Source organism: Rattus norvegicus, chromosome 19, assembly GCF_036323735.1.
Source record: "Rattus norvegicus strain BN/NHsdMcwi chromosome 19, GRCr8, whole genome shotgun sequence".
NCBI lineage: Eukaryota > Metazoa > Chordata > Mammalia > Rodentia > Muridae > Rattus > Rattus norvegicus.
This window is the reverse complement of record NC_086037.1, coordinates 432,319-537,309: the sequence shown is the minus strand read 5'-3', so window position 1 is coordinate 537,309 and position 104,991 is coordinate 432,319. Positions and strand designations below refer to the sequence as shown.

Below are 104,991 nucleotides of genomic sequence, written 5' to 3'. Positions count from 1 at the left end.
GCTTTGTCTGCATGCACATCTGTACACTATGTGTATGCAGTGCGGGTGGAGGGCAGAAGAGGGTGTCTGACCCCCTTGTAACTGGAATTGCAGATGGTTGTGAGCTGTCATGTGGGGTACTGGGAATTGAACCCAGGTCCTTTCGAAGAATAGTTAGTGCTCTTAACACTGAGCCATCTCTTTAGCGATGTTCATTAAACTATTATATGATAATGAACTTGGTTGAGTTCTCGAGATGCTCATTGAAAGTTTATCACAAATGCTCAGAATGGTGTTTTTCATCTCCTCCTCTGTAGACTTCATTAACTGTGAATGATTTTTACCACCATAGTTAACAATTCTTGGCTTTGCTTCATCAGTTTGTTGTTGTTTTTTTCAGACAGGATTTCTCTGTATAGTCCTCGCTGTCCTGGAACTCACTCTGTAGGCCAGGCTAGCCTCATACTCAGAGATCTGCTTGCCTTTGCCTCTGGAGTGCTGGAGTGCCACCAGTGCCCTGCAAGGTTTTTGTTTTTTTGTTTTTTTTAATGGTATTTTTCAGAGAGTCGTTATTTCACAGCAGAACAAGAAGCTGTGACTGCTTTTCTTTAGTGAAGAAGGTAGTGGGGGGAGACTAGATGTAAAGGGGGAGAAGAAATGGAGAAAAGGAAGATAGGCTTATGTTTATCAGGGGTAACTTTAGGTATGGTCTCTGCCTGAGAACTCCTCATGCTGTTCTCTAAGGATCAGGGCAACTATACAAGGCATTGATAAATATCAAAGGAAATGGGGCAGGGCACGGAAAGCAATCACCTAAGGAGGTCTCAGTTAAAAAGATAGTGATTCTGGCTCAGCCAAAACTTAACAGCATAAATTACTGGATCCAACAATGGGCATGTAGTTCACCAACTTGAATGTAAATTAGAAAACGGGAGGGAGGAGCAGGCACTGTTGGACATCATCAAAGGATAAGCAGAAGATGAGTCTTTACAGGACACTAAAGTTGAAAACTCTAGGCCAGTGAACTAAATCCCCACCAGGACCACCAGCTAGGGATGGCACCACACACAATGGGCTGGGCCCTTCCCCATTGACCACTAATTGAGAAAATGCCTTAGCATTTTGTCCATGGATCTCATGCAGGTATTTCCCTCAAGAGACCCCTTCCTCTCTGTCTAGTTAACACAAATTCTCTAATGTGATCTGTTGCAAAAAGGAGAAAATGGCACCAGATACAAACGCATATGGTAGCTTTCTTTTCTTGCAGGGATATCAGGGGGAGGATGGTACAGACATGGGGAATGCAAATCTCAACAGAGAATTTGACAATTCATAGCAAAAGAAGGTGAAAACAAAGGCTGGATGATAACACTGAAGCTTATTAAAGACCAACAGCCCAGTGTGGTGGCCATGTCTATAGCCCAGCACTGGGGAGGCCAAGAGAGGAAGAGCTTGAACTCAAGGCCTGTCAGGTCTACATGAGACCATGTCTGAAAAACAGAGAAGGCTGGCCTGAGGTGGAGAGAAGGGGCTACAGAGATGCAGGAGCCTGCCACAGCCGATTCGGTTGCCATCTGTGACTCGGAGGAAAGCGCAGCAGCACAGAGACAGAAGTGTTTCCAAAAATACTGGATGACGAACAGCTCAGACTAAATCTAACAAAATCGGAAATGTAACAGGAGTTCTTAAAGTCCTATAGTGGGGTATAACAACAAGGTCATACCACGGGCTAGAGCTATCACTCACAGAGTACGGTGCACAGTTGTGTGTCTAGCATCTCATAAACTGGGTATGGTGGCAGAAACCTGGAATCCCAACACCTGTGAAGCTAAGGCAGGAGAATAATGAATTCAAAACCAGCCTGGGTTACATAGTGAGAAACTGTCTCAAAAAAGCTGGTGGTGTTGTAACTCGGTGGTGACTAGCAAACGCAGTGTTTAGGGTCAAGCCCCAGATCTGTATATGTATGTCATATACATAATAAATCAATAAACAAAACTGAGCACAAGGTCAGCCTGGGCTACAGGCTGGTATCACAAACAAACCCAACAATATAGGACATATTTCAAAATTACCTCAATTTTAATGTAAAAAGGTTTAACTATACTAATTATGATTGGAAAGTTGGCCCCATAGAATCTCAAAAAAACATGAAAATTAGGTTCATAAAATTGCATCTAGCAGAGAACTTGAGTCCCTTCTTAGGCCATACATTACGAATAGACAATAATAGGTCGAGAAGTGACTACGCTCATCAGAGGATTTGACCCTGTTTTGCTAAATCGTGAAGTAACTGAGGCTCATTAACATGAGGGGGGAAATGTGGAAGGATAGGAGGGAGAAATGAGAGACACTGCAAAACAGCTAAAACAAAGGGCTGGTAAGATGGCATGGTGAGTAAATGCACTTATAGCCTATCTTGACAAATTGAGTTCAAGTTCTAGGGACCCTCATAGTAGAAGGGAAAAAGTAACTTCTGCAATTTTTCTCTGACTTATGCCTATATACATAACAAATCAATACAGTGTAATGAGTAAATAAGTAAAGCTGTAAACATAGTAGAAAGAGAAAAGTCAGATTACAGAATATGAAAGTGCTAATACAACTTCATAATTAACCTTTAGAAGAGAATCCTGGCAAGGCAGTGGTGACTCGTGCCTTTAATACCAACACTAGGGATGTAGAGGTGGACCAATCTTTGTGAGTTCATGACCACCCTGGTCTATTGAGCAAGTTCCAGAATAGTCAAAGCTACACAGAGAAACCCTGTCTAGAGAAAAAGAAAAAGAGGAGGAATCATTTCAATTAACAAAACGTCAAACATTTATTTGTTGGGTGAAAGCCTTAACTGAACAGCTTGAGAAACTTGTTTCAGTTCTAAGTTGGACGTTGGCACTGGACAAAAATACAGTATTTGTGGCAATATCATGGTAAGGGATGTTTTAAAGGCTGGTCTTTTTTTCTTCTGATCGATGTTCTTTGACCATAAGGAAAAGTAAAGGCACATTACATTTGGCTTTGCGGAGGAGTTCTAATTTTCACACTGAAAATGCACTTCCTTTATAAATTATCGTACCATTTTAAAGAGTTTATATCACAAACAACCATTTAACTTAAACTATTTCTGTTTCATCATTTCCTATCCCACAGAGTTAAGGAGAATTTTTAACATATTGTATCTTCTATGGAACTCTATTTTAAGAGTCCAAGGACTGAATCCCTCCACAGCTGGGACCTTTGATCAGCTTGTGGTATTTGTGAGCAAGGTCTATAGCCCTTCTTCCTTTCTGAAACGGGAAAGACCACAAAATCAAATTCCAATGATTTCCCATTTTTTTAACTCCATGGAAAAGATAATTTACTTCTTCCTTGGTAAAGTTTTTACGAATTCTTCTTTTTTCTGTAATGAATGAAGTATAGAATATATTAATACTTGAAATAAGAAATCTTAAGACTCAAATAAATGTATAACTTATGCTTGGGATATAAACTACAGAATGAGACAGTTTGATGCCAGGGACATTTTATCAAATAGAAATTTACTTCAGTTTAAAAGACTATTAAGTTAGGTGCTACTACTGTGACTGCTTTAGTATTATAACTCAGTCCACTGAAATAATATCCACACATATCAACAGAAAAGTAAGTTTATAAACACTAGATATTAATGCAGCATTGCTGTGAGGATGGTTAGTAAATGGTTTATTGATCTTACAGATACAGTCTTCTCAAAGGCTCCATAACTTCACAAAGAATACCAACATTTGTTGTTTTGAATACCAGTTTTCATTGTTTTTAAGAATAAGAGAATTTTGATGTTCACTTAAGAAAAACTCACACTTACTACCTGTAAGGTGCAGCTTATCAACGTGTAAAAACAAAACAGGTCACATGATGGTAAAAGAAATTTGTAGGTTTTCTTTTTTCTCTCTTTTTCTTTTTTTGAGACGGGCTTTTCCTATGTAGCTTGGGGTGGCCTCAAACTCACTATGTAGTCCATGCTGGCCTGGAACTGGGGATCTTCTTTCCTTAGCCTCTGGAATGCTGGTATTGAAGGCCTGTGCTTCCAAACCTGGAAGTTTTTTACTATTTTGTTTTTGATGAACAATTTCTATAATAGAAAGAATACACAATTGGTAAGCAGTTATTTCAATTATCTTCTGATGAGTAGGAAACAGTTTTATTATTACTGTCTACATGTAATATATATGGACACACTCGTGCCTTAGGCATGCATGTTGAGATTGAAACAACTTTGTAGAGTCAGTGTTTTCTTCAGTTTGACATGGGTTCTGAGGATCAAACACAGGAAGGATGGATGGATGTAGAAGGAAGTGTTGTATAAATTTCACCATTTTAAGACAACACTGCTGGCTGGCTGTCCATTCCAATAAGGTAAGTGGGAATGTTTAAAACACAAGAGAATGCCTTCCCAGTAGAAGCTGAGAAGTCAGTGTTATTATTTAGTAGTTCCTATTTAAAATGCAAACTCCACAAAGGGAGAGGCTTCTGAGTAGCTGAGTTACCACTGCATTCCCCAGGCTCAGAATAGTATCCAAAGATAGTAGGCAATCACCAATATTTATTAAGGGAGGTTATTGTTGATAAAACTGTCTCAAAACTTGTGTATGAAATTACTCCTTATTTTGGGGAATGCTGGAAAACTGTGGCAACCCAAGTTTCTTTGAAGCTTCACCTGATAAAGGACTTGATCGTTTTGTAATCAGAACTGGGTACGTTATAGCTTTTAGAATACTGAGGCCTTAACGTGTTATAAGGCCCCCATTTTCACTAAGGCTACCATCTCCCTGACTTACAAATTCTACAATAGAGGACTGGGTAGCTTTGAAAAAGACTGCACTTCAAGACTTCACTCACTCCATGGCTTTTTGAGTGTGGTTTTAAAACATATTATTATTATTATTATTATTATTATTATTATTTTATTATCATTATACTTTTAGAAAGTCTTACACTGTATAACTCATACTTGCCTCAAGCTTGTGAATCTTCTACCTTAGCTTTCCTAGTGCTGGGATTAGAGGCATGAGTCATGCCACCCAGCCTTAGTGCTATTCTTAGTCTATGTGTTGCAGAAGAAAATGAGCAACAAGGCTTGATCTAAAAGATATTAAGACTTAAATTCATATTTCTTCACAACACTCTTAAAAAATTCTAAAAAGCAGACCAAATTATCAACTGCTTATTTTTAGTTAACTAAGTCTAACCTATAAAAATTAGTATTTGGTATTTAAGCTGAATGCCATTTAATAGTATTTAGGATCATTCTATATAATTAGTGCATAACCATAATTATGCCCATTTTTCATGAGGCTCACTGATTATTTTCAACATAAATTAATTATAGACTAATTTTTAGTTGTTATTTATATATTTGCTTTGAAGACATGTTACTGGAAAAAACTATTATTCTGATGTCAGGCCCTTGACAAGAACAATTTTCTTTCTCTTTTGGTTTTTCAATACTAAGTTTCTCTGTGCAATAGCCCTGGCTGTCCTGAAACTCACTTTATTGGCCAGGCTGGCCTTGAACTCACAGAGATCTGCCTGCCTCTGCCTCCCGAGTGCTGAGGTATAAGGCATGCACCACCATGCCTAGCTAAGAACAAAATTTCTAAGTGCAACACATCTGTATGGGACAATATTTCCATTGTGTAATAGATACTACAGAAATACTTGGAAATGTTACTTGGAAAAACATGTGTTAAAACATAAATGCCATCAATAGTGCTCCATACCTGTTTTCCCAGAACTTGGGAGAGTGAGGTATGCAATATTTAAAAGAGTGGCATTGTACTTAATTTTAATTTACCTAATTTTTTGTTCATTTTATGTTTCTTTGGGAGACGGGATCTTGCTATGGACCCTGGCTAGCCTGGAACTTGCTCTGTAGACCATGCTGGTCCTGAACTTCAGCAATCATCATGCCTTTGCCTCCTTGGGGGCTGGGATAATGGGAACACACCACCACACCTGGTTCTACATGAAGACTGTCTTAAAAAGACTTATTGTATATTTATTTGTGCATGTGCATGTGTGAGCCTACATAAGCGTCTGTATCACATGAGTGCAGGTGCCTTCGGAGGCTGAGGACATCAAATGCCCCAGTCATGAGCTAGCTCACATGTGTGCTGGGAAACCTACATCCTGTTCAGGAGCAGTAAGCATTCTCATCTGCTGAGCTACTTCTCCAACTCCATGAAGAGCTTTTCATGTAGAAGACAACTCAAGATGTATAAAGTAAATTTTAGGTAGTTTTCAAGTTTGGAAGTGAAAATAACCAAATAAATGTTAAGTAAGATAAAAATGCTTGCTAGATATACCAAGTCTAAAAGTCTGTATTAAACAACAGAATACTTCCCTTAATATTACTAATCTCCAGGTGACAATAACAAGTAATAGATCCCATTGCCATATTCTTAATCTAAAGGTAGTAGCTGACTAGACAAGAAGAACATAACAATGCTCTTGAAACCTCTTTGATAAATAGGAATGGTAAAAAGCCAGACAGTTAACCTTATGGTTAAATTAAGATTATATAACAATCAATCAATCAATCAGTATGCATGGAAACCAGAGGTCAATGTTGGGTTTCTTCCTATTGTCGCTTGTCACCTTGATTTTTTCAAAATGGTTCTCTTGCTGCATGGCCTACCAGATTTGGAGATGTGCCCGTCTCTGCCCTCCTAGCACTGGGATTACAGATGCCGGCATGTCCAGTTCATGTGGGTGCTGGAGTTCCAAAATCAGGTGCTCATGCATGCACAGCTTGTCATCAGCTGACTCATTCCCACTCCTTAAAATTCTATAAGCTACCAGGTTGTGATGGCATTCAGGAGGCAGAGGCAGGCAGCTCTCTATGAGTTTGAGGCCAGCCTGGTCTACAGAGTTAATTCCAGAATAGCTAAGGCTACACAGAGAGAAACCCTGTCTCAAACAATAAAAACAAAACAAACATTTCTAAAACTAACTTAAGATTTTACTTTTAAACAGGAAATTAAGATTTATTCCATTTGACTCTTTAATTTTTATCATTTAAAATACTATAGTTATATCAATAGAAAGAAGCCTTCTGTAAAGTCTCTCTGAAGTACTTGTACGTAGAATAACTTGCTTGAAACTTGAACCACAGGATATAGCATTTCTATATGTCTTACATTTGAATCAAAGTTCTGTGATTTACCAGTTGATTAACATAATTAAGAGAAATAACAGCTATAAAACAACTTACATACAGCAGATATTTAATAAATGTCAGGGCTGGAAAGATAGCTCAGCTGTTAAAAGCATCAGAGGATTAGAGTTCAAACCCAGAACACACATGGCAGCTTATAACTGTCCAGAACTCCAATTCCAGGGGATCTAATGTCCTCTTTTGGCCTCCACAGGCATCGCATGCACAAGTAGCTCATATAGGAAGAAAGAAAGAAAAAGAAAGAAGCAAAAAAAGAAAAGAAAAGAAAAGAAAAGAAAAGAAAAGAAAAGAAAAGATCAGTTTCCCAGAGCTCCTTCCTCAGGTGACTGGCAACAAGTAAACACTATGAAGGATGGATGAAGGTGTCTCTTTTCAGTAGGTATAATCTCATACAAGCCAAGGGATCATTTTAAGTCGTTAATTCAGCTGCTCTCTTCTTTTTAGGAATATGTAAAATTTGAGCTTATTTAAAAATTAAATATATTTACTTATTTCTTCAGAGGCAGTAGATTCTTTACTAAGTTGTCTTCTTCTACAGGGAGTCAGCAAAATTCCTGAAAAATACAGAAAACATTTAGTATACTTAAAATAGAAATTTAAGTAGTTACATATCAATTCTGTTAGTTGATACTTATTGCTGTCTTCTAGTAGGAATCCTTAGTGAACTATAAATAATTTTATTATATTCCTTACTGTATACGACTGTTTGGCCTGCTTATATACCACATTTGTGCCTGGTGACTGTAGAAGCCTGGAGAGAGCTTCCTTGAACAGTTGGCTTCCCTGAAACTGAAATTAGAGATGGTTGTGAGCCACCATGTAGGTGCTAGAACCGAACCTGAGCATCTGCAAGAGCAACGTGTGTGTTTAACTGCTGAGCCATCTCCCTAGCCCCATCTCTTTTTTGTTTGTTCGGGTTTTTGATATTTTTTTTTATTGTTGTTTTTTGTTTTGCAAGACAGGGCTTCTCAATGGAGCCCTGGCTGTCCAAGAGCTAGTTATGTAGACCAGGTTGGCCGGCTTGCCTGCCTTTGCCTCCCGAGTGTGGAGATAAAAGACATGTGCCACCATACCCGAAGGCTGAGGATATAGGTACCTGCTACCATGCTAAGTTTAGGAAGAAGTTTTAGGCGTATACTGAGCTAAATCTACTTTAGAACATCTTTTTTACTGGTTATTTAGAGATAGGGTTTTCCTTTCAACATTACTTTATACCCTAGTTAACAAACTTAGTATTTTAGATGACAGTTCCAAATGTATAGCCATAATTACAGTTCAAGTTGCTGAATGAATTACTTTTTGCACAGATAAATGCTTTCCTTAGTTCATTTTTATATTTGTCTTCAGCTTCCATAATGACTTTATGATGATCACATTGGTATGCACAAGAGTGCAAAAGCTTGCTAAAATTTCGGCTGTTGAGGAGTTTTCTTACTACTATGCAACCTAAAAGAAAACAAATTAAGTTGATATACAGATGTTATAAAAGTATATAACTGTGAAATCAGATAACTTCTATGATGATAAACTAAATTAGGAATTGATAGGTATTTCAAGAAACCTAACCCATCCCAAAGAGTAAAGAAAATAAATACAAAGAAGTAATGGGGCAGAGGTGTGAACAGTTATGGCCACACAGAAAAGAAGTATGCAATCCACTGTGGTGATACATGTACACAACCCTAAGTTCTTAGAAGGCCAGGGTAGATAGGAGGTTTGCAAGTTCAAGGCTAGCTTAGGCAATTTTGTGAAACTTATCTCAAAAATTAAAAAAATTAAAGGGCTACTCCAATCAGGGTACAGTGATCATCTAGCATGTGCAAAGGCCTGGGTTCAACTCTCAGTACTGGAAAAAAGAAAAGGAAAGAGCAAAATAAGGATTATCTCAGTTGGTAGAATATTTGTCTAACATGCATTAAAAAACCTGGATTAAATCCCTAGTACAGCATAAAATTGTGCACACATTGTCATCCCAGCATTTAGGAAGTAGAGGTAGGAAGATCAGTTCTTGCCTATCTATGCTTACACAGTGAACTGGAGGCCAGTCTGAACCATAGGAGACTCTGTCTCCAATAAATAGAAAAGAGAAGGAAACAAGAAGCATCTACACTGGTTTGGTTTTGAGCCATTAAGGGAAGGTACCTAAAAAAGGTGTGTGGTGTAACTGAAAGGTTTGAAGATTTGTCCCTAGCTGGTAGTGCTTTTTGAGAATGCTCAGAAGTGTGTCACTTGAAGTGGGCTTTGAGGATATAAAGACTGGTGCCATTCCCAATGCATTCTCTCTGCTTCCTTCCTGTGGTTTAAGATGTGAGATCTTAGCTCATGCTTTGGAACCTTCCTTCTGTAAGTTGCCTTAGTCATGGTATTTTATCACAGCAACAGAAAAGTGATACAGACATGGCCTTTATGCTCAATCAATTTTTCTGTTTGCTTTAAACATTACTGTGGGACATCTTAAACACCTAAGAGTAAAGGACAAAGCACAACAAACATATGCGTATACTTTACCCAGCTTCATAATTATTAAATCACGGAGAGTAAAATTTTATTGACGTCTAATATACCCATGAGGACAACAGATTTTGCATTAAAATATGTCACTATACATCTCTACCATAAGGACTCTGCTTTTTAAATATATAAAACTACCACCTAAGAAAGTAACACTATAATGTAAATACAGTACCTGTCTTGGTTAGGGTTTCTATTGCTATGAAGGGACACCATGACAACAGCAACTCTTGTAAAGGGAAACATTTAATTGGGGCTGGTTTATGGGTTCAAAAGTTTAGTCCATTATCATCATGGTGGGAAGCATGGAGGCAGATATGGTGCTGGAAGAGGAGGCAAGACTCTTACATTTGGAGCAGCAGGCAGCAGTGTGGTAGTTTGAATAGAAATAGTACCCAGACTCGTGCGTTTGAATGCTCGGTCCATAGGGAGGGACATTATTAGGAGGTGTGGCTTTGTTGGAGTAGGTATAGCCTTGTTGTAGGAAGTGTGTCAGTATGGCGGCGGGCTTTGAGGTTTCCTATGACTAAGTGTGACACACAATCTTCATCTGCTGACTGACTGCTGATCAAGATGTAGACTCCACTGACTGCTGATCAAGATGTAGACTCCACTGACTGCTGATCAAGATGTAGACTCTCGGCTCCTTCTCCAGCACCATGTTTTCCACCCTCATGTTTCCCATCATGAAAATAATGCACTAAGCCTCTGAAACTGTAAGCCAGCCCCAATTAAATGTTTTTCTTTATAAAAGTTGTGGTCATGGTGTCTCTTTACAGCAATAGAAATCCTAAGACAAGAAGAGAGAGGGAAGAAGGGAAGGAGGGAGGGAGGAAAACACCCTAGATTAAGCATTTGAAATCCCAAAGCCCACCCCCAATGGCATACGTCCTACAGCAAGATCATATCTACCCCAACAAAGTCACACTTCTTAATGCTACTCTTTAAGCATACAAATATTTGAGCTTATGGGGGCTAATCTTATTCAAATCACCACAGTGCTCAAAGTTCCCCATCACTTCACATTTTTTGTTTGTTTCTTTTGCTTTGGAAAGAGAGGATTTTGTTTAATAGCCCTGGCTGGCCTTGAACTTGCAACAATGCTCATGCCTTAGCCTCTTGAGTACTGAGATTACAGCCATGCATGATCATGCTTAGTACTAAAACAAACCCTCTCATTTTCTCTCTTCTACCTTTCCTTCCTTGCTCTCCTTATCTTATACATTTTTTGTGTTCCAAAATTTTGGTTCTTTGAATCATGATCCAAACAAGACCCACCAGTACATTTGGTTGATATCATTTTTGTTTGTTACTGGGATAAAACTCAGGGCCTTATACATTGAGTATGTATTCTACCACTAAGACATACTCCCAATGTTTGGGTTAATTTAAAGCTGTTATTTGTCCTCCTTGCCCTCCTTGCCATTTCCTTGGAAAAGAAGTGATTTCTGCCATGGCTTTTCAAAGGATTTGCTGGTTACATCCTAGTTGTGTCTATTAAAGGTGTTTGTGTAGAGCCAGGTGTGGTGATCTTTGCCTATAAGCTCAGCACTCAGGAGACTTTGGTATGAAGATTATGAGCTCCAGGCCAGTTTGGGTTATATAGTGAGAAACTGTCTCTAGACTGTCAGAGTGAGCAAACATTTGAAGGCCAAATTTTTTTTCTTTTTTCTTTTTTTCGGAGCTGGGGACCAAACCCAGGGCCTTGCACTTGGTAGGCAAGTGCTCTACCGCTGAGCTAACGAGACATTTTTTATTTTTTTTTTATTTTTTTTTAAAGATTTATTTATTTATTATATATAAGTACACTGTAGCTGTCTTCAGATACACCAGAAGAGGGCATCAGATCTCTTTACAGATGGTTGTGAGCCACCATGTGGTTGCTGGGAATTGAACTCATGACCTCTGGAAGAGCAGTCGGGTGCTCTTAACCGCTGAGCCATCTCTCCAGCCCCCGAGACATTTTTTAAAACTGTTCTTATTTACTCTGTTAATGATTCATCAAATTTAGGTTCAAGTGTTTTGCTAAAATTCCTCATACATAGTATTTTGTGCTTCTCGTTGTATCATATAAAAGGGCAGGGAAGTATCTGTTTGTATGCACACATGTTTATGTAGGTGAACATGCACATGTATGTGTGTATGCAGAAGCAAGAGGTCAACTTCATTTGGTATTCTTCAGGAGCCATCATCCACCATTCATGCATTCATTCATTCATTTGTTTATTTGGAAGAAAAGTCTAGGACCCGGGAAAAATTATAGGTATATGTCAACTTAAGACCCACGCCATGGGCAGGCACCAATCCCTGACACTATTAATGATACTCTGTTATGCTTGCAGACAGGAACTGAGCATGACTGTCCTCTGAGAGGCTCCACCCAGAAGTTGACTCAGACAGATGCAGACATCCATAGCCAAACACTGGGTGGAGCTTGGGGGCTCTTATGAAAGAATAGGAAGAAGGAGTGCAGCCCCTAAGGGGATAGAAACTCCACAGGAAGACCAACAGAGTCAACTAGCCTGGATCCTTGGGGCTCTCAGAGTCTGAACTACCAACCAAAGAGCATACAATACATGGGTCTGACCTAGGCCTTCACACACATAAGTAACAGATGTGCAGCTTGGTCTTCATGTGGGTGCCAAACAACTGGAGCAGGAGCTATCCCAAAAGCTGTTGCCTGTATGTGGGATATGTTCTTCTAGCTGAGCTGCCTTGGCTGCCTTAGTGGGAAAGGAAGCACCTTGAAGTGCCAGGGTGGGGGGATACATAGGTCGGGGCAGCTGCTCAGAACAGAAGGGGAGGGAAAATGGGAGAAGGATTGTGGAAGAGGGTGACCAGGAGAGGAACAGTGAACAGGATGTAAAGTGATAAGTAAAAAATAAAGTTAAATTAAACAACAACAATAAAACCCCAAGTATGTGTCAGTTTTTTATGTGGCTGCTGAGATGGAAATCAGTTCTGCATGCTTGCTAGGCAAGTACTTTACCAATGTAGCTATGTCCTCAATCTCTTCTCCCTCCCTCCATTCCTGTTTCTCATATTCAGATAGACCAGTCAGACATAGTGTACACTTATTAGGGATGACTCATTAAATGAGAATGCCCCCCCCACAGGTTTATATGTTTAATGTCTGGTCTCCAGTTAGTGGAGCTCTTGGGAAGGATTAGGAAGTGTAGCATTGCTGGAGGAGGTGTGTCATTGGCAGTGGGATTTGAGGTTTCAAAAGCTCAAGCCAGGTACAGTCTTTTGTCTTTGTCTCTCTGTCTCTGTATGTTTGACTCTTTCTCTCTGCCTGCTTCTTGTGGATAAGGATGTAAAGTTCTCAGCTATTGCTTCAGCACCATGCTTGCAGGCCACCATGCTTCCTGCCATGATGATCACCGTCAAGTCCTCAATTAAATCATTTCTTTCATAAGAGTTACCTTGGTCATGGTATTTCTTCACAGCAAATAGAACAGCAACTGAGACAACATGACTTCTTAATTTTATATAAACCTAGATACTATTATACTCATTTCCTTTTCCACATTGATATTTTATGTGGTCCTTACTTTTTAATCAAAAAATTTCTAAAACCTAGCTTTAAAAGAATATATTATCAGAACTGGGTGGTTTTAATCTCAACACTCAGGAGGCAGAGGCCAACAGATCTCTGAGTTCAAGGCTAGCCTGGTCTACAGAAAGAGTTCCAGGACAGCCAGTGCTACACAGAGAAACAGTATCTCAAAAAAAAAAAAAAAAAAAGAAAAGAAAAGAAAACAAAACAAAACAAAATAAAAGAATATGCTATCAGACCAGAGCTTCCAGGAACTAAGCCACTACCTAAAGACTATACATGGACTGACCCTGGACTCTGACCTCATAGGTAGCAATGAATATCCTAGTAAGATCACCAGTGTAAGGGGAAGCCCTGGGTCCTGCTAAGACTGAACCCCCAGTGAACGTGATTGTTGGGGGGAGGGCGGCAATGGGAGGAGGGTGGGGAGGGGAACACCCATAAAGAAGGGGAAGGGGAGGGATTAGGGGGATGTTGGCCCGGAAACCGGGAAAGGGAATAACACTCGAAATGTAAATAAGAAATACTCAAGTTAATAAAAAAAAAAAAAGAATATGCTATCAGGCAAGGCAAAATGTTATACACCAATAGTCCTGGCTTTTTGGGAGGTAGAGCTTAAATGCATGGATCACTTAAACCTATAAATTCTCAGGCCAGCCTAGGTGTTAAATAAATACCTCATCTTTCAAAAAAACACCAAAATTCTATCAAGTGTTATTAATATGATGAATGTGGTACAATGTAATGTTCCAGTATTGAAACTGTGATCTACCTTGAGTTAGAAGTATGGTCTGTACGACACACTACTGCCACCAACATCAAAATAACAGGAAGAACAATCACTGGTCATTAATATCTCTCAATATCAGTGGACTCAATCCCTCAGTAAAAACACACAGGCTAACAGAATGGATGTGTAAACAGAATCCAGCATTCTGTTGTATACAAGACACATATCTCAGCAACAAAGATAGACATTATCTTAGAATAAAGAGCTGGAAAAAGGTTTTCCAAGCAAGTAAGACCTAAAAAAACAAGTCAGAGTAGCCATTCTAATATGTAATAAAATAGACTTTCAACTGAAAGTAATCAAAAGAGTGTGGAAGGTGGGGCTGGGGATTTAGCTCAGTGGTAGAGCGCTTACCTAGGAAGCGCAAGGCCCTGGGTTCGGTCCCCAGCTCCGAAAAAAAGAACCAAAAAAAAAAAAAAAAAAAGAGTGTGGAAGGATGTTTCATGCACATCAAAGGAAAAATCCGCCAAGATGACATCTCAGTTCTGAACAATCATTGGTCACAAATGGAACCCTACACATTGATAGTGGGAAACTTCAACAACCCGCTTTCACAAATCAACAGGTCATTGAGACAGAAACTAAAAAGAGAAATAATGAAACCAGCAGAGGCTATGATTCAAATGGACCTAACAGACATCTATAGAACATTTCAGTCTAAACAAACGAATATACCATATACCTTTTTTTCAGCATCTCATGGAATCTTCTCCAAAACTGACCATATAATTGGTCACAAAAGCAAGACTCAACAGAAACAAGAAGATTGAAATAACCCCATGCATCTTATCAGACTTCAACAACAACAGAAACAACAGAAAGCCTATATCCTCATGGAAACTGAACAACACTCTAGTTAACAATCACTGAGTAAGAAAAGAAATAAAGAAATTAAATACTTTCTAGAATTCATTAAAACTGAGGGCACAACCTATCCAACCTTATGGAACACTATAAAAGCAGTGCTAAAAGGAAAGTTCATAGCACTAAGTGCCCTCATAAAGAAAACTGGAGAGCTCTCACACTAATGAATTAGAAGTACAGCTGAAGGCCCTAGGGGTTGGGGAAAAAGAATCAAACATACCCAGGAGTAGACAGCAGGAAACTCAGGGCTAAAGCCAATCAATGAGAAACAAAGAGAACAAAACCAAGATCTGGTTCCTTGAGAAAAATCAACAAAATAGACAAACCCTTAGCCAAACTAACAGTACCCAAATTTAAAATATCAGAAATGAAAAGGGAGACATTAATAATGTATACACTGAGGGAATTAAAAGAATCATTAGGTCTTACTCTATAAAACTGGAAAATCTAAACGAAATGGATCATTTTCTAAACAGATACCAATTACCAAAGCTAAATCAAGATCATGTAAACTATCTGAACAGTCAGTCCTATAACCCCTAGTTATAGAACTAGTCATTAAAAGTCTCTCAACCAAAAAACCCTTGGGTCAGAAGGATTTAGCACAGAATTCTACAAGACTTTCAAAGAAGAGTTAATGTCAATATTCCTCAAACTATTCTGCAAAATAGAAACAGAAGGAACATTGCCAAACTCATTCTATGAGGCCACAGTCACCCTGATACCAAAACCACACAAAGACTCAACAAAGAGAGAATTTCAGACCAATTTCTCTTATGAACATTGATGCAAAAATACTCAATAAAAAAACTAGCAAATTGAATCCCAGAGTACATCAAAGATATCATCCACCATGATCAAGTAGGCTTCATCCCAGTGATGCAGGGGTGATTCTATATATGAAAATTCATCAACATAAACCACTATATAAACAAATTGAAAGAAAAAGAAACACATGATCATCTCATTAGATACTGAAAAAGCCTTTGACAAAATCCAACACCCCTTCATGTTCAAATTCTTGGGGCGATCAATGATGCATGGTACATACCTAAACACAATAACCGCAATATACAGCAAGTTAATTGGCACCATCAAATTAAATGGAAAGAAACTTAAGCAATTCCACTAAAATCAGGGACAAGGCTGCCCACTTTTCCCATATCTCTCCTATATACAAGTTGAAGTTCTAGTCAGAGCAATTAGACAAAGGAAAGAAAAAAAGGAAATCAAGGGGAAACAAAATTGAAAAGGAAGAAGTTAAAGTATCACTATTCTCAGACGATATGACAGTATACATAAGTGACCCCAAAAATTCTACCAGAGAACTCCTACAGCTGATAAAAACTTTCAACAAGTGGTTGGATACAAAATTAACTAAAAAATAAAATCAGTAGTGCTTCTCTATACAAGTGATAAACGGACTCAGAAAGAAGTTAGGGAGACAATACCCTTCACAATAGCCAAAAATAATATAAAATATCTTGGTATAACTGTAACCAAGCAAGTGAAAGACTTCTATGATAAGAACTTCAAGTCTCTGAAAAAAAAATTAAGGAAGATAGATAGAACAATCTCCCATGCTCACGAATTGGTAGGATTAACATACTGAACATGGCCATCTTATCAAAAAACAATCTACAGATTCAATGCAATCCCTACAAAAATTCCAACAAAATTCTTTACAGACCTTGCAAGAACAATTCTCAATTTCATATGGAAAAACGAAAAACCCAGGATAGCTAAAACAATCTTGAACAATAAAAGAACTTCTGTAGGAATCATTATCCTTGACTTCAAGTTGTATTACAAAGCAACAGTAATAAAAACTACATGGTATTGGAAACAGACAGGTTGCTCAATAGAATCAAATTGAATACCCAGAAATAAACACACACAACCTATGAACACTTGATTTTTGACAAAGAACCCCAAAACATACAATGGAAAAAAGAAAGCATCTTCAACAAATAGTGCTGGTCTAACTGGATGTCTGCAAGTAGAAGAATTCAAATAGATCTAAACTCATCACTCTGCAAAAACTCAAGCCAAGTATATCAAAGACCTCAACATAAATCCAGATACACTAAATTTAATAGAATAGAAAGTGGGGGGGTTGGGGATTTAGCTCAGTGGTAGAGCGCTTGCCTAGGAAGCTCAAGGCCCTGGGTTCGGTCCCCAGCTCCGAAAAAAAGAACCAAAAAAAAAAAAAAAAAAGTGGGACATAGCCTTGAACACATTGATAAAGGAGGCAATTTCCTAAACAGAACACCAATGGCTCAGGTTCTAAGATCAACTGACTAAAGGGACATCATGAAACTGAAAATCTTCTGTAAGGCACAGGACACTGTCAACAGGACAAAAAAGGCAGCCTACAGATTAGGAAGAGATCGTCACTAACCCTACATTGGACAGAAGGCTAATATCCAAAACACACAAAGAACTGAAGAAGTTAGACACCAACAAACCAAATAACCTAATTTAAAAATGGGGTACAGAGCTAAACGGAATTCTCAACAGAGAAATCTGGAATGGCTGAGAAGTACCTAAAGAAATGTTGGATGTCCTTAGTCAATAGGGAAATGCAAATCAAAATGACTCTGAGATTCCACCTTATACCCATCATAATGGCTAAGAACAAAACCTCAAGGGACAGCACATGCTGGCAAGGTTGTGGAGCAAGAAGAACCCCTCCATTGCTAGTGGGAATGTAAACCTGTATAACGATTCTGGAAATCAATTCGGTGGTTTCTCAGAAAACTGGGAATAGCTCTACTTGCCTGGCTATACCGCTTCTGGGCATATACCCCCAAAATACTCCACCACCCTACAAAGACACTTATTCAACTGTGTTCATAGCAGCCTTATTGTAATAGCCAGAAACTGGAAACAACTCACATGTCCCTCAACTGGAGAGTGGACAAAGAAAATGTGGTTAATTTAAACAAGTAAAACTACTCAGACATTAAAAAAAAAAAGGCTATCATGAATTTCACAAACAAACGAATAGTACTAGAAAATATCACCCTGAGTGAGTTAACCCAGACCCAGAAGGACATGCATGGTATGCAGTCTCCAGTAAGTGGATATTAGCCATAAAGTGTGGATAACCACACTATAATCCATAGACTCAATGAAGCCAAATAACAAGGAGGACCCAAGGGAGGATGGATGAATCTTACTCAGAAGAGGAAATGAAATAGGTATTGGAGGATGAAAGAAGGGAATTGGCTGAAAGAATGGATGGGGAGGGGATCAGGGCAGTGGGGGATCAGATGTAGGGAGTGCAGGGGAGAAAGAAGGGAAATCAGTGGTGGTGGGGCAGGGGACATGCCAGAAACCTGGGATGGGTGGAGTTCCCAGGGGGTATATGAGGATGACTCTATCTGAGACTTCTAGCAATGGGGGATATGGATCCAGAAGTGTCCACTCCCTCTAGCTAGGCAGGGCTCCCAGAGGAGGGATAAGGACAGCAACCTACCTACGAGACCTTCAATCTGAAATGTGTCCTGCCTACAAGAAGTGCAGGGACAAAGAGAGAGCAGAGACAGAGGGAATGGCCAACCAATGACTACCCCAAATTGAGACCCATCCTATAGGCAAGAACCAATCCCTGGCACTAATAATGATACTCAGTTATGTTTGTAGACAGGAACCTGCACCACCCAGCAGCCAATAGAAAAAGATGCAGAGACCCATAGCCAAACATTAGATGGAACTCGGGGAGTCCTATGGAAGAGTTGAGAGAAGGACTGAGGGACCGGAAGAGGACAGAGACCCCACAAGAAGACCAATAGAGTCAATTAACCTGGACTCTTGGGAGTTCCCAGAGTCTGTATTACTAACCAAAGATCAAGCACAGGCTGGACCTAGGCTCCCCGCATATATGTAGTGTATGAGCAACTTGGTGTACATGCAGGTCCCCCAAAAACTAGAACAGGGGAAGTCCCTTAGTCTGTTGATTGCCTGCCTATGGATACCATCCCCACATATGTCCACTTTGTCTGGCCTCAGTGGAAGAGGAAGCACCTAGTTCTGCAGTGTGTGTGTGTGTGTGTGTGTGTGTGTGTGTGTGTGTGTGTGTGTGTGTGCTTATTTAGTGTAGTGGAGCAGCTAACAACCATGGGGGGGGCTCCCCCTTCATAAAGGAGAAGAGGAGGGTGGAATGGGGGGAAAGATATGTGTGAGGGGGTACTGGGAGGAGAGGGAGGCTGATTTGCCTGCATGTATATCTGTGTGCCAACGACATGTTGTACCCAACAGAGTCAGAAGAGGATGTTAGATCCCCTAGAATTAGAGTTACAGATGATTGGGAACATCCATGTGGGTGCTAGGGATTGAACAAGGGCCCTCTAAAAATGTAGCCAATGTTCTTAGCTGCTGAGCCAAATCTTCAGCCCCTTATTAAGTGTGTGTGTGTGTGTGTGTGTGTGTGTGTGTGTGTGTGTACACTGTTTAGGAAGGATTAGGAGGTGCAGCCTTGTTGGAAGAGCTGTGTCACTGGGGGTGGACTTTGGAGGTTGCAAAAGCCCATGCCAGGCCCAGTTTCTCTCTTTCTCTCTGTCTCTGTCTCTCTCTGTCTCTGTCTCTCTCTGAATCTGTCTCTGTCTGTCTGTCTATCTCTGTCTCTCTGTCTCCCCCAACCCCCACTGTAAGCAAGGCCCCAAGTAAATATTTTCTAAGTTGCTTTGGCCACATTGTCTCATCACAACAGTAGGACAGTAACTAAGACAGCTATAGAAGCCAGAATAGAGTGCCAGATCTGCTGGGCTACAATTACAAGTAGTTGTGAGCAGTGAATGTTGGAAATTAAACTCAGGTCCTCTTCAAGAGCAGTATGGCTCCTAACCATTGCCCTAAGTGTAAAGAGTTTCTATTCAAATATATTCCCAGTGTATTTGAATATGAGGAATAGAAAGGACAATCCAGCTTTGACTGATATGCACTAACAAACTGTTCTCAAATAAACTTTTAGGAAGAATTCCCTATTTACCACCCTATGCCTATGCGCATAGTTGAGTGACCACATGATTAAAATTAGATGCAGTATGAGGAGAGAGAGAAGTACCCATGCTTTACCTTTACCAACTAAACTCCTTTTCTTGAGCTCCAAAGATAGGTGGAGCCCTGAAGTACTCTTAACTAGTGTAGTCCACTGCCAATCTTTACAGGGTATTCCTGTCTAATCTATACTATTGATTGGCTCATAATAAAGCCATGACCCATGTCAATAACCTAAATAAAAAATAATGAGTTAATAATGAATGAGTCACCAGTTTTAAGGGGAAAAGGCTCCACGTAAACGAAAGTTTAAAGTTCAGTGGAATGACAAAAAGAACTAAATTAATTAGATGGATTTAGAGGGAAGAGAGCCTTTACCTAACTTTAACATATAAAAATAAGTAGAATGTCAAGAAAGGAGGGACAAAGATCACAGCAATCGTGGATACTTGCCTAGTACATGTGAGGTCCTGGGTTCAGTCCTCAGTAACGGCAAGAATGAGTGTGATAGTGGACAAGAGGACAAGTGCCAGGTTTTAGAGGATTAAGGGAGCAACTGTACTGAGAGAGAAGGAATCAGAAGAGTCAACAATAAAAACCAGAAGAATGCTCTGGCATGCTCACACATGCTGATAACCCCAGCCCTTAGAGAGCAGAGGCAGGAAGATTGCTGAAAATTCAGGGCAAATTTGAGATCTGAAGTCAGCTAGGGCTACACAATCAAAACCTATCTTTAAAGATCTCTCTCACGGCTGGGGAGATGGCTTAGTGGTTGAGAGCAGTAACTGCTCTTTCAGAGGATCTGGGTTCCCAGCACTACCATGACAGCTCACAACAGTCTGTAACTGCAGTTCTGGGGTAATCGACACTTTGGCTGCCCCTCTTTGGCACCAGGCACACAAGTGATTTACAGGCATACATGCAAGGAAGGCTCCCCTCCCTCCCAGCCTCTCACCCTCTATCTTAAAAAAAAGAAAGTTAGAGCAGATGAATATTTAAAGGGAAAGCAAATAGTACCAAGTACTTTTTTTAAGATGAGAAAAAATAAGCATGGTTCAAGTAGTACAAATGGATATATCAACCCAAACTTCCTATCTAGATATTTCACAATGAATTCAACATGGCACTATAAATACTGTGGCATTTATAAGGAAAGTACACCGATAATTAGCATCTATTAGACATGAACAACTTAAACCAAGGAGTCCACATTTTTAGCCCAGAAATATTATGTTAATCTAGGAGTGGTGGCTCACAGCTGAATCTCAGGCTAGCCTAGGCTATATAGTAGGTTCCAAGCCAGGCTGGGTTACAGTGTGATAGCCTGTCTCAAAATCAGAGAAAAAGAAATGAGTTTAAACCACATTTTTCATATTAATGCTGTCTGTGGTGGTTTGAATAAGAATGGCCCCCACATGCTCCTATATTTGAACACTTAGTCACAGGGAATGGCACAACCAGAAAAGGATTAGGAGGTGTGGCACTGTTGGAGTAGGTGTGCCCTTATTGGAGAAAGTGTGTCACTTGGTGGAAGGGGGCTTTGAGGTTTCAAAAGTCCAGAGTCTCTCTTTTGGCCTACAGATCAGAATGTAACTCTCAATACTGCTCCAGCACCTGCCTGCATGCTGTCCTGCTCCTCCCACCATAATGATAATGGACTATATCTCTGAAACTGTCAGCAAGACACCAATTAAATGATTTTTTTTTCGTAAGAGTTGTTTTGGTCATGGTGTCTTTTCACAGCAGTTGAACTGTAACTGACACTGGCTTTGTCTGCTTGCTTGTTTGTATGTTTGAGAGATGAGGAAGTAACTACACTGCCTAAACTAGACTGGAGTTCCTAGGCTCTAACCATCCCTGTGTCAGTCTGCACTCTACCCACTTCCCAGTTTTCTTAGTTTTTTGAGACAGGGTTTCTCTGTGTAGCCCTGGTTGTCCTGGAACTCACTCTGTAGACCAGGTTGGCCTTAGACTCAGAGAGATGCCTACCTCTGCCTGCCAAGTGCTGGGCTTAAAGGTGTTTACCACCACCTCCCAGCTCTGGAATACAGGTGTGATGATTTAAAGGAAGGGACTGCAGAACGGAGTTTACAATTATGTGAGACAGAAGAAACAGGATATGGGATTCATATTATGGTTATACATCAGCTTCAGAGTAACAGATGCATGTTATCATCCAAAATAGAACAGTGATGTTCTGAACTGAACATGGAGTAGCCTCAATTTTTTTTCTATAAAGCAGGGTCATTAAAAAGTGAGCATGGGGGGTTGGGGATTTAGCTCAGTGGTAGAGCGCTTGCCTAGGAAGCGCAAGGCCCTGGGTTCGGTCCCCAGCTCCGAAAAAAAGAACCAAAAAAAAAAAAAAAAAGTGAGCATGAAAAATAAAGAAATGGTAGGTTTGTGAAGAGAAAGGTTGGGGTCAGTACAATGAGACTTTATAGAAAAAAATCAGTAGTAGGGCATGGTACATTATGAACATTAGTAAATTATAAATATAAAATTATGTATGGCATACTTAATACCTGTTTAGAGCATAATACAGAGTAAATACTTCTCTACTCTCTGAAAGCATACTTATCTTGCACATTTAAAGTTATAGATGTGTTATGATAAAAACAAAACAATAAATAATAGACATACAATTACACTTACTCATGTGGGTATGACCTAAAGCAAAATAGAGAACACTAACTTGAATGCTTTCATTCAAGATTCAGGTTGTCATTTATTAGTGAAGTTAAATCACTAAGGCAGAATTGTTATAAATTCTAGTTAACTAATAGCAGATACAGATTCAATTATAAAATTATTATTAAAAATATTTACCTGGGCATCTATATTTTAACATTCTGGAACAGTTGTCAGTTTCTTGAAAACCAACTTCTTTATCTATTATATCTAAACACAAGGTAAATGGATCTGAAAAAAATCCATAAGATTTTTTTGTTTAATGAAAAGGTTCTGAAATGTGTAAGATTTATTAAGTCTCAGATTTTCATACATTTTTCTCTCAGTACTACATATCCAGTCACATTAGTGGAAAAAGAGAAAGATTCTGGCTATGAGTAAGTAGTGCTAACGGTGGGTGTGCCAGAGTTATACAGGGCAGGTGTACCAATTTACACTTGAGTTTTAGCCATCCACTACTTATTTTCTTATGAACAAACAGTTTAAATCATACCTGTTTCTGGTACCTGCTGCTTTCTATTTTTGACAGTATGGGTCAGATGTTTAAGAACATGGTCACTGAAAGAAAGTGGATACTATGTTACTAAAAGTAAAGGTTCTATGATGTGGGGGACATTGAAACAGTTGTGTGATTCTCAATGTCCAACAGGCAGATGGAGCTGGACCCAAAACCTATTGCTATAATCTAAACATCAAATGCCCCTCAAAAGCCCATTACTCAAGCCCTGGGCAGTACCGGGAGATTTTGAGATCCTTCAGGGGTGGGGCCCTCTTGAAGGTTTTAAGGTCACCAGGCATACATCCTTGAAGGCAACTGTGTAACTCTAGCTTGTCCTATTTCTTTTGTTTCTTGGATCATGAGGTAGGTGGTTTGCTCCAACAGATGCACCTGCCATGCTGTGCTGCCCTTGCTAGAGACCCTAAATCAAAGGGTACCTAGCCCACCATTTCAGACTTTAACTTTCAGAAGCAGGAGACAAAATAAATCGTTTCCCTTTGAAAGTTAATTGCCCCAGGAATTTTGTTGTAATGACAGAAGGCTGACTACCACATCAACAAGCTTGGCCAAAGTAGGGTCTTCAATAGACTCCAGAAAGCAAAAGAAGACAGAAGAGAAATACTGTAAAAAACACTACAGAGAGGGTTCTTTTTATAATTTTTATTTATTTTTAAGTCTTCTGTACCTCAGTCTGGCCCTTAAACTTGCTCTGTATTAAAGGGGGACTTTGAATTTTTTTTATCCTTCTGCCTCTACTCTAATAAAAACAGGGCCAATCCAAGGGGGTGGGAGGGAGGAGAAAGAGAGAGAGAGAGAAAGAGAGAGACAGAGAGAGAGAGAGAGACAGAGAGACAGAGAGACAGAGAGATGGAGAGAGAGAGAGAGGGAGAGAGAGAGACAGAGAGAGAGAGAGGGAGAGAGAGACGGAGAGAGAGAGGAAGAGAGAGACAGAGAGAAAGAGAGGGAGAGAGAGAGAGAATATGAATATGAATGTGTGTGTGTGTGAAAGCCTTGGAACAGAGGACAAGAAAGCTAGCCCCAAAACACATCTGGGCATTTCGCAGTCTCCTACCCATGAGAAATAAGATTAAAATTACCTTGAGAATGGTCTTGGAGACAGACCCTTGCCACACTCCTAAGCCTCCTAATTTTCTGAGTACTGTCAAAAGCATAAATTTTCCTTTGGGTTTTTTTTTTTTTTGACAATGGTCAAAAGCCCCAACACTCTGGACTTTTTCTCTTTCCTTGACATCTTCCTCCTCTTCCATCATAAAGCTCCTACTAACTCTCTGCCCCGAATGCCAACTTTCGCAGCCTCTAACTCCATCTCTCCTCCTGGCAGCTGTTGAGATTTACCATTTGCCTGACTTGTTTTCCTTTTAAACTCTAATAAAACTGTCCTTGAACTTGAAGAAAAAAAAAAGCCTTGCAAAGGAAGTGACAATGTACCCCAGCTGCCTGGTAAGTCTTCCTGTAATCGGATCTTAGGTACAGCAGCTGTCAGACAAACACAAGGAAAGCTGCATGTCTGCATTCTGCTTGCTACCTGTGGAATTAGGGGAACTAAAGGAAACCCAGCAGGATGGTGGTGGCACGCACCTTTAATCCCAGCACTTGGGAGGCAGAGTCAAAAGGATCTCTGCATCTGAGGCTGGTCTAGTCTATATAGAGTCCCAGGACAGGCAGGACTACAAAGAGAAACAAACAAAAGCAAACTCAAATTGATTTTCATCACACTATTCCCTTCACCACAGTAAATTTGCAAATGAGTATTTGAAACATTGTTGACAGGTTCAGGCTCCCATTATTACTTCAAATATAGGGACTTAATTTAAACTTTCTTTTGTAAGCATAATTTATAAGATTCAAATTTGATTATTGTCTTAGGGTTTCTATTGCTGTGATGAAAAGCAAGTTGAGGAGACAAGGCTTTATTTGCTTCAACTTCCATGTTGTCGCCCATCACTGAAGGAAGTTAGGACAGGAACTCAGACAGGGTGGGTAACTGGAAGCAGGAGCTGATATGGAGGCCATGGAGGGTGCGGATACTGGACTGCTTCACATTGCTTGCTCAGTCTGCTTTCTTATGGAATTCAGGACCATCCCTCATTAATCCCTAACGAAGAAAATGCCCTACAGGCTTTCACATAGCTTGATCTTATGGAGGTATGTCCTCCATTCAGGTGACTTTAGCTCTCATTAGGTTAATGCAAAACTACCTAGCACAAGTATTTCACTCAATTTAAAGTCTCCAGGAGCTTAGGATGTAATTCAATTGGTTGAATGTTTGCCTAAGATGCACAACGCCCTGGTTTTGATCACCAGCCCCATTTAAACGGGGGTGGGGGTGTGTAGTACACACAAGACAAGTTCAAGGTCATCCTGGACTACATAGGTAGTTGAAAGATTGTTGAGATTTTAGTTTTGTTTTGCTTTTTGGTATTTGTGATTCATGAGATCTTGTTTCAAAATAAAAAGAAAATAAGGCAAAAAAAAAGTCCTTAGTGGTTCCCTATATCCTGTGAATTAAACCCCAAATCCTGAGAACTTGCCTTTGATAAACTAGCATCTATAACTCCTCAACCAAACTCATTGGTCATTTTTTTTTAACTTTAGAGCTGGGGATATAGCTCATTTGATAGAGCACTTACCCAGCATCAGCATGTCATGGGTTTAATTTCCAGCACTGCAAAAAACTGGGTGTGGTTATCCTTGCCTCAGATACCAGCACTTGGGAAATAGAGGTAGGAAGATCAAAATTTCAAGGTCATCCTCAGACACACAGCCAGCCTGGGATGTAGTAGATCCTATCCCAATTTTTTCCCCTCTCACATTCAAGCTCATGACAAGCAACCCTAATTAAAGGCATCCAGATACACAAGCACTAAAGTCATGGAAGTAGGAAGGGGACGTATTAGGAAGAAGAACGGGATTGGCAGGAGGAAAAGAATATTCTGAAGGGGAAATATGGTAAAGTACATTTTATACACATGAAATTGTAAAAGGTTAAATACATTTGAAAAAAAGGATACGAAAGGAAGAAAACCTAACTTACGTTAGGTTCCTCCCAATACCATCTTTAATCCTTCCTGTGTCCACAGTGCTTAACAACATGGCACACAATAAATACTTATTGACTAAGCAAGCACTATGATCATTAAACTATACCTGGATTGAGAAACAGAATCCCTTTGGTCAAAAGTTTTTTCTTCGTTTAGGTTTTGAGCACAGCTTGGAGTGGTTTTGGGTAAAATCTTATCTTGCCCTTTCGCTCTATAGAGAGGATTAACTGGATTTGTGTCCTTTATCAGAGTCTTCGGTTGGTTTTCATTTGCACAAGCTTTAGACACGATTCCACTGGGCTTAGAGCTGTGAAGCTGTCTAGTCTGGTTTGTATCCTTATCTTCTGCTCTGGTACCTCCAATCCTATCCCCACACAGATGTTTCGAATTGGTCTGTATGTTTACTTTCATAGACGGGGTATTATCCATACAATGTTCACTGCTATCTTCTTGTTGCTACAATGCAAGAAATAACAAGTAAATAATTTCAGTATAATAATTTCCTTATAATATACCTTACATTTCCTTAATATAAAATTTTTGATTGATTATATAACACTTATAGTAAAAGAAATAATTTACATTCGGAGGAATAATCATTTACTTAATAAATGATATTAGGATACCTGAGAAGCTATGTGGGAAATTAATGTAGCCAAATGACAGTTTTACAACAGTAAAGTAAAAGTGAACCAAATATTTTTATAATGTTAAATGAAATTATATAGACTCAGGGAGATAGCTAGGTTGATAAAGGTGCTTGCTGACAAGCTTGACAACCTAAGTGTGATCCCCAGGACACATATGGTAGAAGAAGACTAGTTTACACACACACACACACACACACACACACACAGAGAGAGAGAGAGAGAGAGAGAGAGAGAGAGAGAGAGAGAGAGAGATGATACAGAGACAGAGACAGAGACAGACATAAAAAAAGAAAGTACATCCATTATAAAAAAAAATTCTCAAGGGGTAGAAGTCCTATCTAAATAGTACACAATAATACATCACAAAAGGAAAAATTAATACACAAAATATCTTTGAAAGATCGCCTACAGACCAAGGACAATGAAGGAGAATGGACTTAGGAGGGGAAAGAGCAAGAAGTAAAACCAATGGCAACCCAGAACGGGAAATCATATGTAAAGCATGTACTAGAGCACAGAGTAACTCTTAAAAAGCACTAGAAAAACACCTACCTAAGGAAAAATCAACAATGGCATGGGCAGGTAAGCAGAGGAGACAAACAGTCCACTGGACAGGAAACATACTTAGCTCTTAAACGTAGGAAAATTACTCTATTTCATTATAATAAAAGAAAATACTATTGAAAGTGCACTGCAGAATCTTCCTTTTCTCACGACACAGTCAAAGCATGTGAAGAACAGACAGTATGCACATTACTGGCTGGAGTTATTCATGTATGCATGACTAAGTGTCTTTCTTATGTATTTATGTATGTATGTATGTATGTATGTATTTATTTATTTATTTATTGAGACAGTGTTTCATTGTGTAGCCCTGGTTGGTTTACAACTTGCTAGATAAACCAAGCTGGCCTCAAACACACAGAGATCCCCCTGTTTCTGCCTCCAGAGGGAGTTAAAGATGAGTACTACTGTGCCCAGCCTTTCTTTTTTGTTTTATTTAACTCTGTACATCTTTTATAATAAAATCTGAACGTATAAGAAATCCTATAAATTAATTTTACATGCCAATGTTTTTAACTGTGGCATTGTAATATCTAATATATAATATTTATTATACATAATATTTATCAACAAATTCATCCCAAAGAACACTGCAAAAGAGTAGTTTCCAATAACAATGCATTAAGTAGTTTTACTTTGGTCCTCTACAAAACTTTTTAAAGATTAGTTTTCTTCCTTTCTTTTGACTTACTACTACTACTACTACTACTACTACTACTACTGCCACCACCACCGTTCCATTTTTAAGACAGGCTTTCTCTGTATAACTCTGGTTGTCCTGGAAGTTGCTTTGTAGACCAGGGTAGCCTCGAACTCAGAGATCCACCTGCCTCTGCCTCCCCAGTGCTGGGACTAAAGACACACACCATCACCAACTGGATAAAGATCATTTTCTTTTTTCTCTTTCTTTTTTTTAAAGATTTATTTATTTTATGAAAGTACACTGTAGCTGTCTTCAGACACACGAGAAGAGGGCATCAGATCCCTTTACAGATGGTTGTGAGCCACCATGTGGTTGCTGGGATTTGAACTTAGGACCTTTGGAAGAGCAGTCGGTGCTCTTAACCACTGAGCCAGATCTCCAGTCCAAGATCAGTTTTCTAAAAGGAGTAAACCTACAATAACAGGCAGCAATGGAATAAGAAATAAAGGCTAAACAAAATTTCAAAGCTACAGAGACAGATGAATAACCTATGCAGGTTTGAGAACATTAACTCCAAAACTGACTACCTAAGATATAATCCCGTAAAAGGTACATCAACATGAACTTTAAAATGTTGGGAGAGGAAGGGTCTGGGAGGAGTAAAGGGAGGGGAAACTTTGGTTAAGATGTCATATATCAGAGAATAATAATAATAAAATAAAATATAAAATGCTAGGGATAAGGATTATAAAGGTTCTAATAAAGAGAAAGTAGGTCACACCAAGGGATTAGGATGGCTTTGGACAGGAGAATAATACCAAAGGCTGCAACACAGTGGAGCAGTGAAGCAGGATTAAAAAGAATTAAGAAAGGCGGGGGGGAGCACTTCACTCTAGAATCTAGTTTGTTTTTCCTGATGGCTGTGAATGAAGAAACTCCAATACAGGTCAATGAGACAGCTCAGTGAGTAGAGTCAATCAAACCTGATGAGCCGAGCTCACATAAAGGTAAAGGAAAGAACTGGCTCTATACAGCTGTCCTCTGACCACCATGCACACACCATGGGACTCTAACATTGGTAGGCTTACTCACCTCTGATGCCTGTAAACACATGACAGACCTCACGTACCCTAGGCTAGCCTCAAATTTACTATATAGCCTTGAACACCTGTCTCCTGCCTCCACCTCAATGCTGGGATTACAGGTGTACGCCACAATGACTGGTGGGAGATTCTTTATAATAAGTGAAGCAAGTAATAAACCAGTTCATATTTTTATTTAAATTTTAAGCTCCCCTTAATGTATATATTTTGTTATAAATTTTGTCCTTTGAACATTGGCTACCAGTGAAAGCAGATTAAAGAGCTAGGAGTTATTTAATGGGCACAGACTTGTTACAGGATATTTTATGACATAGAAATCTAATTGTTGGCAAACCATGGAAACCTAAATAGATAACTGCACTTGTCAGGTGCAGTTAGGTGCTTTATAAAGAGCCGCAGTTTGGGTGTGCCTCTAAGAGCCTCCATAGACAGGAATGCTAAAGAACAGAAAGCCCCTGACTAGTTTAAGGCAAGCTGCTTGGGAGAGTTCCTGTGGTCCTTGCTCTCTGACCCAAGGGAAAGTCAGCTGGATAGTCTTGAGCTACCCCTCTGTAAAGGTGAATGGGTCAGCCCCTACTGCCTGGCTTGGAGTACCCCCTCCAAGATGGTGACATGGCTCAGCCTGTCAAGGGTGTAGAGAGGAGTAAGAGACTTCTTTTATAGTCATTGGACCTTTGAAAGTTCTCCTCTTTTTTGCCGTGGATATTTTATGGAAGGAGCTCTAGGTAAAAGATAGGGATTCTCTCTTTGGGCTTGCAGAACAACATTGAAGCAGCTGGCAGGACACAGGTAAAACAGAATTCTAGGAAAGAGAGCTAAGTTCTCCTCTTGCATTTGGAGAACTCAAGAGAAAAATACAGTAGCTCAGTAGAATGACATAGAGAGAAAGAGGTTCCTAGAAAGATGGCAGTTTAGTTGTAGAATCAGCTTGTAAGTAGATATTTTGTATATAGTTGAGAAAATAAAGCTACCTCACTGAGCTAGCTTGTTTTTTACCTCAGTTTACACCTCCCATGTCTTTATTAGCACAAATATTAGATAATTTAAACAGTTACACAGAGTTTGAGTTTAGAACGATGACTATGTTCTGGGAATACAGTAGTTGTCTTAGCTATTACAACTGTTGTGATTAAACACCATGACCAAAAATCACTGTTCATGATGCAAAGAAGTCAGGACAGTAATGCAAACAAGGCAGGATTCCAAAGGCAGGAGCTGATGTGGAAGTCACAGACAAGTGCTGCTTACTGGATTACTTCACATGGCTTGTTCAGTCTGCTTTCTTACCTAGGACAACCAGCCCAGGAGCGACCCCACCCACAAAGAGTTGAGCCCTTCCACATCAATTACTAGTTAAGAGTATGCCCCACAGGCTTGCCTACGGCCCAATTTTATGGAGGCATTTTTTTCAGCTGAGGCTCCCTCTTTTCTGATAACTTCAGTTTCTGTCAAGGGGACATAAAACTAGCCAGGACAGCTGACAATACACAAATGCATCACTGTTAACCTCAATATTATACATTAATAAAGACATCACAATATGGAAAAAGGTGGGTTTTTTTTGGCATTTTGGTTTCTTTAAAACACAGAAATATGATACATTTTTGTTTTAATCCCAGGTATGAGATACAGGACTGCTTTAGATTGTCCATAGCAGCTGACTATGATTTGCTTTTTAGCAGGGGTGTGATTTTTGATGTTTGGAATTCTGGGGATATATAAATTAGGGTTAGTGGTAGAGTGTTAGAGGTTTGAAAGGTGGAAAGGGATAAAGAAGAGTGGAAGAAAGACCCCCCCCCCACAAAATGTGGCTCTGCCAGTCCTACAGCTTTATAAACGTTAAAAGTCATCTCTTTTAAATACCAGCTTCTTCTAAAATTCAGATTCTCTGTAAGACTCTGTAACATAGCCGTGCAGTGAGGCACAAGCTTTGAATACCGGCACTCAGAAAGCAGAGGCAAAAAACCTGCTCATGTACTAGGTCAACTTGGCCTATGCATTCCAGGTCAGCCAGCATACCACCGTGATTCAAACAAATAAACAGCAGAAGTTCTAGAGACAAGGGTCAGGGAACATGGTTGTACAGCATTATGAGGTGTCCTTAATATCACTTTACTGTGCATTTAAAGATGACTGAAATGGAGCCAGCGCATGGCGTTCATGCCTATAATTCCAGTACACGGGAGGCAAAGGCTGGAAGATTGTTACAAGTACGAGGCCAGCCTAATCTATACATCAAGTTCTAGGCCAGCAAGGGCTACAAAATAAGACCTGATCTCAAAAAAGTAAAGAAAGTTTGATATGGAAAAAATATATATTTAAAATCACAATTAAAAAGAACGAATAATGTATTTCACTAAAAACTCCTGAATTAGGTAACAAGTGAATAGGAAGAAAATTACATCTCAAGCTGTTGGTGGCTCAGTCAGTAAAGTACCTGCTTTGGAAAACATGTCGATTTGAATCCAGATCCCCAGAAACCACACACAAATCTAGGCCTGGTGGTACACACCTGTAATCCCAGCAATGGTGAGACAAGAGGTGGAGCCCGGCAGATCCCTGGAAGCTTTTAAGCCAGCTATCCTGGTATATGTGGGGAAGTTCCAAGCCAAAGGGAAACAGTTTCAAACAGAATGTGGAAAGTCAAAGACTCCCCTGACTTCCACAGTCTTCTCACACATACGTGTACCACTCTATCCAACAATGTGTGAAGAGAAGTCCTCAAGTCCTGAGTGAATGTGTACTGTTGACATGGGCACAGCTATGTCAAGGACCCCAATGCCTTAAACTCACGGGAGTGGCAGAGTAATCTCCAGTGAGGCTCAGAGGAATGGACAAGGCCTTCTTCCGGCCCCAGTATGAATGTTTACTAACAATGAACCAGTATGTAAGAACTAGCAACTGTAGCTTCTTCTTCCAGGATGACTGCAACCTAAGGCTTCCCACTGAGAGTGGTTACCACTTCCTCCTGTGTTCTGCGTAATAAACTCACTGAGCTGCCAGGCTGCTGAGTAGGTGGCAGCATCGGAGGAAGCACAGGCCACCCAATCTCAACTTTTCTGTACGTGCGTCTGTCTGTATTTCAGTGTCTGTCATTTCTTTATTGCAGTGTCACCCCAGTCAGGTTTCCAGGACAAGCCATGGAGAATGGGATACACATGAACACATGCACATGAGTGTGGCCACACGCCCTCCCACCCCCCAACGCATACTCTATGTATGTATTTATATATGACTTACACCTCAATAAAAATATTAGGTGTAATGTACACCTAATGCACTCAGAAGGCAGAGGCAGGCAGATCTCTAGGAATTCAATGCTAACCTGGTCTACAGAGTGAGTTCCAGGACAACAAGGAAAACACAGTGAAACCTTGCCTCTAAAAACCAAAAAAAAAAAAAAAAAAACCAAACCCCAACCAACCAACCAACCCACTTACTATCAAACAGTATACTGTTTCAGTCAGCAGCAGTCTTATATATGCCCCATCCCACCCCCATTCTAGAAAGTTTGCTTTATTTTGAATCTACAGATATGAGCGTTTACCTGCACATGTGTATATTCACTATATGCATGTCTGGAACCTGTGAAGATCAGAAGCGAGTGTTGGATCCTCTGGAACTGGAGTTACAGATGGTTGTGACCCACCACACGTATGCTAAGAAATGAACCCCTGCAGGTCCTCTGCATGAGCAGCAAGTGCTGTGAACCACTAGGCCCTCACCTCTTAAATTTATGTCCTCTCTTGACCCTTACCATCTAAGTAATCTTGGGTGATGCTTTCATGATGTTGGAATTATCTATTGACCATAGCCCTGCAATTTAGACACAAGATTCTGTGCCTGTGAATGGGAGTGGGGCAGAGGGATCAAAATTACATTATTTCTTCTAATTTTGTTGAGCTATTATTCAGATGTTAGAGCTCTTGGTTTTATCTTTTAGAAAGCTTGCCTTTTCTGTTACCATTTCTACTTTCTAAAAAATCATTTGTGTGTGTGTGTGGCGGGGGTGGGCCTAGAAAGATGACTCGGTGCTTAAGAAAGTTTGATGCTCTTCCAGAGAACCCGAATTCACTTCCCAGCATCCACATTGGGCAGCTTACAGGCATCTGTAGCTCCAGTCTCAGGGGATCTAACACCTTATTCTTGCCTTCTCAGGCATATGTGTGCATGCATGCGCACGCGCGCATGCACACACGCACACACGCGCGCACACACACACACACACACACACACACACACTTCTTTAAAAATCATGTGAGGAATCTAGAGAAATGGCTCAAGGGTTAAGAGCAGTATCTGCTCTCCCACATGACTCAGGTTTGATTCCCATCATCCACATGGTTCACAACTATCTATAACTCCAGTTCCAGGGAATCTGACACACTCTTCTCTTCTGGTCTTCATGGGTACCAGGCAGGTACATGGTGCACAGACATAAATGCAGGTAGAACACTCATGTATATTAAGTTTTAAAACTATAAATCATTTAGGAGCTAAAGAGACACTTCAGTGGTTAAAAGAGCACATTACTCTTGCAGAGGACCAGGGTTCAGTTCCAAGCACCCACATCAAATGGCTCATAACTACCCCTAAGTCCAGCTCAAGGGACCTCAACGCCCTCTTTCATTTTTAGGGCTCCCTTATATCTGTGGATAGGGCATGGAAAGACAGCTCAGTATTTAAGAAGTATTGCTGCTCTTCTAGAGGATATGAGTTCAAGTTCCAGCAACCATATCAGGCAGCTCACAAGTACCTTTAACTCTAGCTCCAGGGGATCTAATGTCCTTCTAGCCTCTTCAGGCATAAGAAGTCTCTGTCTCTGTCTCTGTCTGTCTTTCTCTCACACACACAAACACACACACACACACACACACACACACACACACACACAAATAGAGTCATTTTTAGTGACAAAGATAAAAATAAATGTAAATCTGTTTTATGTCCAAACTTCAGTCCTTAAGTATTACTTTTAAAATTTACACCACTAGGCTTACATTAAACATATTTAAAACAACTGGAGAAAACATTTTTATATTATTTTAAAAATATTTACACAGAGTTCTATATTCTGTGAAATGAAAAACTCACCTCTTTCATTCCTTTTTCAAATCGTTTCAGTCTGCATATAATTTCATTTGCTGCTTGCCAGTGTTCTCCAAGAGTCTCTTTTTCATTTATGTCCTTTAGTTCTGTCTCATTTTCACCAAAAGAATTCTGCCCTAGACTTTGAGATAATTTCCTAGCTTTGTGATATGGGATGGTGTGGGGCAGGGAGGGGAAAGGGAATAACAAGTTTATCATTATTAGAAATGCTACTGTCACACTTTAAACAACTTACATATTTCACCTATCCCATCTTTAAACTATATATCCATATACAATAACTGGTACTGAAAATAAACGGAAAGAGTGCATAGCAGAAACTCAGGACCTAGTCACAAATTAGACTCTACATTTCATAGTTATAGGAAAATATTATTCCAGATACAAGGTTGTTGGCTTTAAAGTAGTTTGCTTGGAATGAAAGCATTAAAGTTGGGCCAATCACATGCTAAGCATACACGCTATTGTTCAGATGCATCTCTCCACCCAAAGTAGACTGTTTTGGTTTCCTTTTCATCTGCTTGGCACAGATTAGAGTCTTCTAGGAAGAGGGACCTCAACTGGGAAATGCCTCTATCAGACTGCCTTAGACAAGCCTGTGTGAGTCTGGGGAGTACTTTCATGGTTAATGATTCAGGTAGGAAGGCCCAAATCACTGGAGGATATGCCGTTCCTGGAAGGTGGTCCTGGGTTGTATACAAAAGCAGGCAGAGCAAGCCATATAAGCAGTAACCCTGTGGCCTCTGATTCAGCTCCTGTCATTGAACCTCATTCAAGGTTCCTGCCTTGAGTACCTGAACTTACTTCCCTTCATGATGGACTGTAAGGTGTAAGCTGAAATAAATTCTTTTTCCCCAAGTTGCTTTTGGTCATAGTAGTTATTACAACAGTAGAAAGCAAAATAGGGGGCATACGTATGTTTAAAACACCATCTTCGTAAGAATTTATTATGTTTATAGTTTTTTGTTCACAAAGAAATCTTATAGCTACAACCAGCTCTCTGGGCTCCAGCTAGACTGTTCATCAGTTCTCCGTGCCAGGCTCCCTCCTAAGCTAAGACCTGTGGCTTAGGCCTAAGATATTTGCCCATAGCAATTCAGATCTTTGTTCAAGAATTACTTTCATTCTGTGACTTTGGATTCTTTCTCCCAAAACCTTTACTATTTTAAATCTGGATCCGACAGCTTTGCTTATAGGTTTCCACATATCCACAATCTATTCCCTCACAGTCTTTATGCCAATTTATAATAATACCAAGTCTCAGCTTTTAGAATTACTATTTCTTTACTTGACTAGGCTTACTTTACTTAGACTTATAGGTACACAGCTTCCTTATAACTAACTGTATCTCAATCCCAATGCCTTGCATGGTACTCAGCATATAACAAAAACCTCAGTATTTGCATAAATGAGCAAAGGTACCTTATGATTTAGAAATAAATCACAAGCATAAAACAGTAAATTCTCTCAGCTGCTACTATCTACATGTTCTCTTCAACATAGGCATGAGTATGCTGACAACATCCTAAGAGTCGTTTCCAAATGATACATGCTCTTTCCAAGCCTGAAAACATAACCTAGAAGTGAAAAAGCTTGGCTCACTGGAGCAGATATAAATTTCTCTTTAGCAACTTTGGTTATTTTCTTTCCTTTTTCTTCAGAACAGGATCTTACAACGTAACTCAAAAAGATCTGCCTCTGGTCCTGAAATCACAAATGTGTGTCACTATACCTGACAGCTGATATTTTGGATTTGTTTGTTTTAGATAAAAGTCTTACCATGTAGCATTGGCTGACATGGCACTCACTATGTAGATGCCACTGGCCTAAATCTCATAGAAATCTGCCTCTGCAAGATTGACCTCTGCAAGATTGAGCTCTGCAAAGCTAGCCCAAGGCTAGATAAAAGTGTGACCACCACACCCGGCCAGTTAAGATTTTCCTAAGTCATGGTAAACTTACTAATTTTTTTGCAGTTGAGAAGCACGTAAGTGGCAGCTTTGTTTAGGTCTTCATTCTTAAATTCAACTAAGGCTTGTATCATCATTGGAAGTCCATTGTTTTTCAAAAGTTCATACTGATTTTTCTCTGTAAAAATATCAAAAATTAAAATGGCGGTTATTTTTGATAAAGCATATGTATAAGGTAATGATTCATTACTATGATAATTATGATATTTCAAACTTTAAAATAAAGAATTTTAAAAGTGTTTTTGATTTAGGTGGTGATCTGCTTAGATAAACAATATAAGTCTCATAAATGATTTCTAACCAATAGCTACATTCTAAAAGAAAATGATTTCTAAAATGTAGGCACAACAGGCCAAACCTCATACCAGTAAATAAAGAGCCCTTATTTGTTTTTTTTTTAAAGATCAAGAGTGGGGCTGGAGAGATGACTCAGTGAATAAGAGCATTTGGCTGCTCTTGCAGAGGTCCCAAGTTTGGTTTCCAACACCCAATCAAGTGGTTCACAACCACCTGTAACCAGGTTCTAGGGGATCTGCTATCCTCCTCTTCTGGCTTCTGTGGGTCCCCAGAGAGACACTTATGCATATATACACAAACAATAACACTCATAAAGGTTAGGAGAAAGTAGAGTAGAGAAACTGATAAAGGAAGCAAAAACCAAGGAAAGAGAGCAGAAGAAACGAGAGAGAAGGGAGGACTAGAAGCGGGAAAGTGAGACAAGGAAGGAGACGGTTAGAGCGTAGTGGAGACTGTAGGAAGGAGTGGGTTACAGGAGACTGGGATGGACACACAGAGAGGAAAGCAAACCTTTCAAGTTTTAACTGAAGGTGAGAAGAGCTGACCCTTCAAGGTTTTTGGTGAGAGATAACAGGATTAGATTTGTATAGTGATATGGTGAGAAGACTGAAACTGGAGAGAGACAAGGAGCTTCAGTGACTAACCAAATAGAGTATGAGAAAGAAAATAAGGAGCTTAAATGACTAGAAGGAAAGCTGGATTTTAAGAGGGGAAAGAAGCAAAAACATATTTCCACCCTCTGGGTTTTTTTTAATCTTTATTAACTTGATTATTTCTTATTTACATTTCGATTGTTATTCCCCTTCCCGGTTTCCGGGCCAACATCCCACCAAGGGCTTCCCCTTCCACTGGTGCTCTTACTAGGCTATTCATTGCTACCTATGAGGCTGGAGCCCAGGGTCAGTCCATGTATAGTCTTTGGGTAGTGGCTTAGTCCCTGGAAGCTCTGGTTGGTTGGCATTGTTGTTCATATGGGGTCTCGAGCCCCTTCAAGCTCTTCCAGTCCTTTCTCTGATTCCTTCAACAGGGGTCCCGTTCTCAGTTCAGTGGTTTGCTGCTGGCATTCGCCTATTTGCTGTATTCTGGCTGTGTCTCAGGAGAGATCTACATCCAGTTCCTGTCAACCTGCACTTCTTTGTTACATCCATCTTGTCTAATTGGGTGGCTGTATATGTATGGGCCACATGTGGGGCAGGCTCTGAATGGGTGTTCCTTCTGCCTCTGTTCTAAACTTTGCCTCCCTATTCCCTGCCAAGGGTATTCTTGTTCCCCTTTTAAAGAAGGAGTGAAGCATTCACATTTTGGTCATCCGTCTTGAGTTTTATGTGTTCTGTGCATCTGGGCTAATATCCACTTATCAATGAGTGCATACCATGTGTGTTTTTCTGTGATTGTCCACCCTCTGTTTTAATACACACACTTAATTAATACTTACCACAATCCTCTGTGCAGTGACCAATGGCAAGTATGATGCTGAATTTTTCTCCTGAATCAAGACTTTCATGTAGCAGTAATGCCATAAGTGTAGAAACGATGTGGTATTTAGATAATATCACTGCAAAAGCAGCTGCTAGTTTAATATAGGAAAAAATAATTACAAATTTAAGATTTCTAAGTATACATATACAAAATGTTTTCAGAGCTTATTTAGGAAGAATATCATAGGTCTATATAATATCTAATATATAAATGTTATGTAGAAGCCAACATATTATATTAATTTAAATATATTATAAGATAATGATGACTTATTATAGTCCTCATTATATATTCTTTTGTTGTTGTATTTTTTTTTTTTTTTTTTTTTTTTTTTTTTTTTGGAGCTGGGGACCGAACCCAGGGCCTTGTGCTTGCTAGGCAAGCGCTCTACCACTGAGCTAAATCCCCAACCTCTTTTGTTGTTGTTTTGAGACAAGGTTTCTCCATGTAGTCCTGACTGACCTGGAACTCTCTATGTAATCAGGCTGGCCTTAAACTCACAGAAATCCACCTGTCTCTGCCTTCTCAGTGCTGAAATTAAAGGTATGTGCCATCATGACTAAGCACCCTTTATGTGCTTTTTAAAAAATGTTTTCAAGTTGTTTAGTTGCTTTGCATGAGCTGTAAATATGAACTAATTCTATAGTCCTAAAAGCTGAATATATCTACTCTTACCTCATATATCTATACTGGACAGTAAGGACATTGCTAGATAATCAAACTATGCTTAAGATCAAAATGTTCCCTTATCTGGGTAAGATGCTACTGATATTAACGATGCACTAAAGGACATATAAACCTATGATGAACTGTGATAAGAATCAAGGAGGTTATGTTAAGCTATACTTTTCTTCGTAAGGTATAAATTTATTTTATTTTTGATTGTTTGAGAAAGGGTCTTAAACCACTTAGGCTGGCTTTAAAAGTTATTATTAAGAAGTTATTATTAAGTTATTATTAAACCTGAACACTGATTCTTCTACCTCTACTTCCTAAATGCTGGGTTCATAGGTGTGCACTACCCTGCATGGCCTTTATAGGGCTTTCAAGAGTTCATCCAGAGTCTAATAATACTGGTATGAATGATATTCAAGGTTGTGGATTACTCAAGGAACTATATATCATTAAATTTTACTTTACTTATTGTGCTTGTGTGTGCAGTTGTACATGTGCCATGGTGCAAACATGCAGGTGAGGACAACTTTATCCATGAGTCAGGTTCCTCATTTCACCACATGTGTCCCAGAACTGAACACAGATTGTCAGGCTTGGCTGCAGGAACCTCTACCTGCTGATACACCTCATGGGTCAAAGAATACATCTCAACAACTTTTATATCTCCAAATCTGAACATGCAGGAGGTACTCAGTAACTGTTTATTAAGTAGGCCTCTAGGGGCTGGAGAGATGACTCAGTCATTAAAAGAACTTGCTGGGGGGTTGGGGATTTAGCTCAGTGGTAGAGCGCTTGCCTAGCAAGCGCAAGGCCCTGGGTTCGGTCCCCAGCTCCGAAAGAAAGAAAAAAAAAGAAAAGAACTTGCTGGTCTTATAGAAGGAAACTCAGATTCAGTTCCTAGCACTGACATCGTAGCTTAGTCACCTGTAACTCCAGTTCCAGGAGATCCAATGTTTTCTTGTGGTTTCTATGGCCACTAGGCACACACATGGTATACATAAAAACATTAAGGTAAAATACTCATATACATAAAACACATCTTTAAAAACCCAGCCATCTACTTTTTCGGTTGTTTGTAAATGTAAAGACTTTCTTTTTACAAGAATTTACAGACTACCATCCTAAGTGTTTATACAAAGGAGAAGCAGATGTGTCCGTGGTTCTAGTTCTGCTGCTCATTCATGCACTGAGTAGGTCAGACCTTACCCTTGTCACATAAAGGCATGCTTTAATTTTTTGAGTTTTTTTTTTCTTTTTTTTTTCGGAGCTGAGGACCGAACCCAGGGCCTTGCGCTTATAGGCAAGTGCTCTACCACTGAGCTAAATCCCCAACCCCAATTTTTTGAGTTTTATGTATGTGTCTCTATATAAGTATATGCCATGTATGTGCAGGTGCCTGCAGAAGCCAGAAGTGTTGGATCCCTGGAGCTGGAGTAACAGGTGGTCGTGAGCTGTCTAACTTGGGTGCTGGGAACAAACTTTAGGTCCTCTGAAAAAGTAGCCAGAGCTCTTAACTCCTGAACCACCTCCCCTGCTCAAATACAATTATTTACATAATCCCCCAAATTTTATAAATTGAGTTTTCCATTCCTGATATCTCAATGCCTTTTGATTTAATCCTCTAAAATTTTTATTAAGGTTGCTTTTCTTTTAAAGACAAGGTCTCGGGGTTGGGGATTTAGCTCAGTGGTAGAGCGCTTGCCTAGGAAGCGCAAGGCCCTGGGTTCAGTCCCCAGCTCCGAAAAAAAGAACAAAAAAAAAAAAAAAAAAAAAAAAAAAAAAAAAAAAAAAAGACAAGGTCTCATTGTGTTGTCTCCACAGCACGCACTACATCTAAATAAGACAACTTTTTAAGTGAAATGATTGACGAATAAGAGGATCTTCTTTTGATTCTCTCATTAGATCTAAAGTCAGACTTAGATATGCATCCTTTCCATTTCTAAGAAGCTAGAAATTTTGCCCACAATAGCACTTAATGTAGTACTTCAACATCCACCATGCTCAGCTCAAACGAAGTTCGATTATAGGAAACTGACTACGCATTTTCACTCACAGTTATCAGTAATACATGCATCCATGGTCTTTATCACTACCACTGCAAGCTTAGCACTGGAAAAAGTACTGTGTGAATCAGACTCCAGCCGCACAAGAACTTGAGACAAAACATCCAGTCCACCGGAAGACACAAAGCAGTTCTGAACATGTGCTTAAGAAATAAAATAGCAAAACTATTACTATTTCAAAGACAATAGGTGTACTGTTCCAGCATTTTAAATTAAATACATTTTATTGGGCTTTTCAAGTACTGAAACTCTCTAAAATTAAGGAATTAAAAGTTCAACTTTTGTCTATTTATGTGCGCATACACACAAATAGTAACACTCTCCTTGACACAGTACAATAAGACAGTGCTTTGTTTTGTGTAGGAAATCTTTCATTTCACTTCTGAGAACTGGCCTGTTCTTTACTGTGAATAAAGTGCCCTTCCTAACTAATAAACTGGTCTTTCAGTAGGACTATAAAGAGTAAATTCAGCAGGGTTAGGGAATGGAAAAGTGCTCTAGTCCTATTGTCTTAGGACTGTGGAGGCCGAGGCAAAAGATAGTGAGCTGCAGCCTGAACTTACAGCAGGATCCTAACTCAATATAACAACAATGAAAGAACAGATTCATCCCTTTATCTTGGTATTCTGATCAGCAAGTTGCCTATTTTATAAACTCCAGCATAACTCCTAACTCAGACTGCTTTGCTCTATAAATAACATTGTGCCTCACTGTTTCAAAACCACAGACAATTTTATTTGTTTGTTTTTTTTTTGAGAAACAGGGTTTCTTCTATGTATTCCTGGCTGTCCATCCTGAAACTCACTATATAGACCAGCCTGGCCTTGAACTCATAGACATCCTCCTGCCTCTGCCTAACAAGTGCTGGGATTAGCGGAGTATGCCATCATGCCCTGCCATGTACGCCTTTTATTTACACCTGTGTTTTGCATCTTCAAGCACAAAATTCCAACATATAATTGAGCAAAGATTCAATAACAGATATATACAAAAATGATGTTCATATATTATGTATAAATAAGTTTATATTTTAGACAGTCTCAATATTTAGCCCAGCTGGCTATACATTCAAGATTCTCCCCAAGTGCTGCTTCTTCCCAAGTGATGTTCTAGGCCCATGTCACCATGCTCCAGCTTGAAAATGTTGGTAAGAAAGGATCCCCTGACGCTCTGAAGTCAGTCTCTCTACAGCTTCTATCCTACAAACAGGCTCGTGACCGAGAGATATGAGGCTGGTAGCTAAAATCCTGCCACAAAACTTTTTCCTAGATTAGTCTAGTTCTGAGGATGATGATTTAAATGCAGGATGATTAAAAGCAAAAATTAATTTTTATATTGTAAATAAAAGAGATATCTGCCTAAAATAATATCACATCCAGAATTTAACACAGCTCACTTATTTATTTGGTGGGACTGAAATCAGAAACGTATACATACAACGTTAGCATTTACATCTCTATCCACTGACCCTTTCTAAACATATTTTGTGTTTATATTAATTATCTAGTTATCTTTGATTTTTGAAACAGCCTCATGTACAGGGTACACTGAACTCCTTATGTTGCTAAGACTGATTTCTCTGCTTCTACCAGTGCTGGAATTAGAGGTTTGTGCTACTATCTGAGAAAGGGACTAAAAAATTATACAATGCAACAAAAATAATGTTTTTGGGATTACTTTTGATTTATTCTTATGGAAAGTAGAGACTGCATGCAATGGAGTGCATATGCAAGTCGGAGAACAACTCGTGGGGTCAGTTTTCGGCAAGCATCTCTACTCACTGACTTCATGGCCCTTAAAAAATTTCATTTAAAATTTAAAAAATTTTTAAATTTACTCATTCATGTGCATGTGCATACAAATACTACAACACATATGTGGAGGTTAGAGGACAACTTTTGGAACATGTTTTTCAACTTGCACGATACAAATCCTGGGCATCAAACCCAGACAGTCAGGCTTGACGGTGAGAGCCTTTACTTGCTGAGCCATCCTAGTTTTAAGGACAACATTTTAAGCAACATTTTCAGCATTATGGTGACTACAAAATAGCTTCTTCACTACAAAGTATTTTTAATTATATTTTTCTAAAAGGTAGGTTTTGTTTTTGTTTAGTTTTTATTTTTTGAGATGAGGTCTAACCCTTTCTGGACTCTGTGGGTGCTGGAATGGATATAGTCATATATAGACAAGCAATCATACACATCTACATAAAGCAAATGTTAAAACCTATCCACAAACATCATGCATCCATGACTTACATATTAATCCTGCAACGTTGCAATGTTTTGCTCTATCAATCAACTGGATCACAGTGACAACATACTTAAGATGTGTGCCTATACCCCAAGTGCTAGGGAAACAAAGGCAGATTTCAGCCTTTGACCAGCAAGTCTAGCTGAAACAGCCAGCTCTAGTTTCAGTGAAAGACCTTGTCTCAAAAGATATGGAAGAGAGTGATAGAGGAAAATACCCAAAGTTACTCCCTGACCTCCACGTTGGAATGTACAGGGAAGTGTACCTGTAGCCACATGTGTATATGCATATGAGTACATGCCTGCAACATACATAAAGAGACACAAATGATAGTTTTATGTTTCCAATAATTTGTTGGGGCATGTAGAAATACTATTTATTTTGTTATGTTCTTGAAGTAATACTGCTTACAGTTGGCCTAATGCTGCTTGTATTCTAATGCTAATTTTGGGCCCCCAAGACTGGTGCCCCAGGATGAGAAAGTCCTCATTTAAGACACTGAGTGACCCTGCTTCCAACTAATTGTGATTGAAATAAAGATGCCAACAGCCAATAGCTTTTCTTATTACAGTACTGAGGAGATGGCTCAGTGGTTGGAAGCACTGTCTTCTCTTCTAGAGGCCCTGAGTTCAATTCCCGCCATCTGCATTGGGATCTGATACTCTCTTCTAGCATGCAGGTGTGTACTCATATACATAAAATAAATGAAAAATATTTTAAAAAGATGAAAAATAATTTTTAAAAATAGCGATTGTTATGAAGACATGTTACATTATGCATAATAATTTTCCTATAAAAGGAAAGTATTTCCTCTTTTTTCTAGCATGTGATTATGGTTTTACAATGTTAAACAAATCATGCACTTCTATGAGATAGGTCACTTGGTCATAACGTATTATCCTTTCTCCATATGGTTAAATTTTTACAAAACCCTTTTTGAACTCAGACTGGCCTGTAATTTGCTATGTAGACCAGGACAGAATCAAATTGGAGGCATCATCCTAATTTGATTTTTAAATATTTTGTTATATATTTTTGTATCTAGGGCTGAGAATGTAACTCAGAATTGGTCAGCATACTTGTGTAACATATACAAAGCAGTAAGTTTAACTCCCAGCCCCAGATAAATCAAGCAGGATGATGGCACAGATCTGTAATTCCAGCATCTGGGAGAAGAGGCAGCAAGGTCAGGAGTCGAGCTTATCCTCAACTACACAGATTACAAGAGGCTCTGTCTCGGGGTTGGGGATTTAGCTCAGTGGTTAGAGCGCTTGCCTAGGAAGCGCAAGGCCCTGGGTTCGGTCCCCAGCTCCGACAAAAAGAACCAAAAAAAAAAAAAAAAAAAGAGGCTCTGTCTCAGACAAATAGTATTTTATACCTATGCTCATAATAGACTTACAATTTTATTGAAATGCCTTTTTTGACTTGGGTATAATGCTAGCCTTACAGGATGTATTCAGAAGTGTTTCTTCTACTTTTAATTTTAGGAATACTTTATATAGATTTTTGAGGGCCTTTTTCCTGACCTGTTTGTTGGAATTCACCAGTAAAACCATCAGGATGTGATATTCTCCTGTGTCTATAAAAGCTTTCGTTTGTGAGTTCTATTGGATATGGAACTGTGGAGTCAGGTGTAATGGCACACAACTGTCATCTCAGGAAGAGAAAGAACCAGTTCAAAGCCAGCTCTGCTACACAACAAGTCCAAGGCCAGACTGAGATACACAAAACCCTGTCTTGAAAAAATAACAAACTTGAGACTGGAGAGATGGTTCTTTGGTTAAGTCCACTCTCTCCTCTTGAAGGAAGGGGACCTTGGCTCAGTTTTAAGAACCCACATGGTAGGTCACGACGGCCTATAACTCTAGTTCCAAGAGCACTGCACATACAGACATACAGGCAAATATTCATTTTTTAAAAATCCTTCAAAAATAAAGAAAACAAGAGAATAAATAGACATTCCAGGTAGAGGAATATTCAAATTATCTACATTTTAAAGTTCTAGTAACTCCTATATTTTAAAGAATTTGTCCAAGTCATTAGAATTTTCTAACTGCACGATATAAAACTGTTTCTACTATAATTTTACTAAGTTATGATAATGAGGCTGGAGAGATGGCTCAACAGATAAGAGCACTGAGTGCTCTTCCAGAGCTCCTGAGTTCAATTCCCAGCACCCACACAACCATCTGTAACGGCATCGGGTGCCCTCTTCTGGCATAGGTGTACATGCAGCAGAGCACTCACATACATTATACAAACACATAGCTCTGGTAAGATCATGAGTGAAGACTGGAGAGATGGCTGAGCAGTTAAGAAAACTGGTTATCCTTCCAGGAGACCTGAGTTTGACGTCCAGCATTTTGAATATCCTATCCAAAATGGTCCAAATTAGAAGCACCAAACTCAACTGAATTCAGTAGCCTTTTGTTATGCTTTGAAATATGTTTCTAATATACAATCTAGAAAATAATGAATACTTACTATTATTTGCAAGAGTAAGTCCAATAAATGAACATATAGGTCGAATTATCTCAGATTTCATGCAATTCATTAGCCATTCATTTACATATGGAAAAAGTGAACAACAAAGTAGTTGATTCTCATCTGAAAGGAGGATTAACAACCATATTTTAATCTGGTTTTTGCAAAATATCAGTCAGGATTTGTTTTTATATTTGGATTTATACTGTTGAAATAATTACCATTTTGAGGATTGTTGACGCACACACACAGAGTACTGCACACTGAAGACCATAACAGATAACTCTGGAAATCATTATTATCTGACAAGTTCAACTCATAATTGGAAAGAACTGTCCTATTGTGTTAAAAAGAAAAGGTAATGAATTTCTATAAATGTTCTAATGTCCTAAGCAATGACTAATAAGACATTTTATTTACTTACTTGAACATCTCTGACAGAACTTCAATACAACCCATTTCTCTCACAAGAGTTTGTCCATTCCCTTAAAAAAAAAGTCATATTACGTGAACATGACTTTTATTTAAAAATAATTTTATACAAATTAAGACACTTAAATGGTATCTTAATTAGCTTTTAAGCTACTTGAAGGTATTCTGGAGTATACAGAATTACAGTAGGAAAAAACCTATAATCAAAGGGCTGGAGAGATGAGTTGGCAGTTAAGAAAGAGCATTTCCTGTTCTTCCAGAGGACCTGGGATCAATTCCCAGCACCCACATGGTGGCTTACAAGCATCTGTAACTCTAGTTCCAGAGGATCTGATGCCCTCCTATGGCCTCTATGGGTACCAGGCAGGCACATGGTGCATAGACATACATGTAGGCAAAACATCCATACACACACATTTTTAATTTCTTTTAAAAATACTATAGCAGCTTTCCTATAGAAAATACACTATGCTTAGCAACTTACAACATTCAGTTTTCCTCTAAAAATTACAAACTGCTTATTCTAAGTTATAGTTCTGTTACAATATGAAGAAGATCTCCAAACTAGAAAAACTGCAAATCTTTTTCAGATTTTCCAAAGTTGTACAAGACAAAATCTAGAAGTAATTCAATTAGCTAACAATTACAAGAGTTAAAGGAAGCAAGTTTTTAAAACATGGAGGACTGGGGAGATGGCTCAGTCAGTAAAGTGGCAGCCTAAGGGCTTGAGCTTGATCCCCAGCACTGTGTGAAAAATGAAGAAGAGTCAGGTACACAGGCTTAGGTCTGACCCCAGTCTGACCCGGGGCTCACCCTAAGCCAGGCTAGCCAGACTGCCAAGCTTCAGACTCAGTAAGTGACTCTGCCTCAAAAGGCAAAACAAACAAACGAAGAAACTGATTGAGGAAGGCATCCAACCTCCAGCTTCTACGTCAAGCACAAACACGTGCACCTGCATATGTACGATGGTACACACGTGAAGTTTTAACTACATAAACTCTTTAGAATTTATACACATATATAAAGTATACGTACACTTTAAATCTAAAATTATTCCAAAATGAAAACCACTGGGGACAAACAGTAAATCTTGTAATAAAATAATCAATTCATTGAAAAGTCAACCCATTCATTGAGTACTTGTTTTTCTTTCTAAGGATTAAGTAGTACAAATCACTTTACTGTTTGTTAAAATTAATGGATATTGTGATTAAATGTATATACTATTGGGGCTGGAGAGATGGTTTAGTGGTTAAGAGCACTGAGTGCTCTTCCAGAGGTCCCGAGTTCAAATCCCAACAACCATATGGTGGCTCACAACCATCTGTAATGGGATCTGATGCCCTCTTCTGGTATCTGAAGACAGCTACAGTGTGTGTGTGTATATATACACACATATATATATGCATATATATACATATATATATAAATAATAAATCTTTAAAAAATGCATATACTATTAATTTCTTCCTTAGAACTAGTATCTCTCACATGTCAATGAAATAAAAAGTTACTAATACATTTGGGAAGCAGAGTCCAAGACCCAGTCTCATCTATATAGTGAATACTGTCTCAAAAAGTGAATACATAAGTAAGTAAATAAATAAATAAAGGCAGGGCTAGAGAGAGATGGCTCAGTTCAGTCATTGCTCTTCTGAAGGTCCTGAGTTCAATTCCCAGCACCCACATGGCAGCTCACAACTGCCTGATGCTGTCTTCTGATGTGTAGATGTAAATGCAGACAAAGTACTTGTATACATAAAATACATAAATAAATCTTTAAAGAAATAAAGGCACTAATATAAAAATGACTGGATTAAAAGTATTGATGACTATTCCAAAAATATATTAAAATGTATTTAAGCATTCGTGAGAACGTACTTACTATTGTTTGAAACCAGAACCAAAAGAACATAGACAGACATTCTTTTCAAATTTGTGTTTGAATCATCATTAGTTAAGAACATGGTTAAATCTTGAAATAATTCTGAAGTACACAACGATTGCTGACAGTAAACTGAAACACAAAATACAATTTCATTTTAACATATTAGCACAAACCATTGCAAAACTACATTGAACAAAACACAAAAGTTGTCAAACCGAGGACGCTTCTAAACTTGAGGTCATTTAACTGGCATGTATTAGAAACAGTCAAATCTATGAAGACGTGCATGCTTAAGTAGCAGATTTTAAAACATATTTCAAAATTACATTTATTTATTTACTTATTTGTATGTGCAAATACACGTGTGTGTGCTCATCCGTATGTGCAGACATGCAAGCACACGTATGTGCTCACCCGTATGTGCAGACATGCCATAGCACTCTTGTGGATAAGAGGGCAATTTATGGGAGTTCGTTCTCGCCTTCCATCATATGAGTTCTAGGCATCAAACTCAAGTCATCAGGCTTGTTGGCAAGCACCTTTACCTACTGATCCATCTACCCAGTCCCAAACCAGCAACTTTTTTTGTATTGGATATTTTTTTATTTACATTTCAAATGTTATTCCCTTTCCCAGTTTCCCAGACATAAGCCCCCATCCCATCCCCCTCCCCTTCTTCTATAAGGGTGTTCCCCTCCCCACCCACCCCTCCTTCACTGCTTCGGGTCATTCCCCTACACTGGGGGTCCAACCCTGGCAGGACCAAGGGCTTCTCCTTCCATTGTTGCTCAAGAAGGCCATCCTCTGCTACATATGTAGTTGGAGCCATGGGTCAGTCCATGGATAGTCTTTGGGTAGTGGTTTAGTCCCTGGGAGCTCTGGTTAGTTGTCAAACCCAGCAATACCTTAAAGTTAAAATGACTTGGTCTAAGCTCCAAACATTTAAAATACTCTAGAATGGCCAATAAAATCTTAACCAAATAACAAACAAAAATCATCCCAAATGAAAAGAGAGGCCAAGTGAGAAAAAAAAAAAAACCAAAACAAAGCTGTAGGTTGATGTCATTATGAAGGGGAAGGCAGGTACAGGACAGAACGAGGCCTGTCATTGGACGAGAAGTAAGGATGAAGCTGGAGAAGAGTTTTAGAGAGGCAGAGGAGGCCAGAGGAGTGGGAGTGGAGAGAACATGGCAGTGGATGTTAAGATTCCTCTCTGCACTTATTACAGGTTGTTATGACTATTCTTAAGGGATGGGTGTGTACAGGATTTTGTGTGTCTAGATGGGCAAATTATATCTTACCAATTGAATCAGAGGATACTGTGTGATGTGTTCTTTCATGTGGTGACTTAATTGAGCTCAAGAGAGTGTATGGTGGCCGGATGCACCAGGCCACCACAGAGTTGGGATGTGTATGCCTAACGTGGTGGAAACCAGCCAAGAGAGCTGTGAGGGTGCGGTGGGGTGGGGCGGCCTGACAGGGTTCCATGTTGGAGTGGCGCTCAGACAGCAGATCTGAAAGTAGATGGAGGCAGCGTGGAGCTGTTGAGATAAATTAGCACTAGTTCCAATGTCCCGCTGGAGCCAGAACTGGTGAAGGGTGCAACTGCCAGGGTACGTGTGGGAACTGGTTCAGCCCCTTTTTAATTTTTACCACAACACAAAGCAAAAGAAAAAGAGAAAATTTTCTTAAGAAAATTCAGATATCTGCTTGGAGAACAGAGGGACAAACAATATTTATGATATTTAAAAAAACTTTTTTGGAGATGTAAGAGTCTTTTCAAAGCTCAAAAATAACATGAGGAATGGTGCAATAGCAATATTTAGGAAGCAAACCAGGGCAACTGTGCACTTAGGCCACCCTGTGCTGTACAGCAAATTTGACTTAAAACAAAAGCAAAAACAACAACAAAAAACCTCCACAGGAAAAAACAAAATAACCCTAAATAATGTGAGTCGACCAGGTGTAGGGACATTCACCTTTAAATAAAGAGAAAAAATTTAAGGATTTATTTAAAATCATTTCATGCACATAAAAATAATATTTTATATTTTACCATTTTCTTCCGCAATAGATCCTAATGTGTATAAGGCTGCTTCTTTTACCATGCTATGCTCACTTGACTTTGCAAGATCTATTATAAACATCAAACCACCAATTTCCCGGAAATAAATACCCGCATCACCTGCAAGATTTGCAAATAAAACAAGAAATTATATTTACTCTGCTAAGGATAAAAGAATCAAATGAATAAATATAACACACACTAAGTATACAAGAAGCCACCATGCATATTGATATATTACTGTACTACAAAGCCGGAATCAGAGGGGCTGTGGGCTGCGGTGGCACAGGCATGCAGTCCTGGGCTGGTGAGGCTGTCAGGAGGATCAAGCTTATCACCAGCCTGGGTTACTTGAGGGATGAGAAGAAAGAGAGGGAAGGGAGAGAAGATGGAGGCAAGCATCGTCACAGAGAAGAGGGAGAGAAGGAGGGAAAGAGGAAGGAGAAGGGGAAAAAAGGAGAAAAATAGAATATGAGTAAAGTTAATTATTATTTCTTACTATTTTGTTTACAAACTGAATGAATAGTGATCAAAACTTCCTTTTGTGTCAAAGGGTTGCCCATATGATACTTCAGACATTCCAACAGTAACTTCAGGTCAGTCTTCATTTCTACCGGAGGAAAATTTATTATTTTAAAAACAAAGTTTTCTTTTAAACAACAATTCAAATTCTATTTCATAATTGTACATCCTTGAAATGCTTGCTTTTTTTAAGGAAGTAAGCATATATTTGCTTTATAATCTAATAAATATATCCTTAAAAGGTACTTTAAATGAACTGAATGAAAATATATTAGAACTTAGAGGATGCTAATGAAGAAGTATTTATGAGGAAATTTATAGTACTAAATACCCATGCTAGAAAAAATATGGCTCTCAAATCAATGACATTAGCTTCTACCTTAAGAAACTAGAAAAAGCGTAAACTCAGCCCAAAGCAAGCAAGGAAAAACCTATAAAGGAAAAACCTATAAAGGAAAAAGCTGAAGTCAGTAAAACAGAAAAATAGAAGAAAACGGGCCCCAAGAGATGCTCAGTGGTGCAGAACACTGGCTGCTCCCCAGAGGACCCAGGTTCAATTCCTAGCACCCATGTGACAGTTCACAGCTGTTTGTAACTCTAGTCTAGGAAATCCAATGCCCTTTTCTGACCTCACTGGGCATCAGGAATGCACTGATACACATGCAAGCAAAATATCAATATGCATAAAAATAAACTTGAAAATTACACAGAGAGAATTCTTTAAAAAGGTCAATAACACTGCTTTTTCTCTAGCCAGACTTATTTGGATAAATGAGTACAGACACAAATTACCAATATTGGATGAGACAAGAGCCAGATATAATGGCTTACGCCCATTAACCTAGCATTTAGGAGGCTGAGGCAGAAGATTTCCACAAATTCAAGGACTACATAGTAAGTTCCAGGCCAGCCTAAACTATAGAAAGAGACATTATAATTAAATAATCACCTCAGATTCAATCACCTCAGATCACCTGAAGATAGCATTTTGCACAACTTCACACAGATTCAATGACTTAGATAAAATAGTAAATTGCTTTCAAAGATGGAAATCATCCAAGCCCACACAAGAACACATTACCTGAATAAAACTATGTTTATGAAAGGAGCTGAAATCTTAGTTACAAAGCTTTCCACAACAAAAACTCTAGTTTCAGGTGTTTACATTTGACAACTCCACCAAACATTTAAAGAAGCAACAGTATCTAAAAGGTTATTTCCCAATTTAAAAAAATAGGTCTCACTATACTCCATGCCGATCTCAATCTTAAGATCCTCATGCCTTCAGCCTCTTCAGTAACCAGGGCACACCACTATGCCTGGCTTCCCAACTTATTCTAAGGTTGGCATTACCCTTGTATCAACACTAAAATCATTAGAAAGAAAGGAAACTATATAGACTAACATCCTTCATGTACATATAAAACATCTAATAAGATGTTTCAGTAAGCTGAATACAACAATATATTAACAATGCACCAGGACCAAGTTGGTTTATCCAAGGAATACAGGGTGGATTTCATATTTGAAAGAAAATCAGTCAAGATAACCTATCAAACTAAAATCAAATCCTTTTATTATGTAAATGACATATAGGTGTTGGAATAACTTTGTTGTTGTTGTTTTGTTTTTTTCCAGACAGGGGTTCTCTGGGTAGCCCTGGCTGACCTGGGACTCCCTGTGTAGACCAGGCTGGCCTCAAATTCAGAGATCTGTCTGCCTCTGTCTCTTGAGTGCTGGGATTAAAAATCACTGCCTGGTTTGTTTTGTTTGTTTTTAAGTTTTTTATTTCTTTTGTTTTGGCTTTAACAGTATTTTATTGTTATTCACTTATTTACTTGTTTATTTATTTATGAGGAGGCACATGTGGAGGTCAGACTATAACGTGTAGGAATCAGTTTTCTTCTACCATGTGGGTCCAGGAGATCAAATTAGGTTGTTGGACATGGCCGAATGTGCTGAGTCATCTTTACATCTTTGGCATAGGTGTCGTGAACTAACATTTACAAGGGGCAAACTTAAAAATAAAAAGATGCATAACTACAAAAATCTGAGATACATCAATCTTTAGTCTATTTATAAAAAAAAAAATCACCTAACAGTTTGTTTCAATTAAACGATTTGTGATGTAATCTGTTGGAACAATATGTAGTACAAAGTAATAACTGAGTTGGCTTTGGGGAACATCCCACATTTATTCATAATTATTGTACTTATCAGGGCTGGGGATTTAGCTCAGTGGTAGAGCGCTTACCTAGGAAGCGCAAGGCCCTGGGTTCGGTCCCCAGCTCCGAAAAAAAGAACCAAAAAAAAAAAAATTATTGTACTTATCAACATCATCTGGGTATCAACGTCACATTGATAACATGCCAAAGAAAATTTCGAAGACACAGTGCTTTTCAATTCCGGCACATTTTAAGATATGCTCCTCCATTCCATTCAGCAGGTCCTTCTCAGTCTTTTAAGATTTCCTATCACATTCTTTTCCTCTTTGCCAAAGCACCTCCCTAACTATTCAACTGTCACATTTCCTCTTCATTTAACCTCTTTTGGGCTGAGTAAACTAGTTCCTTCAATTCCTGAAGAAAATGCACACAATACCAAAAGCTACAAAGCAATAAAAGAAAATATGACGAAGGGGTTGGAGAGATGGCTCAGTGGTTAGGAACACTGACTGCCCTTCCAAAGGTCCCGAGTTCAATTCCCAGCAGCCACATGGTGGCTCACAACCATCTGTAATGGAATCTGATGCCCTCTTCTGGTGTGTCTGAGGACAGTTACAATATACTCATATACATAAAAATAAATAAATCATTTAAAAAATGACTAAATGATCTAAAATTTAAATTTTTTGTTTGAGTGTTAATTTGTTTTGAGATAGGGCCTCAGTATGTAGCTTTAGCCACTCTGAAACTCACTATGTAGGGCAGGCTAGACCTTAACTCACAGAGATCTGCCTGCCTCTGTCTCAAAGGCATGTCTTAGAGGTATGCATCACAATGCCTGGCTTAAAATTTAAAACTTTTAAGTTGCAAGATACTATGCAGAATGAAAAAAGCAGCTCAATTTAGAAGGAAATATTTTTTCTATTTTTAAAAACTTCTTGGTTCTTTGTGAGTTTCACATTGTGTTCCCCAAGAGGGAAATATTTTCAAACCAGATATTCAATTTTGTGTTCATCCCCTGTGATCAAACCCAGCACTATTTACCAGCTCACAGCTGTCTACAACTATAATGTCAGAGGATCTGATGCAGCCTTCTAACTTCTGCAGATACTAGGTATGCAAGTGGTTCAAGTATACTTGCAAGCAAAATACCACATACATAAAAATTTTAAATTAGTGTTTATGGTGGAGGTGCAGTATGTAGTTCAATTGGTAAAGGGCTTGCCTACCACAAAGCTCTAGTTTCAATCTCCAGCACAACATAAACCAGGCATCACTGCAAATGCCTCCAATCCCAGCACTGGGGACTGGGAAATAGGAAGATCAGACATTTAAGGTCATCCTGTGCTACATAATGAGCTTGAGACCAGCCTAGACTGTGTGAGAGCCTGACACAAAATAAAAAACCAATCTTGACATTGTAGACAGACACAAACATATTCATCTGCATTTCTGACAGAACCCTCACAACAACGAGCCACCATGTCTACACTTGATCTTAGCCAAAAGGCCGAGAAGCGATAAGAGCCACCATGTCTAGGGACATCTTTTATATTCTGGCAATAAATCTACTGTCATATGGATTTTATTATTATTTCTAGTAGAGTCTCACTATGTAGTCCTGGCTGGCCTAGAAATATGTAAATTAGGCAGGCTTTGTATTCAGAGATAGGCCGGTCTCTCTGTCATGAGTCCTGGGATTAAAGGCATGAGCTACCATATCCAGCTCATATGCCACTCTAAGTATCAGCATGACTTTCCCATAATTTCTGATGTCAGAAACTATATTATAGGCACTGTGATAGTTTGTATGTGCTTGGCCCAAGGAGTAGCACTATTAGGAGGTGTGGCCTTGTTGGAGTAGGTGTGTCACTGTGGGCATAGGTTTTAATACCCTTGTCCTAGCTGCCTGGAAGAGTTTTCTCCTGTTTGCCTTCAGAATAAGATGGAGAGCCCACAGCTCCTCTTGTACCATGGCTGCCTGGACCTCTGAAGCCAGCCCCAATTAAATGTTGTCTTTATAAGAGTTGCCTTGGTCATGGTGTCTCTTCACAGTAGGCACAAAGCAGGTGTCCAAATGTATGCTGTGGTATATTATTTTCCTTTAAGTTAATATATACCATCTTGCAAGGAAGCTCATTAAGACCATGGTGCTGCATAGCTTTTTTTTTTTTCGGAGCTGGGGACCGAACCCAGGGCCTTGCGCTTCCTAGGTAAGCGCTCTACCACTGAGCTAAATCCCCAGCCCGGTGCTGCATAGCTTTAATCCCAGCATTTTGCCTCCCTAGGCAAAGGCCGAAGGACTTCTGTGAATTCAAAGCCAGCCTGGTCTACATAGTGAGCTTAAGGTCAGGCAAAACTACACTGAGAGACCCCCTCTCAAACAAACAAAACAAACCCAGGATAAGCCTTCTTAATAGTTAGGAAGTAGACAACCTAGAAGCTTAAGGAAGTCCCTGAAACTAATCTGATGTGCTAGTCCCCTCCCTTCTCGTGTATAAGAGGTAAGGACTGCTGAGAAACACTCTCAGACCAAAAGAATTGTTTCAAAAAGGCTTAGACCAACTAAACTGCTTGGAGGAGACAGAACAACTGAGCTGCCCGAAAGGGGTACTTTCTAACCTGTTAAGCTACTTGCAGGTTGTACTGTGTGTTCCAGTTTCCCAGCTTTCATGAGCTGGGGGAAGCATCTGATGGTACAGCTGCCTTTGAGTCATTTCTGCTTCTGTAAGTCACTCCTCCTCTTTCATATACTTTGTATGCAGCCCTAGGAAGCTCACTGGCTTACCAATTGGATTTGGTGGTATCCTTAACTTTGATCTGCTGGGAATTCCCTATCTGGGGTAAATAGATGTTTGTTGGTATCCTCTCAGAATAATGTCATAGAACATATGTAAGTTGATGAATGAGTCTTTTGTTTTCTAGATGTTATTAGTATATTTTATATATACATATATATACATACCACATACACATGTGAATATATCCACAATTATACAATTATAAAACACACAAAACTAATGTAAGTCATGATTCATGATTTCTCACCTTGTGTATTCTTTGTATTCTCACTTTCCATGCTTGTCTTTTTCCCTTATATTTCATCTATAAGATAGGGCATTTTTAGTTACATCAGCTTCTAAGAAATATTCTGGACCATATGCTTGCGTCAGCAGCACACATACTAAAATAGGAATGATACAGAGGGGATGAGCACAGCTCTTTCACAAGAATAAGACACAAATTCATGAAGCAATCCATGTTTAAAAAATGTAAAGAATGAAATATTCTGGGCATGATGGTGCATGTCTGTAATCTTCAGGTAGGAAAGGAAGTGGAAGAAGGGTCATGAGTTTGAAGCCAGTCTGAGCTGCATTTAAAGCTTCAGAAAAGAAAGAAGGGAGGGGGAAGAGGGAAGGAGATAAAAGGAAACACTGTTTCAAAACAAACAAGCAAACAAAACCCCCTCACAAACACAGAAGGGGTGATCCCTGGGATCCACAGGGTAGGCAAAACCAGACTCTCATTGGTTTTCTTTAACCATACATGTGCTAACCCATACATGTGCACACACGCGCGCGCGCGCACGCACACACACATGTACGACGTACATACACATACATACACAAATGGATGTAATTAGGTAAATATCTACAGTAAAGGATCAACTGTAATTTTCAAAAGGTTAAATAATTATGCTTAAAATTAAAAATAGCTCTCTTCTCAAGTCAATAGTATGTGCCTAATAAAGCAATTATGAAATGTTTTCATAATTGTGGATATGAATTGTCACTAACAATGAGAATGTAAAACTTTGTACTCTATTCTCACAGGGGGTTAAATTTTTCACATAACAGGACACACAATCCTTACAGGTTTTACTCAATTTACTCTCCAAACCAACAAAGTCAAGTATAAACGTTACTAGGAAAACTAGTAGAGAACATAAATTAGAAAACTAGCTGATTATTGTTCTTCACACCTCTTTGGTCCTGGAATGGGACTCAAGGTAGAATCTATCAATAAGCAACAGGTCAGCCCCTGAAATTTGATACTCGAAAAATGGTCACATTGAAAGCTTTGTGGAAAAAAAATCTACATACCCCCCTCCCCCCATGAGAGAGAAAATATCTTCCTGAGTGAGGCTGGCAAGCTGAAAATTCTAGTATTAACTGCCACCTGTTAAGTTGTCCAAGGTGGATGTCTGTCTTGGAATCCTATATTGTGGAAGGCATCCTCTAATGAGAGCAAAAAGGCAAGCATGTAACTTGCACTATCAACTTTCTGCTACAATAGTTTAAAGAGAGTGAGAAATAAGTCGTTCGGGTACCAGAAAATACTGAGGGTAACAGGAACCAGTTGCTCTACGGGACGGATAGGATGTGGGGGCCCAACCCCTCACCTCTCGCCCTGGTCCATCCTCTTTGCATAGTTAAGGCTCCCTCACTCTCGCTCTAGGTTACGGAGGCCTGGCTCACCTAAAGAATTGGAAGAACTCCTGTAGGGAGGGTGGCAGGCCCAAGACTTCTCCACAGCTCTCCGCGGGGCACCATGCACTGCTCCCAAGCCCGGCTCTGGCGGACTTCAATGGAGCAATCACCAGTTCCCAGCTTTCGCGCCTCAGCTGCTGTTGGACACGTGGTCCCGTCCTCTTTCTCGCAAACGAAATCCCGTGGACCCGACGCTTTCCCAACACCAGAATCACCTGCAGCAGCGCGGACGCACACAGCCGTCCGACTAATGAGACTGCGACCGCCTTCTCTCCCACACAGGTTGTGCCACTGAGGCCCGGCCTGGCACCAGCTCAGGAAAGCCCTTGCCCTCCTCAGCTCAATCCATCTCCTCAGGTGAGCCAGTGAAGCGGGGCCACGCCAGCACCATAGCTCTGCCCCAGGAGAGCAGGCAAGACAGCGAAGCTGGACTGAGCTGAGCAAGACCTGAAACCTGGGAAGCTGAAGCCCTGGCCTTTCTCCTGCAACCCAGAGCCTTGTCAGGCCCACACCAGTTCTTCCCCTTGGCAGCCTATAAACCTCGACGCCTGACTGGGTTTCCCAGCAAGGCTCACATCCGCTGGGCGGGACTTCCGGCCGAACAGTGTTCCGAGGACAGAAGGAGGCCAGTGCAGGGTGCCGGGTTTTAGATGGGGGAAAGTTACGATTTGAGGGTAATGTAACTTTAATATTTGGGACTTCCAACTTGGAAGGGGTCTTTGCTCCCTCCTGACCTTGCCAGATACCAGGCTATCTTTGGTTGCATTGGATATTCCATTGACGACACCCTTCACTGGGTTAACTCCAAAAACCATAATTCTTGGTTCTGGCCAAACTAGCTCCTCATTGAGTAGACCCAAGAACCAGAGCTCTGAGTTGTAAATGTGGTTAAGGTGTACCGTCGTTTAACATTAGTCCTGTCATGCTTCCTAACAGAATTCATCCAATGGGAGTGTTGAGAGATGGTAGTACTGTCAGAGGGCAGTCTCTGCTGTGCGAAAGTCACTTGATAAAGTAGACACAGCCAAGCAAGAATGACACACTGGTATCCGAGAAATAAAATCCCCATGGCCCCCTGCCCCAGCGCCCCTTGTCAAATATAACACAGGTTCTCACATAGGAGACAGCCTTTGATAACTATTCTATGCAGGCAATTCAGGGCTTTAAGATGCCGAGTCACATTAACACATTCAGCCGGCCAGCCATTAAGTCAGAAGCAGGTTCTGCTCCCGATTTTGAATTTCTAGTTTGCTAGTACTCTTCACCTTACAGAATTTTCTTTCCCATCTAACATGCTGATAAATGTTATTATTCCAGTAATGATTATTTGATAAAATGAAATTTATGGATGGGGCAACCCCATAAAATTTGAATATGTAGGCATAGTGGCAAAACTTTAGGTATATATAAAGGATGACAGTACAAGGGAATGGCTTTTGTTTTCTGATAAGGTTCCTGAAATGCTTCTTTTAAAGTTCTATTTTAATAAGTAATGATCTTTAAATGTCCACAGCTAAAATCCACATCTTAAATTCATTAATTAATTTTTTACTCTTTTTAGTGAAACAGACATATCCATGAAATGTAATTGCAAAACAGCAAACCAGTATTAATGAACTGAATTACAAAGAGCTAGCTTTGATTCTTCAGCAAAGTGATGCTTTCTCCTCACCATCCCAAACAACAAGACTATATTACAAATGAGAAAAAATTTTATTAAGGAAACAACTTAACTTCTGTCCCTAAACAGATGTTTACAAACTAAAGCACAACAGGAAGACAATTACAGTTTCAACCATTAACATATTACACGGGGTGCTTATTCTACAATTGGAAAGTTGCAGAAGTTTGTGACATACCACTATAAATATAAGTATTGTTAAAAATTACAAATTGTTTGGTGATTATTTTGATAACTTCTTGAGCAGCAGCTCCTGTAGGAAAAAGGAGAAAACTGTTTAAAAAGAATAAATTTTAGGAGTTAAGTAATATATACCAGACTGGGCCTGATGGTGCATGCTGTAAATCCCAGCACTCAATAGACAAAGACAAGTGGATCTCTGTGAGTTCTAAAGCAACTTGCTCGACATAGTGTATTCCAGGCTGGCCAAGGCTATACAATGAGACACTTGTCTCAGGGAAAAAAAAAATCAGGTGTGATAATGAATGACTATATTCATCAGACTGAGGATGTAGAGGCAAGAAGACCAAGGGTTCAAGGCCAGTCTCAGATACAAATGGAGTTGGAGGCCAGCCTGGTGCACATGGATCTAGGCTATGATGAATACACCATAGATGAGTACTAAAGACAGACAAACAAAAGCCATAAAAAAAGCAAAGCTGTTTAAAATATAAAACAAACATAGTTTAATGAGTCATAACAAAATAAAAGACTATAATAATATTTATTTTTGTTTGTTTGATACAGGGTCTTTCTACATAGCCCTGACTGTCCTGGAACTCATTATGTACTAGGCTGGCCTCAAACTCACTCCATCTGCCTCTGCTTCCCAAGTGCTATGATAAAGAAGAAAAGAAGGAAAAGTGCAGAGAAGTGGCTCACGTTTAAATAGGGAAAACCTCGGAGAATTATGTTGAAAGTCATTACAAGACACAATAAAACTAAAGACCTCTACTTACACTCATTAGGCATCTCTGATTGTGTCTCCTAGAACCTGGCCTATCTAAATAAATAATAATTTGCCCTTTTCTATGAATTTGCAGGTTACTTTACTATTTAGACATGAAAGAATGATTTTATTTAAATAAGTTACCCAGAATTAGGCTTCAGTTTGTTTACCTAAAATATGGCTTTCTTAGGATTACATTATTAGCATTCTAAACACTGACTATTAATCAAACTGATCTACTTTCAACATCTAGAAAAGAATATCATAAGTGAACAGACCAGACTATTGGAAGTAACAGGCAGGAGAGTCACTTTTCAAAAGAGATCATTTGTTTCATGTTTATGCTCCCTGTCCCCTTCTCCCTGACGTTAACTGGGAACCCGATGCATGGTATTAGAGATGGGGCTTCTGGGGAGTGATTAGACCATGAGGGTGGAGCCTTCATAAACAGATTCATGCCCTTATAAAGGAGATCCTGCAGGGTTCTTTTTATATGTGAGAGCAAAGTGAGAAAAAAACACCATGTATGAGTCAGGTGGTGAGACCTCAATGGGCTCTAACTATGCTGGCATCTGAAGCTCTGAAAACCATAAGAAATACATTTCTGATGTTTATAAGGTCCAATCTATGCTGCAATTACAGTAGCTAACTTAACTGGAGCAAAGAAGAAACAGTGGGAGCAAACAGATAAAGGGAGTTTTTATGAAAGAAACATCAGGTTTTAACTGGGCCCTGAGGTGCAAAGATCTAGGGCATGTCTAAAGAAAAGACGGTACACAGGGTCTTTTAGTCTAGTTAGTCTTTGTTTCTAAGAACTAATGGGGCAAAAGACATGAGGGAGAGGAGGAAGAAGAAGGTCTGTGTGTCCGTGTACCCAGAGAGCTAAGTGAGGCTCATGATAGGTCTTCAAAAGGACTAAAGACTCCAGGAGTGGTTTGCTATGGGTGGCACAGGAAGCTGGAGGGCAAGGAGAACACTATGGAGGGCAAAGACTAACATAAGCTTAACAGTCAGCTTTGCTGGCCTCCCTAATCACAAGGGATAAGAAAACAAAGCTAATACAAATAATAACTGTATAATGACAAATAAATCATCTCGTCTACAAAACTCACCTCCCAGGAATGCAGCAACGGTGTGTGGCTCAGCAGCTCCGTACCGGCAACTACAGAAAGGATGGAGTATACATTTTTATTAGTTTCATAACAACAAGCTGGGAGAGTATTATCTCTATATGCGCTAACGGATACTCACAATTCATGGACATAATCGTCCTTCACCATTACAGACAACCCATATTCCTGAAGGAAGCCAGTAAGACAGGACTTCAACTTCCCTATATCTTCTTCAACTTGATAGTTAGATACTCCTAAAAACAAGTATTATATTATGTATAATATATACATTTCCATTAAAATAAGTATGTGGGCTGGACATAGTAGCACACATCTTTAATTTCAGAATTTAGAAGGCAAAGGCAGGTGGAACTCTGTGCGTTTGTGAATACCCTACACTACCTAGTGAGTGCCAGGACTGCCAGGACTGCCAAGGCTGCATAGAGACCAGGTCTCAGGGAAAAAAGTGATTCAATCTAATGGTTATCTCTTACTTAGTTCAGTTTCAGGTGGTCTAATCAAAACAGTAAGGTATGAAACTAAAGAACAAACATAAACCAACACTTGAAAATATCAGAAATCTGTAAATAAAGACATAAACTAAAATCTATCACAAATTTAAGTTCAGTAAATATGACTTAGTGACAGCATATAATAATTGTTGTTCTGGAAGATTAACACAAAATACTCAATAATTATTTGATAAAAGAATTAAAGAGAAAATACCTTACTTATATCCTTTAATTTAAAATTTTATTTTCTTACTTTTTGGAAACAAAGTCTTATGAATCCCTGCTAGTCTCAAACTTGTATGTGGTCAGGGTGACCCTGAACTTCTAATTCTCCTGACTCTACCTCCTGAGTGAGATAACAGCCACACACTTTCTCGGTGAGGAAGATCTCCAAACCTAGGGCTTCGTTCATGCAACAACAACAAACCAAGCTAGATCCCCAGCCCTTTGTCTCCAGTTTAAGTGATTTAATGGCACCAAGGACCCTTATAATATATAACATTAATGTTATAATATATAACATTAGTAGATGCTGGGTACTCTTCTACATACCTCATGCTTATGCACTGAGTCAATTCTCCTAAGAACTCTATTAAGTATCCACAGCTATTTCTATTTACAGATAGAAAAGCTGGGACAAAGACAAATTAAGTTACTTAGTTAAGGAACAGCAAAGCTAGAATACAACACAAGCATTTTGTTGTTTTCTCATGTAGGAAATGTAATCCTGGGCCCTAGGAATGCTAGAGCAGGCATTCTCCACTAAGCCAGTCCGACATTATTCTTTCTCTTTGTTGTTTGGGACAAAGTCTCACTCTGCAGCCCAGCTGACCTCAGATTCCCAGCAATCTTTCTACTTCAGCCTCCTGAATGAACGCATCATACAGTGGGTAAACCAGCATACCCAGGTGCCAAACGTCTCAGCAGAGACTGAAGGGGTCTCTTAGATATTCAACTCAGTCAAGCCTTCAGAATCTCAAGCCCAGGTATGGTATCACTACAGAAGAACCTCCCTCTTAAAAAAGAACTGCTTCAGCTCAAACAATAAAGCATCAGAGGTAATTTATTGAGAGGCTGACAAGATGGGTCGGTCAGTGGGCAAAGTGCTGCTGTACAAGCATGAGGATCCCAGTTCAATCCCCAAGAGCCCACTTTAAAAACTGAGCATAGTGGTACATATCCATAATCCTGTCACTGGGAAACCCAAAGGCAGGAGGACACCTAGGCCCTGCTGGCCAGCCAGCCTAGCCAATCTGTGAGTTCTCAGTGCAGTGAGAAACCTTTTCTCAAAAAATGATGTGAATAGGAACTAAAGAAGACATTTAATAATGCACACACACACTTTAACCTGTTCTAAACCACTAAGCTTTTGAGACCTAAACACACACATACACACACACACACACACACACACACACTCTCTCTCTCTCTCTCTCTCTCTCATATTCTCTCTCTCTCTTATATTCTCTCTCTCATATTCTCTCTCTCTCTCTCTCTCTCTCTCTCTCTCTCTCTCTCTCTCTCTCTCTCATTCTAAGTGGTTTTAAACCACTAAGTTTTTGAATGGTTTGATATGTAAAAAATAACCAAAGTACATTTCAGTCAAATGATACAAATAAAACAATTATGTTTGATGATTCTTTTTTCCTTCTGGTAAAATTTGTTCACTGTGCCTATAAACTGGGGTTATTTTATTAGTTGGGGCAACTGGTTTTATTATCTACCTAGAATATATTGCTATACAATAATCTTGGACAATTATGATTACCAATAAAAATATTCTGAGCACTGTGGATCTTTAAGATTATACAAGTTTTCCAATTATCACCCTTGCAGACAACAAAAAGTAATGAGCAAAGAAAATCCTTGTATCTTTACAGAGTTCAAAGTTCAGAAGCCACTGATATACTGGTAGTGGGTTTCCTATTCCTTTGGGTTAAGCTCAGTGCAAGTTATGGGAATAAACTATGAGCTGGAAATAGTGGTACACATTTATAAATGGTCCTCCGAAGGATGAAGCAAGACCAAGAGTTCAAGGCCAGCCTGTGATATACAGCAAATTCCAGGCCAGGCTTTAAAAACCTAAAGAGCTGGTTGTGGTAGCCATGTCTATAATTCTAGTACTTAAGAGATGGAAGCAGGAGGATTGCCACAAGACTGAGGCCAGTGTGAGCTCTACAGTAAGTCAAGGGCAAACTAAACTGTAGAGTAAAACCCTGTCTCAAACACACACACACACACACACACACACACACACACGCACACACACAGTCAAACACACAGTCACACATGCACACACTCACACACACATACTCACACAGGCACACACAGTCACACACTCACACACACACACTCTTACACATTCACACTCACACACTTTAAAAAGACAACTATAAAGAGACATATCAGTGATCTACACATATTCAACCAACACTCCTCTTTAACAGTTTAGAATCAACAGTTTGAAAGTAGTCAGCCTTAAAGGTCAAATAATAGAGCACTGGGCTGGGGAGATGGCTCAGTGGTTGATGCACTGCCTGCTCTTTCAGAGGACCTGAATTCAATTCCCAGCAACCACATGGTGGCTTATGACCATCGGTTATGGTACCAGATTCCCTCCTCTGGTATGCACTCATATATATAAAATACATAAATAAATCCTCTTTTTAAAAAATCAAATAATAGTTCCTCTAAATGCCCACAGAATACTAAAATTCTGGTCAAGTGGGTTTTCCTGTTTGTTCTGTTGGTTGGTTGGTTTGTTCTTTTGAGACAGGTTCTCTACATATCCCTGGTTGTCCTGGAACTCACTCTGTAGATCACACTAGCCTCACACTCAGAGATCTGCCTGCCTCTGCCTCCACTGCTGGGATGAAAACTGAGTACCACTCTACCTGGCATCAAGTCAAGTATTTATTCAAGATTTTATTGAGTGAATCTTATAATTCATGCCTATAAATACAATACTTAGGAGACTGAAAGAGGAAGATCACAAGTTCAAGGCCAGCCCAAGCTAAGTAAAATCCTGTCTTAAAACAACAAAACAACAACAAAGTCAAAAGATTTTCTTTGTATCTGGTAAATCAACTGCTGTTTTTACCTGGGTATCTGCCATGCTGCTTATGAAATCGATCAACAGCCCGCAACATTAGGTACAGGACTATCTCATTATCCGGATTGTCCATGCTAGAAACTGAAAGGGAAAGAAAAATCAGTAGAACTAGATAACATACACAAGCAGCAAAAGGCTGAATTTATCCTTAAGTTTCAGGATATAAGAATATTAGCAAAAAATAAATACTTTATTAACATAAAGTATAAAATTATAAATAAGAAATACATTAAGATACAACACGGGTGAGTGTGTGTGTGTGTCTATGGACTCCTAGCTAGAGTATCTACCAAGTTAGAAACATAATATTAGTTTAGTTTTGTTTTGTTTTTTATAAAGATTTATATATTTATTTTATGTATGGAATACATTGTAGCTGTTTTCAGACACACCAGAAGAGGGGATCAGGTCCCATTACAGATGGTCATGAGCCACCATGTGGTTGCTGGGAATTGAACTCAGGACCTCTGGAAGAGCAGCCAGTTCTCTTAACCACTGAGCCACATCTCCAGCCCAATATTAGTTCTTATATACAGCACACAATGCACTCAGTAATCTAAACACAATTTTAAATAGCATAAGTAAATTAAAATCATTCAGGTAAATGCAGAAAATACAAAATACATTATTTTTAAAGCACCATTTATTCAACACTATTATACACATTTTATTAATATCTTTTAACTTAGCATTTGGTTGTTATACTTACTAATTTCATCTTTGTTGACTGTATGCAAACCATACTCTTCAGCTAAAGACCGACATCTTACCACTCGAAGAAATGCAGAATTGCTACCTGGAAACAGAAAAGACTTCAGGATGGTTGTGACAACTGAACATGCCAAATTATGGGTCACTTTAAGAACAAGAAGTTAGGGCTACAAGATGGATCAGCAGTTAAGAGCTGGCTGTTAATGGAGAGGAACTGAGTTCAATTCCCAGCACCTACCCACATCAGGTATCTCATGACTACTTATAATTCTAGCTCCAAGGGGATTTGACATCTCTGACCTCTGCAGGTGCACATATCCATACACAGATAGGCACACACACATAATTTAAAAAGAATAAAAAATTTGAAGCATTTATTTATTAAAAATTTTACTGAGTGGCCACAGTACTGGGGGTTTAGATATTGACTATTAATGGTAAGAACAACTCCTGCCTTGGTTATATTCTCTGTTGGGTGTGTAAGAAAGGCTTAAAACATAATTGTCTGTGCACATGCACCTGTTCTTGGGGTTCCTTCACTTAAATGATAAGCCACTTTTCTAACCCTGCAACTAACTTTATGAAACTGTTGCTTCTGTGTGTGCTCTGTCATGGATGTGCTTGCCCATACAAGTTGGTGGCAGAGATTGCTTGAGTATCTTCTATCAATCTCCAATGTATGATCTGTCTTTTTGTTTTTATTAGTTTCCCACCTATGTGCTTTGAGACAGGGTCTCATACAAACTCAAAGCTCACCATTTCAGAGTAGCTGACCTCAGGCCTTTATGTTTGCAAGGCAAGCACTTAACCCACTGAGCTATCTCACCAACCTGCAACTGACTCAAAGAAAAATGCTTTTGCCTCCTGAAAAATTAGGGAGAAAACTCCAGAAACACAGCCATGAACTATAATGGCAAATTCTTAATTCCATTACAATCACTTTAACACAGGTCAAATAAATAGCTATGGCCCAGTCTTAAAATGTCCTTTATATTACAAGAAAATAAAATAAAATTTACTTAACGGCAGACACGCCCTACTTCAAGAATTTCAATCATTTAAAACTCCCAAGAACACCCTCTATAGCTTATTTTTATCAAGCACAATAAGAAAATTAAAAGGACTTACAAAGCAGTTTTAATTCTTTCTCTGAAATGGACTCTGGTGCCTATGAAGAGACAGATGCAGGTTTTTCTCTAGCACGCACACACACAGGCAAACAACAATAGCACAGAGTCACTGGCTGTAAGATGAGCAGCTCTTCCCAAGAGCCGGGAAATCATTACAAACACACCTGTTCACTGGTAACAGGGTCTCGTTAGCGACAAGGAAGCCCAGATGCCTTCCATCTCTAACCCCGCCCTGGCTGCGTTCCACGCCATAGGGAGCAGCACTGTAGAGATGCCATGTATTCACCACTTACCTGGCCAACAGACTGAAGCAATTTGGCAACATGATTACCTACAGCAGCAGCATCTTTCTTTGCTTTCTCACGATAACTGGAAAAGAACAACAGCAAAACCCTATAACTAAAGACTCTTAAAATTAGCAAAACTAAAGTTATCTTTAAGTGAACAAAAATATACTTTTAATTAAAAAATATTTGGAAATATGAAATGTGAAAATGCTAGAGAAATGCCAGCAGTGGCACCTCTCAGTAGTTAGGTGTCGTTGAAGAGCTGGCAGGAGACTTTTGGAGTCCTCTAAAACCAAGACTCCCATTATACCCTGCAGCATCTAGATTAAATCTACCCGGGTAACACCAGTCTTTATTTTGAGTCATTTTTTTTTAGTCATTAACCTTTTATAACTTAAGGAGTCAATGACTGTAGATAAACATTTACTATCCAGTACCCCTACTCTGACACACATGGACTCATAAGATTGGGTCTCCACGACTGTTACTTTTTTTTGTAACTGAGGTACAGTGCTGATGAATCCAAGGGAACTGGCCTGGTTTCTTCCAGGCCCAAATGTTGCCATACGGAGATGATCTTGGTCAGTGTTTGACACATCTTGGTTAGTTGTCCTAGTCTAAGAGTCAAAATACTGAAAATTTGGGAAAAGACAATGGAAGATAGAAACCAATCTGACTTTAAGGACATTGCTCAGAGGTAGAATTCTTGCTTAGCATGTATATGAGGACCCAAGTTCAACCCCCAATAGTACCACCTTCACCCTAAAAAGGTATGGCCTTACCTGGGAGAGACTCAACCTTAATACTGATCATTTTTACAGAGTCAAATATAACTAGATATTAAAGTTTTTCATGATCTATACTATTGGACAGGTTTGAAGTATGTGATTTTCCTTGGACTTAACTTCAAGAAGGAAAGGTGTTCATGTAACATATTTTCTTGGGTCCTCTGTCAGAAGCCAGGGTCTGAGTCCCACGCATAGTTTAAAATCAGTGATGAGGCACTGATGGTGCCACATTCCTTTAATCCCAGCTGAAATTCAAGGATAACCTTGTCTACAAAGCTAATTCTAAGACAACCACGATACACAGAAAAACATTTTTTGAAAAACAAACAAAATAACCACAACTAAAAGTCACTTACACATTCTGCAATTTTATGTATTTGCTTGAATCTGCAATCATATCAGGAATTGTGCCTCGAACAGGTAAATTTCCTTGACCCTCCTTGGCCACAAATTCCTTTAAGGCACGAGCTAAAATCCAAAAAGATGGGGTCTAAAAGAACAAGAAAAAAATGACAGTGAAGGTGTGTATTCTAAGCTAGAGTTGAAGGCAATTTGAGTTTTCCTTCTTGCTGTTACCTGTTTGGTGATATTTATGCAGCGATCATCATTAAATATATCTTCAATACTGCTTGGGATCTAACAAAGGAATACAAAACATTTACTGAAATTAAGAATTCTGTCCACCTTTATTTTCAGTATTATTTCTTCAAATAAGTTCTTTACATTTTCAAAGTGCAGTAAAATATCAACTTCTGATGTATTGAGTTTTATTTACAATCAGATTCTGATGGGAAAAAGAACAGAAGAAAATCCTTTCCTGTCCAGTTAACATTCCAGACAAGCTTCCTGTATCTCCATGGAGTAAAGGAAAAGCCAAACAAATCATTTTATATACTTTATATCTGAAAACAAGGTTTATGGACATCCCTACAAAGCTAGATTTAAAGCTATTCATGGTGTCCCAGCTTAGGGAAATCCTGAAATTCAGCACCCTAATTCCAGGCTGTTCAAAGAGACAACCTCTCTAATAAAAAAATAAGTTTATGCAATATTATTACTCGTGAGATCACCACACTAGTAAAAACTTTACAAACTATGGGCTTTGATTCTACCACTGTGCAGACAAAATAAGAGTTCTTAGTGATAACCTCTTGACTGATGTCTTAGCTTCCAACCCTACACCCTCTATTGCATTCCTAAGAGTCAACAGTCTTTTGAATGGTACAAGGCAGTGCTACACATCTTTAATCTCAGCACTAGGAGGCAGAGGCCGGTGAATCTCTGTGAGCTCCAGGCCAATCTGGCCTACGGAGTTCTAGGCCAGCTATCACTATATATAGTGAGATCTTGTCTCAACACCAAACAGACCTTCCTACCTCCCTGCTCAAAATCCTTCAACAGTCTGCAAGACTCTGTCATGATATGGCCCTTCCTGGCTTTCCAAACTCAAATCCTTCCTATCACTAAATTGACTTTCCTACTGATCCTATAACGGAAGTGAAACTTCACCTCACTTTGTGACCTTGCACTGCCCTCTGCTTGAGACGCTCTTGCCACAGGTCTCTGGATGGCACTTCACTCAGGCTTCTCTTCCTCTTTCCCTGCTCCCTCTCTAATACTGCCCCTAAACCCAGACCCCTTACCTTCTCACTTTCTAACTTTGTTCAGACATTGATATCCAACTGTTCAGTGTATTGCCCCCCAACTCCTAGAACCATTTTTTTCTGTTTTATTTTTGAGTGAGGGCTCTTGTGCCCAGGCTGGACTAGAATTCAGTGTGCAGCCAATGTGGCCTCAAGCTTCTTCCTCCATCTCCTCAGGGCTGGCATTACAACATGTGCCACCACACCTGGCTTTACAATCATTCCTCAGTTTTACAAAAGGATTATTACATTTTATTTTCAGAAAAAAATGCAGACCTAACATGAACAATTTGACAGGTATACATATACATTCTTGACATTGTCTCCAATTAGGATAGAAGATGTCCCTCAGCTAGAATGATTTACAAGGCATACACCCAGAAACCATTTCATGGTCTTCAGAATGTCACGGTGACTGTCAGAAAACTATAAAAGTTCTCTAGGCGTCCTGTTCTATATTTCCTCAAAAACAAACACACAAAAAACTGAGCAAACTGCAAATTAGTAGCAGTAGTAGTAGTAGGAGGAGGAGAAATAGGAGTAGTGGTAGTAGTAATGATAATAGAAGTCTGAGTTATTTTTCCAATTTCTTTTTTAATGTATTCTAAGTTGGCGTAAACTCACTATGCAGCCCAGGCTGGCTTCAGGCCTCAGATTCAGAACCCACCTGCCACAGCCCCAAAGTGCCAAGATTCCAGGTAAGCCACCGTACACAGCTTATAGTTTCTGAAATGTACAAGTCATTGAGAGCATCTCCAACTACATCTAAATAACTGCCTCAAAAGAAAACCAAGGCAACAAAATGTAGCTTTTGACTAGCAATATACCACTTGTAATTCTTATCTCTGAATTCCCAACTATTTATAAGTCATACTTAAAATAATTTCTATATTTCTCTAAGTGAAAATATTTGATTCTTTTTTTGTGATTATATGCTGAAGCACTGACGAAATTTTAATGAGGACAATAGAGGTTTTTTGTTTTGTTTTGTTTTGTTTTTTGTGAGACCAAGTCTCATGCAGCCCCAGCTGGTTTGAACTTGTTATGTAGCCAAGGATGACTACTGACCATCTTCTCAAGTGGTGAAGCTATAGGCGTTCACCACCATGCAGGACTGAAAACTTCATTAAAACTAAACTGATGTGTTGGGCGAGGCATGGCACACACCTGTAATCTCAACACTTGAGAGGCAGAGGTAGGAGAAGTATCACAGGTTTGCTGGTCTATACCAGCCTGGGCTACATAAACAGACCTTGTCTTAATCAGTCAAGCTAACTTATAGGTACTTGTTTCTAACTTACTATACACATCGAAGCAATATTAGGTTAAATTGTTACATCAGCTTTCACACACGAAAACGTCAGAAAACATATTGGTTTCAGCAATTCCTTCCTTTGATACCTGAGTTGTATTTAGTGCTGTGTTCACATTTTTAATAGCTTCTTCAAAATTCTCTTCATCTTCTGGAGCTCCATTCTCATTCTTTAAAATCCCTATTCAAACAAAAAAATAGCAAAACAAGGCTAGAGTGAGACCTGTCTCAAGAAAAAAAAAAGTATAGGTTCCAGCCCGGGCTGACATAGGCCTGTCTACATATAGTTTAAATGTCTCTGGCTTCCACTCTGGCTTCCTAACATTAGAGAAAAACCTTGTCGGGCTCTGAACAAAGGATCACACTGCTGACCCTTAACAGGAGTACAGCTGTAATTTGTTCTTAAACTCTTTAAGAAATGGCTCCTTTACCCCCAGGGAAAGCAAAATAAGAACTCAGGACAGTATCATTTGACAAGAAAGTCCAATAAATAATGGCTTCAAGCAATTATTTTTCACTATGTAATACTCTATATGCTTTATATAATAATTACAATGCAGAAGATTACCTTGTCTTATCAATTCTCTGAAGTCCTCTTTTTCTTTATAACTTTTAGGAATTCGTCCATTTGTCTAAATTGATTAAAATATTTAAAGATCTAGTTATCAAAACTCCAAATATGGAAACTGAGTGGCCTACATCTTCCCCATTCTCCACAGTAAGATTTTACCAAATAATATATAATGTATTATATATAAATATAAAATATTATATAACCACTGAAATAGGCTTGCTTAATTTGAAAAGAGTTAACTGCAGGCCATTTTTTTTACATTCATTCTCCACAGTAATTTCAGGATGAAATTTACTGAAATTTCAATTTGTTAATTAAAATATCAGTACTGAGAGAGTGGTAGCTAGACTTCAACTGAAAAGCTCCCGCTTGCAGTACACCCTCCTAAGGGAAAATATTAACCTCCCATAACTGTCAAAAGAAACCCTTTATCACATCTTGAAAATACAGTCACATAAAATTAAAAAAAAAAAAAAGACATACCTCACTATACCACTGGGCTAAATATTTAGCTATGATCACAATCCATGGAGTATGGCTATGGTCCTAAAAATGAGATACAAATTGAAGAAGATATCAGCACTAGTTAATATTAACTCTCCCCAAACCATCTTATTTCCAATATTGACAGTTATCTTCTAATCCACACGAAGTAATAGGCAGGCAAATGAACTGGTTTAATAAAACTGGCTTTAGAAATGATTTCTGAGTGGTCGTGGAGTAGCTCTGTGGGTAAAATGCTTGCCAGACATGGCTATAAGCTGGAACCTCAGTGAATGGAGGTCAAGACAGGCAGATCCTGGATCTCACTAGCCATCAAACTAGATGAACGGCTAGCTCCAGAGTGTGATGAGACAGTCTCAAAATACAAAGTAGAAAGCAACTAAGAGAACCTGAGGCTGACCTCTGACCTCCACAGGTGCATACATAGGTTTCTGTAAAGGCGCGTGCACACACACGCACACACTAACCTTTTTTTCCATATGGTCCAAGTCATAAGACTGAAAATGTTCTCTCAGTTCAGGAAATGGCTTATCTAGTCGTAGGTCCTCCAATGCATTATCTGGATGAGATTCTATTACTGTCAAACAATCCCAAAAGATACTCAATTCTTTAGTAATCTACTACATCGTGGGAACTTAAAAGAGACAGACAGACAGACAGACAGACAGACACACACACACACACACACATATTTTGTGTAATTGGATGGTTGGAAATGGAGCCTTATTCTATTGCCCAGGCTAGCCTTGAACTCATGGCAATCCTCCTGCCTCATCATCCTGGTTGTTGTCATTATAGGCATGACTCAGTGCATCTGGCTGAAAACCTATACTTATTTTCTTGAGACAGAGTCTCGCTCTAACCTTGATTGCTTCTTTTACTCAATGTCCGTTACTCCCAACTTCCTGATCTGACTTTGGACACTGATTTCCATAGGAGGGATACAAAACAAGGTACAAGTTCAGTGAGTTTGTAATGAGGTTATATAATTCTGCCACTTGCTTTGTCACTTTAGACAAGTAACAACTATCTTCCTGTGAAGATATAATAGTATCCACTTAAAGGTTCTGTAAAGAGTAAATGAAATCATTTACATGAAAGCAGACACCAGACAATGCTAACCTTCACTACCACCTGCCTCCTCTCACCCCTTCCTCTAGCATCCCCCTAAGCTAGAGGCTCTCACCCTCTCTCCCTCCTCCTCCTCCCTCCATTACCCTCCTCCCATCACATCAGTGCAAACTTAACAGCCTTCAGTCTTGGCTCCTCGAAGTTCACTCTCTCTCAGCTTAACATTAGTGCAGCCATCTTAAAACAAAAATGTTACCCTGTCACTTTCCACTTTCAACTCTTTTTTTTCCCCTTTGGTTCTTTTTTTCGGAGCTGGGGACCAAACCCAGGGCCTTGCGCTTCCTAGGCAAGCGCTCTACCACTGAGCTAAATCCCCAACCCCTCCACTTTCAACTCTTAAATGGCTGACATCACCTACCAAAAGCTTATCCTAGCTGCCCACGTGACACCAATCCTTGTGAGGCTGTCAGTGTTAATAGCTACTGTCACACCAACACAGTGCCTGGCTCATAGCATAGCTGACCTAGAATGAAAACGCTTTACTTAGAAGAATTTTTACTCAATACTGACAGTGAGTTTTATAAAACTCTAAGACTAAGATTCTCTAGGAAGAGCTGATATCAGCTCTGAGCTGATGTAGTCATGCCTATGAATAACTCTGGATTCCTTTAACACTGTTTCCTTAGGAATAGTAGCTAGGAAAAAGGTTTATCATGTGTAATTGATAATGGAACGGGGACACCTAAGGCTACCATGAGACTGAAACAAAAGACAGGTGGGAAACAGTGGTGTAGTGGAATGGCAAAACTACAGTCACTTTTATTCTGTATGTTACTATGCTATGCTTTAGTTACAATTAAGCCACTATGTAAGTACTCTGATAATTTTATGATTAGTGGGTCACTGATGGTTGAGAACCACTGATATAATGTTTGTGTCAAAGTGACCCATACTTTGGCAGTCATAAATGCCCTACTTTGGGTTGGGGAGTAAAAGAAACCAGGCATTTACATAGCTGCTGAGCCTCTTAACAAGACAAAGAAGGTGTACTTTATGTCTCTGGTCTGCATCCATTATTAATGCCATGTAGGGAAATGCAGACAAAAACCTATTGAATCAGGCTTGAGAGATGGCTTGGTGGTTAAGAGCAGTAGTTACTCTTCCAAAGAACCCAGGTTCAAGTCCCAGCACTGACATGGAGGCTCACAACCATCTAAAAGTCCAGTTCTGGATGATATGAGGCCCTCATCTGGCCTCTGTAGGCACCTGCATACACTTGGTACTCAGTCATACATGTAGGCAAAATATCTATACACATATAAAAAAGTAAATAAATTTAAAAAAACTATTGAATTTTATTGCCTCTTTGAACCTGTACTGCTATAAATTTATTTTATAATTCAAAACTGACTTCTTAAATTAGTAAGTTTCTAAAATTACTGTTCAAGCAACCATTAGCAAGTTCCATATGCTTAACAATTTTACCTGGATGTTCTTTTATAATAATCCTCATATAACCAACTAGGCCATATGTCCTACAGATCAAAAGAGGGATCTGGGAATTCCAGAGGACATCTGCTAAACGTAGTAATGTACTGAAAAGGAAGGCAAAGTAAGAACATAAGCAAGTATATGCCAGACACGGAACTGTCTAACGCAAACAGGCAAAAATACAGTGAAAGCAAGCAATTCCCCTGGCAACAAACTCAGAAGTGCTACACGGCACTCGAGGGATGTGAAACCTTAGTCTGCAGTATTGGGAAGATTGCTGGAGAACACACTAGCTAAACATTTTCAAGATAGTGAAACATCTCCAAAACCCATACACCTACAAATGCTCTGAAATCAGTAACTACTTTGATTTTAGTTTTCTTGGTTTTGGTGTTTCAGAAACACTGGATCTCACTATGCAGCTCAAGTTATCCTCAAACTTACTATGTAGGCCAGGCTAGCTTCGAACTTCTGATCCTCTCTCTCTGGTTCCTGAGTGATAAGACTACAGTGTATACCACCATACCTGGCTTCTAATTAATTTTTCATCACTTAGTAAAATCTAATGTTCACTTAAACTACTCTAAATATATCCAAATATCTAAATTTTTTATTCCCTATACAAAAGCTTCAAATTAAAAGCTTCTTTAAGAATTTGAGAAACAAGACAAAATATGTTTACAAAAGGATGTACACAGGGAAAACTATGTAAACCAAGTATGACTAAAAAAATAGTAACATCTAAAACTTACCTTTCAAGAAGCTGAGTTGCAACCACAATAGTAAACCTACAGAAAAATGAAGGATCATTGTCTAGAAGGTTTTCTGGACTCTAAATAAGACAAAGGGAGGAAAAATTCAACAATTTCACATATTGAAGTTGGCAGAAACACATAAGCTATTTTAATATAAATGAGTTGACAAATTAAATTCCAACTAAATAAAAATGATACATTTAAAAATTAGAAATGTCTACGTTCTGAGGTTTGAATTATCTTTTAAAACATACTATAGCAAAGAAAGAATAACGTTCACATATGTGATATACCTCTTCCACAAAACTTCCAGAGACATCGCTATTTAGCTCTTGTAAGAATTCCATGGCAGCTTGAGCTCGATTCTTTTCAAAGACAAAGCATTTGATTTGGGTTAGAAAATGCTTGGCTACAATTTAATCCCCACATTTACAGATCAAGAAAAACTCACTGTGAAACTTTCCAAATTCCATGCACATGTGACAATTCTACTTCTCAGGATTTAACTGAGGTCCAAGTAGAGCATCACTCAGAGTTAAACTAAACTATCACAGAGTTCTTAAATGACCACATTATTTGCCCTCGACTTTTCTGATCGAGTGAATGACAAAAATAGTCAGCAAGCAGGGCTATGCTGGATCACGCTCAGACTCAATCTAAACACTGACATCTACAATCCCATAGAAGAGTGGCTAACTACAAAAGTAAGTGCAACTCCATTCAGAATGTGACCTCAGCTTCCATTTGAAATATAAAAATGTGTATGCATGTGTGCCTGGTATGTGTGTATGTATGTGTGTGTGTGTGTGTGTGTGTGTGTGTGTGTGTGTCAGAGAAAAGCTAAGGTTTTCACTTAGTATGACAATGTGTGTGTGAAAATGGGATCTAATAAAACTACAAAGCTTCTGTAAGGCAAAGGACACTGTGGTTAGGACAAAACGGCAACCAACAGATTGGGAAAAGATTTTTACCAATCCTACAACAGATAGAGGGCTTATATCCAAAATATACAAAGAACTCACAAAGTTAGACTGCAGGGAAACAAATAACCCTATTAAAAATGGGGTTCAGAGCTAAACAAGGAATTCACAGCTGAGGAATGTCGAATGACTGAGAAACACCTAAAGAAATGTTCAACATCTTTAGTCATAAGGGAAATGCAAATCAAAACAACCCTGAGATTCCACCTCACACCAGTCAGAGGGGGTAAGATCAAAAACTCAGGCGACAGCAGATGCTGGTAAGGATGTGGAGAAAGAGGAACACTCCTCCATTGTTGGTGGGATTGCAGACTGGTACAACCATTCTGGAAATCAGTCTGGAGGTTCCTCAGAAAATTGGACATTGCACTACTTGAGGACCCGGCTATACCTCTCTTGGGCATATACCCAAAAGATGCCCCAACATATAACAAAGACACATGCTCCACTATGTTCATAACAGCCTTATTTATAATAGCCAGAAGCTAGAAAGAACCCAGATGCCCTTCAACAGAGGAATGGATACAGAAAATATGGTACATCTACACAATGGAATACTACTCGCCTATCAAAAACAATGACTTTATGAAATTCATAGGCAAATAGATGGAACTGGAAAATATCATCCTGAGTGAGGTAACCCAATCACAGAAAATCACACATGGTATGCACTCATTGATAAGTGGATATTAGCCCAAATGCTCGAATTACCAGATGCACAGAATACATGACACTCAAGAAGGATGATCAAAATGCGAATGTTCACTCCTTCTTTAAAAGGGGAACAAGAATACCCTTGGGAGGGGATAGGGAGGCAAAGTTTAGAACAGAGGCTGAAGGAACACACATTCAGAGCCTGCCCCACATGTGGCCCATACATATACAGCCACCCAATTAGACAAGATGGATGAAGCAAAGAAGTGCAGGCTGACAGGAACCGGATGGAGATCTCTCCTGAGAGACACAGCCAGAATACAGCAAATACATAGGTGAACTGAGAACGGGACCCCCGTTGAAGCAATCAGAGAAAGGACTGGAAGAGCTTGAAGGGGCTTGAGACCCCATATGAACAACAAAGCCAAGCAAGCAGAGCTTCCAGGGACTAAGCCACTACCTAAAGACTATACATGGACTGACCCTGGGCTCCAACCTCATAGGTAGCAATGAATAGACTAGTAAGAGCACCAGTGGAAGGGGAAGTCCTTGGTCCTGCCAAGGCTGGACCCCCAGTGAATGTGACTGTTGGGGGGAGGGCAGTAATGGGGGGAGGATGGGGAGGGGATCACCCATGTAGAAGGGGAGGGGTAGGGGTTAGGGGGATGTTGGCCCAGAAACCGGGAAAGGAATAACAATCAAAATGTAAATAAGAAATACCCAAGTTAATAAAAATGGAAAAAATTTTAAAAAATGTGTGTGTGTCATAGAAAAGTTAAGGTTTTCGCTTAGTATAAGAGTGTGTGTATGTGTGTGTGTGTGTGTGTGTGTAGTAAAAAAACTAAGGTTTTCATTTAGTATAAAAATGTGTTTTTGTGTGTGTGTGTGTGTGTGTGTGTGTGTGTGTGTGTGCGCGCGCGCGCGCGTGTGTGTATAGTAGAAAAACTAAGGTTTTCATTTGAAGTATAAAAAGAGGATTTTCTGGCTAACTCCATGTACTTATTTCCAAACTACAGTACTGGTAGAGAAGTATACATCAGAATAATAAAATACTAAAAATCTATTGTGGTGAGTCACACAAATAGGAAAGGCACATCATATATATTATTTTAGATCTGAACACTTTAGATAATCAGAGACTATAACAACTAATATTATTATAAATGTATGCAGTACATTAATACAGTGGCTGTTTTTCTTTATCCTAGCTAGTTCCCCAATAACAATAAAGAGTACTCTATCCACTGAACATCAGTGCTACTCAAGACTTTAAAAAAGGACAGTGTAAAGTCATAGGCAGTACTCTAGATTCTTTTTTTTTTTTTGGTTCTTTTTCGGAGCTGGGGACCAAACCCAAGGCCTTGCGCTTCCTAGATAAGTGCTCTACCACTGAGCTAAATCCCCAGCCCCAGTACTCTAGATTCTTAAACTACCAAGAGATTTACCAGATTAGAAAATGAGCTAACCCAACTTTTCCCTCAAAAAATAATTAAAGTCAAAACGTTTTTAGCAGTCAAGATACAGTGGCATTATTAGATGCTCACACACAATCATATTCAGTAACAGGGGCTTGCTTACCTTGCCAATACTGCATTTTTGAAGGAAAAAACTGAAGGGGATAGGAAAAAAAAGCCAAGATTTATATGGCTATAAAGCAAAAGTTGTTTAACATTTATAATAGTGTGTGCCTTGTACTCAAAAGCTAAAGCAAATGTGTGTTTTTACTGTACTTTACCATTGAGCTATGCCCAGCCCACAAATGCCACTTCCAGACAGATTGTAAGCCCTCCTGAAGGAAGAGGATGGGAAACCAGTCTTCTCTAGGGCATATTTCCCAACATGCCCTGAGAGAAGGAGTCCCAAGAATGAAAAGGAGGAAACACCACAGGGTAGGTGTATCTCCTCCCTGGAAAGCCATAATGTACCCGATAATAACGTCTTACAGTAAGGAGGTTTATAGTAACCTCTTTGACCCATCCCCCAAACTCGTTTGACCATGAAATCCACTGCTCCATTTAATAGCTATTAACATTTCCTATAACCAATGTTCTGCAGACACCTGGGAAATGCTGTAGTGAACTATTTGCTTTTGCAAGAAATTATAAAAGATTCATTCAGACTTCCTGCCACACATCCCAAGGGCCCATACTGCGGCTGCTGATGAGAGTCAGGGCCCAATGTTATGGCAAAGTATGTTGCTCTGTAAGGAAGAAAATTCCTTAGTGTAGCAGAAAGTGATGATTGTATCATTCTCACACCATCCTGCACAGTCAGCCAGGTAAGCAACGATAATAGAGCTTTTATTATTGTACAGATACCAATAAGGGAGTTGTGCTGTAGATAGCAGAACATACTAGGCCCCAAAGGAAATATGAACTAAATTCTGATTTTCCTTGAATTAATACTTACTTGTTGTTTATAGACAAATATAATGAGAGATTCCTAGACTCTGAACACTTGAAAATAAGAAGTATGAAATCAAATTTGGAAATGTTCTGAAAATCTAAGTATAACTATATGTAAAGAACAAAATGTCGGGCTGGAGGTTTAGAGCACTGACTGCTCTTCCAGAGGTCCTGAGTTCAATTCACAACCACCTGTAATGGGATCCGACATCCTCTTCTAGTGTGTCAGAGGACAGCAACAGTGTACTCATACACATGAAATAAATAAATCTTAGGAAAAAAAAAGGACAAACTGTAGATCACCTATAAAGAGGCATTTTATACAGCTTCATAGTACGAGAAATATATCAGACTAAAAAGATAAAAATGAACGATACTGTTCTTATTCCCTTTTTTAAAGACAAGGTCTCGTTTAGCTCTGGCTGATGGCTGGTCTTGAACTCACAGAGATCCACTGGCCTCTGCTTCCCAAGTGTTGGGATTGAATTCATTTTCTTAGTCTTACAATCCCCACGTACAATCATTACTAACACTAAGGAATTAACACCAAGACTTAGAAAGCACTCAGAAGTCACAGGTAAGAGAAAAACAACTACTGCTTTGTCCGACAGCAGTAAGGACAGTGACAGACAGTAAGTGACAGTGAGCCCATCTGCTAATAGCCGGCTTGCCAGACCGTCTCAGCACATCAACTTTAGTCCCTTCTTCTTCACCATATCTAACATCTGGTCACAAGGGAGAATGCTCAGGCCCCACCCTGTGTGCTCTGTCCTCTCTAATACGTTTGCATTTTAAAAGACAGACATACTTGTTTCCAACATCTTCTCCGCTGACCTGATTTCCATCGATAATTGTAAATGATCCTATACCTAGGGAGACAAAAGACAGTCAAAAATATGTTTTGGTTTGTTTTTTCTTGTTTGCTTGCTTTTATATTTACTGTTTGAAACTGAGTGCGCATATGCCAGGCACACATGACACAGTCAGAGGCCAACCAACAGGGGTTGGTTCTCTTCTTCACAATACAGGCTTGATGGAGCAAATTCAACTTGTCAGGCCTAACGGCTAGCAACTACCCACTAAGCCACCCTGTCAGCCCAAGAATATATAACTTTGTGTCAGAGTCTTAAAGGAGTCACCTAGAATACCATCATGGGTGTCACATTACCTGGCAGTACCAAGTTTTTAAGAATTTCCGTTCCTGTAGCTGTGGCATTTATCAAGCAAACGTGAGCAGATTCCAAAGCTTCTTGACCATGATCACCCCACAACCTATAAAACAAAACACAAATTGAACATTAAAAAGTTCACTCAAGTATGGCTCTCTTATTTGAACAGTGATATTCACAGTATTCTCTCATAAGACAACATTTTTTTTAAAGATTTATTTATTTATTCCATGTATGTGAGTACACTGTCACTGTCAGACCAGAAGAGGGCAACGGATCTCATTACAGATGGTTGTGAGCCACCATGTGGTTGCTGGGAATTGAACTCAGATCCTTTGGAAGAGCAGTCAGTGCTCTTAACCACTGAGCCATCTCTCCAGTCCATAAGACAACATTTAACAACCATAGCAAACGTGTGGTACAGGAGCTGACATTAATGTGGGGGTTGCATGACAACATAATTGAGAACTTTAATCAACCATACTTCGCATGATATAATCAGTATTACTAAGCTTTGCCTTTCCAAACTCTTCTGTTACTTCTTTCAAACCAGGTAATTCATAAAACAGAAAGTCTAGGGATATTCATCAACATTAAAGAAAATGCGTTAGCAGAGTAGAGCAGCATGCACCTCTTGTCCCTGCCACTCAAGAAGCTCAAGCAGAAGAATCTTTTGAAGCAAGTTCAGGGTCAGCCTGAACAACAAAGTGAGGCCCTATCTCCTTCAAATGCAAACATAAATAAATACATAAGCAGATAAGTAAATAAAGGCAGCATCTTGCATCTAAAACCTAGTCTGCTCTCAATTTCATTTCTTCAAGTGATACAGATCCAGTACATTTAAGATCTTGCCATAAGGTATTTCCCCTGTGACATCTACAAAAACAAGCAAAAATTTTATCAAGGGAAATTACTTATTATCATCTGAAAAAGCCTCACATTGAGTTCTGCAGAAGTGCTTTAAAAGATAATTAACAGTTATTACTATTGCCCTTGGTTGCCTTCAAGTCACTAAAGGTTAAGTCCCTATTCCTCAGGACACCACGCACCTCAGACACAAGACCTGGAGAACCTCAGCTAGGTTTGACTTGGAAGCCTTCTGTAGGAAGACCAGCTTTTGTGATATACAAACTTACAAGGCAGAGAGCTTACAGACAGAACTTACAGACAGTTCTTCTAGCTGTAATAGCTATGAATCACAAAGGGGATGACCAACATGTCATGACAACCATGAGGGGGCAGTAGTGGTCCTCTTATATTGACTGTAACCAACAGCTGTCCAGTTGGACTTAAGGCTTGCTCAGCAAGAGAGAATAACTGTTACTGTAAACCTAGCCAATGACCCAGGGCTAGAGGCCTCACAGATGTTCATAGAGAAGAATCTGTGGCCATCATTTTACTAAATCAGCTAATTCCTAAGCATTCTAAATATTTATCCTTATGCCCACAGATAAATATAGTTATCACTATTCATCAAAGGAATTTCTCTTTGCAACAAATGGAAATCATTACAGAAAAGCACAACTGGTCAAAAAGCAGGGAACAGGTGACCAAGGGGTGCCCAGCCTCAACTGATACACCCACAGCACAACTTCTGTACCTAAAGCTCAGAGGGCGTCAAGGAAGGGAGGGGAGGCAGAAAGGTTGTAGGAGTCAGAGGGCCAGGAAATCTGCTGGGAGACTACATCTCCTAGAAGTGACGGGGAAGGTACATCCATGGTACCACAATAATGTGGCTGCTACAACACCATCCCACATGCTAACATGGAAGGAGGAAATCTCATGAGCCCACACACATAGAAAAAGAACTACAGCAGCTAAGGGATACTGAGCACCAAATCGTCTCCTTCACAGATGAGTGCCCAATTGATTATCAAATAACAAGTGATCAGCCTTAAGATCATATACACCTAGCTGACACAAAGTAGACTAAGCATGTTGTACTTACATATTGTGTGTGTGTGTGTGTGTGTGTGTGTGTGTGTGTAAGTGTAAGTGTAATAGCAAAAAACAGGCCGTGATTTCAAGAAGGACCAAGGGGTACATGGGAGAGATTGGAAGAGGGAAAGGGAAGGGGGAAATGATATATTGTTTGATGGAAATATATATATTATATATAAACAATATATTATTTAATTATGATTATATAATTATAATATAATATTATATTATATACTTATATATTTTATAGATTTTATAAATATATATTATATCATATATATTTTATAAAAATTTTATTTTATAAAAATATATAAATTAGGGGTTGGGGATTTAGCTCAGCGGTAGAGCGCTTGCCTAGGAAGCGCAAGCCCCTGGGTTCGGTCCCCAGCTCCGGAAAAAACAACCCCCCCCCAAAAAAAAATGTATATATTATATACTATATTACATATTATATTATTATAATATAATTATTATATTATACTATATATTGCATCATTATAATATATAATATATAAATATATAATAGCTGATGAACACCCTAATTTCTAATAGGAAGATTAAGAGATGCATACATTAACAACACAGAGGTGCAACAAGAATTAGAAGTGCATGTTATAACCTGATTGATACCGGCATATCACTACAAGGCAAAGTTCATGATCACACATGTATCATAATTTTGGGGCCAATCTTGCCACCTTTATTCCCCAATTCCTTGACACACATACATACCTTTCAAAATCCCAACCAACTAACAGTCTACTATTTTCTCTTCAGAATGGGAAGACCAAATTATTTGAAAATGCCATTGCCACACAAATACTATCTATCAGATGCCCGGGGAATGCAAAAGACTTTGAGGAGCTTGCCCTGTCACCAATATAAATAAAGCTTATCACCACAAGCTGCACCACTTCATTTTCCATTTACTGAGCACCCAGTCATCACTTTAAAGGGTCCCAGACCACGCTGCTGGCACAGAGCTTTGCCTAGAGCTGGCAAACAGAAGAACAGCTTGGAAAAAAAATCAGAGACCAGAAAGAGACTTTTTCTTTTCCATGGGGGCACAGTCTTATCTGAGTAATAAATGGTTGGGTAGGTGAAGAATGAGCCCTAGAGTACTGGTCCATCCATTTTCTTGTTAGCCTAAGAGCCAGGACTTGATCACTGGCTGCTACCTGCCTACTCAACTTTGTCTCTGCTTCCTTCTGACAGGGCTACAGCAATAAGCAGCTCTTGTTATGACAGATACAATGTAGTACTTTAATGAACAGGACTCAATAAAAATCCTCTTCAGGTGTCCTAGTAACCTTAAGTATCTTCTCGGCTTTGCTGCCTTATCCTTCTACCTACAAGAGTATGTAAGAACTCATAGTTGTTATAGGGGTTCCACTACCTCATTTCTCTCTCTAGAAGCTTGGACAAAGGATGAGCCTGAAAAAGCTAGATGACCCCAAGTTGAAAACATGTATAACTCTAGGCAAATTACCTAACTTTTACAAGTCTTAGTTTCCCTATCAGTATCAAAGGACGCCTGCCTTCAAGGATGTTCTCAGAACTGAGTGCCCAAATCTCTGATAGAGTGCCAACGAGGTGGTCAGCACAAAGAGAAATTCCCATCCTTAGGGACACGGTGTAAGTTCTCTTGGGATCAAGAGGGGCAGGAGGGTAGCAAGCACTTTTATACCCTCCACTGACACAACACACTAAATACACTCAGTAAGTAAGGAATAAGGTGGAGAGAGACAAGGATGGAAAAGTAATCCAAGAATCCACCTGATGGTTTAGATATTCCCTGTCCATTAAGGTATTCACAAATGGTTACTGAGTACTAGAAACGCAACAAGCATGAATTAAAGTATTCTTTATGCGTGTGTGTGGGGGGGGGGGGGTACTTGATTTATAAGTCACTGTGAACAACAACAAAAATTTAGCTTGGTAATTTTAACGGTAATTACGTTGAAATTGTAGTATTTTTGGAATACTGTTATAAACACTATTAAATTTGATTCTGGGATTGGGGGATGTAGCTCAATTTGGCAAGCGTTCACGATGCCCAGAGTTCCACCCTCAGCACTTAATAAACTGGATGTGATGGTCCACACTTGTAATCTCAGCTGTTGGGACAAAGAGGCAGGAGGATTGCTGCAAGTTAGAGTGCAGTCTGCTCTACATCGCAAGTCCAGGCCACTCAAGCGTGAAAGACAGAAAAAAGGGAGGGAAGCGCAAAAACTTATTTTTGAGCCTGGCCTGGCAGTGAACATTTGCAATCTGAGCACTTGGGACTTGGGACGTAGATGCCTGAGTTCAAGACCAGCCTGGACTGAATAAGACCATTTCTCAATATAAAAGGTGGGAGGGGGAAGGCACTAGTAGCAAAACTTATTTTCTGACTCTTTTTACTCTCCCTGTCCCCAATGTCTTCCTATGGAGCCTAGACTGGCTTTCTCCACCTGCCTCTGCTTCTCAAGTACTGGGATTACCACGTCCGTCCGGCTTCTTTTAACTTATTTGAAAGGTGTCTAGTGTAAAATGTATAATTACGAACAGAGATTGCTCAGGTGAAACTAGCATTATGCGCGGACGTAGAACAATACCTGACAGGGCGCAGCACACTGCGGTCGGGGTCGGAATGGGGCACTCCCGACCCCCTCGGTTAGCGAACGAGTGTGGACTGCTGTACCGTGCAGCCCAGATTCGCGGAGACACCGTGCACCTCCAACCGCGCACAGCGTGGCGGAGCCGTGCGGGAAGGGGCGATCCGGCCTTCGCCCAGCACTTTGCCCAGTGGCCAGAGCCCAGAGCGCCGGCTCCCCACGCCCCGCACGGCCAGGCGCAGCGGCAGGCCTGTGGGAGGCCGGCCCACGCCGCCTAGGCTCTTAGGCCCCGCCGACCTCCGGAGAGCCTGCAAGCCCGCCGGCTTGCTTACTCGGAAACCCCGGCTCACCTCAGCTGCCGGTCGTACTTTTGCTCCTTGAGTATCTTCCCTTGCTGAGCCATGGCCGCGCTTGCCCCACGATCAGCAGAGCCGCGTAAGTAGGCCTCCACCTACTCGCCCTCACGCAGGCGCATTAAGAGCCTTTAAGCGACCTCCTCCTACGCGCCGCCAGTAGGGGGCGCCGCAGCAACACTGCGCAGGCGTCACTGGGAAGCCGGGGAAACTAGAGGTAGAGTTCCACAGTACGTTTCTCTATACCTGCGGTAATTGTGGAGAACCCCGTCTTTTAAATCAAGTGATAATCCTTATCACTGATAAACTTTAATCCTTTTCTGGGTGAGTTCACAGTTCCTGAGAGTCCGCCAAGAGGAACAGTAATACACCAGCATACTTGTATATTGTATATTCTATATAGAGAAGCTAGCCTGATGGGTAGACAGAGAGGCCTCAGTGCACTGCTTCCCTCCAAGAATGGTCTCCGTGGTGACGCAATAGAAAAAGTCTTTTGAACAAGATTCAACAGCATTAGGTGACAAGTGAAACGTGGATGGGGGAGAGGGGGCGGTGTGTGAGAAGCAGCTGAAGCTGCCTGTGAGGCCCATGAGCAAGGAGGAAATTAACGCTGCAGTTGCCACCATTGATCCACGTGACACAGGATGACTGTCCTGTGGTGGCCGATGCTAAGGGAGGAGCTTATGAGCAAGTTGAGGACAGGAGGTAACAAGAGACTCCCTTCCTCTATCTCAAATCCTACAGGAGTCTCCAGATTCATGGTTGCCATATCTGCCTGCACATCCCGAGATTATTATCCCAGCACATGATGATTGTACATCCCCACACACAATCCCTCTAGCCCTGTGGGGTTGGGGGACCAAAGAGATGGCTCAGTTTGACAGTAATGTTGCTGTGCTAACAAATGCACTTCCCCTGGGCACGGTGTCAGTACCAAAATGAGGGCACAACCTGCTGTGACTTCCCTCCCCAACCCCTATGGAACCCAACTGGTGGGAGAGAAGGGGACAAGGCTTTCCCAGCTTATTATATGTGTCCCTTGTCGCATTCTTTCTCTAGTTAAACAGGTGAAACGTGAGAGATAATAAAATCCATCCAGGGAATGTGAGAAGGTCAAAAGTGAAAGGTGAAAGTTCACTACATAGCCTCTCTCATGCACATTGTCACCAGGAAAGGAAAGGTCGGCAAATGTAATTGGAAAGAACTACATGAAGGTAGGGGAAAGTGGGGAGGGGGGGCGCAGGGCAGAGGGTGTTGCACTGCCTGCAATTGTGTGATTTTTGAGAAGCATTCAGTTGTTGTTAACGGTAAAAGGATACCTCAGAGCATGCATTTCTTATAATTTTTTAATATTTATTTATTTATGGGTGCATGTGCAAGAATGCCACGGTGCACTTATGGAGGACAGAGGACAACTTGCAGAAGTCACTTCTCCTCCCTCTCTCTCAACACAGGTTCCAGGAATAAATCCAAGTCTTCCAGTTTGGCAGGAACCTTTACCTGCTGAGCCATCTTGCTGCCTCTCCTCTAAGGAAAAATTATTATTCTTAATTGTGGACATGTGTGAGGATTCACATGCGAGTGCATTAACTATGGGCCATCCCCCTGGGATAGGAGTTGCACGTGGTTGTGAAACATTCAGTGTGAGTACTGAGCAACAAGTGCTCTAAACTGCTGAGCCTTTTCTCCAGCCCTTTAAAAGAATGGGTGCAGAGGAAATGAAAGAAAGGGGGAAGAAAAAAATTAAAGAGGGGGTTATCACTGTAGTCACTTCCGTTAAAAGAATAAAGCAGGGCTGGAGAGATGGCTCAGCGATTAAGAGCACCCGACTACTCTTCCAGAGGTCCTGAGTTCAATTCCCAGCAACCACATGGTGGCTCACAACCATCTATAAAGAGATCCGATGCCCTCTTCTGGTGTATCTGAAGACAGCTACAGTGTGCTCATATGCATAAAATAAATAAATCTTTAAAAATAAAAGAATGAAGTGGGGCCTTTGTAGAAGCAAGCTTTAGCCCATGTGTGAGGAGGACAGGGTTAAAACATTTGGGTGGAGGTTTCACAACGTGGTGGGGGGTGGTAAAAAGATTTTAATTCCCTTTGGTAAGCAAAACTTTCATAGTGTTTTATGGGAAAGACTAATATTTAATGGGTTTTACATGTTCAACCTGCTTCACACAGAGAGGATAGGCTTGGATTGGGGGAGGGAAATAGCCCAACTGAAGAATTAGAAAAAAAAATATTCTGATATTTCTGGTCAAGCCCAATTCAAGTCTGTTATTTCATCCATCCTTACTGATCTCTATCCAGAGACATTGGATCTATAGTTGTGGGGGTGGGGGACTGAGGACAGCCTGTTGCCTGTGAGAGAAAGAAAACAGTATGTGTATTGTTCTGCTTGACCTCTAGCCTTCCCTGCTGCCCTTGCCACCTTTGCTTTCCTCCCAGGTGCTCATTCACGCCTCCCCTAACCTCATGAGCAGCCTGAGGCAACAGTGATCTACAATGTTCACAACTGGCTCCCCATTTAACCTTTACAAAGTATTTGATAAATGTATGTTAAAAGAAGGATAAAGGACTCCTGCTACATTTACTTACTTCTATTTATGTATGTGAGCCTGAGTGAGTTTATGTGCAGGAACTGCTGGAAGACAGAAAAATGAGGCCAAATCTCCTGAGACTGCAATTACAGAAGATTGTGAACCACTGTGTGGGTGCTAAGAATTGAACCTGGAGGGCTGGAGATGGCTCAGTGGTTAAGAGTACTCACTGCTCTTCCAAAGGTCCTGAGTTCAATTCCCAGCAGCCACACCTGTCTGATGTTGTCTTCTAGTGTGCAGATATACATGCAAAGTACCCAAATACATAAATAAATAGATCTTAAAAGATTTAAAAATAAAGGAATTGAATCTGGGTCCCCTGGAAGAGCAGCCAGTGCTCTTAGCCATAAAGCCATCTCACCATATTTTCTTGAGTTCTGATTGTTTGAGGTCTAGATGTAGTATTACATACTTTTTTTTTTTCTTCTTTTTTTTGGAGCTGGGGACCGAACCCAGGGCCTTGTGCTTGCTAGGCAAGTGCTCTACCACTGAGCTAAATCCCCAACCCCCAGTATTACATATTTTTAATCCAAGCACTTAGGAGGCAGAGGTAAGCCGAGTTGTAAGTATAAGGCCAGCAGCCTGGTCTATATAACAAGTGCAGTCTACATAAGTGCCAAGCCAACCAGAGCTACATCCAGAGCTACATAGAGAGACTCAGTCTCAAATAAGCAAATCATGAAGTTCGGGAGTTAGAAAGATGGCTTCTCAAGTAAAGACACTTAATACTGAAATTGACAGCTTGAGTTTGATAGCCAGGACCTGCATGGTGGAAGAAAAAAGGAGTACTGAAAATTGTCTTCTGATCTACACATATGTTCCATGGCATCTGGACACACACGCACATGCACACATACATGGACATGTGCACATGCACGCACACAAAGATGAATGAAGAAAGGATGTTCAGTGCAATGCTACTCTGCAATGTTGAAAACTAGAAAGTATACCAGAGCAATGAATGAATAGTAAGTGTAAAGTTTTGAAAGGTTAGTCAAGCATTGACATGCTAACTTAGGGGCAGTAAGAGAAAACAAACAATAAATAAATAATAAACAAACAATAAATAAACAAACAGATACATTTTCTTAAGTATGTTTTTCTGATTCTAACAAAGTTTTTGCAGTAGAAATATATTCTACAATTTGAAAAGAAATGTTTGGGGTTTTAAATGTGCCCAACAAACTAAGAAAAAGTGAAAGGATAGAAATCATAAGAACAGAGAATTAGGGTTGGAGCAATGGCTCAGTGGTTAAGAGCACTGACTGCTCTTCCAGAGGTCCTGAGTTCAATTCCCAGCAACCACATGATGGTTCACAACCATCTGTAATGGGATCTGATGTCTTCTTCTGGTGTGTCTGAAGACAGCTACAGTGTACTCATATAACATAAAATAAATAAATCTTTTTTAAAAAAACAGAGAATTGTATCCTGGGTGCCAGAAGTCATAGTTACCATAGCATCTGACCATCTTTTCAGCCTCCTAGGCTCTCTAATCTTATCTTACAGATCAATAAATAAAGGAAGTGAAAGTTCAGACTCAAAGAGGTGAAGCTGTTTGCACCAGGTCACACAGCCAGTGATCCTGGGAGTGTGAACAGCATCTGCCTGGTCTATCTGTGTCTACATTCCAGACTCATTACTTCACATCATATGTATACACATACACTCAAACTGGAACTGGAACTGTATGTGGTGTGTGTGTGTGTGTGTGTGTGTGTGTGTGTGTGTGTGTGTTGCTAGGGATCAAATCTAAGAGCTTCTTTTTAGTACTAAAAGTAAGGATTCCAGCCTAGCCCACAAGCCCTATATATAGCGAGGAGTGAGGTGAAAGCATTGTTCAGCCTGTTGGTGAGGCACTGGACATCTGTTGTTTCAATATTCGTCCACAGAGATCCCCAGAAGATGGGCAAGGCTGGGGCAACCCCTCTCTTCTAGAGCAAAAACGGCTGTACTTTGGAGAAGGGAAGTGAGACCTGGCCAAGGTTATGTGACAAATGAGACATGGCTTTGCAAGCTGCCCACACTCTCTTCCTTCAGCCCTTTCTCATACTCCCACATCCCTTGTCCCCTGCACCACTGATGTCTCTGAGACCAAAGAGTAACCTCTCAAGCAAATAAATTAACACAGCTTTAAAAAGAGCATATAACTGAACCTGGAGGTGTCCTGATGGGAGATAGTCTACCCCAAGTTGACCTGAGTCCAGCACCAGGGGGAAATTACTGGGAATGGCTGCAGGATTGGATCTTCTGCTTGGTATAATATATTGTACATACTCTAATCCTTTTAAGCACAGAGACTGCTCTTTCCACTTTCATTTTGTATCCCCCCGCCCCCCCCCCCGCCAACTCTTCCCATCTCTGGTCTCCTCTCTAGAATCTACACAATGTTCTCCTTTGCCTTCCTTGACTCCTTTTGTATGCTTTTAAAATGAGAAACGAATGTGAAATCCACTTTCCCCCTTGCTGTGATTTCAAAGGGCGTGAGTGAGGAGTCCAGCAGCCTGGATCTTCAGCTCTGCTTGTCATTCACTGTGTACTTTTGGCCCATCATTCAACCTCTCTAAGCCTTGCTCTCTTCATCTGTAAAATGGGGTGCAAATCTCTCTCCCAGGGGTGTTATGCAGGTGATAGTGGATGCACATCGAGGTGGAGAATTGCAATTTTCTTCTTATTTTTTAAACTTTTATGTGTATGAGTGGTTTGCCTGCATGTGTGTCCGGGCACCATTTGCATGTCTGGTGCCTAAGGAAGCCAGAAGAGGGTGTCGAATTACTTGAATTTGAGTCACAGACTGATGGGGTGTAATGAATCCAACCTGGGCTCTTTGCAGGAGCCACACATGCTCTTAACTGCTGACTTATTTCTCTAGCCTCCCCCCGCCCCCAACTTTATTCTTTTTAAAGACTATTTCATTTTACTTCATCTCATATTTTGTGTGTGAGTATTTTTGCTTCTAAGCTTGTGTATGTATATACACTTTCATGCCTGGTGCCTGTGAGAGTCAAAAGAGGGTGTCAGATCCCCTGGACTGTGAGTTAGAGACAATTGTGGGCTTCCGTGTCAGGGCTGGGAACCAAACCCAGGCCCTCCACAAGCACGAGTGCTCCTAACCACCGAGCCACCCAGCCACCCAATTTTATTCTTTAAGTATTATAAATAAATATAGAAGAGGCCTCAATTGCTATGAAGAAGAAGGGACAACAGGTTCTGTACCATCCAAAGATCCTGAAGGGATTGTAGTTCTTTCAGGGAAAGAGTATTCTGTTCACTGCAGTCGACAGACTCTACACTTCCCCTGAAGGCCACTGCCTTGCCAAGCTGTAGGTGATGTTTCTAGCTTGGGGATCTAGAGCTTCAGTAATGTTAGAATTGCCAGATGTGAGGGTACATGCCTTTAATCCCAACACTTGGGAGGCAGAGACAGGCAGATCTCTGAGTTGAAGTCTAGCCTGGTCCACAGAGCCAGTTCCAGGACAACCAGGGCTACAGAAAGACACTCTGTCTCAAACCAACAACAAACAAGTATTGTCAGAATCTCTATGGTTGCTGATCAACCCCAGTATCCAGAGTATGAGTCTTCTACCCCTACCCTGAGGTAAGATCTGTATTGAGAGCCCCTTTCTGCCCTTGGGTCAAAGAGGGCAACTTTGAGGTCTAGCAAATCACTGAGGTCAGCTCAGCTGACGAGCTATCCATTAATGAAACATCTTTATCTAGGGAAGTGGAAGAGGAAATTGAGAGAGTCAGGCATACAGAGGAGCCAGGTAGGTGAGATGAAAGGTCAGCCAAGAGCAGAAACGAAAACAGCAGCCCCTGGCCAATGTCTGACCAGCAGAGAGATTTTACACATGGTTCATCAGTTCTCTTGGGCATAGGGCCCTGGGTGCAACTATTTGTCTGTCCTTCCATCCACCCATCTGTTAATCTTCCCCAGACTGTCTGCTGAGGCCTATCCAGAAACAGTCTTATCCTTGGCACAAGGCCACATGTTAAGATGAGTCAGATTGGGCCTACTGGAGTCAGTGGGTGGAAGACAGAAGATATACCAAGACGAAGGATACAGCAAGCACCAGGGCTGGTGGATGGGGAAAGGTTGGGCCAAGGCAGGTCTTAAGGTATCTTGACTACAAAGGGAAGGGCCAGCAGGGGCATTGACGTCCAAGAAGAGGCAAAGAGAACACACAAATAGTACGTTTTAGGAAGACAAGCAGAAAGTCCCTGAAGGAGGGAGGGAGGCTCCAGAGCATGAGAGGAGGCTGGGAGGCAAGACTGGATCTGCGATTCCACTAGAATGTCTTCAGTGGGTCTAGCTTCCTGCCAGCACACTGGTTGATGCTGTTACTTTCTACTTTTATTTCAGGGTTCTAATTGCCCTTGGGCCAAGGGTTTAAAGATTGCCAATCCTATGCCTGTTTCCCACATCTACTCCAAGATGCCCAGATCCTCATATCCACAGGATCCCCTTGTCCTCGTAGCTTCTGAAATGAGACAATCTGGGTATGAACGCCTGACGCTCCAGCTAGCCGACCTTGGGCAAGTCATCCGACCTTTTCCTGCCTCAGTCCCCTATTGTGTTCTATAGCAGCAGTATAGGCGCTATGGCTGGAAGAGGTGGCTATATCACAGGAAGGACCCAAAACTTGACCCAGCGCCACCACAGCATCTGGAAAAACAGGCTAAGTAAGCTTCAGTTCTGGACGTTTGCTGGTCAGTGGAGCAGGGAATCTGGGGACCCAACATCCAGGTCTTCAATGATGGATAAGCCTGGGGTGGAGGAAGCAGTGTGAAATCCTGTAGTCCTCAATGTGGATGGTATCTCCTGTCCCAGAGTTCCTATATGTGCTGGCAAAAAGGGAAGGAGGGTGGTGGGGACTCAGGACCGATAAGAGATGAGGAGTAGGCTTATCTCTTCATGACCTCCTACTTCACTGGCCAGTGGGCGTGTGGGGGCAGGGCAGGACCAGCCTCTTTTGCACTGTTGGGGGGTGGGGGGCGGGTCCCTGGGGAACCGCTCCTCCCGCCCGCCGCCACTTTAAGAGGCTGCTCCACAGCAGCAAGCGAGGCCGGAGCGGCAGACGGAGCGAGCGGACAGAACGGAGTCGGCAGGTGCAGGGCCGCGGAGACAGCAGCGGCATGACCGGCCACCACTGTTGGGGCTACGGCCAGGACGACGGTAGGCGCAGACCCCTGGTTCTCACCCAGCTGGATTCACTGCGACCCGCGCGTCCGACCAGGTTTTTCAGAACCCGCAAGCCCCACGCTCCAGAACCCACTCGGACCTCTCTCTCTCTCGTGCAGTCCTCAGAACCCAACCCCTGCCCTGCTTCCTCTGATCCGGGCGCAAAGTCCGTGCTGGCCCCAGGCCTGCCCGCGAACCACTGGGTAGCTGAGCGCGTCCGGCCGCCGCCTCCGCGCAGCGCGGGACTGCAGCGCTGGGTCCCACCGGGCCCCGCACTCTCGCTCCCCCGGCGTGCGCAGCGCTTGCAGGTGGCTTAGGGCGACGGAGGCGGGAGGGGGGTGGCCGAGTCGCAGCGCCGTGCGCGGGTGTCATTGCGGGGAGCGCGCACAACGGGTATGCAAGGACCTCCTCGGAGCTGGGCTCCGTGTCCCCACGAAAGAGTTTCCCCATTGGAGTGTCCGAGCTGCGGTACAGACTGGTATGCGGGGAAAGAGGGAGAAGGGCACTTCGGGACACAACGGGAACGTCTGGGTTTCTACACCTAGTAGAGTGTTTCAGTGTGTCCTAAGTGAGTGGGGCCATGGGTACCGGGTCTGGCCAAGAGGACCGTTCCCCAATTCTACCTTAGTTTCCTAGGCATGGTGAGCCAGACACCTTGAGTGTGGGTCTGGGGCAGGTCATCTCCGTTTGGGTGGGTTTCTTGCCAAGAAGAGATAGGGTGCGGGGCAAGGAAGAGCTTCTCTATTTCCCAGAGAAGAAGGATGATCACCCAGGATCCCGATTGTCAGGAGGGGAACCCAGGCAGGAAAGTGAAGAGGGGAGCAAGTGCTGGAGGGGGTACTATTCCTCCAGCCCCACTTTTTCCAGGGATTGTCACTTTGTGAGAGCAATTGAACATCCTGGGCTATTTACTGTCTGTGGTAGGAAATTGCAACTGACCAGAGGGAATCCCATGGTTGCTGCATTTTTCTGCCCTCTTTGGGACCCTCAAAGACTAAGAATCATGTTTTTTGGAAGGACAACCTTAGATTTGGACATACTAGACTGGACAGTGACATTCAGGGTAAAAGGGGGTGACAGAGACCAGCAGAGATGGCAAGAGAGGCAGAGAAATGCCAGGTTAATAAAAGACCATCTTCTGCCTGCAATGCATTGGATCCACTTTTAAGTGCCGCCCTGCCGCCCTACCGCCCCCGTAGTCCCAGTGCCCGTTCCTCACCTTCCTACTAGCCCTGTCCTCTAGCTCTGTGCTTTGAGCATCCTTGAACAGCTTGTTCTCTTCAGGCACCTACCCCTCACGCAGTCAGACCTGAGCGGTCCAGCTCAGGAAAGGGAAGGACAGAGGACAGAGGTGCCCAAATGCTGCAGCGCTCACAGGGCTTCAAAAATAACCCACTAGGGCTGGGCCACCATTCTGAGTCATCCATTGGGGACACAGCTCTGTCGGCACCTGCTGCTGTTTTCTCGGGAAAACTTAAGAAGCCAAAAAGGGGGAGAAGCACCAGCCGGCAGTAGCTCTAAAAATAGGCTGCCTCTCAGGATGTTCCCCAGGGAGATGCTGAGCCTCCCCACTGCAGATGGAGTCTCTGGGAGGCAGGTGGTGGGTGCCTGTGGGTGTGCATGCAGGTGTGTGTGTGTGTGTGTGTGTGTGTGTGTGTGTACATACATGCATTCTTGGGTATATGTGTGCATGGGTATGCGGTCCTCTGTGGTCCCTTCATTGGGATTCCAGTAGAAGGTGTTTATGTATGAGGGTGTATATGTGTATGTGTCAGATGTATTCAGCAGGGTTGAGGTGTATGCAGGGAGAGCTTGGACTTTCATGATCTGCTCAGTCCCGGTCACTGCATATTCATGCATATATGTATGTACACAAGAAGATCTATATGGACTTGTCAGCACATGTTTGAAGAAGACAGGTAGAGGCAGTACATACAGATGCTATATGTTTATACCCATGCATGTGACATGCTGTGTGCTTATACTGGTATATACATACATACATACATACATACATACATGAGCACACATGGCTGGCATGGCTGACCCCCCATTTCTCATTTATGACATAAACCCCATGCTACTTTCTACCCTATAAAGTTGTGGTTGTGAGGAGAAAACACATCCCCTACCGAAAGCCAGGTTGATGAGAGTTTTTATTATTCCAAATGTCAAGTATGTGCTAAGTTCCTTGGGGTACAGGAAGAGGCCAAATTGCTGATAGGGTTAAGTAAAATAGAGAGGCTTCAGATGCCCAAGGGCATCCCTGAGTGTTTGCTGGGGGTTGGGTGGAGTTACTCTCTGGAACCACCTCTGAGCTTATGGCTGTGTTATATGCCCTGTCCTATAGTACTTCTCTGGGCTCATATCCATGTTGGGGAAGGGAATGGATTTGAAAGCTGTTTCCCTGACAAGGTAATGGCAGGTGAATGAAGAAACGAAAGAGGTGGGATTAGGATTCAGGGTTGTGCTCCCCAGAGCTTGTCTTATCCCCCAAAAGCTTGGCTGGCCTGAGTCCTTGACCCTTCTCTACCTATAGGCCCTTCAAATTGGCACAAGCTGTATCCCATCGCCCAGGGAGACCGCCAGTCACCCATCAATATCATATCCAGCCAGGCAGTGTACTCACCCAGCCTACAGCCACTGGAGCTTTTCTATGAAGCCTGCATGTCCCTCAGCATCACCAACAATGGCCACTCTGTTCAGGTGGACTTCAATGACAGTGATGACAGAACCGGTAAGTGGCCCCTGCCAAGACCTGGCACCAATCAATCCCCTTTGGGCTCACACCACCTCGGGTGGGCAGTCTTAGGAGCGGCAGCTTGCTGTGGTAGGGAAGTTAAGCTCTCCACTCTCACTGGCTGTGGTAAAGCCTGGAGCTCAGCGTCAGCCTCTCACTGCATAAAATGGAGCAATAAAATCTACAGACATAGAGGAAGCAGTGGAAAAAATTTGAAATGATGTTTATAGTCCTGAGTAAAACAGATGTTCAAGAAATGCTAACTCCCTCCCTTCTGCTCCTCTCAGAGCTTCAGATCAGTTTTGTTTTCACTCTTAACCACTCACTGACCTGCCTGTGGCCTGGACCCCAGCCCTCTTCACTGTGATCAGGACAGGCCCCCAAAGGAAGAGGAGGACTGAGGTGTTCTCTGTGTCCAAGTACATGCTAGAATTCAGGCAGCCACACCTAGGTGGTGGTGGTGCATGCCTTTAAGCCCAGCGCTCAGGAGGCAGAGGCAGGCAGATCTTTGAGTTGGAGGCCACCCTGGTCTAGTACTGAGCAAGTTTCCACAAGGGCTACATAGAGAAACCCTATCTCAAATAAAAACACACAAAAAGAATTCTGCTAGCCTCTCATTTAGTCTTCCCAAGAACCCATTACAGTGGCTGAAGCTCAGTTGTAGAGCATTACCCAGCATGCACAAGGCCCTGCATCAACCCATCTGGGGCTAGGGATACAGCTTAGTTGGGACAGTGCTTGCTTAAAATGCAAAATTCCCTGGTTTGGAGCCCCAGCATCTCATAAAACCTAGGTTCATTAGTACATACTTGTAATCCCAGAATTCCAGAGGTGGAAGTGAAAGGATACAAGTTCAAGGACAGCCTTGGCTACATAGTGAGTTTTAGGCCAGCCTGGGTTAATGATCCCATCAACAATACCTCTCTGCCACCCCATCAGATGGGTTAGCAAATCCTCAGTAAGGGAAGAAAGCCTAGCAGACCCCTAGGAGCAAAGGACAAAGCACCCCTTCATACTGACTCTAGAAAAAGTTTCACACAGAGCCCCAGACATAGTTTATGGAGAAGCAGTCTATTGGCCGGAACATACCTGCTACAGCTTCATAGGTCCCTCCAACTTATCCCTGACCTTCAAGGTCCTCCCCATAATGGTCTAGAGTGAGGCCTGCAGGAAATTGTGGCAGTACCTTCAGAGGCCTCTTTGCTTTAGGACTAGAGTCCAGGTTTCCAGAATAAATCCTAGGCCAAGGCCTTAGGAAAAACTGTATAGTGAAGGAACATTCTTATCACAGAGTCTGAGAGAGAGAGTGAGTGGGATGAGAAGAGAAACTGTTAGAGGTTTTTTTTTTTTTATATAAGGAAATGTAATTTATTTTATTTTATTATTTTTATTTATTTTTGCTCTTCCCTGACCCCTACTCAATGAAAGCATTCAGGAGAACTTAGCTGTCAAACAGAAAATCAGGAGAAAAGAAAGCCCAGCCTTTCACAAGGAGAATGACTTTAGTTACTTAGCTCTGAGTCCCCTTGTTAGATATTTAAAAAAAAAAGAAGAAAAGAAAGGAGACTGGGCTGTAGTTTTTCCAGAAGAGGCAAGCCTAACTGAGCTTTGGAAAAAAGAGACTACATATTACCTAATTTTGTATTCTAAGAAGAGTCTCGGAAAGGCAATAAGGGACCCTGGATGACCCTGGGTGGCAGTTATGTTGGAGCAGTTTTCATGGCTGTCCCTTAGAACAGCCTTTCAGAGGTTCAACTCAGCCTCTTTGTCTTAGGACCGGAGTCCAGATTTCCAAGGCAAATGCCCAGGCAGAGGCCTTAGGGAATAGTCTTCAGTGAGTATTTAGATTAACTGGTCTGAGGACTCACACTAGAGGCCTGGCTGGAGCTCTGCTTCCCCAGGGAGCCAGTGGAAAGAGGAAGACAGGTGGATCTCTGCCATCACCCACTGTAGGTTACTGTGGAGGTCAAGTGGGCTGAGACCCACAGAGCTTCAAATCATAGAGAGTTCGCAGTGAGCAGCAGAACGTCTACAATCGTATAAAGTGGCTGTTCTCAGTCTGTGGAAACTGATCCTTTGGAACTGTGGATCGAATGACCCTCTCAAAAGGGTCACTTAAGACCATCAGAAAACACAGATATTTACATTACTATTTATAACAGTAGCAAAATTACAGCTATGAAGTAGCAACAAAAAGAATTTTATGGTAGGGGGCAGTCATCCCAACAAGAGGAACTGTATTAATGGGTCAGAGCATTAGGGAGGTTGCAAACCACTGATACAAAGTAAGAAGTGGGACACCCCTCTGGCACCATCCTGTAAGGTTAGGAGAAGTATGCTCAGACAGGTTGAACCCTGCAGCTGGATCTGCAAGTCTCTGGACCACAGAAGGCTAATGTTCCATGCAGAGCCACCAAGCTCAGGCCCTGATCTCTTTTGTACTATGGCCTTGGATAGCCTACTTCTGACATAAAGTAGCAGAGATGGACCTCTGGACTTTGTCCTGGTCACCAATTGTGAAGTGGCCTAGTGGAACTGAGCTTAGAGATGTCACTTGATCCTAGGAGCTCACATTCAGGCCTAGCAGGGCAGAGCCTTTCCACGCACTGATCTCTTTCAGATGGAAATTCTATCAGTCCCAAGAGGCCTTATGTGTAGCCCTAGATCACCAGCTCTGAAGGTGAGAAAGTTACAAAATCACCATGGCTGGGGTCCTCCAAAGAGGCTATTTATACAGGAGGCTCCAGAACTGACTGGGGATGTAGGGACTCTCATGAACGAGCCTCCTGTTCCAAGGCATGTTCTAGCGAGGCTCCGGTTGGAGGGAAGCAATGAAGCCTGGTTGGTGGGGCACAGAAGCTATGGGTTTGTACAGTGGGTATGTGATCTTGCCTCAGTTTCCTCCTTTCCAGCCAGGCAAGGTGACACACCCCTTTAATTCCCAGCACTGGGAGACAGAAGCAGGCAGATCTCTGTGAGTTCAAGGCCAGCCACAGGCCAGTCTGAGATACATAGTGAGACCTTGTCTCAAATAAATAAATACACAAATAATAACAAAAGCAAGATAAAATTGGTCCCAAAATAAATTCTGTGCCTCCTGAGCTACTGAGATAACTAAAAAAGTATTTGTTTCCGTTCAGCCGAGGGTCAGGCCCCCAGAAATGGGGTGCCTATTGTTGTAGGAACAAAGGGTCTGAGAAACTGGAGGCCAGCTTCCACAGGAAATCTGACTGGAGTTGGTTGAGAGGGTCCAATACAAAGCCCTACTCTATCAGAACAGGCTCCTTAACTATTCAGTAGGCTATCACACCTTCTGCCTTGACCCAGGCTGGGAGTCACACTGTAGGGACTGGAGGGACAAACCCATGTCCTATCCAGCAAGCTTTCCTCATGGAAGATATAGTCCTTAGCCAGGCTTGGTAGTGCATGCCTATGATCTTAGCTACTCTGGAGGCTGACGCAGGAGAACAGTACGTTTGAAGCGAGTCTAGCAACATAGCAAGACTCTACCTCAAAATAAAAAAGTCCAAAAAGCATTGGCGATTATCTCAGTGGTAGAGTGCTTGCCTACAATATTTGAGGCCCTAAATTCAATCCCCAGGACAGATAAATTATGGAGCAAGCCCTTGGTTGGGATATAGTTCATCAATAGAGTGCTTGTCTAACATGCATAAAGCCCTGGGTTTGATCCCCACCATCACAAACACACAGACACACAGACACACACACAGCCCTAGGTTTGATTCCCAACATCACACACACACACACACACACACACACAGACACACCACACAGTCCCTACCTGGACTGCCTGGGTCCTGGCACTGTCGCTCACCAAGCTGATTTTCTCCTATATAAATGGCTACATCACACTTCTTTCCACAGTGGTTGCCGGGGGCCCTCTGGAAGGGCCCTATCGTCTCAAGCAGCTCCACTTCCACTGGGGCAAGAAGCGAGATGTGGGCTCAGAGCACACAGTGGATGGCAAGTCCTTCCCCAGCGAGGTGAGATCTTTTTCACTGCATCCCTCTGTTGCCTGGGGAAGAAGGGCATGTGAGGTAGTGGGGTTGGCTGGGGCTCAAGAATGCCTGAAGAAGGGCTCTGAAGAGCATGTGGAGGAGCACCTGGGGCCTTTAGGAGAAACACCCCCCCACCGCCCCATCTGCATGCTGTCCACACGTACCTGAACTACACATGCTGGAGTTTTAGGACAGACCCAGAATGGGATGGACACTGCCTGTGGTTCTCCAGGGACTCTCTAGGATCCTGAGGTTGTAGCCCCACCTCCTGCAGAGGGAGCAAGGGAAGACTGATTTCATGCCCTTGCTGTTTCTGGAGGCACTCAGCCCTGGCCTGGCCTGGCTTGTTCTTGCCTCTCCAGCTTCATCTGGTTCACTGGAATGCCAAGAAGTACAGCACTTTTGGGGAGGCGGCTGCAGCCCCTGATGGCCTGGCTGTGGTTGGCATCTTCCTGGAGGTGGGTGGTGGATCCCCAGGGCTGGGAAGAGTATGGGAGACTCACGTTCCCTTAGTTTTGGAATGAAGGGATGGGGGCTCACACCGTCTTCTTCCGGACAGACAGGAGACGAGCACCCGAGCATGAACCGCCTGACAGATGCACTCTACATGGTTCGGTTTAAGGTGAGACCGGCAGGTTTGCTGTTCCTATCTGGAGCGGCCAGCTGGTGAGAGAGAGTGGTTGAGACTGGCTCATGGAGTGGCCCATTCACTTTTGCATTCTGGCATCACCCCTAGCTAAGACCCAGTGTGAGGGCTGGTCCCTCAGGCCACGGATCTGGCCTTCTTCATCAGGACCCTATGGGTGCCTAGCATAAGACATCTAATCATATGGACGGTGGTCTGCACCTCTTCCCAGAGAGGGCATCCAATGGGAAGGGTATGAACAGGATGACCAGAGAGCCTCCGAAGCCACAGTTTTTACATGTAAGCAAACCAGAGAGACTGGCCCTGGCTGGGAGGAAGCACCCAGGGTCACAGTTATTTGCCTACAGTTTACATCATCGTGTCAAGAAGAGGCCCAAATGTTACTGACAGCAATGAGCAAGGAAACCCCTGGGCTGGTCTTGGTAGGAGCTCTGTACTAATTCCTGGGTTCTCATCCTTCTCAGGACACCAAAGCCCAGTTCAGCTGCTTCAACCCCAAGTGCCTGCTGCCCACCAGCCGGCACTACTGGACCTATCCTGGCTCCCTAACCACACCCCCACTCAGCGAAAGTGTCACTTGGATTGTGCTCCGAGAGCCTATCAGAATCTCTGAGAGGCAGGTGAGTCTTCCCAGAGTTCCACGGATAAAAACATTCAGATTCCAGCCCTGGCAGGATGACTCCCAACCAGCAAGATGTGGTCTGGGCCTGTCCATTTGGCCATCATTTTGACTACTAAACCATAGGATCTTTGATTGATGTCAGCTTGCTTGCTAGTCCCGAGGACCCAACCACGGCAGGAAGGGAAGTGGCCTGATCCTGGGATCACTGTGCTGCAGTCAGAAAGCTGCAGTTGCCCAAATGCCTCAGTTGGACAAGATCAGAACAAGACTTCTGGTCTCCTGTTCAGGGGCTCATTCAGAAGCAAATAACTAAGGTTGACTCTCAAAGAAAAGAAAGGGCTGGGAGAGTGGAGTCACACAGGAGAAGCAGAGGGTAGAGCTCCCTGAGCAGCATCCGGGATCTAAGAGAAAAAGAGCACCCCGCCCATCCCCACCCTGACCATCCTTTTTGTCTTAAGATGGAGAAATTTCGGAGCCTGCTTTTCACCTCAGAGGACGATGAGAGGATTCACATGGTGAACAACTTCCGGCCACCACAGCCGCTGAAGGGCCGAGTGGTTAAAGCATCCTTCCAGTCCTGAATTTCCCACCCACCCATCCAGGGCACCATCCTCTCAAGGGCTTCCATGTCAGCAGACACCAAACCATCTGAGGCTCGCTCCCGAGGGGTGGAGGGTGCTACAGGCCCTCCTTCAGCTGGCTTGCTCCTTGACCACATTGAAGGGTTCTGAATAGAACTCTTGAGTAGGGGGTAGCCTCCTGCTGCCCTGGGGGCTAGAAGAACAGGAACTGAGCATAGCCCAAGCCTGGACTGCCTCTGTTCCCCCAGACCCAAAGGCCCTGAGAACTTCCTTTTGTCTTCCCTGTTGGCTGTATCAGCAGCCCCAACTGGAGTTCACACTGTGATGGCCAAGACACAGCTCCCCGGGGGGTAGGCAGCTGTCTCAGCCATAAAGACTCAAGCAATAATTAGAGGTGGGCAGAGCTGCCCACTCTGCATTACCTCTTCTTCAGGCCTCTGCCATACATGCACCTCACTGCCAGGCCATTACTATAGCACCCAGATGCTGGAGGCGATGTGGCCTCCTCCAGCCATCTGCTGCCACGGGCAGGCCCTGGCTTTTGCTTATATACTATCTCCCTTCGTTCCTACCCAGCCACCAAAGCCACCTACATAACAAGCCACTCATGTACTAGCAAATAAATTCATTTATTCATGGAACAGATTCTCCCCGAGTGTCTGTGCTGTGTCCAGTACTGTTCTAGGCTCTGGGGAGCGGGTGCTAGTGAGTCAAGAAGGGACTAGCACTGACTGGGGTAGAAGCTGTGGGAGCAGTGTGAGAAGCTCCCTCTTTGGGAGAAGATATTATTTCTAGCCAGTGTTCTGAGGCCCAGAGGAGTTTGAGGTAGGACAATTGTAAGGCTCCCAAGGGAGAGCTTAAAGTGACAATAGAACTGATCTATAGGGCAAGGGTTTGGGTGGGGGTGGGGCTACTAAGGAGCCATTGGCAGGGCCAGGTGTGCAAATGGGACAGATTCCTGCAGAGTGAGGGGAGGAAGTAGTGGCCTGTGGCTAGGAGACAGAGAAAAGCAGAGACCAGGTGAGAAAGAAGAGACCAGAGAATGTTTCCAGGTAGAAGGTAGGACACTACCCTGAGAGGAATGGATTGCCCATATTTATCAGCTGCTGGAAGGAAAATTTAAGGTGGCGCAAAATCTAATTCTAAATGTATTTACAAAAACCTGAAAACGAGGGGTTGGGGATTTAGCTCAGTGGTAGAGCGGTTGCCTAGGAAGCGCAAGGCCCTGGGTTTGGTCCCCAGCAAAAAAAAAAAAAAAAAAAACCTGAAAGTTTTTCATCAGAAGCACTTCCCTCTCTTCTGACCAGTCTCAGTTCTAGTCCAGGGAGCTCCTGTGGCTGCTCACATTTGGGTTAAGAGTCTCAGTGAGCATTATGGCCCCAGTAAGGCAGCAGAACAGGCACCAGACAGTGAAAGGAGAGGTGGGGACCTGGGATAATGACCAGTGCAGTGAAGTACAAATTTGGCATGGGTGGGGAGGGACAGCTGAGGGGCACCTTGGGGAGAAAGAGGCTGGCTAAGAGCAGGGCTGGCAATCTGACAGCAGGTCACCTGTTTGCTATATCCCCAGCTCTTGTCACTTTGATTATACAAGAAAGGCCCTTCCAGGTCACAGGGTGCCCCTGGGCTGTGGGCCTCTAACTTTGAGTTCTGGAAGGTTAGAAGGGAGCTTTCGAGGCTTGGTGGTGTGGGCTGGCCTATGGTCCCACAACTTTGGAGGGTGAAGCAGAATAGTGAGTTCAAGATCTGCCTAGACGGCAGACTCAAAGGCAACCTGGTAAGTAAGTCAGTGAGACTAGGTCTCAAAATAGCAAAAAGGAGGGAGGGGCCCCCAGAGTACCTACCATCCCTCTCTGGGGAGCTATGGCAGTTGTTGGTTAATTTTTCTTTGGGGGGGGGTGTGGTTACTGATCCAGTGGATGACTCTACATTCCCTCTCACATGGTCAACATTAATGAGACTTAGTGGGCTATTCATAATAATGGCTGAAGTTTGCAGTGAGATGGATTGGTGGGTCCCATAGGGAGTTGGGCAGAGGTAGTAGGAGGTGAAGAAGATCAAAATATATTATATGCCAGCCTGTGTCCACTTCTCCCTGTGGGTAGTCAGGCTTATTGTACATGGCGGGTGCAGGCAGGATCTTGGTGGACAGTGAATGAGAAGAGAGTACGCAGGCAAAGAACACATAGCCTGGAACAGCTTAGGAAAACCGGTCTAGTTTATTGGGAGTAAGAGGAAACAAAGGCTATTTAAACCTTTGGGGGTGAGGAGGGGCTACTGGGGTAAGTGTACATCATTGGCCGGTGCCAGGGTGCTGGGAATGCCTCATTAGCATAAGGAGGTGCTGCTGGACATGAACTCATAAGGGAAAAGGAAGTTTAGCCTGGATACTGGCTCTGTGACTTCCTCTGGTGAAGCAAGGGTTGGGGGCACAGGGTTACGTGCCCAGGGACATGCCAGTCTAGGGCAGTGGGGGTAGCTATCCTACTCCTGCTGACCTCAAGAGAGATTTCCTGGGTTTAGACACACTTCAACCCTACTCTTGCCCCTCCTGGCCCTACAGCTCCCTGGCCCCACAACTGTATACGTGTATGAAGTTTCCAAAGAATAAGTAAAATTTTTAAAAATAAAAAGAAGCCTGGGGATGTGGCTTAGTATAGCACTTGCCTAGCGTGCATGAGGTTCTAGGTTCAATCCACAATACTATGAAAAGAAAGAGAAGGGGGGAGAAGAGGAGGAGGGGGGAGAGGAAGAAGAGGAAGAAGAAAGGCAAGAAGGGAGAGAGGGAGAGAAAAAGAAAGATAAAGCCTCCTGTTCCCAGGCACAGGACACATCTGCCTCCAGAGTGGGCGAGGCTGGGAGAATAGGAAAGGGGAGGCCCTTGGCAGTGGCTGTGCTAGCCCAGGGCCAGGCATAGCTAGCTGTGCTCTGGTTTCAGGTTGGTTTCTTTCTCTAGTTTTCAGGCACATAGAAATGGTGGTGATGGGGGTGGGGTGGTGGGGAGATGGGGGGCATGTATCTGGAGGCACCTTTCCCCCGGCTGGGGGGCCGAGGCTTTGACAGAGAGGAAGTAAAGCGAGCAGTTCGAGTTGTACGAGCAAGGAAGGGCCTGGGGCAGAGGTCCAGCTCTGTACTGTCTGAGAACTGCTGCTACTCCATTTTACGGGTGAGGTTATGAAGACAAACAGCAGAGCAGGCATTGAAATAGATGTGTCTCACCACCCTCTTGCATCTGGATCTAAGGAGGGAGTGGGGAATGATGGTGTTCTCCTGAAATACCCCATATAGTCCCATTCTGTTGGGTGTGCCAAAGACGTTGTCCAGCCACCTCCTCTGGGGTTGTGGCACCTCAGGCTTGGCACTGCAAAGGACTTAGTAAATTGGAGCTGCTTTTATAATTATCCCAAGGCTGCCAAGAATCCTTACTCCACAAGCCCTTCCTCTTAATTCATTTTTTAAATTTAAAGCTATTTAAAAACCCAGCGTGGCCTCCTTATGTTACAATCACAGCCTAAAACCCTTTTTACATCCAAATGGGATGACCCAGCTGGATGCCAAATGCCTCCAGCAAACCTAGCCTCCGGGGACCTAGGACTAGGTCCTGAATCTTCATCCAGAGCAAGCTCTTCCCTACATTTCAAGGATACAAGACAAGATAGGTTCTGCTTGCTCACAAGACCCAGAGAAGCCTTCCCTGGCTAGTCAGGGTGAGTCTCAGAGACACAGGCCCATGTAAGGCATAAATGAATCTGTGTGCTGGCTAGGGCCACAGGCTTCCTTCCCAAATACCTCAGAGAGGAACCAAGTCCAGGACCCTAGAGGAGCTCTTTTCTCTGAGAGATGGGG

At 41.3% G+C, this 104,991-nt stretch overlaps 3 protein-coding genes and 1 non-coding gene across 14 annotated transcripts; 2 read left to right on the top strand and 2 right to left on the bottom strand.

Annotated features, from left to right (window-relative positions):
- Positions 1–2,775: 2,775 nt before the first annotated feature.
- On the bottom strand, positions 2,776–57,150 carry Terb1 (telomere repeat binding bouquet formation protein 1). Of its 8 annotated transcripts, none has more exons than XM_008772251.4 (19): positions 57,013–57,150; positions 55,583–55,639; positions 50,347–50,457; positions 49,839–49,967; positions 47,780–47,911; positions 45,887–45,947; positions 45,684–45,799; positions 45,463–45,585; positions 40,713–40,865; positions 37,941–38,075; positions 36,201–36,326; positions 34,224–34,378; positions 26,276–26,625; positions 23,102–23,166; positions 22,747–22,839; positions 8,492–8,641; positions 7,684–7,749; positions 3,968–4,090; positions 2,776–3,379 (listed from the first exon to the last, which is right to left on the bottom strand). In XM_008772251.4, the coding sequence occupies exons 2-19, from the start codon at positions 55,611–55,613 to the stop codon at positions 3,177–3,179; spliced, it is 2,322 nt and encodes a 773-aa protein (XP_008770473.1). In that variant the 5' UTR covers positions 55,614–55,639; positions 57,013–57,150; the 3' UTR covers positions 2,776–3,176. The 8 variants fall into 8 exon arrangements, with proteins under 8 accessions (XP_008770473.1, XP_063134947.1, XP_063134948.1 ...); XM_063278877.1 differs by having other exon boundaries at positions 37,941–38,072; XM_063278878.1 differs by lacking the exon at positions 8,492–8,641.
- On the top strand, positions 55,695–55,801 carry LOC120098753 (U6 spliceosomal RNA). The gene has a single exon (XR_005497161.1). It is a non-coding gene; the product is annotated as a U6 spliceosomal RNA (small nuclear RNA).
- Positions 57,151–58,718: 1,568 nt separating the features above from the next.
- Positions 58,719–84,848, bottom strand: Nae1 (NEDD8 activating enzyme E1 subunit 1). Its single transcript, NM_032072.4, has 20 exons — positions 84,753–84,848; positions 79,864–79,967; positions 79,504–79,564; positions 77,869–77,899; positions 74,950–75,021; positions 74,654–74,733; positions 73,896–74,005; positions 71,807–71,916; positions 71,319–71,381; positions 70,830–70,893; positions 70,351–70,442; positions 67,883–67,942; positions 67,663–67,796; positions 66,525–66,600; positions 66,230–66,269; positions 65,100–65,186; positions 64,379–64,471; positions 60,906–61,020; positions 60,767–60,816; positions 58,719–58,958 (listed from the first exon to the last, which is right to left on the bottom strand). The coding sequence occupies exons 1-20, from the start codon at positions 84,803–84,805 to the stop codon at positions 58,849–58,851; spliced, it is 1,605 nt and encodes a 534-aa protein (NP_114461.3). The 5' UTR covers positions 84,806–84,848; the 3' UTR covers positions 58,719–58,848.
- Positions 84,849–92,382: 7,534 nt separating this feature from the next.
- Car7 (carbonic anhydrase 7) lies at positions 92,383–101,790 on the top strand. 4 transcript variants are annotated; one of them, NM_001106165.1, is made up of 7 exons: positions 92,396–92,531; positions 95,077–95,274; positions 99,163–99,281; positions 99,659–99,754; positions 99,856–99,918; positions 100,407–100,562; positions 101,023–101,788. In NM_001106165.1, exons 1-7 carry the CDS (start codon positions 92,492–92,494, stop codon positions 101,143–101,145), a joined length of 795 nt encoding a protein of 264 aa, NP_001099635.1. In that variant the 5' UTR covers positions 92,396–92,491; the 3' UTR covers positions 101,146–101,788. The 4 variants fall into 4 exon arrangements, with proteins under 4 accessions (XP_008770465.1, NP_001099635.1, XP_063133905.1 ...); XM_006255051.5 differs by lacking the exon at positions 92,396–92,531 and adding an exon at positions 92,606–93,015 and having other exon boundaries at positions 101,023–101,790; XM_008772243.4 differs by lacking the exon at positions 99,659–99,754 and having other exon boundaries at positions 92,383–92,531; positions 101,023–101,790.
- Positions 101,791–104,991: the final 3,201 nt, after the last annotated feature.

Bases quoted from the DNA above. Each gene is read 5' to 3' on its own strand.
- Terb1 (XM_008772251.4), bottom strand. From the start codon at position 55,613: ATGGAAAGTGAGAATACAAAGAATACACAAG. The intron at 34,379-36,200 runs GTAAGTTTACCA...CATATCACAAAG, and splicing joins TCTCAACTGCAAAAAAATTA to CTAGGAAATTATCTCAAAGT. The intron at 26,626-34,223 runs GTGAGTTTTTCA...CTTGCATTGTAG, and splicing joins TTGAAAAAGGAATGAAAGAG to CAACAAGAAGATAGCAGTGA.
- Nae1 (NM_032072.4), bottom strand. From the start codon at position 84,805: ATGGCTCAGCAAGGGAAGATACTCAAGGAGCAAAAGTACGACCGGCAG. The intron at 66,601-67,662 runs GTAAGTGACTTT...GTTCTTTTCCAG, and splicing joins TACATAAAATTGCAGAATGT to TTATCGTGAGAAAGCAAAGA. The intron at 64,472-65,099 runs GTAAGTATAACA...TTTCCCTTTCAG, and splicing joins AGTCAACAAAGATGAAATTA to TTTCTAGCATGGACAATCCG.
- Car7 (NM_001106165.1), top strand. From the start codon at position 92,492: ATGACCGGCCACCACTGTTGGGGCTACGGCCAGGACGACG. The intron at 99,919-100,406 runs GTGAGACCGGCA...CATCCTTCTCAG, and splicing joins TCTACATGGTTCGGTTTAAG to GACACCAAAGCCCAGTTCAG. The intron at 100,563-101,022 runs GTGAGTCTTCCC...TTTTGTCTTAAG, and splicing joins TCAGAATCTCTGAGAGGCAG to ATGGAGAAATTTCGGAGCCT.